General features: G+C 38.3%; 1 protein-coding gene and 1 long non-coding RNA gene across 5 annotated transcripts; both read left to right on the forward strand.

Moving 5' to 3' along the window:
* Positions 1 to 15,611: 15,611 nt before the first annotated feature.
* LOC608047 (nucleophosmin-like) lies at positions 15,612 to 16,151 on the forward strand (the record flags this gene model as incomplete). The annotated part of the gene is made up of 1 exon (XM_038586532.1): positions 15,612 to 16,151. A coding segment is annotated over exon 1 (540 nt), but the record flags the coding sequence as incomplete, so codon positions are not given.
* Positions 16,152 to 23,253: 7,102 nt separating this feature from the next.
* Positions 23,254 to 101,926, forward strand: LOC102157030. 4 transcript variants are annotated; one of them, XR_005386348.1, is made up of 4 exons: positions 23,254 to 23,378; positions 27,479 to 27,608; positions 85,028 to 85,164; positions 101,778 to 101,926. It is a non-coding gene; the product is annotated as an uncharacterized LOC102157030 (long non-coding RNA). The 4 variants fall into 4 exon arrangements; XR_005386347.1 differs by lacking the exon at positions 101,778 to 101,926 and adding an exon at positions 98,462 to 100,021; XR_005386349.1 differs by lacking the exon at positions 101,778 to 101,926 and adding an exon at positions 99,631 to 100,021.
* The last annotated feature ends 19,970 nt before the right edge of the window (positions 101,927 to 121,896 follow it).

The following is a 121,896-nucleotide window of genomic DNA, read 5'->3' on the forward strand; positions in this document are numbered from 1 at the left end:
TATCTAAGACAAAGTTGAGTTTAACCTTACTGCATTAAAGAAGAAAAATACCTAACAGGTCCATATCACATGTTCTTGCCTACTCTCCGCCTCAAAATTCCTTGGCTGAGGGGTTTAGAGGTAGTTACTAGTCTGAACAAACACTAAACAGCTTCCTCTCTGGAAAGTTTTGGCTACATTTACAAATGAAATATTTTCCACCACTAATTGTATGATCAAATTTATATCACTTTGGAAGTTTCTGAGAAAAATCCCAAGTAGAAATGTCTAATCAAAAACTGTAGACTCAGGGCACCTAGGTGGCTCAGTCATTTGGGCATCTGACTCTTGGTTTTGGCTAGGGTTATGATCTCAGGGTCATGGGTTTGAGCCCTGCATCAAGCTCTGCACTCATCAAAGAGTCTGCTTGAGATTCTCTCTCTCTCTCCCTGCCACTCCCGCTAACTCACACACTCTCTCTCTAAAATAAATATTTTTAAAATACCCTGAAGACTCATCTACTTATTTTCTCTTGTTTTGCTTCTTGAGAAAACTTCTGAATAGAGATTTATTCATGAGTGTGCCATTGAACACTTCTGAATTCTGGGATGCCAACCATTAAACTCTATCTCTGTCTGTCCCTCTCTCTCTCTCTCTCTCATACACATACACAGACACACAGACATACAGACACACACACATTCTGAGCTACAGTCACTCAAATGTGTAGCACTTGGCTCTGGGACTAAAACTTTAGAGCTACTCTCTCAAAACTTCCCCCTCCTTGCTCCCTACTTCTGCCTCTATTCTTGGACATTTATTTCAGCACTTGCTCCTATCATTCTAACCCTTCTAACTTTCCACACCTGCACCCATAGTCACCTACTTCTCATTCTCACTCACTCCTCTTTTATTCCTCATTTTTTCTCATCCCTACTTCCCCCATTAGAAAATCCCAAATCTCTAGCCCTATGTGCGAGCTGACTTGAATAGCCATTGTTCTGCTCACCAGAAAAAGATCAATCTGAGAAAAAGAAAGACAAACATATTCCAAACTCGTTCTCATTTTCTTCTATTTTCTCTCCATTTAGGAGTGGCATTATTTGTGGGGTACCTGGGTGGCTCAGTCGGTTAAGCATTGGCCTTTGGCTCAGGTCATGATCCCAGGGTCCTGGGATCAAGTCCCACATTGGGCTCCCTGCTTATTGGGGACTCTGCTTCTCCCTCTGTTTCTACCGCTCCTCCCTGTTCATGCATTCTCTCTCTCTTTCTCTCTCTCTCTCTCTCTCTCAAATAAATAAACAAAATCCTTTTTTTAAAAAAAGAAGTGGCATTATTTGCTAAAATCAGGTTGTGGCATCAAACACTAAGGAACAATCAAGTCTTTTGGTGAAAAATATGACCTACCTACTCAAGCTAAATGAAGAAATAGCTGAAGATACAGAAATCAAAGATAGTTGGGCAGCCTGGGTGGCTCAGCGGTTTAGGGCCGCCTTTGGCCCAGGGCCTGATCCTGGAGTACAGGGATCGAGTCCCACGTTGGGCTCCCTGCATGGAGCCTGCTTCTCCCTCTGCCTGTGTCTCTGCCCTCCACCCCCCCTCTCTGTGTGTCTCATGAATAAATAAATAAAATCTTTTAAAAAAATCAAAGATAGTTGAACACTCAGACATGCATCTCGATCTTTCTTGGTTAATGACAAATGGGTAAAACCTCTAATGAGTAAATTAGGAGGTAAACCTGGAGAGAAGTGTGAAGTGAATTGGGATTCAATAGAAATTGTAATTTCATTATGTCTGTGAACAGTATACTGAAACTCTTGGAGCTTATTTTGTCTTTTTTTAAAGTGAAGTGCACCATTTTATACTTTGTGGGACAGGCATAAAGGGTAAACAATGACAAGACAGGCATAAAGGGTAAACAATGGCAAGGAGGTTTCAAACAGGAAATATTTTTTGCTCCCTATCTAGAATCTCTGGCTTTTCCTGCTCAGTTCTTAGCCTTAATATTGAGGTATCTGGGCCTCCATAGGTGGCTTTCAACTCACTATCATACTTATTGTAGTTTTATAACCAATTGTTCTTCCAAGAGTATGTCCATCAAATCCCTTGGGAATCAAGCCATAGGAAGTTATATAGGGCAGAGTCCTCCTCCCAGGTTGTGGCTGGAAAGCCCATCTCCTTCTTTATACTGAGAAATTGGGACCTTGACAAACAAATGAGTTTTGCTGGAGCCAGTGTGACATACATAGAAGTAAATCAATGAGGAAACTGGTAAAAATTGTTCTTACATTGAAAGACATAAATGGGGGTAACTTGGACCTGGAGATAGATCTGTTCTTCCACCTATGGAAAGTAAATGGAGATATAAGGCACCTAATCAACAAAACAGAGGTCAAGACTCACTGTGTTGTAGTAGAAAACATAGATCAGGGAATCAGGAGCCATTTGCAGTTCTACAACTTGCTGTGTAACTTTGGACAAATCCTGTCCACATTATGGAACTCAGTTTCCTAGATAAGAATTGAGAGAACCGGATATATGATCTCTAAAAGTTTTCAGATAGAAATACCTGTCTACGTGGGAAAATGGTCCACATTCCATTCATTAATAGCCAGGAAATGGGTCAGGTTTTAAATGTCAGGTAAATAAATGAGATGGGAGTGGACAAGGCACTTGAGAGATATGCGTGTCTCAGGAAAGGAGAGATGCTAGGATTCAGCTTCACCTGCTATCTAATTTTTCTGAGACTCACTTCTCCCTCCCTACCCAGTGCCACTAGCACTCACCTTTTGGTCTAGTCTTAGAGGTGGACACCTGGCTATCCACTGGAGATGTAAGGCCTAGGCTGCTACTTCTCAAAATGGTATCCAGATAATTGGGATCTCCATGGATCTGTCATAGAAAATTCAGTGGATCTTGGTGGTATAATCAGCCCAGAATCAAGGTCCAAGGAAGGAAAGCTTCATAAGGGAGAGGGTTGGCTGAGCCTGGCTGCAGTGAGTCTACCACTCACTGCCCTTGGAGATTCAAGTACAGCACCTTTCTTTCGCTTGGCAATGCTTCTTCTACCAGCTTGCTATGGTACCAACCTAGAAAATCTTAGAAAAATAACTCTTGGAGCCATTTAATCACTTCCTAGAAAAATGGCATAAGTCATAGAGTGCCAAGAAAGCAATGCTATGTATAACTTAAGATTCTTTCCCATAAGCACATACATTATATTTTAATATACATATGTGTACACATTAGACACATATTCACATACAGATAAAAACACATACAGAGGAGGAAAGAATGTGTATGTGTGTGTTTTCTGTGCCTTTCCCAGATAGCCCACTCAGACTAAAAAAGAAAACTTTTGCCTTACCTCATTCTTACTCTCTCAGGGGATTTTTAAAAGATTTTTTATGTACTTATTTGATAGAGATAGAGAGCGAGAGAGAGCGCGAGCAGGAGGAGGTGCAGAGGCAGAAGGAGAAGAGGCTCCCTGCTTCAACACCCAGTGAGCCTCCATCCCAAGACTCCAGGATCATGACCTGAGCTGAAGGCAGACACTCATCTGACTGAGCCACCCAGGCACCCTCTCAGGGGATTTTCTCCTCTAACTCCACATCATTAAATGGATTTTCTAGGGAGGCAGGCCCATGGGGATCTGGGGAGAGTGCCTCTCTGCTAGAAGATATAAACCTGAATGCTTCACCTCTTTTGATGTTTCGGCTTTGTGTGAAGAACAGACACAAAGGCTAGAGAGAAAGAAGAATAAAGTACAGGAATTTCAGGATGGGGAGGGGAAAAGGGTAGAAGAGGAATTAAAGGAAGTTTATAAAAACTTTTCCACAAGGCATTTGTTCCCTGCTTTTTGAGGAGAGTAATGTTGAGAAGATCCTCAGGAGCTACACTCACTAGTATTAGCCTCATGTTTTCCAATAAAATGATCAGTGAGAAAGCTGTGCACCAGAGCTGTACAGCAAGGCAAAGACAACACCTTATACTACCTTATCCTCCTCTTGACTTCCCTCTGTAGAAGCCCTTGGAGAAAAGTCCGTTTCTTTGGTTGAAAGATTGACTTATTTGATGGTGAATAGATCTTTGTTCCATCCCAAGGCAGGCAAATCTTGAAGAATGGTGATTTTCCTAAACAGTTCTTAGCCAAGCCCCAGGAGAGAACAGAAGCAATAGGAAAAGTAGGGAAAGTACCAACCCCCTCTCATGTGAGTTTCTGCACAAATAATCTACCCATAGGCTCTGGGACTTCATCACCCACTTCAACCTGATTGGTGCCATCCTTCTCAGTAAAATTCCTTTGCCTTCCCCCCAAAAAGCTCCCCCCATCAGCCAAGCCTCTTAGTTGTTCATTGTGTGGTGAGGAGAGGTGACCCCAGGGATTCCATTGCCCTTTATCCTCCTACCCCAAATACACATATTTACAGGATGGTCTCTACCTGGCTTCCCCCGGCACCACAATCTTCATGCTTTTTTGGGTGGGGAAACCAGGATGCGATACTCTACAACAGCCATTGGGTGAAAGTTGGTAGAAAACTAAGAAATGGCTGAGGTGGATATGGGCCACCATGACTGCGAGGTCAAAGGCCAAAGATTTCTTAGAGATCTTCAGTATTGCCACTACCATTTCTTTCTTCAAGTGTCACTTCTTCACTTTAACTTTCTGTATCCAATCTCTCTCTCCTGCTTGCAGCAGAAGGGAATCAAGGAGGTATTGATGGGTCTTCTGCAAGAGTAGCCCTCTTCTCTGACTGATGGCAAAGTTGCAAAGAAAAAATATTTTTATCCAGTGAAAGCTGACTTCTCTAAGTCCAAGCCAACCCAAAGTTAAGTTGGGTTGTTCTCAAGACCAGAGAGGGAATGCTGGCATGAGTAAAAAAATAAACTATCAGTACTCCATCTTCCTCACCCCAAGTTTAAATATAGAATGTCTCAGTTGAAAGGCAATTAGGGATCCGAACTTAAATCCTTTATTTGTATAGTTAAAGAAACTGATGCTTGAGGCACGTGGGTAGCTCAGTCAGTTAAGCATCTGCCTTTGGCTCAGGTCATGATCCCAGGGTCCTGGGATGGAACTCCACATCGTGTTCCCTGCTCCTCAGGAAGCCTGCTACTCCCTCTGCCTGCCACTCCTCCTGCTTGTACTCTCTCTGTCAAATAAATAAATAAAATCTCAAAAAAAAATGAGACTCAAAGACTTACTTGCTGGGCAGGCATTTCAAGATGGGGCACTTGGGAATAGGCATGTGGAAAGTCAGGGTCAGAGCTGGGGCAAAAATTCAGGTTTCCAGTTTTCCTATCCACTATGGTCCTCATTGCCACTGTTGGGCTACTTTCTTTAAGTGAAAATTTTGCAGAATTGGAAAGGGGTTAGGTTGTGTGGGTGCCAATTGGCCAAGAAAGAGACAAAAAGCAATCAAGTAAGTACCTTTCTAGGGTGACCTTTGGGCAAACAGACAGGTCTTTTGAGGTGTATTCAGGTTTACTGTTGTCCCAATTTTTAAATAAAAATGTCATCATATGGAGCATACATCCTCTAGTTGTCCATAGTCTCTACAACTCCCTACTGTCTTCTCTCTGGTAACTTAATTCATTTATGTTACCTCTCTGGCCCCGGGAAAAAAGTTGATTGACCAACTGGAGTTATTTGAGGGCAGAGACGATGTAAAATTCATTATCTCTTTATCTCCAAATAGGAAATGGTAGGGAGAAGGCATTGGGAAATTCCCATCCACAACCTCAAGGCGTATCTTTTTGTGACTACTTGTCACAACTTTAGGAACTACCCTTAACCTTCATTAAAAATTTATTTCATCTGGAGATGTGTGTGTGTGTGTGTGTGTGTGTGTGTGTGTGTGGAGAGAGAGAGAGAGAGAGAGAGAGAGAGAGAGAGAGAGAGAGAGAGAGAGAGAGAGACACTGCCAGAAAAGAGAAAGGAGGAGACAAGGAATGATTTGTTTATTGAGAACTCACCTCCCTCATGAACCTAGAGGACATTATGCAAGTGAAAGAAGCCAGACACAGAAGGACAAATATTACATAATACCACTTATATGAGGAATCTAAAATAGTCAAACTCTTGGAAGCAGAGAGTAGAATAGTAGTTGCTAGGGATTGAAGGTAGGGGGAAATGGGCACAGAGTTTTAGTTATACAAGATGAATAAATCCTACAGATTCACTGTGCAGCGTAGTGCCCATAGTTAGCAATACTGTATTGCATTTGCTAAGAGGGTAGATCTTATGTTAGCTCATCATAAAAAAATAAGAGGATGGGGGGAACGTTTTGGTGGTGATGGATATGTTTATGGCATAGACTGTGGTGATGGTTTCATGGGTGTATACTTATCTCCAAACTCATTATATTGTATACATTAAATATATACAGCTTTTTTGTGTTAATCATACCCCAAAAAATAGTTTTTAAAAAAATAGTAAATAAGGTGGAGGCAACTGACTTCTTTCCTCCTGAAATTCCTGCCTGGGTTTCTTGTTATGATGATGGTACAGTCAAAAGGCATATCTACAATCTGAGCCATACTGCTTAGAACAATAACAATATGATATTCTAACTATGTGGTACTTTAGTTTGGCATTTTACCCTTTTTCACATGTGTAAATACTCTCACTTATCTGAAATACTATATAATCCTATGAGTTAGAAAGAGCAAGGAGGAGGAAACATGATCAGAAAGGTTATTTGTCCAAGGTCACAAATACGTGAATAGCCAATAGGCCCCTAGCTCTACTCCTGACTTATAGTCTGATCTTTTCTTCTATACTAAGTCAATATTTTTCTGGAGGTGTTTCATTTATGAGTATATCTTGTCTTTACAATGAGTCTATGAATTTTTAGAAGGCACGGATCATGTATTACTCATCTCTGTATTCCTTGAAGCATCAGAGTCTTGCATAAGGCACTTAATAATTACTTGTGGTTAATTGATTAGCCAGTATATCCACTCCATCCTGCTCCCAATACTGGATATCATATATCTATAACTTCTAAGTGTCAGTGTTTAACCTTTCATTTTAATAAACTTTTGCTGGGTGTGAAAATAATTTGCAGGGCACTATGCTAAGCCCTGCTCTAGAAATTAAAGCTATAAGTAAGATAGGGTCTCTGTACTCAATTAGCTTAAAGTTTTGTCGGAGGTGCCTAAAGACAGGAGAAATAGAGGGATAGAAATAAGGGAAAGGCCCTGGGACCCTGTCTTTTCTCTTTTATTCTAAACATCAGGTTGGGCCCATTTCTGCAAGTTACTATGGTAACAGGACAAGTTTTAAGTTTCTATTAAAATTACTGTCTTTCTAGAAGTGAGCTTTTTTATATCTAGGCTCTTTCTTTCCTGGGGAATGGAAGTAGGGGGTTAAGAGAAGACATGGCCTCAAATTGGTGATATAGCTTCCTCGGAACAACCTGGCCAATTTTATTATAGAGATAGACTTATTCTTCTGAGAAAAAGTTGACCCTGTTGTGGTTATTATATCTAAAATAGCTATCTAGGGGTGCCTAGGTGGCTCAGTTGGTTAAGTGTCCACTCTTAATTTTGGCTTAGGTCATGATCTCAGGATCCTGAGATGGAGCCCTGCATTAGGCTCCATGCTCATCAGGGAGTCTGCTTGAGATTCTCTTGCTCCCTTTGCCCTTTCCTCCACATGGGCTTGCTCACTTTCTCTCTCTCTAAAAATAAATAAATAAAACTTTAAAAAATGAAATGAAATAACTACCTAGATGGGGTGCATCATGAGCAGTGGATATATTCTTCTCTAAGAGGCCTCAGTGTCCTTTACAAAGTAATTTTACCACTACTTTCACTCCCTCTCCTGATTCTGATCAATGAATTAACCAAGTCATAACTGAGCACTGAGCCAGGCAGTATTACACAAGTACAGAGATTTAAAAATTTAGACTCTTGGGGGATCCCTGGGTGGCGCGGTGGTTTGGCGCCTGCCTTTGGCCCAGGGTGCGATCCCGGAGACCCGGGATCGAATCCCACGTCGGGCTCCCAGTGCATGGAGCCTGCTTCTCCCTCTGCCTGTGTCTCTGCCTCTCTCTCTCTCTGTGTGACTATCATAAATAAATAAAAATTTAAAAAATTTAGACTCTTAAGCCCTTGCTGATCTACAGGGAAGAAAGACTAAAGTGGATAAAAAATAGGTTTCACACAAAGCAGTTATATTCCAAGAGCAAAATGAGGGGTACTGATAGTTAATATTACAGTTCAGAGAAGGGGAAGATGCTGTGGTCACAAAAGCTTTCAAAACTAAAGTCTTAAAATATGGGTAAAATTTCGAGTGGTGAAGAGGGGAAGTGGTCAAGGGCAGCCCAGGCAAAAATAAAGATACACAGAAAAGGTATTATGGAATACTATGTAAATTGATTTTAGGTGAAGTAGAAGGAGGGTAGTGAGAAACGAGGCTGGACCAGACACAGGCACCCAGGAATGGTTTGATCTAGCTAAAGAGCTTGGATTTTAATCAGGAAGCAGTGGCAGCTGTTTGATATTTACAGTCTTGATTGCACTGTCACTTCTATATGTTCCAGCTCCTCTACTGGATTCTAAGGTACTTCAAGATGAGAATGGTATCCTATGTCTTTGTACTTCCAGAGTACCTAGCAGTGTAAATGAAAGGACCAGAGATATGAAGGAGGAGCTGGCAGTTGATTTATGAGCTGAATTCCTGATTTTGTTTGTCACCATATGTTAAATTATTTTTTTTAAGATTTTATTTATTTATTCATGAGAGACACACACAGAGAGACAGAGACACAGGCAGAGAGAGAAGCAGGCTCCATGCAGGGAGCCCAATGTGGGACTCAATCTCGGGTCTCCAGGATCACGCCCTGGGCTGAAGGCAGGCGCTAAACCACTGAGCCACCCGGACTGCCCACCATATGTCAAATTAGGTATATGAGACAGAAAGAGGTCCCACTATCCACCTGAAAATTTAGGATAAGTGAAAAACAACTGAAAACTTGAGTTGAACTTGAGGGAGACAGAGACAGAGAGAGACCGAGAGGTCCTTTGCCTATGTATGAAATCAAAGCCTCTTCAGAGAATGACATGCTCTTGAGGAATTCAAGCTTTGCTCTCTAACTAAAGGTGGTAAGAGAGGTCTTAAGACTTGTTCTCCTTGGGCATTTGTAAACTGTTATGCAAAGTTATTTGTAGGGCAAGTAGCCTTCGTGCAACCTCTAAAATTTTACCTTGTACAGTCTCTAACTTACAAATACTTGATCACAAATGATATTTCATATTGGCATCTACTGTCACCTCTACTCTTCTCTTCCCTTACATACTTCCCTCTTCTCCAAGGCCCCTGATGCAACAGGCAGTTGGGCCATTGAGAAGCAAATAAAGTGAATTTTCAGAAAATCTGTGGGAGGAAGGGGCAAAGTTAAACTTTGGAGAAATAAAGTAGGTAAGAGTAGGTTCCCAAGTAGGTCTTGACCTCTGTCCCTAAATATCTTTCATCAAATGGCCTGAATTATTCTCATAAATTTGTTATACTGCCTGAAAACAAACTATATGAAATCACTTTTAGATTAATAAGCACCTTCTTTCTATGTATATAAATACCTCTAGTAGAGTTAGAACAGCTACTAGACTTTTATTTATTAGTATAGTTATGTCAAATAATGGTCCATTGCCTACAGGCTATAATTAGCTTACTTTGCCTCGTGACACATAAATATTAGGATATCTGGAACTGAGAGTTTAGGTTCTGGTAGCAAGGGTAGGTCATTCTGTGAGGCCTAGCAGACTTTCGTGGTATGATAGGAAGAAATTTAAGATGGCCTTCTAAAGATTCCTGGGTTCCTTGTGTACACACACACCTTTTATCAGTTATTTGATCAAACACTCATCTAGTGTTTTTGCAGATGAAATTAAAGTCCTAAATCACTTGACCATAAAATAGATTTTATGGGTAGGCCTGATCTAATCAATGGGATCTTTCTTTAAAAGTAGAAAGTTTCCTCAACTAGTGACAATGCAGGCAGTCAGAGATTTGAAGTACTAGCGGGATTTGATGTGTAAAAAGTTTTTTGTTGTTGATTTGAAAATGGAAGAGGATAAATGGAAAGGAATGTGAGCCGCCTTTTGGAGCTAAAAGTGGTCCTTGATTGACAGCTACTCAGTTCTACATATGCAATAATTGAATTTTGTTAACTTGATTGAGCTTGGAAGAAGACCATGAGGCCCAGATGAGAATTGCAGCCCTGGGCAATACCTTTATTTAACCTTGTGAGACCTGAGTAGAGGATTCAGTTAAACTATACCAGACCTCTAACTCATGGGAACTGTGAGCTAATAAATGGCTATTATTTTAAGCCACTGGTTTTGTGTTATTTTGTTATGTTAGCAATAGAAACTAGTACGTAGGTAGGTGATCTCTTAGGATGAACCTGAGGGTTTTGGCACTCAAGAGCCTGAAAGAGGAGCTCTGTAAAGCAAGGGGCTACAAAAAGTAAACTTACCTATTTGAATATTTTGTTGGTGGACTGGCTCTCTGCTCAAGAAAAAGAGCTTGGATTTTTTCCCTTCCCTCCCCCTATATTCCATCCCATGAACAAGACCTTCTTCTAAGACCTAATGCTTGGATCAGTTCTATTATTCCTATGGTTTAGTTCTACAAAAGTTTGATTTCTACAGTCTGGCCTGAGAGTTTAATTAATATGCATAATGCTGTTTCTATGGGAAGATGCAGTCTGAGTTCCCAAGAACTTAAAATCAAGTTTTTGGAACAAAACCCACTCGTTATAAAAATAGACTGTACTCATTTTAATAGAATATAAAGCCATAAGCCAAAGGGATATGCATATATATATATACATATATGTGTATATGTATGAAATATATATACGTAGTTCAAAGAACCTGAGAGCTGTTATTTGGGAGTGAAAGGGAGAGGAGGAACAAGTCTTTTAACAAGGCCTCTTATAGTGTAGTATATCATGGATCTTGATCCTAGTTGCCTATATTTCAATCCTAGCTCTGTCACCTGCCAGTTATGTGACTTTGGGCAAGTTGCTTAATCTCTCAGTGCCTCCTGTTCTCCATCTATATAATGGGATAGTAGAACAATCTCATAGGGTTTCTGAACAAATAAGAGCAGATACACATAAAGTTCTTAGACTAATACTTGGCATACAACATAAGGGTTAGTTATTACTGTTATAAAACCTCAGAAACGTTTATTCTTTCTTTTTTTAATAAATTTTTCAGAAACTTTTTTATAGTGTCTTTTGCCTCTTAGCTTTCTTAGACATAGCAGTTCAGTTTAGGGGTGCCTGGCTGGCTCAGTTGGTGGGGTATACAACTCTTGATCTTGGGGTTGTGAATTGAAGTCACATGTTGGGTGTAGAGATTACTTAAAAATAAAATCTTGAGGAAAAAATCTAAATTAGTTCATCTTTAAAACTTTAGTTATTTTAGCATCCAGGAATTTACAGTCTTGGAATGTTAGGACTATCTTTAACCATTCCACCCAGAGATTCTCTAGGCTAAGGCAAAGTTAGTATGTTCTTTTTATGTAGACCAAATTCTATCCACCTCAATAGAGGCCTGATACCTTTCTGTGTAGTCACTAAGGAAGAGCAATTCATATTTGTTTGTTTGTTTGTTTAAGTGAAAGAGTATAAAGGTGAGGAGAGTAAAGCAGGAGATGACTTTTAAAACCTCAGTCTTTAGGGTATGCCTAGAATCTAAGTTTAAAGTGTGAAAGTGATCTGATTGAGAAGCCTGAGATCTGAATGAGGATATTATGACTAAATTTAGAATTTTGCTTTTCACTCTGTGGCTGAAGCTTTCAACCCTAATTCAAAATGCACAGCCCATTTGAGCCAACTTGCAACACTCTGGCATATCAAAAACAAATAACAAATAACCATCCTTGTCACAGAGGACCTAGTTTTAAGAACAGCATAAGATAACTTAAAAAGCTTATTAGGGACGCCCGGGTGGCTCAGCAGTTGAGCATCTGCCTTTGGCTCAAGGTGTGATCCCGCGGTCCCTGGATGGAGTCCCACATTGGGCTCCCTACATGGAGCCTGCTTCTCCCTCTGCCCATGTCTCTGCCTCTCTCTGTGTGACTCTCATGAAAAAATAAATAAAGTCTTTAAAAGAAGTTTTTTTAAAAAAAGCTTACTAAAGAAGCCACAAGAGGTATCGGCAGCACATAGCTTTTTCTAAACATTTTTACGAGATAAATGCAAATAAATCACAGACATGTTTTGTATTTTCCTGAAATTAAACAGAGTACAATAGGCAATGAGGTCTAGTTCACATTTGAATAGACTGAGTTTTTTGTTTAGAAGTGATCAATAATGCCATTATTATTCTATTTGGCAAAAAAGCAAGAGGCTGGCAAAGAACTTATGAAAAGGAACTCTAGTATATCCCAGCACAGTTGTATATATCATTTAACTAAGGATGTAGTTACTGACTCCTGCCTCCTTTATACCTTTCAAGTGTTGACTGTGTTTTTGGAAATACCCAAGAAAGCAGATTTTGAGGGGTATGAGGGAGGACAGAAAATGAAACTCATCCAAGCATATCTCTTATAGCTCCAGCACTGTGAGACAAGGAGAATAGGCAAGTCCCTGTGTGTAGAAGTTGTAGGATGTAGTGAAAAGATTATGAAACCTGGATTCTAGTCCTCACTACCATTCAGCATAACCTCAGTTTTCTCATGTGTAAAAATGAGAATACCAATCTCTACTTAATCAACTCAAATGAGTATTGTGAACATCCAATGAGATCATGGGTGAGAGAACATGCTTGTAAACTATAAAGCACTGTGCAAGCCCTAAAACTTCCCCTCCTCTGTGCATTACCTCATACATTTATCACAATACTTGACATTGTACAAAATGAGGTCTTTACTGGTCTATCTCTCCTACCAGATTGTGAAGTCATTAAAGGCATGGAACATGTCTATCCTTTTCGCTGCTATACGCCTGCACCTAGCCCAGAGCCTGACACAAAGTAGGTAGGTATTTAATAAATATTAAATTGATCATAGGAAATTCATATTAAAAAGTCACAGGTATTTTTTAAGATTTTATTTATTCATGAGAGACACACAGAGAGACAGAGATATAAGCAAAGGGAGAAGCAGGCTCCCTATGGGGAGCCCAATGTGGGACTCATCCGGGACTCCGAGATCATGCCCTGAGCCAAAGGCAGATGCTCAACTGCTGAGCCACCCAGGCTTCTGAAAAGGCACAGTTTGCTTTTATGGCCCTTAAGATTTTTTCCCAGACTTTTTTCATCCCTGGTGCTCCTTCTGTTTCAGAGCCTTATTGTCTGACACTTTCCTATTAAGAAACACTCTGGAGAAAATAACCAATAACTTTACTACAAGATGTCAATAATGGACAAAACTTACTGAGATATTTTCTTCTTCCTCTTGAAGAATTAGCATTCCTTTTTTTTATGAATTTATTTTTTATTGGTGTTCAATTTGCCAACATATAGAATATCACCCAGTGCTCATCCAATCAAGTACCCCTCTCAGTGCCCAGATCACCCAGATCACCCAGTCACTCCGACCCCCCCGCCCACCTCCCCTTCCACCACCCCTAGTTCGTTTCCCAGAGTTAGGAGTCTCTCATGTTCTGTCTCCCTTTCTGATATTTCCCAAGGAATTAGCATTCTAAAAGGAGTGAAGAATTTAGGCTAAAGGGACAATCTTTAATGGTTGGAATTTCAGGCAATTTTGGGCAACATCTGAGTTTATGCAAGAAGCCTTTGGGAGTCACTGATTTCCAGAGCCAGGAAGGGTGAAATATGGCATTTGCCTTGGATGTAAAATTTAAGAGAGCATCAAAAACTCAGTAATAAATAAGATTTCAATATTTGTTTACTCATTTAGTTTCATTGAGATATAATTTACATACCATAAAGCTCACTCCTTTATTTTTTTAAAGATTTATTTATTTATTCATGAAAGACACAGAGTGAGAGACAGAGGCAGACACATAGGCAGAGGGAGAAGCAGGCTCCATGCAGGGAGCCTGATGTGGGACTTGATCCCAGATCCTGAGATCCCAGGATCACGACCTGAACCAAAGACAGGTGCCCAACCGCTGAGCCACCCAGGCTTCCCAAGCTCACTCCTTTTAAGTGCACAATATAGTGGTGCCTGGCTGGCTCAGTCAATAGAGCATGCAATTCTTGATCTCAAGGTTGTAAGTTCAAGCTCTATGTTGTGTGTAGAGTTCACTAAAAAAATACGTAAATAAAATTGTAAAAAAAAATAAAGTGCACAATACAATGATTTTTAGTATATCTAGAGTTGTGCAATCATCACAATAATCTATTTTTAGGACATTTTCACTGCCCCAGAAAGAATCTTTGGACCTTATAAGTGTCAGTTCTCATTTTCATCAACCCCTAACCTCTCTCCTCCTAGCCCTAGGCAACCACAAATATTTTGTGTCTCTATATATTTGTCTGTTCTAGACATTTCGTGTAAGTTATAGAATATGTGGTCTTTTGTGATTGGCTTCTTTAATTTGGTATAATGTTTCCAAAATTCATCCAATGTGTGAATATACTAAATTTTGTTTATCCATTCATCAGGTGATGGACATTTGACTCATTTCCACTCTTTGGCTATATGAATAATGCTATTATGAACAAGTTTTTCTGTGGGCATGTTTTTCATTCTCTTGGACATATACTTAGCAGAAGAACCTTTGGATCATATATTAACTCTAGGTTTAATTTTTTGAGGAACTGCCACACTATTCCTCATTTTACATTCTCTCTCTTTCTTAAAGATTTTATTTATTTATTCATGATAGACACAGTGAGAGAGAGAGGCAGAGAGACACAGGCAGAGGGTGAAACAGGCTCCATGCCGGGAGCCCAACGCGGGACTCCATCCCGGGACTCCAGGATAGGCAGGCGCTAAACCGCTGAGCCACCCAGGGATCCCTTCATTTTACATTCTCACCAGAAATACATGTATGAAGGTTCAGTTTCTCCACATTCTTGCCAATGCTCGTTGTCTTTCGGTTATGGCCATTCTAGTAGGTGTGAGGTCATGAATGCAATATTTCTTTAAAATTAAAAAAAATTTTAAATTTTATCCATTTATTCATGGGAGACACATGGGGGTGGGGGCAGAGACACAGGCAGAGGGAGAAGCAGGCTCCATGCAGGGAGCCTGATGCGGGACTCAATCCCAGGACTCCAGGATCATGCCCTGGGCTGAAGGCAGGTGTTAAAATGCTGAGCCACCCAGGGATCCCCTAAAATTAAAATTAATGTAAAAATCTATGATGAACAAAATATTGAAACTTTTAATAAAAACAGAAACTGCAGTGCTGTGCTGAGCCATATTAGAGCCTGAGGCAAAAGGAAATATGTGTGTTCCCATATACATGTTTCTACTTATTTTTTTGTTTCTACTTATTTTTAATGGTCATGAAAAAAAACTTTGAAAGTACATTTTATGAATGCAAAGAGATATGAATATTCTTCCTGAATCTGAACATAAAATAAAAAGAAAAGTAAATAGCCTCTGGTGTGATTCCCTCCTGTGTGGCTGTTCTGTGGAACAGTAGTCGTGTGCCTCCTTCTGCCTTCTCTCCCAACTAAGTGCAAACTACCACCCCATGGAAGATTCATTGGACATGGACATGAGCCCCTTGAGGCTCCAGAACTATCTTTTCGGTTGTGAAGTAAAAGCTGACAAAGATTACCACTTTAAGGTGGATAATGATGAAAATGAGCACCAGTTATCTTTAAGAACGGTCAGTTTGGGAGCTGGTGCAAAGGATAAATTGCACATTGTTGAAGCAGAGGCAATGAATTATGAAGGGGGTCCAATTAAAGTCACACTGGCAACTTTGAAGATGTCTGTACAGCCAACAGTGTCCCTTGGGGGCTTTGAAATAACACCACCTGTAGTCTTACAGTTGAAATGTGGTTCGGGGCCTGTGCATATTAGTGGACAGCACTTAGTAGCTGTGGAGGAAGATGCAGAGTCAAAAGATGAAAAAGAAGAGGATATGAAACTCCTTAGTATATCTGGAAAGCATTCTGCCCCTGGAAGTGGTAGCATGTTTCCACAGAAAAAAGTAAAACTTGCTGCTAATGAAGATGATGATGACGACGACGACGACGACGATGATGATGATTTTGATGAATATAAACACAAAAATCTTCAACAAAATACTATCAAACTGAACCTGGGAACATATAAAGGGGATTATATGTCATGAAGAAGTGGAATTTATTACAGAAATACTAGATTGGTTCAATATATAAGAATCAATCACCCTATTAATAGAATAAAGTGCAAAAAACACATGATCATCTCAGTAGATGTAGGAAAAAACTTTAACAAAATCCAAACCCCTTTCATGACAAACAAAACAAAACAAAAAACACTCAACAAAGTAGGAATAGAAGAGAATTTACCCAAACTGAAGAAGGGCACCTTTGATGGCTGAATAATGGCTCCTGTTCTAATTCCTAGAAACTGTGAATATGTTACTATGTTATTTCACATAGTAAAATAGTCTTTACAAGATGTTAGTAAGATCTTAAGATGTGGAGATTATGCTGGATTATTTGGGTGTGCTCAATGTAATCACAAGTTTCCCTATAAGAGGAAGGCAGGGGATCAGAGTCAAAGAGAGAATATGAGAGATTAGAGACGATGTTACACTACTGAATTTGGAGATGGAGGATGGAGCCCATGAGCCACGGAATGCATGTAGTCTCTAGAAGCAAGAAAATGCAAGGAAGCAGATTCTTCCCTAGATCCTCCAGAAGAAACAGATCTCCTGACATCTTGTTTTTAACTAAGTGCAACTGATTTTAGATTCCCAACCTCCAGAAATGTTAAGAGAATAATTTTGTGTTACACTCAATCACTAACTTTGCAGTAAATTGTTATAGTGGCAATAGGAAGCTAATACAGCACCAATAAAAACCCTTTCTTCTTAGATCAGGAATAGGCCAAGGATATTTTCCTCTCACTACTTTTTTTTTAAAGATTTACTTATTAAAAAAAGAGATTTATTTATTTATTTGAAAGAGAGAGTGAGCACAAGTGTGAGGAGCAGAGGGAGAAGGAGAAAGAATCCCAAGCCAACTCCACGCTCAGCAGGGAACCTGCTATGGGGCTCAATCTCTTGACTCTGAGACCAAGACCTGAGACCAAGGGTTGAACACTTAACTGACTGTTCCACACAAGCACTCCTTACTCTTCCTCTTCTATTCTATTCACTCTTGTAGTAGAGATTCTGTCCAGGGAAATTAGGAAAGAAAAGGGTATAAAATAAATCCAAATTAAGAAAGAAGTAAAACTTCACTGGATTCTACCCTTGAAATTAATAATACAGTATAAATCAACAAATTGAATTTAAATTAAAAAAGAAATAAATAAAACTATATCTACTTTTTTTTTAAGATTTTATTTATTTATTCATGAGAGACAGAGAAAGAGGCAGAGACACAGGCAGAGGTCGAACCAAGCTCCATGCAGGGAGCCCGGGTCCCCAGGATCACGCCCTGGGCTGAAGGCAGTGCTAAACCACTGAGCCACCCAGGCTGCCCCTCTATCTACTTTCAAATGTCATAATTTTGTATACAGAAAATTCTAAGGAATCCATAAAAATACTAGAACTAGAACTAATACATCATTTTGATAGGGTTGTACAATACAAAACCAACATACAACAGTTATATTTTCACACATTTGCAATGAACAATCTGAAAGTGAAATTAAGGAAGCAATTTTATTTAAGGGATGCCTGGGTGGCTCAGTGGTTGAGCATCTGCCTTCAGCTCAGGGTGTGATCCCAGAGTTCTGGGATTGAGTCCCACATTAGGCTCCTACATGGAGCCTGCTTCTCCTCCCTCTGCCTGTGTCTCTGCCTCTCTCTGTATCTCTCATGAATGAATAAATAAATAACCTTTAAATTTTTTAAATTTAAAATAGCATCAGAAACACTTAGGAATAAATTTAACAACAAAGTACAAAACTTATACATGAAAAAGGTACAAAATATCATTAATAAAAATTTAAGAACTAAATATGTGGGAAAACATCCATTCCATGTTCACGGATTGGAAGACTTAATACTGTTATGATGTTGATACTCTGCCAAATTTTGTACACATTCACCACAGTCCCTATTGGTGCACCTGGATAGCACAGTTGGTTAAGTGTCTGCCTTCGGCTCAGGTCATGATACCAGGGTCCTGAGGCTGAGCCCTGCTTTTCCCTCTCCCTCTGTTACTCCCCCTGTTTGTGTTCTCTCTCTCTCTCAAATAAATGCACAAAATCTTAAAAAAAAAAAAAAAGAAAACCAGATCCTATCAAAATTCCAGCTTGATTATTTCAAAAATTGCCAAGGTGATCCTAAAATTAATATGAAACCACAAAGGACCAGAATATTTATTTTTTAAAATATTTTATTTATTTGTTCATTAGAGACACAAGGAGAGAGAGGCAGAGACATAGGCAGAGGGAGAAACAGGCCCCATGCAGGGAGCCTGATGCAAGACAGGATTCCAAGACTCCGGGATTATGCCCTGAGCCAAAGGCTCAACCGCTGAGCCATCCAGGAGTCCCAGGACCAGAATACTGAAAACAATCCAGAAAAAAAGGAATACAGTTTTAGCACTCATACCTCTTAATTCTAAAACTCACTTCAAAGCTACAGTAATCAAGATTTGTGTTAGAGTCATAGGTTAGAAATATAAATAAATGAAATAGAATTGAGAGTTCAGAAATAAACCTTTAAAAAAAAATAAAAGAAATAAACCTTCACATTTTATGATCAATTACCTACAAAGAAAGACTGGTTTTTTAAACATATAGTGCTGTAACAACTGAATATTTACATGTGAAAGAAAGAAGTTAGATACCTTTTTTCCACAATATACAAAAAATATTTCAAATTAGATTAACAATCTAAGTGTAAATGATAAAACTATAAAAATCTTAGAAGAAAACTTAGGTGTACATCTTCATGCCCTTAAGTTATAGAATAGTTCCTTAGATATGATATCAAAAGTCCAAGGAATGAAAGGAAAAACTGATAAATTATACTTAATCAAAATTAAAATCTTTTGTGCTTTAGATGACACATCAATAAATTGAAAAAATCCATAGAAAAAGAGAAAATATTTGCAAACCACATATCTGATAATGAACACATATCCAGGTATATATATATATATATATATTTCAACTCAATAGTAAAGGACCAATAATCCAATTGGAAAATGAGCAAAGGATATGAATAGACATTTCTCCAAAGAAGATGTGCAAATGGCCAATAAGTACATACAAAGATGCTCTACTTTGTTATCCATCAGGGAAATGTAAATCAAAACCACAATGAGATACTACTTCACACCTACTAAGCTAACTATAATTAAAATGACAAATGTTAATGAAGATGTGGAGAGATTGGCACTCTGATACTTGCTGGTGGTGATGTTAAAATGGCACAGTGCCTTGGAAAACAGTTTGCAATTCTTCAAAGGGTTCAACATAGGGCTACCATATTATCCAGCAATTCTATACCCAGTTATATGCTCAAGGGAATTGAAAATGTATCCACACAAAAACTTGTACACAAATGTTCATAGCAGCATTATTCATAAGAACTAGTAAGTGGAAATAATTCAAACATGCATATTGGAAAACAATATGTTGTGTTTCCATACAATGAGATATTATTTAATCATAAAAGGAATGGAAAAAAGATAAAGTACTAATATATGCTATATCATGCATAAGCCCTGATAATATCATGCTAAGCGAAAAAAGCCAGTCACAGAAGACGACCTGCTGTATTATTTAATTTACAGGAAATTTTCAGAAGGGATCTGAAATACATAAAGACAGAAAATAAATTAGAATTTGCCACGGACATGTTTTTCTTTTAAAAAGCTTTTATTTATTTATTCATGATAGACACACACAGAGAGAGAGAGAGAGAGAGAGAGAGAGGCAGAGAGAAGCGGGCTCCCGTGGGACTGGATCCCGACCCCAGGATCATGCCCTGAGCCAAAGACTCAACCGTTGAGCCACCCCAGGCATCCCAATGCCAGGGACTTGTTTGTGGGAGGAAGGAGAGGGGATGAGTGATTATGGGTGTATGGAGTTTCCTTTTGGGGTAATGAAAATGTTCTGAAATTAGATAGTGGTGGTGGTTACACAAATCTGTGAGTGTACTAACAACTACTGAATCATACTCCTTGAAATGATGAATTTTATAGTATGTGAATTACGTTTCAACAAAAGATCTTCAGGACAGGTCAACTTTACACAGAGGAAGTTGTGTGATTTTACAAGTCTCATTATACATCTTCATTTTGTATAAATGCCCTCAACAGTTCAAAGCACATTTATAGATGTCTTCTTGTTGTTGTTCTTCCCATACCCTACATCACTTAGTACAGTGCCTTGCAACATGTATCATCTTAGAAATCATTTTAGGTGTGAAATGTATGTACTATATGTATTAAATACTTTTTCATCTTCTTGAGTCTTCTAATAAAAAACATTATCTAGCTTCATGTTTTATTTTTCTCCACTGATCTGTAATTTCCCTGAGGCTAAGAATCATGGTAAATTCATCCCCATCTTTTTATATCAAACCTTACTTTTACTCCCATCTTAATCCTAGTACAGTGTCTGATATAAAGATACTCCTTGTAATTCTTCTAAAACTCCTTTTATTTTCCCCTCCCCAGCTTGAGCCTAATCTTGAGGACCAATACTGGGTTTCATTCATATTTGTATTCTCTACCACCGTCTTGTGTAGCCCTATTCTTTACATGCAAGTTCTTTTTTATTTTAAGATTTATTCTTTTTATTCGAAAGAGTGCACAAGTGCACTCATGTGAGCTGGGGAGAGGGGTGCAGGGGGAGGGAGAGGGAAAGAGTCTCAAGCAGTGTGGAACCTGACTTGGGGCTCAATCTCACGACCCCGAGATTATGACCTGAGCTGAAACCCAAGAGTTAGATGCTTAATGGACTGAACCACCCAGGCACCCCTACATGCAAGTTCATAATGAATGAATAAATTCTGTTATATCTGGTCTCCTGTTTGCCATATCACTTGTACCTTTTCTCAATTCATGTCTCAAATCAATGTATTCCAGTCTAACTATGCATGCATCTATCATTTGGACTGTCATATACAGGTTCATTACTCATTTGCTTGTGTTAAAAAATAAATGCAAAAGTAAGAGAAACTATTGTCCCAGAGATCATTGCCTGTGAAATTATCTTTGTAAATTCTCCAACTGAGAGTCTGCCAGTTGATGGTGAAACCCCAACTCTTCTTTTCCCTATTTGGATTTTATATACTTGGAGGAGTCATTTTTCTTACCTTTGAAACAATTGCAATGAAAGAGGAAAACTGGGATCTTAGAGAGAATGGAGCAGGTACTAATTGGACCAGGAGTCCAGGAGGACAACAGGATCAGCCTTGAAGAGCAAATATTGTAGCCTGGCCAGAAAATTCTGTCTCTGGTGTTTTCTGGAGGCATTTTTCTTGGCATCAAGGCAGGTAGACTAGGAGAAATATGAGTGGGTAGAGGTAAGGGTATGAAGTTTCTACCTTTGCTGTGAATTAACAGAGCTTTTCTCCCCATAGGTCTCCTGTTACAGCACTTTTTCATTTGAAACACCACTAAATAAAACAATGCATCAGGGTTCCCCCCCTAAAATTAACTAACAATTTCATAAGCTTATTGTTCTATTAATGCTTCCTGCTGTTTATTTATTTACATGTATTTCCTTTAAATCCAAATGGTCATTTGTTCTAGACAGAAAAAGTTATGACAGTCATCAGAGTAAAACTGAAATAGGTTTCACTTAATGTTCTCCACTTTTCTACCTACCCTTAAATTGCCGCAGAGAGATGTTGTATACCTAGTTCAAAATAAATACACTTTGTAGTACAACCAAATCCCCTGCAATACTCAGAATTGATTTTCCATTTATTCTAAATTGTTTGACTCCCTCTTCTCTTAGGATAAGTTATTTCTCAAGAGATCAGGAGTTTTCTCTGCAATTGTCTTCTAGTGGCCTGCCCTACCAGTTTCCAAGATGTGCTCAAACTTGTCTAAACTCCAGGTAATTACACACCTCAAACTTAAGCTAAGACCTCTTCATCTCACTACATGGATTACTGACAATACAGAATGGCACCAGTATTTTACACAAGAATGGCCATAAATCAAGGCCCAGAAGTTTACACAATTATCTACGATTAACTTCTATTTGAGAGTGACTATTATCAAAATAAAAAAAGAGAGTAATGATGAAAATAAATAAAATACGAGGTATTCGGTATTCTATGCTGGGTTCTTGTACAAACCTAGAGATAACATTTGAATGGAGAGAAAAACTATACCTTTGGAAAGGGATCAGGACTGCTAACTTGTCTTTTCCATACTTACACAGCACAAACCCTCACCCACCACTCTTTCACATCATTCATGAACAATGCTTCACAAAGAAGTTTCAGCCTCGTTTTTAAAACATGTTTAGTGTATTTTCCTGCATGGAGTGGGACAGAATAAAATAAACGTTTTTAGAGGTTTCTTAAAAGTGTCAGGGCTGAGCTCAGTCAAAAGAGGAAAGAATTTTGGGCCAGAGAACAGCATCTCAACCCCTTTATGAAGTTGCTTTCTGTCACAGAATTAAACAAGGAAGCAACTTGTTTTGAATCCAGTTTTGTCACTGACTTACTATATGAATTTAGGCTCACACTCTTTCTATTTTTCCTATCTTTTCAATTAGTCGGATGAATTAGACCTCGATCTCTAGCAGAACGGGGCTCACTGAAGCAAAAAGAATTAGGTTCTGTGCACTCTAACATGTACTAGCTGTTGCAGCTTTTGGAAAATTGGTCCACTTTTCTGGGCTTAGTTTCTTCATTTGTAAAATTGGGAAACTCAGTTCCCAGCTTACCTTATAGTATTATAATAATTTGGTAAAATAACAGAAAGACAGTTTTGTCTATTATAAAATGCTGTACATGTATGAGGTAACTGAAAGTCGAGGAGAACCAGAGATATCTAGAATGTAGAAAGAAGAAAGGAGTAGTGGCAAAGGTAAAACAAATTTGGGATGAAAAACTAAAAGGAAAAGAAAGAAAAGAAGCAAGAATGAGGCAATTTCAATGAGGACAAAGGTTGTGCCTAAAAGGAAGGGCACCGGCTCTGGAAAACTGGGGGAGGGGCCGCAGGCAGGCTGGGTCACGTTGTTGGCGGAGCCATTTCAGCAGTGCACGGCGGTTGGGCGCGGGACTTATTTTGCTGTAACGCCCGCTCCAGGCTTTTATCACTTTTTCCCCTAGAGCTCATCTAAAACCTAAGATGGCGGCTTTCGTACTGAGAGGGTGAGTACTGCCAGCTTACTAGGTTTGGAAAGCAGCCAATGAACAAATCTGAGGAAAGTACAGAAACTCGCCAACTTTTGTTTTGTGGTGAGTGCTAAGCTTCACATCCGCCAGAGAAATGTCCGGTAGGAAGGCTACACACTTCGGAATCGCGTGGCCGGCCTGGGGAGGGAGGAGAAGCCGGCCTGTTTTTCATTTTTCTGTCTCTCACCTTTTTTTAAAATATCGGAAAGTAATTTCCTTATTTAGTCACCTTACCACCACTGATGAAGCGGATAGTAGCTCGTAGAAGAGATTCTGAGCCGTTTCCCTTTCATTTTTCCTTGTTTAAATGGGTTTTTATTGACACCATGCGGGCCCAAAATGAGAGATTTTTTTTTTCTCCCCACAGCGCTTTCAGGAGCAGCCTAACCTGTTGGACCTACTTTCCCTTATTTTCTTCATGCTGTATTTCGCTAGCAAACGTTGTAGTTTTGATAAACTAATCAATTTTAACATACTCATTGTAGGCTAGATTTAAAAAAAATTTTTTTTTAATGTCCTTTATGTTTCAGATGACTTCTGGGTAATATAATACTTATCATTTGTTTTGAAAGTGCATTGTTCTGTTCAGAGGTAGGTGTGTGCGTGCGTACAGGTAATCTCTGAGGGAATTGTTAAATTATTTTGTGTCTTACCTTGATTACTCAGTAGGAAAAGAGCTAGATTTTCCGTGTTCAAATCTCTTGGTGAAAATAAATTTATATTAAGCATAATATTTTTGGGGGAAGACAGTAAAAAATTTGCAACTTTGTTTTTATGACGTGTAACTGGAAACAACCTGCATAACCTTCTATAAAATGTTTGAGTAAATTGTGGGACGTTTGTGTCTATGCAATACTTTGCAGCTCTAGAAACAGATTTACCTCTTTACACACTTTTGATCTAGAGAATGCTATTACAATAGTTACGTGAGAAAAGTAAGTTGCAGATGCCTAGTATGATCTTGTGTCTTTGGTGGAAGAGGTGATGAGGGAGTATAAGATTAACTTTTTTCCTTTGTCTTTTTTGGGGGGCTTTCTACATATGTTATGAAGTACTTAAGATATATAAACATAACTAACTTAATGAGAGATACAAAAAAAAAAATACAGTATTCACCATCCAAACATAAAAATAATACATTGCTATAATAGTTGAAGTTCTTTGTGTACCCATTCCTGAATGCATCTCTTTTCTTCCTTCATCCCTAGAGGTAACCATTATTTTAAACAGTGGTTTTATTTCCCATGCATTTCTTAAACTTTTGTGACGTGTGGAACTACTTCTAGGATGGGTAATTTTTAAATAAATTTTGAAGATAAATTTTTAAAAGAAGTGTCAATAAAGATGAATTTTTAATTTTTAAGTGCCTGTTATCTGGATTACAGTAACAGGGGGCATTTGAAGTTTCTCCTAAGTTGAAGGCAGAATCTAATTAAAAAAAAAAAAAAAAACAACACAGGAAATGTTGGAAAGGAAGTAGAGAAATTGGAACCCTGGTACATTGCTTTTGGGATTTAAAATGGTGCAGCCACTGTGGAAAATAGTATGGGGATTTCTTTTTAGGTTACACATGGAATTACCATGCTTCTTGCCAACACTTGTTATTCTTTGTTTTTGTTTTGTTTTAAGAAAATTAGAACCATTTTAATAAGTTTGAAGTGGTATGTCATTGATTAGATTTGCGTTTTCCTAAAGACTGACTTGGGGCATGTTTTCTTGTGCTTGTTGATCATTTGTTTTCTTTGCAGAAATGTCTATTCCGGTCCTTTGCCCATTTTTTAATTTGGGTATTTTTGTTGGTGAGTTGTAAGAATTATTTATATATTCTCAACTGTTATATATGGTTTGGAAATTTTTTTCCCATTCTGTAGGTATTTTTCATACTTTAGGATGTCCTTTGGTTTGGTGTACAATTTTTAAAAAATTTGAAGCCCAGTTTGTCTATTTTTTTCTTTCGTTGCTTGTGTTTTCAGTGTCAAATCTAAGAATTTTTTGTCCAAAGTCATGAAGATTTATCTCTATGTATTCTTCTAAATACTTCATAGTTTTAGCTCTTATATATATGCCATTGATTTATTTTGAGTTAATTTTTATATATGATGTGAGGTCCAGCTTCATTTTTTTATATGCACATAGCCAGTTGTCCCAGCACCATACATCGAAGAGACTTGTCCACTCCCTATTGAATGGTCTTGGCACTCTTGTTGAAATCAGTTAGCCATAGATGTATATAGGTTTAGCTCAGGTCATTCAAAATTATTCCATTTGTCTCTGTATCTGTCATTATACTAGTACCACACTATTTTGATTACTGTAGATTGTAGTAAGTTTTAAAATTGCAAAGTGCCACTCTTTTAACTTTGTTGTTCTTTTTCAAGATTATTTTGGCTTTTCAGGGTCCCTTGCAGTTCCATATGAGTTATAGGATCAGCTTGTTCGTTTCTTTTTAAGTCATAGAAAAAAAACGAGGAGTTGCAAACCAAAAACACAATAGTACTGGCTTTTATATTTATCTATGTAGTTATCTTTACCCATGTTCTTTATTTCTTCCTACGCTTTTGAGTTACTTTCTATTATCCTTCCATTTTAGCCTGAAGAAGTCCCTTTGGCAGTTCTTGTAGGGTAGGCCTATTAGGAAGAAATTCCCGGGATCCCTGGGTGGCGCAGCGGTTTGGCGCCTGCCTTTGGCCCAGGGCGCGATCCTGGAGACCCAGGATCGAATCCCACATCAGGCTCCCGGTGCATGGAGCCTGCTTCTCCCTCTGCCTGTGTCTCTGCCTCTCTCTCTCTCTCTCTGTGACTATCATAAATAAATAAAAATTAAAAAAAAAAAATTTAAAAAAAAAAAAAAAAAGGAAGAAATTCCCTCAGATTTTCTTTATCTGGAAATGTCTTAATTTTTCCTGTCTGTTTTGATAGATAAAATATAATTCACACGCCATACAATTACCCACTTAAAGTGTACAGTTCAGTGGTTTTTAATCTATGTACAGCCATCACTACAGTCATTTTAGAGTATTTTCATCACCCCAAGAAGTCCATGCCGTTTAGCCATAACTGCATATCCCCTTGAACCCTATCTGCTCAGCCCTAGGCAATGCCTAATCTACCTTTATTCTCTATAGATATCTCAGTTTTGAACATCCTGTATGAATGGAATCATATAATACGTGGTCTATTGTGATTGACTTCTTTCACTTAGCATAATGCTTCAAAGTTCATGTTATAGCGTGTATCAGTACTTCATTCTATTTATGACTGAATAATGTTTCAAATTATGATTTACCGCATTTTGTTTATGCATTCATTCATTGATGGACATTTAGGTTGTTTCCACCTTTAGGCTATTAATAATTCTGCTAAAACATTCATGTATAAATTTCTTTGTAGACATGTTATCATTTCTCTAGGTGTATACTTTTTTTTTCTTTTGCTAGGACTCTTTCTAAACAAGAAAAGTTCTCTAGGTGTATACTTAAAGACTGTTTTTGCTGGGTCATATGGTAGCAATGTTTAATTGCCTGAAAAACTGCCTGATTCTTCCAAAGTGGCTGCGCCATTTTACAATCACAGCAGCAGTGTATGAGGGCTCTAACTTGTCTACATTCTCACCAACTCTTGTCATTATCTGACTTCATCCAATTCTAGCCATCCTAGTGGATGTGAAGTCGTATCTCATTGTAGTCTTTTTTTCCCACAAGGTTAATCCTCAGAAGTTGGTCCTCAGGGAGGGGCAATTTGAATATGCCCACAGTTACCCTGGGATGACTGGTTTTGTTAAGGTTGTCTTTCCCTGTCCACACCCAGCAGCCAAGATCCCCTTACTGGGAACTAATTGTTTTCCACAACGCCCTGGGGCATAAACTACTTTGAATGTTAATCCAATCAAAATGTGGGTCCTTTGAAGAAATAGTTTTTGAGGTTAGTATTTGATATTTGTTCTGACCCCAGGAGGGCTCCTCCCACTTGTTTTAGTCTGCAGTTCTTTTCTTGCAAATTAGCTTACCTACAGTTAGTTCAGCCTCTATATTTTGAATCTGCTAACTGGCTTTTATTACAACCTCACTGTTTTTTAGGTCTCCTTTAGACTTGGGACTTTCTCCATGCTCTTGCAAATGAAGTCAGTCCTTTTGGGAAGAAATTAAGAGCTATCTGTTTTAATGTCTACTTCTTCGCTCAAACAAAAGCCTGGTCTCTGGTGATGAGGTAGGAACAAGGCAAATTTCTTTCTGAGTGACAGTAGGTTGTGGAGGGGCAAGTGCAGCCAGATGTCATCAGGGTTTGCTTTTCTCTCTTCACAACCCAGGACAAGGATGGTCAGGGCCCCAGTGTTTTCCATGCACCACACCCAATAAATTATACATTCTACCGGGGGGGCTGAAAGGGCTGGAACTCCTACCTTTCAACCACACTTGCCCAGGACTCTCAACCCTGTTAACAGGCAGCTGGGGGCTGGATAAGAAACTGTTCCTCCTGGGAGGAAAGCCCTCTGAATTGGGTCTTGGTGGGAGGGGTGGAAAGGGAGCCCTGTGTTCTTGGTTGCAGGAATCTGGAGTAGAGATTCCCTTTCCTTGAGCTCAAGATGAGAGAGGGAGGGAAGGGGAATGGTCTTGGTTCAAATAGAGACTCATCTTTGTTAGTGGATTTTTTTTTTTTTTTAGGTTTTATTTATTTATTCATGAGAGACACACACAGAGAGAGAGAGGCACAGATACAGGCAGAAGAAGAAGCAGGCTCCATGCAGGGAGCCTGACATGGGACTTGATTCCGGGTCTCCAGGATCACACCCTGGGCTGAAGGCGGCGCTAAACCGCTGAGCCACCCGGGCTGCCCTGTTAGTGGATTTTTGAAGTTGTTCTTGACTATATGTTTCATTTGCTGTTTGTCCTTAGATCAGTTTCCAGAGGCTTTAAATGGCTTTTAAAGAAAAATAGTTTTCATCACTTTCAGTGGGGAGCAGCAGGTCACTCGGGTTCTTCATGCTGTCATACTATAAGCTGATCTTTTTCCTTTAGTTTTGAAAGATATTTTTATCAGATGTAGATTTATTGGTTGGCAGCTTTTTTCTTTCAGCAGTTTAAATATGTCATTGCACTGCCTTCTGGCCTCTGATTTCTGATAATGGGTTGCTTCTCTTTCCTTGCTCTTAGCATTTTTAGGGGGAGGATTTCAACAGTTTGATTATACTACATCTCATTGTGCACGTCTTTGAGTTTATTCTCTTTGGGGTTCATTGAATTTTAAGATATGGAGATTGGCTACTATTCAGATATTCTTCATGAATCATTTTGTTCTAGCCTCATTTTGCATGTGTTGGTACACTTAATGTTGTCTCTTAGGCTCTTTTCATATTCTTCCTTTTTTTTCCTTTTCCATTCCTCAGACTGAATAATCTTAATTTACCTATCTTCATGGTCCTTTATTTTTTCTTCAGCCTATTGAAATTTTATGTTGAACCCCTCTAAAATTTTTCATTTCGTTTATTGTGCTTTTCAGTTTAGAATTTGTATATGTTTCCTTTTTGTAATTTCTATCATTTATTGTTATTTTCTGTTTATTGATATGCTGTTCTCTTGGTTTTTGTCCATGGTTTCTGTTAGCTCTTTGGCATATTTATGATAGTTGATTTTTCTACAAAGTTTAATGTCCGGGCTTAGGGACCCTTTCTGCTAACTTTTTTCTTTCTGTGAATGGGCCATACTTACTTGTTTGTTTAGATGCCTAATAATTTTTTAATGAAAAATTTTCTTGAAAAGTAGGCACTTTGAATTTGGTAGTATGGTGGCTCTGGAAATCAGTATTTCCTCTCTCCCTAGGGTTTGTGTTGTTGATTATTGTGGGGTGCAGTCATCTGCTTGTTTAATTACTTTTCTAAACTATTTTTGCAGACTATATACCTTGTCATAGGTAGTCATTAAAGTCTCCATTCCATTATCTTAGTTGTTAGGCAGTGGCCTGATAAGATTTCTTTATTTTTTATTTTTTTAAAATATTTTATTTATTTATTTGTGAGAAACACACACAGAGAAAGGCAGAGACACAGGCAGAGAGAGAAGCAGGCTCCATGCAGGGAGCCTGATGTAGGACTCGATTCCAGGACTCTAGGATCATGCCCTGGGCTGAAGGCAGGTGCCCAACCACTGAGCCACCCAGGTGTCCCTGATAAGATTTCTTTAAATGACTTTTTTCTTTTCCTTTTTTCTTCTTTTAAAGATTTACTTATTTATTCGTGAGAGACAGAGGCAGAGACATAGGCAGAGGGAGAAGCAGGCTCCTCACAGGGAGCTGATGTGGGATTCGATTCCCAAACTGGGATCATGCCCTGAGCCAAAGGCAGACGCTCTACTGCTGAGCTACCCAGGCATCCTGATTTTTTCTTTTTCTGTTTTTTTTTTTGGTCATCCTGACAATTTTTGTGTTTGAGTTTTAGTGGTTGGGCTTTGTATATATACACACACACATATATTTTTAAAAATTTTTGTTATTTATTTATTCATGAGAGACACAGAGAGAGAGGCAGAGGGAGAAGCAGGCTTCCTTCAGGGAACCCGATGTGGGACTCAATTCCAAGACCTTGGGATCACTACCTGAGCCAAAGGCAGATGCTCAACCACTGAGCCACAAGGTGCCCTTAGACTGACTGACTGACTATCTATCTATCTATCTATCTATCTATCTATCTATCTATCTATCTATCTATATTTTAATTTATTTGACACTGCAAGAGAGCACAAGCAGGGGTAGCAGTAGAGGGAGAGGGAGAAGCAAACTCCTTATGGGGCGGGGCAAGATGTCGGAAGAGTAGGGTCCTCAAGTCACCTGTCCCCACCAACTTACCTAGATAACTTTCAGATCATCCTGAAAACCTACAAATTTGGCCTGAGATTTGAAGAGAGAACAGCTGGAATGCTACAGAGAGAAGAGCAGACTCCTTGGCGAGCAGGGAGCCTGATGTGGGGCTCTATCCCAGGACTGCAGGATGATGACCTGAGCCAAAGACAGACACTTAAAACTGACTGAGCTATCTAGGCACCCCCAAAATTTGTATTTAATGTAAATTTTGATATATTTGGATTTAGGTTTACTACTTACTGTTTTCTGTTTCTTTTTTGTTCTCCCCCCCCCCTTTTTGCATTCTTTTGGGTTATTTGGATACCTTTTAGTTTTCCATTTATTTTATTATTTTTAACTGTATCTTTTTATATAGCTTTTTAAAGTATTTGCTTTAGGGGTTACACAATACATATTTAAGTTTTGACTGTCTCTTTGACCCTATAATTTGGAATGTAGAAACATTAACATCATTTAGGTCCTTTAACTTGCTATCTTTTATGCTGTAATGTCATGTATTGCATTGGCATACATTGAAAACTATCAGAAGATGTTCATATCTTTTGTTTTCATCCTTAAAATAATTTTAAAGAATTCAAGAAAGATAAATAATCTGTTGGATTATCCAGATAAATATTTGTTACTCTTTATTCTTGATGATTCAGGTTTCCTTCTGGTATTTCCCTTCTACATGAAGCACTTCTTTTAGCAGTTCTTATAGAGAAGCCCTCAGAGGCTATATATTCTTAGTTTTCTATCATCTGAGAATGTCTTTATTATATTTTCATTCCTGCTAGTAATTTTTCTCGGTAGATTATTTTAGGCTGATATTTCCTTTTTTCAGCCATTTAAATATGTGTTACTTTGTTCTGGCTTTTATAATTTCTGCTGGGAAATCAGTTATTTGAATTATTATTTCTCTATGTGGTAGTATTTTATGTTTCTCTTACTGCTTATATAATATTTGCTTTGGCTTCACTTTTTGGCAGTTTCATTATGATATACCTGACTATGGATTTCTTTGTTTATCCCTTTTGAAGTTTTCTTGGTTTCTCGAATATGTAGGTATGTCTATTGCAGATTTTAGGAAGTTTTCAGGCATTTATTTTCTCAGATATCTTCAGTCCTACTCTCTTTCTCTTCCTTCTGTTATTATAGTTCCCTGAGCCTTTGTACATTTATGCTCAATATTTTCTCTATTTGATAGTTTTTATTTATCTCTTTAAGTTCTTTTGCCATCTCCATTGTGCTGTTGAGTCTGTCCATTTATGTTTTAATTTTAGTTACCGTATTTTTAACTTTAAAATTTTCACTTTTTGAGCGGGGAGGGTGCCTGGGTGGCTTGGTTGGTTGGTTAATCTGCCTCGGCTCAAGTCATGATCCTGATTCCTGGATCGAGCCCTGCATTGGGCTCCCTGCTCAGTGGGGAATCTGCTTCTCCCTCTGCCCCTCATCCTGCTTGTCCTCTTCCTCTCGAGCTCTCTCAAATAAATAAAATCTTAAAAGAAATTTTAAAATTTAACTTTTTTGATCTATTTATCAGCAAGATTTTCACTTTAAATATTTGTTGCCAGAAATTTTGTGATTGCTTGTTTCAGCATTTCCCCCCCCACATTTTAATAATAGTTGTTTAATAATTGATAGTTTTAAGAACTGTCCTCTTGCTGGCATTCTTTTTTTTAAGTAGGCTCCATTCCCAGTGTGGAGCCCACTGTGGGGCTTGAACTCCTGACCCTGAGATCAAGACCTGAGCTGAGATCAAGAGTCAGAAGCTTAACTGACTTAAGCCACCCAGGCACCCCTTGTTGCCATTTTTCATGATTTAATTCATGTTATGCTGTCCTGGCAATAATGCTACAGAAGTAATGCTGTGCCATTCTCTGTGTATCATATGTACGTGTTGTCATTATGTCTTAATACATATGATGTTAACTTTTATCTCTTGGTTAAAGTGTACCAAAGTTTTCTACTGTAAAATTACTATTTTTTCCTTTCAATTTTGTATGTATCTTGTGGGGATATACTTTGAGATTATGCAAATGCAATGTTTCTTATACTTTTACCCACTGATTTTATCCCTCCATGCCTCTTACTTTCCATAATGATTATGTTAGTGTTTGTTTCAAGGTTATTCAGGATTTCCAATATTCCTTCTGTGTTTAATAATTGCAAGTCTGTAAGGAATAGCTGTCTTTTCTCCCCATTTTATTTACTTAATCAAATATTTATTAGTATGGACTCATTGATACTTATTTCATTGTTTTGGTTATAATCTTAATGCTATCATTTTGTTGTAATAACTATCAGATTTAGCCCCTGGACTTTTCTTCAGATTGCCTCCTGTGTCCTTTTGATATGCTTCCATGTTTTTTGAGCATTGTCCTCCTTTCTTATACGAATATGTGTTAGGCACATCTTATTTTTTCCTCACCCAACTCCGGAATCAACCATTTTTCAAAGGAACCCTGATTCCTGTTATTGGAGAATGGTTTTTAGAAGACACTATTTGTGTGCTCATTGTTTTGGGGATATCATTGTTTTTAGGTCCTCTGAACCGTTAAGAAGTATATGTTTGTAGTCACATGTAGACACCATTCTTTCTGTATTTTTCTGTACATATGTGTATGTGTGTGGTTGTATGTATCTGTAAAACCATGTATTCATATTAATATGTGTGATTCCAAATAAAAGCACAGGGTTCTTTCTCTTCTAGTCTTCCCATTTTTCTTCATTGTAATTCCTTTTTATGGAAGTAAAAAACCTGGTTCTTACTATTCTTGATATATATACTTCCCTTAATTTTAAAATGTTAGTTTTCTGATTGTTTTTATGTTTGAAACAGAGAGTTTTAAAATTACCAGAATATTCCCTCTGAGGAGCACATTTCCTAAGTAGAGTACAGTATTTGTGTACAGTTCATCTTTAGTCTTAAGTTTATAGTAAAACATAATGTTTCTAAAGTTACTTAGTTCTTTACTTAGTTCTTATATGCCCAGTTAAATTTTTTATGTTCCCCATTAGTTTCACAGTTTGGTTTGTTGTTTTTTGTATTCCATTTTGGGTTTTCCCCCACATATTGGTTATGTTGAAATACACATTTATTTTTTTGGTTGTGTGAAATACTACCATAGTTCTAAGTGTCAGACCTATACAAAAAGGCTTATAGAGAGAAATGTCACTCCTCAAATATTATACATAAGAAAAACATTCCCTATATATAATATAATCAGTCTTAGTAGTTTCTGCTTTATACTCCTTGAATTTATACTCCTTGAATTTCCTTTGCAGAAGTGAACTTATACATGCATAATTTTGTATATCTCATTTTTTTTCTTACATGAGAGGTTGTATTCTGCAGCTGATCTCTTGAAATTTGATTTTTTTTTCCATTTCTAGTATATCCTGGAAGAAGTTGCGCTGTATCAGGTAATAGAGATCTATAGAGATCTTTCTCATTAAAAAAAAAAATTATTGCTGTACATTTTTTTATTGCTTCATTGTTTTTTTTAATAAATTTATTTTTTATTGGTGTTCAATTTACCAACATACAGAATAACACACAGTGCTCATCCCATCAAGTGCCCTCCTCAGTGCGCGTCACCCATTCACCCCCACCCCCCGCCCTCCTCCCCTTCCACCACCCCTAGTTCGTTTCCCAGAGTTAGGAGTCTATGTTCTGTCTCCCTTTCTGATATTTCCCACCCATTTCTTCTCCCTTCCCTTATATTCCCTTTCACTATTATTTATATTCCCCAAATGAATGAGAACATAAACTATTTGTCCTTCTCCAATTGACTTACTTCACTCAGCAGAATACCCTCCAGTTCCATCCACGTTGATATTGCTTCATTGTTTTAATTCACTATAGTTTATTTAATCTTACGGGTATGGAGAGTTAGATTCTTTTCAGTGTTTTCCAGTTGCAAACATGGCTACAGAGAATAGCTTTGCATATATATATTTTTGTATTGTTGAAGATGGATCTGTGGTATAGACTTCTGTAAGAGTTGTTAATTGCTTTTAAAGGCTGTCATTTTCAGTATTGCTAAATATCCCTCCAAATGATTATAAACTTTGTATTCATACCAGCCTTGTGGGAGAGTACCTATGTCCTTATACCTTCACTGAGTATAGTTTTATTTTTTAATTTTAAAAAAAGATTATTTATTCATAAGAGAGAGTCAGAGACCTAGGCAGAGGGAGAAGGAGGCTTCCTGCTGGGAGCCTGATGCAGGACTTGATCCCAGGATCCTGGGATCAGGCCCTGAGCCAAAGGCAGACACTCAACTAATGAGCCACCCAAGCGTCCTTTGAGTGTACTTTTAAACAAATGAAAGATTTTACAAAACATGGTGTATTTTTTGCAATTAACAATAAACCATGATCATGAATGTATACATATGCATACATAATGCATAGATGCACACCTGTGCATATACTTGCAATGGTTTCTTTTTTCTCCTGTATACGTTTATTATTTAAACAAACCTCTCTCTCTCTCTTTTAAATTTTTTAATTTAATTTTAAGGATTTTGTTTATTCATGAGAGACACAGAGAGAGAGGCAGAGACGCAGGCAGAGGGAGAAGCAGGCTCCTCTCTGGGAGCCTGATGTGGGACTTGATCCCGGGACCTCGGGACCACACCCTGAGCAGAAGGCAGACGCTCAACCACTGAGTGACCCAGGTCAACCACTGAGTGACCCAGGTGTCCCTTTCTCTCTCTCTTTTTTTTTTAAAGATTTTATTTATTTGAGAGAGAGAGTGAGCGAGCACATAGGAGCAAAGGTGAAGGGTAGAGGGAGAGGGACAAGAAGACTCCCTGCTGAGCAGGGAGCCTGTTGTGGGGCTTGATCCCAGGACCCTGGAATCATGATCTGAGCCGAATGATGACTTAACCAACTGAGCCACCTTGGTGCCCCCAAGCCTCTCCTAATGAAATTTTACATTTTTTTTACTCTTATATACAATGGTGTGAATAATTATAGTGTTTGTGTTTTGTGTTATTATTGGAGTCACAATCTAAAATCAGTTTCTTTCATCAGTGTTTTATTTGGTTTTCAGTGTACATATCTTTCACCTTTTTGGTTACATTTATTTGTAGGTATCTTACGGTTTTGGTGCAATTTTAAATGGGATTAGTTCCTTGATTTCCCCTTCTGGTGCTTCATTATTGGTATACAGAAATGCAACAGATTTCTGTTTGTTGATTTTATATCTTGCGACTTTACTGAGTTTATGTGTTCTAGCAATTTTTTGGTGGAGTCTTCTGTCTTGTCTATGTGGAGTATCATGTCATCTGCAGATAGTGAAAGTTTGGCTTCTTCCTTGCCTATTTGCATGCTTTTTCTCTTTGTTGTCTGATTGCTGTGGCTAGGACTTCCAGTACTGTATTAAGTAACAGTGGTGAGAGTGGACATCCATGTCTTATTCCTGACCATAGAGGAAAAAGCTCCCAGTTTTTGCCCATTGAGGATGATATTAACTGTTGAGTTTTTCATGCATGGCCTTTATTATGTTGAGTTGTGTTCCCTCTATCCCTACTTTCTTGAGGGTTTTTATCATGAATGGATGTTGTACTTTGTTAGATGCTTTTCCTTCATCTATTGAGAGGATCATAAAGTCTTCTCCTTTCTTTTATTAATGTAGTGTATCATGTTGATTTGCAAATATTAAATGAGTATTACAGCCCAAAAATAAATCCCACTTGATCATGGTGAATGATTCTTTTCATTTACTGTTGGGTTTGATTTACTGGTATCTTGTTGAGAATTTTTGCATCCATGTTCACCAGGAATATTCATCTGTATTTCTCTTTTTTAGTGGAGTCTGGTTTTGGAATCAAGGTAATGCTGACCTCCTAGAATGAACTTGGAAGTTTTCCTTACATTTCTGTTTGTTGGAACAGCTTCACAAAAATATGAATTTATTTTTTTATTTTTATTTTTTTTAAGATTCTATTTATTCATGAGAGACAGAGAGAGAATGAGATTGAGAGAGAGAGAGAGAGAGAGAGAGAGAGAGAGAGGCAGAGACACAGGCAAAGGGAAAAGCGAACTCCATGTAGGGAGCCTGATGTGGGACTTGATCCCAGGACTCCAGGATCACGCCCTGGGCCGAAGGCAGGCGCTAAACTGCTGAGCCACCCAGGGATCCCCGCAAAATATGAATTCTTTAAATGCTTGATAGAATTCCCTTGTGAAGCCATCTGGCCCTGGACTTTTGTTTCTTGGGAGGTTTTTGATTACTGATTCAATTTCTTTATTGGTTATGATCTGTTCAAGTTTTCTATTTCTTCCTGTTTCAACTTTGGTTGTTTATATGTTCCTAGGAATTTATTCATTTCTTCCTTATTGTCCCATTTGTTGACATATATTATTTCATAATATTCTCTTATAATTGTTTAGATTTCTGTGGCTTTGGCTGTTCTTTCTCCTCTTTCACTTGTGATTTTATTTATTTGGGTCCTTTTTTCTTTTTGGTATGTCTGGCTAGGGGTTTATCAATTTTATTAATATTGTGAAATAAACAGCTTCTGGTTTCATTTATCTGTTCTGTTCTTTTAGTTTCTATATCATTTATTTCTGCTCTAATTTTTATTTCCCTTCTTCTAATAACTCTAGCCTTTCTTTGTTCTTCTTTTTCTAGCTCCTTTAGGTGTAAGGTTAGGTTGTCTATTTGATATTTTGATATTTTCTTGATTCTTGAGGTAGGCCTTTGTTGCTATATACTTACATCTTCTGATGGCTTTTGCTACATCCCAAAGGTTTTGGACCATTGTGTTTTCATTTTCAGTTTCCATGTATTTTTTAAATTTATTTTTTAATTTCCTGGGTGACCAGTTTACGTTGTTAAACTCTATGTATTTGTGGATTTTCCAAATTTTTTCTTGTGCTTGACTTCAAGTTTCTTAGTGTTGTGGTCAGAAAAGATGCATTGTATTATCTCAATCTTTTTGTCCTTATTGAGGCCTGATTTGTGACCTAACAAGTGATCTATTCTGGAGAATGTCTCATGTGTACTTGAAAAGAATGTGTATTCTGCTGCTTTGGGGTAAAATGTTCTCAATATATCTGTTGAATCTATCTGGTCCAGTTTGTCATTCATAGCCATTGTTTCCTTGTTGATTTTCTGCTTAGATGATCTGTCTATTGATGTAAGTAGGTTATTAAAGTCCCCTACTCTTACTGTATTGTTATTCCTGAGTTCCTTTATTGGATTGGTTATTAATTATATATATTTCGGTGCTCCCAAGTTGGGGGCATAAATTTTACAGTTGTTGGATCTTCTTGTATGAATTGTCCCCTTTATTATGATTCAGTGTCCTTCTTCATCTCTTGTTATAGTCTTTAGTTTAAAATCTAGTTTTTCTGGTGTATTGCTACTCTGGTGTTTTTGACCTCATTTTATGGTAAACGTTTCTCCATTCTCTCAGTTTCAATCTGCAGGTGTGTTTAGGTCTAAAATGAGTTTCTTACAGGCAGCATACAGATGGGTCTTGTTTTATTGTTTTACTAACCATTTTGTTACCCTGTGTCTTTTGATCAGAGCATTTAGTCCATTTACATTCAAAGTGATTATTAATAGATACAAATTTATTTTATTTACATATTTATTTATTTATTTTAGATACAAATTTAATACTGTTTTATTACTTGTTTTGTCATTGTTTCTGGAGATTTTCTGTTCCTTTCTAGTCTTTGTCACTTTTTGTCTTTCTTTCCTACCCAAAGAGTCCCCTTTAGTATTTCTTGCAGGGCTAGTTTAGTGGTCATGAACTCCTTTAATTTTTGTTTGGGAAACTCATTTTCCTTCTATTCTGAATGATAGCCTTGTTAGTTAGAGTATTCCTGGCTGCAGATATTTCCCATTCAGCATGTTGAATATATCATACCACTCCTGTCTGGCTTGCCAAGTTTGTTTGTTTGTTTGTTTCTTTCTTTCTTTCATTAAAGGCTTACCAAGTTTCTATGCAGACATTTGCAGTTAACTTTATGGGTCTTCCTTTGTAAGTTTAGGGACTACTTCTTTCTTGCTGCTTTTAGGAATTTTCCTTTGCAAATTTAACTACAATATGTCTTGTTATTAGCCTGTTTTTGTTGATTTTGATGAGAGTTCTCTGAGCCCCTTGGATTTGGATGTCTGTTTCCTTCCTCAGATTAGGGAAGTTTTGAGTTATTATTTCCTCAAATAAACCTTCTACCCCTTTTTCTCTCTCTTCTTCTGGGACTCCTATGATACAAATATATTATTACATTTGATGGAGTCACTGATTTCCCTAAGTCTACTCTTGTTTTCTTCTGGGATTAATTCCTCCTTCTTGGCACTTTGCCTAGGGCTGTCTTCTATGTGTTAGAAAAGCTTGTTATTTTTCCTGCTCCCAAGAGTAATGGCTTTATGAAGAAAAGGTCAAGTAGTGTATATACAGCCTGATGCTTCAGTGAGAGTCTCTAGTGTGTGCTGCATACACTCTGCTGCTATGTTTTGACTATTCTTTCCCTTGGGTCAGTCATCTCCAGAGGTTCTCCTTGCCTGCAGTGGGCAATGTTTGGATCTTGGCCAGAATGTGGCGATTTTTAACTAGGTGTGCTCTGGTCTGCTTGTTACAGGAGACCTGATTGTACTTCCACTGTAACTGAAGCCTTGCAGAACTTTATGGTTGGGGGACACCTGGGTGGCTCAGTCACTTAAGCATCTGCCTTCAACTAAGGTCATGATCTCAGGGTCCTGCTCCCTGCTCAATGGGAAGCCTGTTTCTGCCCTTCCCCCTCACTAGTGCTCACACACTCTCTCTTTCTCAAATAAATAAATAAAATCTTAAAGAATTCTATGGTTGGTAGACATCATACATGCAGGGCTTTCTACTGGTCTTCTGGGGAAAAGGTGTGCTGTGCTTTTCCTTATGTATACTTGGCAGGAGTGTGCATTAGCAGCAGAGTGCATGGGGTGGGGGAATTGATGTAACCAGATAAGCAGGTTAGACTGCCAGGTAGCCTGTCTTGGCTCTGTTTTGTTTATTGAAGTTGGTTTATGATGGGGGAAGAGGGTTGGTGGTGGATGGAAATGGTGCCAGCCAGTCCCTTTTTCCTTGGAGAGGGGAGTCTATGTTTGCTGCTCTCAGTGAAGCATTCCCAGAAGAATGAATAATTTCTTCCTGTGTGTCCCAAGTATTTTTTAGATTACTGTTTTCATACTGTTTGTCTCCAGGTTGCTTGCCTTCCTGGAGCAGATCATTGTGCTTTGGCCTGTATCTCACCCAAGCTTGCTGACTTTTAAAACTCTAAACTAGGGGATCCCGGGTTGGCTTGGCGGTTTGGCGCCTGCCTTCGGCCCAGGGCATGATCCTGGATTCCCGGGATCGAGTCCCGCGTCGGGCTCCCTGCGTGGAGCCTGCTTCTCTCTCTCCCTGTGTCTCTGCCTCTCTCTCTCTCTCTCTCTCTCTCTCTCTCTCTCTCTGTGGGTCTCTCATGAATAAATAAATAAAATCTTAAAAAAATAAAACTCTAAACTTTAGGAAACTGGTGTGCTGGGGACTTACAATGGTCTTCTGAGGTAGGGTCTCAGCATACTGGAACTAATGCAGGTTTGAGCAAGAAGGGCAGTCATGCCAGAGTTCAGGGCTGTGGTATTTGTAGCAAAGCAGGCTAAATAGCCAGTTTCTGATTTATCTGCCCTCAGCCGGTATCTCTGTACCTATGCTGAGGGACAGGGGAGGGAACTGGCGGCTGTGGCTCTTTTGTCTCCAGAGAGGCAATGCTTCCTCTCACAGATATGATCCAGAAGAGTGAACAGTATGTCCCCATGTGCTATAGGAAGTCTTCAAATGGCACCATCTGCTCTGGGTGGCTTACCTGCCTTCTCTCCAGGAGTAGAGCATTGCCCTTAGGTCTGTATCCCAGCCAAGCCAATGGACCTCTAAAACTCCAGCCTTTAAGCCCCGCTGGTTACAAAAACTCTTGAAAATCAGCTTCTCTGGTTTCCCTAGCCAGTGGCTTTGGAGAAATGTTCTTGTGTTTATCCCTATGCATACCACTCTCCATTGCCTTTATCTGAGACCAGTGCTTCCTCCCGGCACAGCACCTGCATCCCATTTTTTCCCCAAAGCACATTTCGATACTTCCTAGCTTCTTCCATGTGGCTTCTTCTCTCCCTCCAGTTGTGCAGTTTGTTCTGATAATTCTCAGGTCGATTTCTTGGCTATTCAGAATGATTTGGTAGTTACCTAGCTGTGTTTGAGGGATGAAGCAAGCCTAAGGTCCTCCTACTGTGGCGTCATCTTAGCTCTTCTTATTTTTTCCCAATTTTCATATTTAAAAAATATTCCCAATTTGGTGAGGAATGGTATTCCAGTGTTTTTTAAATTTGAATTTCTGAAAACTTTGAGTTTAAAGTTTTTCTCATTTTAAGTATCATTTTTATAGGCTTTTCTTTTGTAAGTAGTTAATTCTTTTTTTTCCCATTTATCTGTTCGATTTTTGATAATTTTTCCTGCAATTTTAAAGAATTCTTTATGTTTAATGGGATGTAGCCCTATGTAGAGATAAATTACAAATATTTTCCTTGAGTTTAATTATCTATCTTCCTTTTTTTTTCAAATTAGATAAAATTTATAAATTAAAATTGACTGTACTTTAGTTTGTCCACTTGTTGAAGGACTTCTTGGTTGTCTCCAGTTTTTGGTGGTGAATAAAGCCTCTGAGTATTTCATACTAATTTTGGTATGGCTATGTATTTTTGGTTTGTCTTGGGTAAATACTTAGGGATAGGATTACTGTGTCATATTGTAGGAGTATATCTAATCCTAAAAGAGACTGCCAAATAGTTTTTTTTTTTTAATTTTTTTTTGCCAAATAGTTTTCCAAAAAGGCATCACTGTTCTACATTCCCACTGAAAACGTATTCCCATCTGAGTTTCCAGATGTTCTACACCCTTACCAGTACTTAATAGTGTTTTTTAAAAGGCCACTCTAATAGGTGTTTCAGAGTATTTTATCATTTTATTTTATTTTATTTTATTTTATTTTATTTTATTTTATTTTATTTTATTTTATTTTTTGTATCTTATCATTTTAATTTGCATTTCCCCAGTAATTATGATGTTGAATATCTTTTCATGTGTTCTTTGACATTTGTATCTTTAGTGACATGTCTGGTCAATTTTTTTGCCCATTTTCAATTGGTTTGCTTGTCTTAGCATTGATATAGAATGTTTCTTTATATTCTGTAGATTTTAGTCCTTTGTCAGGTATATGTATTTTGAATGTTTTCTCCCATTCTCTGGGGTACCTTTTGGTTTTCTTAAGGATGTCATTAAAAGATCAGAAGATTTTTGATGAGATCTGTTTGATAAAGTTTTTCTCTTTTTTGGATTTTATTTATGAGAGAGAGAGAGCATGTGAGCATGAGCAGGAGGGAAGGGCACAGTGAAAGAGAAGCAGACTCCCTGCTGAGCAGGGAGCCTGATGTGGGACTTGTTCCCAGGATCCTGGGATCACAACCCGAGTAGAAGGCAGATGCTTCACATCTGAGACTGAGCCACCCAAGCGCCCAAGTTTTTTTCCTATATGGTATGTACTTTATGTTTTTGTTTTTTTTGTTTAAGTTTTTATTTAAGTTCTAGTTAACATATAGTATAATATTGGTTTAAGGAGTAGAATTTAGTGATTCATCACTTATAACACCCAGTGCTAATCACAAGTGCCCTCCTTAATACTCACCACTCATTTAGCCCATTCCCTGCTCACCTCTCCTCAGCAACTCTCAGTTTGTTCTCTGTAGTCAAGAGTCCCTTATGGTTTGCCTCCCTGTCTTTTTTTGTTCTTTACCCTATATTCGTGTGTTTTGTTTCTTAAATTTCACAAGTGAAATCATATAGTATTTTTTTTTCTCTGTCTTATTTCACTTATACTTTAACTCCTTCCATCATTGCAAATGGCAAGATTTCATTCTTTTTGATTGCTGAGTAATATTCCATTGTATATATTTACCACATCTTTTTTATCCATTCATCAGTTGATGGACATTTGGGCTATTTTCATAATTTAGCTTTTGTGGATAATGCTGCTGTAAAATATATCAGGGTGTATGTATCCCTTCGAATCAGTATTTTTATATCGCTTGAGTAAATACCTAGTAGTGCAACTGTTGGATTGTAGGGTAGTTCAATTTTTAACTTTTTGAGGAACCTCCATACTGTTTTCCAGAGTGTCTGTACCAATTTGCATTCCTACTAACAGTATAAGAGGGTTCCCCTTTCTCCACATTCTTGTTGACACCTGGTATGAGATATCTCATTATAGTTTATATTTGTACTTCCCTGATGATGAGTGATGGTGAGCATCTTTTTATTTATCTCTTGTCCATCTGTATGTCTTCTTTGGAAGAATATCTATTCATGTCTTCTGTCCATTTCTTAACTGGCTTGTCTTTTGGAGTTTTATAAGGTCTTTATAGATTGTAAATACTAATTCTTTTTTTTTTTTTTTTTTTTAAATACTAATTCTTTATCAGATATGTCACTTCTCCCACTGTGTATGTTGCATTTTCGTTTTGTTGATTGTTTCCTTTGCGGTGTAGAAGCTTTTTATTTTAATAAAGACCTAATGGTTGATTTTTGCTTCCTGCCCCCTCATCTTCAGAGACATGTCTTGTAAGAAGTTGCTAAGGCCAGTGTCAAAGAGGTTTCTGTCTGTATCGTCCTCTAGGATTTTAATGGTTCCTTGTCTCACATTTAGGTCTTTCATCCATTTTGAATTTGTTTCTGTGTATGGTGTTAGAAAGTGTTCTAGTTTCATTCTTTGTGTTGTTGTCCAGTTTTTCCAACACCATTTGTTGAAGAGGTGTTTTTCCCATTGGGTATTCTTTCCTGCTTTGTTGAAGATTAGTTGACCATATAGTTGTGGATCCATGTTTTTTATTTAATGAATATTTTCCTATGCCAAAGTAGAAAAAAAATTCTATGTTTTCTTCCTGTTTTATAATTTTACTTCTTACGTTTAGGTCTTTAAATCCATTAATTAAAGTTAATTTAATTTTTATTTATAGAATAGTTTTAAACTTACAGAAAAGTTGAGCAGATAGTACAGAGTTCCCATACTACTCCCCTCATCATACAGTTTGCCCATCTGTCATTACTGTGGTTCATTTATTACAGTAAATGAACTTACAGTCATATTATTGTTGACTATCATCTATAGTTTAAGGTTCATTCTTTGTGTCCTACAGTTCTAAGAGTTTTGACAAATGCCTGATGTTATGTATGTAACATTACAGTATTATACAGAATATTTTCCCCTGTACACCATCTGTTCATCCCTTCCTATCCTCTGCCTCCCCAAAGTCCCTGGCAGCCAGTGATCTTCTACTGTCTCTATAGTTTTTCCTCTTCCATGTTATGTAGTCTGAATTATATAGTATGTAGCCTTTTTAGACTGGCTTCTTTTATTTAGCAATGTGCTTTTAAGATCCTTCCTTTTTTTCATGGTTTGATAGCTCATTTCTTTTTATTTTTTATTAAATTAATTAATTAATTTTATTTTGTTTATTCATGAGAGAGAGAGAGAGAGGTAGAGTCACAGGCAGAAGGAGAAGCATGCTTCATACAGGGAGCCCAATGTGGGACTCGATCCTGGGACTCCAGGATCATGCCCTGAGCCAAAGGCAGACGCTCAACTACTGAGCCACCCAGGCGTCCCTAGCTCATTTCTTTTTAGTGCAGAATAACAATCCAGGGTGTGGGATGTACCATAGTTTATATACCATTCACCTATTGAAGAACATCTTAATTAATTCTAATTTTTGACAATTGATGTATTATTAAGTAAACCCATATCTTTATGAATAAAAGCTACTATAAACGTCCTTGTGCAGGTTGTTGTGTAGACATAAATTTTCAGTTCTTTTGGGTAAATACCAAGAAGCATGATTATTGAATTGTATGGTAAGAGTATGGTTAGTTTTGTAATAATTGCCAAACTATCTTCTACAGTGGCTGTGGTATTTTGCATTTTCACTAGCAATGAATGAAAGTTTCTGTTGCTCTTTGTCCTTGCTGGCATTTGGTATTATAAATTTTGTTTTGCTTTGGTTTTTGTTTTTGCTTCTTTTTATATTTTAGTCATTTTGATAAGTGTGCAATGATATTTCACTGTTGTTTTTATGTATTCATGAGAGACACAGAGAGAGAGAAAGAGAGAAGCAGAGACACAGGTAGAGGGAGAGCAGGCTCCATACAGGGAGCCTGATGTGGGACTCGATCCTGGAACTCCAGGATCACACCCTGAGGCGCTAAACCGCTGAGCCACCCAGGGATCCCCCTTGTTGTTGAGTTTTAAGAGTTCTTTGTATATTTTGGATACATGTCCTTTATCTGATATGTGTTTTGCAAAATTTTCTCTTAGTCTCTGGCTTGTCTTTTCATTTTCTTTGTACTCTCTTGTACAAAGCCATGCCGCTTATTTTAGTTAAGTTTAACTTATCAGTCATTTTTTTCATGGATCATTGTTTTGCTGTATGTAGATTATACTTAAAGGAAATATTTAAAACAATTATGTATAAATTGGGGAGAGTCAAGAATCATAAAGGAGGAAGGGTGGTTTCTGCACTTGATTTGAAATAGTAAAATGTTGATAGTAGACTGTGGTAAATGATGTGTGTGTTCATATACGTATTTTTTTTTTTAAAGAAAACTAACAGAACAGAGGAAAAATAAAATGGCAGAGATTAGCCCTAATATATTGACAATTACATTAGATTTAAATGGTCTAAATGTACTTCAGACACTTAAAAACAAGAGACTGTCACTTAAAAGACAAGAGACTGTCAGAGTAATAGCTATGACCCGATTATATGCGTTAATAAGAAACTCCCTTCAAATATGATTACATAGGCAGATTGAAGGTAAAATTGTAGACAGAGATACACCATAGAAACCTCAATCAGGGCAGCCCCTGGTGGCTTAGCAGTTTAGCGCCGCCTTCAGCCCAGGACATGATCCTGGAGACCCAGGATCCAGTCCCACATCAGGCTCCCTGCATGGAGCCTGCTTCTCCTCTGCCTGTGTCTCTGCCTCTCTCTCTGTGTCTCTAATAAATAAATAAAATCTTAAAAAAAAAAAACCCTCAGTCAAAAGCAGTAGTGACTTATTTACTTTTTTTGTTTTTTAAGAATTTATTTTTAAGTAACTCTACACCCAGCATAGGGTTTGAACTTACAACGCCAAGATTAAGAGTCACATGCTCTAACTGACTGATCCAGCCAGGTGCCCCAGTAGTGACTATTTTAATATCAGATAAAGTGGGTTTTAGACAAAAGGAAATTATTAAAGAGGAGGACAGTTGGTAATGATAAAATTTACTTAGGAGATATGGCAGTCCTGAAGTGGCTGGGTGGCTCAGTTGGTTAAGTGTCTGACTCTTGATTTTGGCTCAGGTCACAATCTCAGGGTCCTGAGATCGAGTTTGGCATTGGGCTCTGCCCTCAGATTCTCTCCTTCCGCCCCTGCCCCCACCACTCTCCCACTTTCATGCTCACTTGCTCGCTTTCTCTCTCTCAGAAAAAAAAAAGATATGGCAGTTCTAAAGTGCATGTATCAAACAATAGAATTGTGAGACTTCAGCAGTCTTTTCACAATTGGCAGAAATGTAAGACGATATCAGTATGTGTATAGAAGAACTCAACAGTACTGTAAACCAATGAGATTTAGTTGGCATTTATAGAACATTTGATGTTAGCAACTATAAAGAATAGACATTATTTTTTAATTACTGTGGTTTATATTTTAGTTTTAAGTTTACAGAAAACTTGAGAAAATACAGATAGTTCCTGTAATCCTCTCACACGCACCTCTGAATAAAACCAGTTTCCTTTATTATTATCTTGTATTCGTATGGTACATTTATTACAATTGAGCCAATATTGATATATTAGTAACTGAGATCTATAGTTTACATTGCATTATACATTGTATTTTTTTTAAAGATTTTATTTATTCATGAGAGAGAGAGAGAGGGAGAGAGAGAGACAGACATAGGCAGTGGGAGAAGCAGGCTCCCTGCAAGGAGCCCGATGTGGGACTTGATCCTGGACCCTAGGATCATGCCTTGAGCTGAAGGCAGATGCTCAACTGCTGAGCTACCCAGGCATCCTTATTTGTTTTTGATAAATTTGAAATTACATGCATTCACCATTACAGTATCATACAGAGTGGTTACACTATCCCAAAAATTGTTTGTTTGTTTATAGCATCTTATTTATAATGGTAACAATGTAGAAATTCCCAGATGTCTGTTATTTTTTAAAATTTATTTCATTAATTTTTTAGAATTTATTTATTTGAGAGAGTGAGCCAGCACAAGCAGAGGGGAGGGGCAAAGGGAGAGGGAGAAGCAGACTCCCTGCTAATAAGCAAGGAGCCTGCCTGATACAGGGCTCTATCCCAGGACCCTGAGATCATGACCTCCGTTGAAGGCAGCCGCTTAACCAACTCAGCCACCCAGGTCCTCCTTCCCACATGTCTTTTAATGGTTGGATGCCTAAACAAATTGTGGTACATTCATTGCAAGTTGTTAAATTAACATTTTTTAAAAAAGATTTATTTGATCATTAGAGAGTGAACAGGAATAGGGGCAGAAGGAGGGAATCCCCAAGCAGACTCCCTGCCACGTATAGAGTCAGACTGGGGGCTCGATCCTACAACCCATGAAATCACAACCTGAGCTGAAGCCAAGAGTGGGATGCCTAACTGACTGAGCCATCCAGGTGCCCCAAATTAACATTAAGTAGAGTCCCTTGGGATATTTGATGGTGAGCCCAGGTTCTATAAGAGACCACAAGGCAAAATTGAAATAGGGAAATTCATTACTCACAGGTCCTTCGAGGTAAGTGTACCACACATCTTGAGGGGCCACATGAGGAAATCAAGGCAGGGTACAGGTAGACAGCAGTTTAGGACCTGGGGACATGCCTTTGTTAGGGTCTATAGCTAGTGCTTTGGGGTTTCTGGGCTAAGACTGGATTGGTCAATTTAAACCAAGAGAAGCAAGGTTTTGGTAAGCTTCTCAGGGGTCTAATATAAGGAGGGCACAAGGGAAAAGCTCTGGGAGGCAAGGGAGACTTTAGCACAGGGCCATTGGGGAAGTCATATCAGGACTTAACATGTAGTTGTGACTCTGCAGTCTGTTATCTAGGGCATGTGTTTGCATGAAGAGCTAATGTCAGTTTAAGGCCCCTTCAGGCATGTTGGTCAACCAAAATGGATGCCGAGGCAGCAATACCATGGAGAAGCTTAGCTAAACTCTTGATATGTGTAATACCACTTAGAAGTAAAAAAGAATGAAGTTGACACAACAACTTGAATGAATCCCCAGAGAATTATGCCAAGTGAAAAAAAATCCAGTTGCGGAAGGTACCATTTATATAATCTGAAAATGACAAAATCACAGAAAGGGAGAATAGAGTAGTGATTGTTAAGTTTCAGGGGTGGGGTTGGGTGCAGGAGGTTAATGGGTTATAAATGATCACATGAAATCTCTGTGTTAATGAAAATGTTCTGAGGGCATCTGGTTGGCTCAGTCGGTTGAACCTCTGCCTTCATCTCAAGTTGTGATCCCCGGATCCTGGGATGGAGCCCCACAGCCCCATGTCAGGGTCCTTGCTCATGAGGGAGTCTGCTTCTCCCTCTCCCTCTGCCCCTCTTTCTGCTTGTGCACGTGCGCGTGCTCTCTGGCTCACTCTTTGTCTCTAATAAAAAAAAATTTTTTTTTTTTTTAAATTTTTTTTTTTAAATGAAAATGTTCTGCATCTTGACTATCAATACCAGTATCCTGGTGGTGATGTTGTAGTATGCTTTTGCAAGCTGTTGCTATTGGAGTAATATGGGTAAAAAGTAAAAAGGTTATCTTTGTAATTTTTACAACTGCATTGAATGTACATTTATCTCAAAATTATAAGTTTAGTTAAAAACACTCTGGTCTTCAATTACTGATTTATCAAACCTTTTTGTGTGGATTTCAAGTTATCTGGACAAGGCTTCATTTTAAATGCAAGTATGATACCATGTCTGGAACTCCCAACTTTTTAAAAAATATTTTAGTTATTTATTCATGAGAGACACAGAGAGAGGCAGAGACATGGAGAGGGAGAAGCAGACTCCATGCAGGGAGCCTGATGTGGGACTCCATCCCGGGACTCCAGGATCACGCCCTGAGCCGAAGGGAGACGCTTGACCGCTGAGCCACCCAGGTGTCCCGTGGAGCTCCAACTGGTTAGCCAGTTAATATGTTTTGAACACAGCTCAAAAGTAGAATAAAAAAATATTTGAATAGCTTAGAGAGGTACAACAGTGTCTGCACTAAAATTCACTTTGAATTCATTTCAGTGTATTTCTTACTTGGAGCCCTTCAGTGCATAATTTTAATAAATCTGGTTTCTAAGTCCATGACAGATTATAGAAAGTAGGAGAGGAGTGATAGCATGATACATTGATCATTACTACAAATGCAGCTCATACATAGCTTAACTGCAGGTAAGGAGACAAATATAAAATAAGAGTAGTCTGGGACAATTTAATATAGAGGGCATCCAGAAAAGGTTACGTTATAGTTATCTTTTCTGTTTTGTTAGGCAGAAATGTATGTTATGCATTTTAGGATTCTCTTCTAAGGTTAAAAAAAAAAAGTTTGCATATGGTATGGAAACTCAGCTATTCAGAAGACACAGCTTTTGTAGTTCCTGGGAGGAGTGAGAAACCCTTATTGATTTGGAAATGAAGTGTGATTTTTGTTCATTTCTTTTTTTTTTATCCTTTGTTTTCTGCAAAACAGGTTAAATGATAGTAAGTTATTATTGCTTGGATTGATGTAGACATCAGTAGTACTGTTGGGGAAGGGCAATAAGCTGTTAGAGTGTAGTTGCAGTTCTAGGGGAACATAACACCAGACATGGTGGCCAACAGTATAATAGAGTTTTCAGTGTGTGGGCTTTTTAAGGAAACTGCAAAGTGGAAAATATTTTCAGAATAATATTATGTTATTACTTTACTTTTACTGGGTTGACATCTGCACGATGGTGTCAAAGCAGCAGGAAATAAATCTTCTCCCTGAATACGAAGGTGGTGGTATCAAACTGTACCAGTAGTCATTTATTCTTCACTATGCACTTCTACAAAAAAGAAAATAATAATAAAAAGTCAGTTTTTCTTAAAAAATGTTTTTGAGCAATAAATGTTATTAATTATGTTAAATATAGACCCTTGAGTACATGTCTTAATAATGTGTGATAAAAAGGGAAGTAAGGGGGCACCTGGATGGCTCAGCAGTTAAGCTCTGCTTTTGGCTCAGGGTGAGATCCTGGAGTTCAGGGATTGAGTCCCACATAGGGCTCCCTGTGTGGAGCCTGCTTCTCCCTCTGCCTATATCTCTGCCTCTCTCACTGTGTCTCTCATGAATAAATAAATAATATCTTAAAAACATGAATCATTTTTGCAAACTGAGTTATGATGATTGCCTTGGAAAATCACATGTAGCATCATAGAAAACTGCTACTCCATTTACTTACAACAGCTTACTTAGAAGAATAATTATTAGACAAACTATGGTTTTTCATATTTGGATATTAAGCATATGTTTTTTCTAAGTAAGTAAGTGAGCTTCAAGGAAAACAACTGATAGTATGTGTTGCCCATTTAAAATTTTAGCTTTCAAACAAAATTTAGAATTTTTGCATACCTAATGTCCATCTGTGTGAGCTTTTTAGCTTCACCAGTATTTAAAATTAAGACTTTTCTGATGACATGAGAGATCTTAATAAATATGATTTTTAAAATATTGTCTAATGAAACAGGCCAACATTTTGAAGACCTGCATTACTCAGTAAACCAATATTTTCCAAGTGATCCTTATTGGATGTTCTATAATCATTCATGGGTCAAATTGAAAGGGCAAGACAGACCAGCGGATTTTAAGATAACAGGGTATGAAAAGTTATGTTTTTAGGTTCCTACATTTCAACTAATCTTTGAGAAACCACCAGCTATTTCGAGTTTTGGTATAGTACCATTGAAGAATATTCATAATCATATGAAAGGATATTAATATATTTTTTTCAACTTCATATCAGGTAGGATGTTCTTCATATATATTTCCACCCAGTTAAAATGTTTCGTAATGGCTTGATTGTGGAAGCAGATATGAAGCTCCAGCTGTCTTTTTTTTTTTTTTTAAAGATTTTATTTATTTATTCATGAGAGACAGAGAAAGAGAGGGAGGGAGGCAGAGGCATAGGCAGAGGGAGAAGCGTGATGGCGGGCCTCAGTCCCAGGACTCTGGGATCATGACCTGAGCCAAAGGCAGATGATCAACCACTGAGCCACCCAGGTGCCCCTCCATCTGTCTTCTATTAAACCAAACATTAAGAATTTTAAACATATATAAATGTATGTAAGACAGTGCCATTCATCACTAGGGTTATTTGGTTTTTAAAAGTACAATCATTTTACACAAAAATTTGTTATGTATGTTATATTTATTATGTATGTGATATATTAGGGCTACCATGAGGATTATCAGTAAATTAATTATTTATCATTTCAGCTAAATTAATCATTAAGTTGATTAATTATTAATAGATATTTTGGGGACACCTGGGTGGCTCAGCAGGTGAGCATCTGCCTTTGGCTCAGGTGTGATCTTGGAGTCCCAGGATCGAGTCTCATATTGGGCTCCCTGCATGGAGCCTGCTTTTCTCTCTGCCTATGTCTCTGCCTCTCTCTCTCTGTGTCTCTAATGAATAAATAAATAAAATCTTAAAATTAGATATTTTAAATATTTAAAAGACTTTTTAGTTTACTTTCTCTTGTAATAAATCAACTAAAGCTCTTTCTTTTCTCAATAATTTTTAAGACTAAACTCTTCTAAAAACTTTAAAACCACTGGCCTAAAGTGCATGTTTGAAGGTAGGGGACAGGGAATGTGTGTCCTATCTGGCCTGGGAATCAGAGGGATGGGATCCAAATTGGTAGGTAGAGCATTTCAGCAGGAAACTTCTAGGTAGTTACATTACTCAGGCAGAGAGATACTAGCGCATTGTTGTCCGTTGATAGTTGGTTTAGATTGGTGCAGGGCCCAAACCAAAGGATTGAGGTAGAGGATAAGACTCCTAACAGGGATGAAGGCTAGTCACATAGACTGAGAAGAGGAAAGCTCCAGTTTGGTGAAAGCATAGGTGGTCAGGGCCCATCTTTGTCATACTACATAATCAGATTTTGTAGTGAAGTAGTTTTCAGTCTTACCCATTGGTAGAGAGTGGAACTCCAGAATTACTCTTTCTATAGTCAGTGCTCAGCCTCAGAGAATCCAGCTGATTAACCTGCAATTTTATGTTGGTAGCTACTGAGCTGTTTATTTATAGTAGTGTTTGGACTTAGGGAATATGCTATTCCTTCATATTTAGAAGTCTCTGCATTTCTATCTTCTTGTGCTTCTTTTATGTGATTCTGAACTGTGTAAAATGCAGTTTATAAGTTAACTAAACGATAGTTTAATGAGCCAGAGAACTAATGGCACATATTCCAAGATACAGATGTACTTCTTATAATTTAAATTTATTCATTTTTTAAGTTTATTTTTTATTGGTGTTCAATTTATTGGTGTTCAATGAGCAAATTGATGCTCATCCCATCAGGTGCCCCCCTCAGTGCCCATCACCCGGTCACCCTCACCCCCTGCCCACCTCCCTTTCTACCACACCTAGTTCGTTTCCCAGAGTTAGGAGTCTCTCATGTTCTTTCTCCCTTTCTGATATTTCCTACCCATTTTTTTTCCTTTCCCCTTTATTCCCTTTCACTATTTTTTATATTCCCCAAATGAATGAGACCATATAATGTTTGTTCTTCTCCGATTGACTTACCTTACTCAGCATAATACCCTCCAGTTCCATCCACGTCGAAGCAAATGGTGGGTATTTGTCGTTTCTAATGGCTGAGTAATATTCTGTTGTATACATAAACCACATCTTCTTTATCCATTCATCTTTCGATGGACACCAAGGCTCCTTCCACAGTTTGGCTATTGTGGACATTGCTGCTATAAACATCGGGGTGCCGGTGTCCCGGCATTTCACTGCATCTGTATTTTTGGGGTAAATCCCCAGCAGTGCAATTGCTGGGTCGTAGGGAAGATCTATTTTGAACTCTTTGAGGAACTGCACACAGTTTTCCAGAGTGGCTGTACCAGTTCACATTCCCACCAACAGTGCAAGACGGTTCCCCTTTCTCCATGTCCTCTCCAACATTTGTTGTTTCCTGTCTTGTTATTTTCCCCATTCTCACTGGTGTGAGGTGGTATCTCATTGTGGTTTGGATTTCTATTTCCCTGATGGCCAGTGATGCGGAGCATTTTCTCATGTGCATGTTGGCCATGTCTATGTCTTCCTCTGTGAAATTTCTGTTCATGTTTTGGCCCATTTCATGATTGGATTGTTTGTTTCTTTGGTGTTGAGTTTCATAAGTTCTTTATAGATCTTAGATACCAGCCCTTTATCTGATAGGTCATTTGCAAATATCTTCTCCCATTCTGTAGGTTGTCTTTTAGTTTTGTGGACTGTTTCTTTTCCTGTGGAAAAGCTTCTTATCTTGATGCAAGTCCCAATAGTTCATTTTTGCTTTTGTTTCTCTTGCCTTCATGGATGTATCTTGCAAGAAGTTACTGTGGCTGAGTTCAAAAAGGGTGTTGCCTGTGTTCTCTAGGATTTTGATGGAATCTTGTCTCACATTTAGATCTTTCATCCATTTTGAGTTTATCTTGGTGTATGGTGCAAGGGAGTGGTCTAGTTTCATTCTTCTGCATGTGGATGTCCAATTTTCCCAGCACCATTTATTTATGTATTTATTTTAAAGATTTTATTTTATTTATTCATAGAGACAGAGAGAGGCAGAGACACAGGCAGAGGGAGAAGCAGGCTCCATGCACCGGGAGCCCGACGTGGGACTCGATCCCAGGTCTCCAGGATCACGCCCTGGGCTGCAGGCGGCGCTAAACCGCTGCGCCACCGGGGCTGCCCCCCCAGCACCATTTATTGAAGAGACTGTCTGTTTTCCAGTGGATAGTCTTTCCTCCTTTGTCGAATATTAGTTGACCATAAAGTTGAGGGTCCACTTCTGGTTTCTCTATTCTGTTCCATTGATCTATGTGTCTGTTTTTGTGCCAGTACCACACTGTCTCGATTCAGGTTTGTAGTACAACCTGAAATCTGGCATTGTGATGCCCGTGGCTCTGGTTTTCTTTTTCAATATTCCCCTGGCTGTTCGGGGTCTTTTCTGATTCCACACAAATCTTAAGATGGTTTGTTCCAACTCTCTGAAGAAAGTCCATGGTATTTTGATAGGGATTGCATTAAACGTGTAAATTGCCCTGGGTAACATTGACATTTTCACAATATTAATTCTTCCAATCCATGAGTGTGGGCGACCACGGACTAGCTGGAGTAACTGAACTAAACCAGGTCCGGACTTGCGTCCCTCATTCACTCAAAAGGCTCGGGAGCCTAAAGGGTGAATAGTTGGTTGACGCTTGAGAAAGGGCTTGAGCAGTGGTTCTCAGGGCTCGCTTGTACGTGATTGCCGACATAACACAATAGATATATCTTATCTGGCCTGGTCATAAATGTAAATATGGGTCTGTGCTGTCCTTGCTGGTCTGTTTACCATATCTAATATTCCTTTGAAGTATGCACATGTGAAGCAACAAGCTTATCTATTTACCAAGATCTTCTGGCACCCGTGAATCTGTCTTACATGCTGAGAAAGGGAACTTTGGAGGGTTTCACAAACATGCTAAAAATAGATACCTTCTTAACTTTGTTTTGCCCATGCTATAAAATGTTGTAGAACCTTGAATAAAGCTGGCATTCCTTGGACATCATCCACGTGTCCCTCCTGTCCCCATCTCTTTACTTTTCTTTTATTTTCCTCATCCCCTTACCCTCGGGACCCTGATCGTGTTGCCGCAGAGTGCGCAACACATGAGCATGGAATATTTTTCCATCTCTTTGTGTCTTCCTCAGTTTCTTTCAGAAGTGTTCTGTAATTTTTAGGGTATAGATCCTTTACCTCTTTGGTTAGGTTTATTCCTAGGTATCTTATGCTTTTGGGTGCAATTGTAAATGGGATTGACTCCTTCATTTCTCTTTCTTCAGTCTCATTGTTAGTGTATAGAAATGCCACTGACTTCGGGGCATTGATTTTGTATCCTGCCACACTGCCCACTTGCTGTCTGAGTTCTAGCAATCTTGGGGGGGAGACTTTTGGGTTTTCTACGTAGAGTATCATGTCATCGGCGAAGAGGGAGAGTTTGACTTCTTCTTTGCCAATTTAAATGTCTTTTATTTCTTTTTGTTGCCTGATTGCTGAGGCTAGGACTTCTAGTACTATTTTGAATAGCAGTGGTGCAAGTGGACATCCCTGTCTTGTTCCTGATCTTAGGGGAAAGGCTCCCAGTGTTTCCCCATTGAGAATGATATTTGCCGTGGGCTTTTCGTAGATGGCTTTTAAGATGTTGAGGAATGTTCCCTCTATCCCTATACTCTGAAGAGTTTTGATCAGGAATGGATGCTGTAGTTTGTCAAATGCTTCCTCTGCATCTATTGAGAGGATCATATGGTTCTTGGCTTTTCTCTTGCTGCTATGATGAATCACATTGATTGTTTTACAAGTGTTGAACCAGCCTTGTATCCCGGGGATAAATCCCACTTGGTCATGGTGAATAATCTTCTTAATGTATTGTAGGATCCCATTGGCTAGTATCTTGTTGAGAATTTTTCCATCCATGTTCATCAGGGATATTGGTCTGTAATTCTCCTTTTTGGTGGGGTCTTTGTCTGGTTTTGGAATTAAGGTGATGCTGGCCTCGTAGAACAAGCTTGGAAGTATTCCATCTCTTCTATCTTCCCGAACAGCTTTAGTAGAATAGGCATGGTTTCTTCTTTAAATGTTTGTTAGAATTCCCCTGGGAAACCATCTGGCCCTGGACTTTTGTGTCTTGGGAGGTTTTTGATGACTGCTTCAGTTTCCTTGCTGGTTATTTGCCTGTTCAGGTTTTCTGTTTCTTCCAGTTCCAGTTTTGGTAGTTTGTGGTTTTCCAGAAATGCATCCATTTCTACGATATTGCCTAATTTATTGGCATATAGCTGCTCATAATATGTTTTTAAAATCGCTTGTATTTCCTTGGTGTTGGTAGTGATCTCTCCTTTCTCATTCATGATTTTATATTTGAGTCTTTTCTGTCTTGTTTTTAATAAGGCTGGCCAGTGGTTTATATATCTTATTAATTCTTTCAAAGAATCAACTCCTGGTTTTGTTGATCTGTTCTACAGTTCTTCTGTTCTCTAATTCATTGAGTTTTGTTTGAATCATTATTAACTCTCTTCTTCTGCTGAGTGTATGTCTTATTTGCTGTTCTTTGTCCAGTTCCTTTAGGTGCAAGGTTAGCTTGGGTATTTGAGTTTTTCTGGTTTTTTGAGGGATGCTTGTATTGTGATGTATTTCCCCGTCAGGACTGCTTTTTCTGTATACCAGATTTTGAACGGTTGTATCTTCATTCTCATTAGTGTCCGTGAATCTTTTTAATTCTCTCATTTCCTGATTGACCCTTTCATCTTTTAGCAGGATGGTCCTTAACCTCCACGTGTTTGAAATCTTTCCAAACTTCTTCTTGTGATTTAGTTCTAATTTCAAAGCATTATGGTCTGAAAATATGCAGGGGATGATCCCAATCTTTTGGTATCAGTTAAGACCTGTTTTGTGACCCAGTATGTGGTCTATTCTGGAGAAAGTTCCATGTGCACTTTATAAGAATGTGTATTCAGTTGGGTTTGGATGTAAAGTTCTGTAGATATCTGTGAAATCCATCTGGTCCAATGTATCATTTAAAGTTCTTGTTTCTTTGGAGATGTTGTGCTTAGAAGATCTGTCGATTGTAGAAAGCACGAGATTGAAGTCACCACGAATAAGTGTATTATTATCTAAGTATGTCATAACTTTGGTTATTAATTGATTGACATACTTGCAGCTCCCACATCTGGGGCATATATATTGATGATTGTTATGTCCTCCTGTTGGATAGATCCTTTAAGTATGATGGAGTGTCCCTCTTCTTCTCTCACTGCAGTCTTCGGGATAAACTTTAGTTTCTCTGATATAAGGATGGCTACCCCTGCTTTCTTATGAGGACCATTTGAATGGTACATGGTTCTCCAACCTTTTATTTTCAGGCTTGAGGTGTCCTTATGTCTAAAATGAGTCTCTTGTAGACAGCAAATAGATGGGTCCTGCTTTTTTATCCACTCTGAAACCCTGTGCTTTTTGATGGGGTCATTAAGCCCATTCATGTTCAGAGTTACTATTGAAAGATACGAGTTTAGTGTCATCATGATACCCATTCAGTCCTTGTTTTTGTGGATTGTTCCCTTTGACTTCCTCTTTCTTTTACAGAATCCCCCTTAGTATTTCTTGCAGAGCCAGCCTGGTGGTCACATATTCTTTCAGTTTCTGCCTATCTTGGAAGCTCTTTTATCTCTCCTTCCATTCTGAATGAGAGCCTTGCTGGATAAGCTATTCTTGGCTGCAGGTTTTTCTCATTTAGGACCCTACATATATCCTGCCAGCCCTTTCTGGCCTGCCAGGTCTCTGTGGAAAGGTCTGCTGTTAATCTTACATTTCTCCCCATAAAAGTTATAGATTTCTTGTCTCTTGCTGCTTTAAGGATCTTCTCTTTATTTTTGTAATTTGCAAGTTTCACTATTAAATGTCGAGGTGTTGAGCGGTTTTTATTGATTTGGGGGGGGGGTCTATTTCCTGGATCTGAATGTCTGTTTCCCTTCCCAGATTGGGAAAGTTTTCAGCTATGATTTGTTCAAATACATATTCTGGACCTCTGTCCCTTCAGCGCCCTTGGAAACCCCAATGAAACATAGATTTTTCTTCCTGAGGCTATCACTTATTTCCCTTAATCTATCCTCTTGGTCTTTTATTTATTTATTTATTTATTTCATTTTTTTATTTTTATTATTATTTTTTTTCCTCTTGGTCTTTTAATTGTCTGTCTCTTTTTTCCTCAGTTTCCCTCTTTGCCATCAACTTGTCTTCTATGTCACTCACTCGTTCTTCTACCTCGTTAACCCTCGTCGTTAGGACCTCTAGTTTGGATTGCATCTCATTTAATTGATTTTTAATTTCTGCTTTAATTGATTTTTAATTTCTGCCTGATTAGATCTAAATTCTGCAGTCATGAAGTCTCTTGAGTCCTTTATGCTTTTTTCTAGAGCTGCCAGTAGCTTTATAATGGTGCTTTTGAATTGGCTTTCTGACATTGAATTGTAATCCAAATTTTTTAACTCTGTGGGCAGAGGACTGCTTCTGATTCTTTCTTTTGAGGTGAGTTTTTCCTTCTAGTCATTTTTCTCAGTGCAGAGTGGCCAAAACAAGTTGTATTGGGAAAGGGAGAAAAAGAGAGAAGAGAAAGAAGAAAAGAAAGAGAAAAATAAAAGGGAAAAAAAAGAGAAGAGAAGAAAAGGAAAAAAAGGGGGGCAAGCAAAACAAAAAACAAGGGGGAGTATCCTCTGATTTTGTATACTGTAATCCCTTGATTTCCCCTGTATCTTTCCAGTCTGCTTGGTGAATAATTTGTTTTTCCCCTTGTCCATCTAGCTGGTCTTCTGGGGGTGGGGCCTGCTGTGCTGATTCTGAGGTGTGAGCACTTGGGGGAGCTGCTCAGCCCCGTGCCTGGTGCAGGGCTTAGTGGGAGTTGTTTATCCTATTTATCCTGTGAGGCCACTGTGAAGCTCATTGGAGGTTGTTTATCCTGTGAGGCCCCAGAAGGAACAACAACAGTGGAGGTGGCCAGCTTTCCAGCCCTAGAGTCAGCTCCTGCAGTAACTCCTAGAGCTCTTGGTCTGCAGAGGCCTGGATGCTCTGGCGACGAGGGCCGCTGATCTGCACAGCTCGGGGCCGCCTGGTGGCAGGAGTGTCTTTGCTGTCCTGTGCCATCCTGCCTTCTTCCTGTCCTGGGGGGAGCGCCGGATCTTGTGCTGTGTCCCTAGCGCCCTGGGCTCCCAGGACTGCGCAGTTGGAATCCCGCTCTCAGCCCCGCAGCTCCATCCACGGAGCTTCTGCCAGAGCCGAGTCGGAGCTGCTCCTGGGTCCAGCCGGGCGCGGGCTGCAGCCCTTTAGGGAGCTTCGGCGCAGGGTGTGGCGCGCTCTCCCTCTGGGTGCAGTTCCTCTGTTAGTGTCCCTGGGAGCCTGAGGGCATCCCCGCCCTGGGATCCTGCTTCCACTCCCTTCCAGTGCCTTTCCATCTGGGAAGATTGGTGAAGCTCCTGCTTCTCCAGGAAGGGGCTTTCCTGTCCTGGAGGCACTCGCCCCGCAGCCTTAGCCCGGCTCCTCGCGGGGCCCCTCCCCCTTGGATGCCTTTTGTTTCTTTATTTCTTTCTCCCCCCCCCCCCCCCCCCCCCCCCCGTCTTCCTACCTTGATAGAAGCGCGAACTCTTCTCACTGTAGCATTCCAGCTGTTCTCTCTTTAAATCTCAAGCCTAATTCGTAGGTTTTCAGGATGATTTGAAGGTCATCTAGGTAATTTGGTGCGGACAGATGACTTGGGGACCCTACTCTTCCACCGTCTTGCCCCGCCTCCGTTATGATTTAAATTTAAAAATAAACATCTACCATGTAATAGAGTTGTATGGTTTCATAAGATTGTTTAAACCAAAACAGAGTTGTCGGATTTCCCTCACTCCTGAATTTTCCATTCTCAGAGCAAACCAAATCATGATGAAATTTCAGTTGATTTTTCTCTTCGTCTTTTTTTTTTTTTTTAAGATTTTATTTATTCATGAGAGACACAGAAAGGGAGAGAGGGAGGCAGAGACACAGGCAGAGGGAGAAGCAGGCTCCATGCAGGGACTCGATCCCAGGTCTCCAGGATCATGCCCTGGACTGAAGGCAGCACTAAACCGCTGAGCCACCCCAGCTGCCCCTCAGTTGATTTTTCTGTTAGTTAGATCTGTGTATCTAAATGATATGCTGGGGTAGCTTTTTTTTTTTAATTTTTAATTTTTAGCCATTATGTGTTGACTGCCTATCTTGGAATTTAATTCTCCTTCATACACATACCCTTCTTTTTTTTTTTTTTTTTTTTTTTTTTTTTAAATTTTTTTTTTTTTTTTTTTTTTTATTTATGATAGGCACACAGTGAGAGAGAGAGGCAGAGACACAGGCAGAGGGAGAAGCAGGCTCCATGCACCGGGAGCCCGACGTGGGATTCGATCCTGGGTCTCCAGGATCGTGCCCTAGGCCAAAGGCAGGCGCTAAACCACTGCGCCACCCAGGGATCCCTACACATACCCTTCTAACCCCCACCCTGAATTCAGCTATATTATATACATGCATACTCAACTGCTGGTCATTTCCATTATCTTAATATATTTGTATCACGACATTTACTTTCTTACTATGTAGTGTCTAGGTTTTAAATTTTTCTTTACATTTACTGAAGTATAATTTATTTTTTTTTATTTTATTTATTTTATTTTTATTTTTTAAATATTTTATTTATTTATTATTGAGAGAGAGAGCGAGAGAGAGATAGAGGCAGAGACACAGGCAGAGGGAGGAGCAGGCTCCCTGCATGGAGCCTGACATGGGAATCGATCCCGGTTCTCCAGGATCAGGCCCTGGGCTGAAGGCAGGAGCTAAACTGCTGAGCCCCCCGGGCTGCCCTATTTATTTTTTTAAATTTCTTTTTATTGGAGTTCAATTTGGCATCATATTGCATAATACCCAGTGCTCATCCCATCAAGTGCCCCCCCCTCAGTGCCCGGCACCCAGTCACCGCAACCCCCCGCCCACCTCCCTTTTCACCACCCCTTCTTCGTTTTCCAGAGTTAGGATTCTCTCATGTTCTATCACCCTCTCTGATATTTCCCACTCATTTTCTCTCCTTTCCCCTTAATTCCCTTTCATTATTTTTTATATTTCCCAAATTAATGAGACCATATAATGTTTGTCCTTCTCTGATTGACTTATTTCACTCAGCATAATACCCTCCAGTTCCATCCACGTCGAAGCAAATGGTGGGTATTTGTCGTTTCTAATGGCTGAGTAATATTCCATTGTATACATAGACCACATCTTCTTTATCCACTCACCTGTCGATGGACACCGAGGCTCCTTCCACAGGTTGGCTTTTGTGGACATTGCTGCTATTAACATTGGGGCGCGGGATCCCTGGGTGGCGCAGCGGTTTGGCGCCTGCCTTTGGCCCAGGGCGCGATCCTGGAGATCCGGGATCGAATCCCACATCGGGCTCCCGGTGCATGGAGCCTGCTTCTCCCTCTGCCTGTGTCTCTGCCTCTCTCTCTCTCTTTCTCTCTCTCTCTGTGTGACTATCATAAATAAATTAAAAAAAAAAAAAAAAAAACATTGGGGCGCAGGTGTCCTGGCGTTTCATTGCATCTGTTATCTTTGGGGTAAATCCCCAGCTGTGCAATTGTTGGGTCGTAGGGAAGATCTATTTTGAACTCTTTGAGGAACCTCCACACAGTTTTCCAGAGTGGCTGCACCAGTTCACATTCCCACCAACAGTGCAAGAGGGTTCCCCTTTCTCCACATCCTCTCCAACATTTGTTGTTTCCTGTCTTGTTAATTTTCCCCATTCTCAGTGGTGTGAGGTGGTATCTCACTGTGGTTTTGCTTTGTATTTCCCTGATGGCCAGTGATGCAGAGCATTTTCTCATGTGCTTGTTGGCCATGTCTATGTTGAAGTATAATTTAAATAATATAAAATTCATGCTCCTTAGTTTTATACTTCTGTAAGTTTTCAGAAAGGGATTTCACAGTATAACTATTAGTGTAGTCAAATATAAAATTATTTTATAGCCTTAAAATTTTTTCTCATGCTCCTTTATAGTTAGCACTTTCCCCTCACCCTCTAATAATCCCAGTACTATTTGGTGAAATCCCGTGTTTTTTTCCCTTGAACTCGTTTACATCAGTGCCACAAATTAATTGACCATATATGTGTGGATCTATTTCTAGATATGCTGTTTTGTTCCACTGATGTTTGTGTCTATCATTTTTTAACACAGAATAAATAATAAGTTTTGAAATCAGGTAGTGTGAGCGCTCCAATTGTAGTCTTTTTTTGTTTTAAAGATTTTATTTATTCATGAGAGACTTCGAGAGAGAGGCAGAGACATAGGCAGAGGGAGAAGCAGGCTCCACGCAGGAAGCCCAAAATGGGACTCAGTCCCGGGACTCCGGGATCTCCCTCTGAGCCAAAGTCAGAGTACTCAAGCTCAGCCCCCCAGGTGTCCTTTGTTGTTGTTGTTGTTGTTGTTTTTTCAAAGCTCTTTTGGCTATTCTAGTTTCTTGGTTTCCCATAACTGCCCTAAATATCCCTTGTGCTCTGCCCATTTGTGCTTCTGTTCTCCCTTAGCCTCTGGCAACCACCGACTGATCTTTTTACAGTCTCCATGGTGGTTTTGTCATTTCCAGAATGTCAGATATTTGGAATCATACAGTATGTATTCTTTTCACATCTATTCCTTTCACTTCGTAATATGCATCCAAGGTTCTTGTTGTCTTTTTATGGCTTTATAGCTCTTTTCTTTTTAGTGCTGAATATTCCATTATCTCAGTGTACCAGTTTATTCATTCACTTGCAGAGGGATTTCTTGATTGCTTCCACGTTTGGGCAATTAATGAATAAAGTTGCTATAAACATCTGTGTGCAGGTTTTTGTGTATATGTAAATGTTCAGCTCCTTTAGGTAAATACCAAGAAGTGTGATTATTGGATTGTATTGTAAGAGTGTGTTTAGTCTTGTTAGAAACTGTCAAACTATCTTAAAAAGTGGCTGTAGTATTTTGCATCCCCACTAGCAATGAATGAGAATTCCTATTGCTCCACACACTCTTCCGTATTTGGTATTTTCAGAGTTCCAGATTTTGATCATTGTGATGGATATATAGTGGTATCTCGTTGTTTTTTTTAATTTTTAATTTTTTTATTTTTTATTTATGATAGTCACACAGAGAGAGAGAGAGAGGCAGAGACATAGGCAGAGGGAAAAGCAGGCTCCATGGACTAGGAGCCCGACGTGGGATTCAATCCCAGGTCTCCAGGATCTCGCCCTGGGCCAAAGGCAGGCCCCAAACCGCTGCCACCTAGGGATCCCTCTCCTTGTTTTAATTTGCATTTGGATAACAGTCTTTTATCAGATAAGGTCTTTTACAAATGGTTTCCTTCAGTTGGTTTCTTTTTTTTTTTTCTTGATAGTATCTTTTGCAGAGCAGAAGTTTTGAATTTTAATGAAGTCCAACATCAAAATTTGTTTTCATGGATCTTGGTGTATCTAGAACATTTTCACCATACCAAGTTCATCCAGATTTTCCCCTGTTCTTGGAGTTTCATAGTTTTGCATTTTATATGTAGGTGTATGATCCATCTTCAGTTAAGTTTTGTGAAGGCTGTAAGGTCAGTGTCTAGATTTATTTTATTGCATGTGGATGTCTAGTTATTCAGTCTCCAGTTATGGGTAAGAGTTTTTTTTTTTTTTTTTTTTTTAACTGTACTACCTTTGCTTCTTTTCAGAGACCAGTTAAATAGTTTATGTGAATCTATTTCTGGGTTTAGACTCTCTATTCTGTTGATGTTTGTCTATTCCTTCACCAATAGCACAGTGTCTTGATTACTATAGCTTTATAGCAAGTCTTGAAGTCAGATAGTGTCAGTCCTACAACATTATTTTCAGTATTGCATTGGCTACTTGGGATCTTTTACTTCTCCATATAAAATTTAGAACCAGTTTGTTGATAATCTGCAGAATAATTTGCTGGGATTTTGATTGGGATTACATTTAGTATGTTGAAGCAAATTGGGGCGAACTGACATCTTGATAATACAGATGGTCCACAATTTATGATGGTTCAACTCAGATTTTTCGACTTTATGATGTTGGAAAAGGGACATGCATTTAGTTGAAATTGTATTTCAGATTTTGATTTTTGATCTTTTCCCCGGCTGGCAATATCTAATGTGATACTCTTGTGATGCTGGGCAGTGGCAGTGAGTTGCAGCTCCTGGTCAGCCATGAGATCATGAGGATAAACAACCCAATATGTATAAAAGCATTCTGTACTCATATAGCCATTTTGTGTTTTTTTTTCCCTCACTTTCTGTATATTATTCAATAAATTACATGAAATATTCAGCACTTCATTATAAAATGGGCTTTTTTTTTAACAACAACAAAAAAATATTTTATTTATTCATGAAAGACAGAGAGAGAGAGAGAGAGAGAGAGAGGCGGAGACACAGGCAGAGGGAGAAGCAGGCTCCATGCAAGGAGCTCGATGTGGGACTTAATCCTGGGAATTCGGGATCACGCCCTGAGCCTAAGTCAGATCTCATCGGCTGAGCTTTCCAGGCGTCCCTCATCTTTTTTTTTTAATCGTGTCATCTTTGAACAAAGACAGTCATACTTCTTTCTTCCTAGTCTGTATTCCTTTTCTTGTCTTTTTGCATTAGTTACGACTTCAGTTCAGAAAGGAGTAGTGATAGATAGACATCTTTGTTTGCCTTCTTGATCTTTTTAGGAATTCTTCCAAATTCTCACCATTAAGTATATTGTTAGTTGTAGTTTTTTTGTAGAGGCTCTTTGTTAAGTTGAGGAAGTTCTAGATTCCTATTTTGCTGAGAGTTTTTTATCATAAACGGGTGTTGGTTTTTGTCAAGTGCTTTTTTCCTGAATCTCTTGGTATGATCTTTTGATTTTTCTTCTTTAGCAGTTGATGTGATGGTTTACATTCAAGCAATTTTCTAATGTTAAATTAGGTTTGCATTCTTCAGACCAACCCCACTTTGTCATGGTGTTTAATTCTTTTCATATATTGTTGGACTCAAATTCCTAATTTGTTGCAGCTTTGTTAATGAGAGTTTGACATGTTGTATTTTTTTCTTGTAATGTATTTCATTTTGGTGTTAGGGTAATATTGGCCTCATAGAATGAAGAAGTATTTCTTTTGCTTCTATTCTGGAACATATTTTAGAGAATTGATATTATTAAATGTTTGGTAGAATTCACCAGTAAACCCATTTGAGTGTGGTGCTTTCTGTTTTGGAAGCTTAATTTCTGATTCCATTTCTTTAATAGAGGCCTAATAAGATTGTGTGAGTTTTGACAGATTATTAGAAGTATGTTATTTAGTCTGCATATATTTTGGGGTTTTCCAGTTACGTATCTATTGTTGATTTCTGGTTTAATTCCATCGTGGTCTGAGAGTGTATATACAGACCACAAGAAGGATGTTGTTATCTGTATCTTTCCTGGTTCTCTCTCGTAAACTTCTTTTTTTTCTAAACATTTTAAAATTTATGTAAAATTTTTTTTTAAATTTTATTTATTCATGAGAGACGCACATACACAGAGAGGCAGAGACACAACACAGGCAGAGGGAGAAGCAGGCTCCATGTAGGGAACGTGATCCAGGACTCAAACCCGGGACTCGAGGACCACGCCCTGGGCCAAGGGAGGCGCCAAACTGCTGAGCCACCCAGGGATCCCTATTTTTAAAATTATTTAAAAAGGATTTTATTTATTCATGAGAGACACAGAGAGGGAGAGGCAGAGACATAGGTAGAGGGAGAAGCAGGCTCCGTGTGGGGAGCCTGATGCGGGACTCAATCCCAGGACCCCAGGATCACAACCTGAGCCAAAGGCAGACGCTCAACCACTGAGCCACCCAGGCATCCCTCTCTGGTAAACTTCTAACTGGTGTTTTTTAGCTTATTGCTCTCAGTCTCCACTTAATTGCTTACCACCAAAATTTCTTTTTTTTTTTTTAATTTATTCATGAGAGACGAGAGAAAGGCAGAGACATAGATGGAGGGAGAAGCAGGCTCCTCAAAGAGATGCGGGACTCAATCCCTGGATTTAGGATTGTGCCCTGAGCTGAAGGCAGATGTTCAACCTCTGAGCCACCCAGGTGTCCCTGCTTACCACCAAAAATTCTGTTGTTTTGGGGGGTACTCTTAGGATTGATCTTTCCCCCAGTGTATTCCAAATTAAGTCTAAGAGATACCTTCTGAGCTCTCTCTTGTTGTAGCTTATCTCTGTGCCTTGGCAAAACCTCTGCACTGCGGCTCTGGAGCTGAGAGGAGAGGAAATGGCTTATTTTTCTCAGCATGACACCCCTACTTAGCAAGCTAGGTGGTCTGGCTAGGATAGTAGCTTCTAGTTTTCCTAAATGACTATTTTCACCTTCAGGTTAAGTTTTTCCTTTGTACAGTGTGTTAGAGAAGGCCTCTTTCCACATTACAGTTCCTCTCATATACAAAAATATCTTTTTTTCTTTTTTTTTTTTTTTTTTTTTTTTTTATGATAGTCACAGAGAGAGAGAGAGAGGCAGAGACACAGGCAGAGGGAGAAGCAGGCTCCATGCACCGGGAGCCCGACGTGGGATTCGATCCCGGGTCTCCAGGATCGCGCCCTGGGCCAAAGGCAGGCGCCAAACCGCTGCGCCACCCAGGGATCCCCAAAAATATCTTTTAAAAAATCTATGAAAAGTTGCTGAGATTTTGATTGGGATGGCATTGAATCTATAAATGATTTGTGGAGATATAATATCTTAGTCTTCCATTTCATAGGCATAGTATTTCTCCCTATTTATCTAGACCTATTTTGATTTATTTCATTAATATTTTGTTGTTTCCACATATAGTTCTTGCACATATTTTGTTACATTTATACTTAACTTTATTTTTGGGGGTGCTATTATATATTATTTTTATTTTTTCATTTCAAATTCCAATTATAGCCATATATAGGAATATGATTGACTTGTCTTTTTATGTTCTGCTTCTTTGCTAGTCTCACTTTTTCATTCTTAGAGGATTGTGGTTTTTTTTTTTTGATAGAATATTTGAGATTTTTTGGACAGACAGTAATGTTTCCTGCAAGTTAAATTTCCTTTCCAGCATGTGTGCCTTATAATAGTTTTTCTTGCTTTATTGAACTTGTGGGCTTCCCAATACAATGTGGAATGGGGTAGAGAGGGAGAACATACTTTTGTTCTTTCCAGTCTTTGTTAGCTGTAGGTCTTTCATAGTAGGTTAAGTACTTAGCACTCTTTTTAGTGTTCTGGGAGTTTTTGTTTTTGTTTTTTTTTAAGATTTATTTCTTTATTTTAGAGTGTGAACACGTGTGAGAGGAAGGGCAGAGGGGGAGACAGAGAATCTGAAGCAGACTTTCAGCTGAGTGAGGAGCTGACTCAGGGCTCAATCTCTTGACCTGGAGAGCACGATCTGTGCTGAAATCAGGAGTAGGGTGCTTAATGGACTTCACCATTCAGGCACCCCAGTGTTCTGGGAGTTTTTATCATGAAAGTATGTTGAATTTTTCATATGTCTTTTTCTGAATCTACTGATTGTATGGCTTTCTTCAAATTGTTGATAAGGAATTTCATTGATTTTCTTTTTTAGAAAGGAGGGGCAGAGAGGGAGAGAGAGAATCTTAAGCAGGCTCCACACCCCCAGTGCAGAGCCCAATTCGAGAGGCTTGATTTCAGAACCCTGAGATCATGACCTGAGCCGAAATCAAGAGTTGGAGCCAACTGAGCCACCCAGGCACCCTGAATTTCATTGATTTTTGAATGTTGAACTAACCTTATGTTTCTTGGATGAAACCCATGTGATTGTAATACATATATTTTTTATATTACTGCATTTTATTTGCTAACATTGGCAATTTTTACATATGTATTCATTAGAGATGTTGATTTGTAATTTTCTGGTAATATTTCTCTTTGGATTTATGAACAGGGTAATACTGGCTTTATAATTGGGACATGATCTTTCCTCTTCTTTTTAATGGAATTGATTGTGTAGAATTGGAATTATTTCTTACTTGAAAGGTAGCATTTACCAGTGAAACTGTGTAGGTGTGAAGTTTTCATCTTTTGGTTTGTAACTTGCAATCCAATTTATTTACTAGGTATAGAGCTATTCAAGTTTTCAAGTTTTCTTTTCTTTTTTTAAAGATTTTATTTATTCATGACAGACAAAGAGGGGGAGCGAGAGACGCAGAAATACAGGCAGAGGGAGAAGCAGGCTCCATGCAGGGAGCCTGATGTGGGACTCAATCCCGGGTCCCCAGGATCACGCCCTGGGCTGAAGGTGGCGCTAAACCGCTGAGCCACCCAGGCTGCCCTATTCAGGTTTTCTTGAGTGAGTTTTGGTGGCCTTTCAAATACCTGTTCCATTTCATCTAATTTATCAAATTCATGAACACATAGTTGTTTGTAGTATTTCTTCATTTTCCTGTCTTCAGCATCATTTGTGACACTGATGATTTATAGCTTCCCTCTGTCCCTCTTTTTATGGTCAACCTGGCTGCAAGTTTATCAATTATATCAGTGTTTTCAAATAATGAGCTTTTTATTTTATTGATTTTTTGGTATTGTTTTTGTTTTCAGTGTCTGCTGTAGATCTTTATTTCCTTTCTTTTGCTTGCTTTAGTTTTGATTTGCACTTTTTCTTGTAGATTCATTAGTACAAGCCTTGGTTATTGATTTTAGTTGTTATTTTCTAGTATATTTAATGCTATAAATTTCCCTGTTAGCACTGCTTTACCTACATCCCACAGATTTTGATATATTGTATTTTCTTTCTTTTCTTCTTTTTCTTTCTTTTTTAAAAGATTTTATTTATTTATGTGTGAGAGACACAGAGAGAGAGGCAGAGATGTAGGCAGAGGGAGAAGCAGGCTCCCTGTTGGAAGCCTCTGTGGGACTTGATCCCAGGACCCTGGGATCATGCCCTGAGCTGAAGGCAGACACTCAACCACTGAGCCACCTAGGCGTCCCGATATATTGTATTTTCATCATCTTTTTGTTTTTTTTTTTAATTTTTTAAAGGTTTTATTTATTTGTTCATGATAGACGGAGAGAGAGAGAGAGAGAGAGAGAGAAAGAGGCAGAGACACAGGCAGAGGGAGAAGCAGGCTCCATGCAGGGATCCTGATGTGGGACTCCATCCCGGGACTCCAGGATCATGTCTTGGACATGAAGGCAGGCGCTAAATTGCTGAGCCACCCAGGGATCCCCTCATCTTTTAGTTTAATGCATGTTTTAATTTCCCTTAAGACTTTCTCTTTGATCTGTATATTATTTAGAAGTTTGTTTTTTAATTTCCAATTATTTGGGAATTTTCCAGATACCTATCTCTTGATTTCTAATTTACTTTTGTTCTGATAATACTTTGCACTTTTTTTTTTATTCATTGAAATTTGTTTTATAAACTAGAACATGATCTTTCTTGGTGAATGTTACACATCTGTATTTTAGAAGAATATGTATTCTGTTGTTTGGAGTGTTTTTTTTTTGTTTTTTTTTTCAAGAGTTTATTTATTTGAGAGAGAGCAAGAAAGCAGAAGCAGAGGGAGAAGCAGAGGTAAAGGGAAAAGCAGGCTCCCTGCTGAACAGGGGGCCCGATGCTGGTCTTGATCGCAGGACTCCAGGATCACGACCTGAGCCAAAGGCAGATACTTAACCGACTGAGCCACCCATGTGCCCCATGTTTGGAGTCTTATTTCAGCATGTCAAGTTGGTTGAGTATTATCAAGGCCTTCCATATCTTTTCCGAGTTTTCGACTGTATTCATTTTTGAGACAGCAGTGTTGAAATTTCAAAATCATTGTGGATTTACCTGTTTATCTTTACATAGCTATAATTTACTCTTATGCATTTTGAAAATCTGTTGTTAGGTACATGTACATATGCAATTACCATGTCTTTGGGGATGTTACTCCTTTATTTTTTCTTAAAGTTCCTCTTTGTCCTCTGATAATATTTTTGTTTTGATGTCTGTGTTGTTTTTTTTTTATTTTTTATTTATTTATTTTTATTTTTATTTATTTATGATAGTCACAGAGAGAGAGAGAGAGAGAGAGAGAGAGAGAGAGAGAGAGAGGCGCAGAGGGAGAAGCAGGCTCCATGCACCGGGAGCCCGACGTGGGATTCGATCCCGGGTCTCCAGGATCGCGCCCTGGGCCAAAGGCAGGCGCTAAACCGCTGCGCCACCCAGGGATCTCCTGTTTTTTTTTAAATAAAGATCTTATTTATTTATTCATGAGAGACCCAGAGAGAGAGGCAGAGACATTAGGCAGAGGGAGAAGCAGGCTTTGTGCAGGGAGCCTGTTGTAGGACTCCCATTTCAGGACCTGGGGATCATGACCTGAGCCGAAGGCAAACACCCAACCACTGAGCCACCCAGGCGTCTCTGTGTTTTAAATTAACACAGATTCTCAACCTTTTTTTTTTTTTTTTGGTTAGTGTTATTATGCTATATCTACTTTGTCTTTCTACTTTTTCTCTTTGTGTTTGTATAGTTTGTATGTTTGTGTTTCACCGTAAGCAGGTTGGTGGATGGATTTTTAGGTCAGATAAATAGATTAAGTAGGTAGGTGGTTTGGCTTGTGTTTCACTCCATATGACAGTATCTTTTTACTGGTATATTAGAGGATTCCAATTTTTAAAAATGTTCTACAGAGTGCTACTCATTTAAAGTGTGCAAATAAAACAATTCTTAGTAAGTTTAATGAGTTTTGCAACCATCAATCACCACAGTCCATTTTTATAAGATTTTCACCACCTCAGTAACATTCTTCATATTAGTTTATATTTAACCTGCATTCCCACTCTCAACCCCTGGCAAACACTAATCTACCTTTGTTTCTATAGATTTACTTTTTCTGGACCTTTCATACAATTGGAATTATCTGGTACATAGTCTTTTGTGTTTGAGTTCTTTTACATAGGTTAATTAATTTGACATTTATCTGTATTATTATATGTATCAGTTTTTCACTTATTTTTATTCATGAATAATATTCAGTTATATGAGTATATCACTTTTTGTTTCTCCATTAAACAATTGATAAAAATTTGGGCTTTCTGTTTAATTGTCTGTTATAAATTATGCTTCAAAGGACATTCACTTGGAAATATTTATCTGGATTTTTTTCCATTTCTTTTGAGTGTAAATAGTTGGATTGTATGGTAGTTTATGTTTAAATTTTAAAGAAATGTCCGAATTGTTTTTCAAAGTAACTAGAACATTTTATATTTCAACCAACAGTATGAAGGTGTTGATTTTTATATCTTTGTCTATATTTGTTACTGCATTATACTGCATTAAAATTGCATCTCATTGTAGTTTTATTTGCATTTCATTTCTTCAGTGACTAATAAGTTAGGGAGTTTTTAACTATTTTTATTAGCCATTATATATCTTCTTTTGTAAAATATCTATGTAAATATTTTGCCCAAGGAGCGCACCCAGCTGATTCACTTGAAGGAGCATGCAACTCTTGATCATGACTTCGATCCCCACGTGGGATGGAGAGACTGTAAATAAAACTTCAAAAAAATATTTTGCCCAATTTTTAAGTAGATTATTTGCTTTCTTTTTTTTTTTTTTCAAGATTTTGTTTATTTATTCATGAGAGACACAGAGAGAGAGAGGCAGAGACATAGGCAGATAGAGAAGCAGGCTCCATACAGGGAGCCTGATGTGGGACTCAATCCCAGGACCCTGGGATCACGCCCTGAGCTGAAGGCAGACGCTCAACCACTGAGCCACCCAGGCATTCCTGGGATTGACTTCTTAATTTCATTTTTTATGTTCAATGTTCATTGCTAGGTTGTAGAAAAAGTTTGTTACTGTATATGGATTTTGTATCCTATAGACAGCTCTCTCAGCTAACAGATGAAGGAAATATACATATGCATACTAACATATATACACATATTTGCAAATATTTTTATATTTATCCATCTGTAGTTATATTAAGCTAAACATGAATTCACATTGATGTCTCCAATTCATCCATTGCCATATTAGTAATTCTAATCATCTCCCCTAGTTTGGTCTATAATCTCCCACTCCTGCAGGGAGCAATCTGGCTCCTAATATTTGTTGTCTAATTGTTTAATTGACCTACATATGTATTGCAGTCTTACTGTATTGCATTACAATATTGCATATTGTAATTAATTGTTTAATTGACCTACATATGTATTGCAGTCTCAAAACTTTCAGAAGAGTTTTACACCTGTGGGAAACCATCTTAACTACTGGAGTATAGTGCTTATGGATAGCTTCTTTTTGCCTTTAGTCTTACAGACCCAACTCATTAATGTTAAGAGTCTGGATACTTTCCCCCCTAAGATCAGGAACATGGTAAGCATGTCCTTTCTTGCCACTCGTACTCAAAATCATGCTGGAAGTCTTAGATAGTTCAGTCAGACAAGAAAAAGAAATAAAAATGTTGATTGGAAAGGAAGAAATAAAACTATTTTTCTTTATAAAAGATTATGTAGAAAATTTTGGAGCATCTCCAAAAACTGAGAATAAGCAAGGATAAGAAGGATGCATGGTACCTGTTGAATATCCAAAAGCTAATGGTTTTCTTATAAGCCAACAATAAACAATTAGAGTATGTAATTTTAAAAATACCATTTCTAGTTACAGCAAGCAAAAGTGAAATACTTAGGTATAAATCTAACAAAATATGTACAGGATATATTGTTGGAAAATTAGAGAATACTAAGGAACAATGTCAAAGAAGATCTAAATGAGATATATTTTGTGTTCAGGAATTGGAAGACTCATTATTACTAAAATGTCTGTTTTTCCCATCCTCATCTGTAGATTGCAATTTCCATCAAAATTCCACCAAAATAAAAAACATTCCACCACAATATTTTGTAGTTACTTTATATGGAAAGGCAAACACTGTAACAAGTAATATAGTGTGGAAGGAGTACAAAGTTGAAGGACTCAAACTACTTGGTTTCAAGACTTAATATAAAACTACAGTTACGAAGATAACATGTTACTGGTAAAAGGGCCCGCATGTAGTCATGCAAATATTGCAAACTGATCTTTGACAAAGGCAAAAAGAGTTCTGAGTGGTGAAAAGATAGTCTTTTCAGGTAGTGTTAGAACCAACTGTACGCTCACAGTTTAAAAAGTGCACTTAGAGACCTTACACTTTTATCAAAAATTCATTCAAAATGGATCACAGACCTTAAATATAAAATGGAAAACTGTAAGACTTTAAAAGCAAATACAAAAGATATGACCTTGGGTTTGGTGATGAGTTTTAGATCCAACATCAAAAGTGTAATTCATGAAAGAAGAAGTTGATAGGCAGGATTTTATTAAAAATGTTTGCTCTGGGGGATCCCTGGGTGGCTCAGCGGTTTAGCGCCTGCCTTTGGCCCAGGGCGTGATCCTGGAGTCCTGGGATCAAATCCCACATCGGGCTCCCTGAGTGGAGCCTGCTTCTCTCTCTCTCTCTCTCTCTCTCTCTGTGTCTCTCATGAATAAATAAATAAAATCTTTTTTTTAAAAAAAAGTTTGCTTAGAAAACAGTTGTCAAGAGAGAATGAAAAGACAAATCACAGACTCAAAAAAATTTTTGGCAAAACCCATATCTGATAAAGGACTTTAATATACAAAGAACTCTTAAAACTCAGTAATAAGAAAACAACCCAATTAGAAATTGGGCAAAAGATCTGAATATACACCTCATGGAAGAAAATACAGAGATGAACATATTTGCTCATTTGCAATTAGAGAAATTCAGTTTAGAAAATGAGAAATTCCCATACTCATTATGATTAAAATTTTTAAAACCCTAAAAATACCAATTGCTTGCTAGGATGTATAGCAATAGGAAACTCTTAATTTCTAGTGTAATTTTTAGTTAATTTTAAAATTGTTGCTCAGGAAATAATTGTATCTTTTAGGCAGTTCTCTTTTATTTTAGAAGAAAGTAAAAATTATATTTTGTCATTTACATTTATCTGTGTAATTAGCTTTTCTGAATCTTTATTTCTTCATGTAAACTTTTTTATTTCTTCATATGGATTCGAATTAAATCATTCATTTTCAGCTTGAAGGAATTTATTTTTTTCTTATGGGCAGGTTGACTAACAGTGAATTCTCTTAGTTATTTGTCAGTCTTAATTTTTCCTCATTATTGAAAGATAGTTTTCTGGATATAAGCAGCAGCTACTGCTGCTGCTGCTGCTTTCTTTCTTTTCTTTTCTTTTTTTTTTTTTTTTTAGCACTTTGGGTATACCAAGTACTGTCTCTGGTCCTCATTGTTTCTCATGAGAAATTACCAGTAAAGGTTTTCTTTGGGTTACTTGCATGTTGTTTTTCTGTTGCTGCTTTCATAATTTTTGCTGAATATGACAAAATAGTAGTGAAAAAAATCAAAGTAGATAAAAAGATTAATACTACATCTCTGAATCAGAAGATTTGGTAAGATATCAGATCTTCCAAATTTCAGCTATAGATTCAATAGTTGTGTCAGTCAAAATCTCACCAGGCTTTTTTTGTAGATACTGATTAGCTTATCCTAACATTTATATGAAAATGTAAAGAATCTAGAATAACCAAAACAGTTCTAAAAATGTAAAAAAGTTCAAAAGAAGGGGTGCCTGGGTGGCTCAGTTCATGATCTCCAGGTCCAGGGATCAAGCCCTCTGTCTGGCTCCCTGCTCAGCAGGGAGTCTGCTTCTCCCTCTCACTCTGCCCCAACTCTTCTATGCTCTCTTTCTTTCAAATAAATAAACAAAATCTTAAGAAAATATGTGAAAGGGCACACTATACCTGATTCATAGACTTAGGAAAAGGTAATCAGTATTTGGTATTGGTGAAAGGAGAAAAACAAAAATCAGTGAAACAGAGGAAAAAGGGCAGAAATTATTTTCAAGACAAATGCAAAGACCATTCAGTGTTGAAAGGATAATCTCAAAACAAAAGCTTCTGAAACAATTGGAGGACCTCATGCCTAAAGAAAGTGAGCACATTTCACTTTTTATACTAATATTAATTAAAATGAATCAGAAAAATTATATGATATCTAGAGGAAAACCGCTTCAGTTTTAGAGTACTAAAGGCACAATACTAATGCTAATTGATAATTTTTTTTTTTTTTTTACAGTATGGGCAATTTTTTTTTTACCAGTTTATTTTTTAGGGCCATTTTAGTTTTATAGCAAAATTGAGAGGGAGGTAGAAAGATTTCTGTATACTCCCTCCCCCCACATATGCATCACCTCTCCCATTATCTACATCTCCCAACAGAGTGGTACATTTGTTACAACTGATCAACTTACATTAATTACTCACATATCATCATCTAAGGAAGGGTATTTACATTAGGGCTCACAGTTTGGACAAATGTATAGTGATATGTATCCATCACTGAAGTATCATACAGTCTCTTCACTGAAAATCCTTGTCCTTCACCTATTTATTCCCTTCCTCCAGCCCCCAACTAATGGCAACCACTGATTTAACTGCCTCCATAGTTCTGATTTGAATGATTTTTCCCCTTCTACTTTCTCCTTGCATCTTAGATTGGGTAGTTGCTGTTGACCTATGTTCAAGTTCCTGATTCGTTGTGTTGAGTCTACTTATGAGCCCCCTTAAAGGCAGGCATATTCATTTCTGTTAACATGTTTTCAATTTCTACCATTTTCTTTGATTCTTTTTTATACTTTCTAATTCTTCTGATATTACCTACATGATCTAGCCTGTTTATGTTCTTAACATGTCCTAGTTATTTTAAATTCTCTGTTATTTTTACATCTCATATCTGAATCTGGTTTTGAAGATTGCATTTTTTGTCCCTTAGTTTTTATATACATTGTAATTTTTCTGAAAGATATGTTAATGTAATAGAGTAGGTACTGAAGTATTTAAGTTTTTATTTTAATTCCAGTTAGTTAACAGTGTTAAAGTGTACAGTATACTGTTTCAGTGCTTCCCAACATCACCCTGTGCTCATCACAAGTATACTCCTTAATCTCCATCACCTATTTAACCTATCTCCCCATCCACTTCCCCTCTGGTAACTGTCAGTTCTTTGTAATTAAGAATCTCTTGATTTGTCTCTATTTTTTTTCTTTGCTTGTTTGGTTTCTTAAATTCTACCTAATGAGTGAAATCATAGGGTTTTTGTCTTCCTCTGAGTGACTTATTTCACATAGCATTATAATCTCTGGCCCCATCCATATTGTTGGAATGACAAGACTTCATTCTTTTTTATGGCCGAATAATATTCCATTATACATATACCACCTCACATTTATCCATTTGTCAGTTGATGGACACTTGGGCTGCTTCCATATCTTGGCTGTTGTTTTTTTTTAAATATTTTTTAAAATTTTTATTTATTTATGATAGTCACACAGAGAGAGAGAGAGAGAGAGAGAGGCAGAGACACAGGCAGAGGGAGAAGCAGGCTCCATGCACCGGGAGCCCGACGTGGGATACGATCCCGGGTCTCCAGGATGGCGCCCTGGGCCAAAGGCAGGCGCCGAACCGCTGCGCCACCCAGGGATCCCCCATATCTTGGCTGTTGTAAATAGTGCTGCTATAACAATATGGGTGCATGTATCCCTTTGAATTAGTGTTTTTGTATTCTTGGGGGTAGATACACTGGATCATAAGGTAGTTCTATTTTTAACTTTCTGAGGAACCTCCATACTGTTTTCCAGAGTAGCTGCCCTAGTTGGCATTCCCACCAACAGTGCAAAAGTGTTCGTTTTTCTCCACATCTTTACCAACACCTGTTGTTTCTTCTGTTGTTGATTTTAGCAATTCTGACAAGTATGACATGATCTCATTGTACTTTGGTTATTTTCTTGATGATAAGAGGTGATGAACATCTTTTCGTGTTGTCTTTTGGTTATTTGTAGGTCTTCTTTGGAAAAACACCTGTAAATATCTTCTGCCTATTTTTTAATTGGATTGTTTTGGGGGTGTTGTGTTAAGTTCTTATTATATTTTGAATACTACGCCTTTTTTTAAATAAATTAATTTTTTATTGGTGTTCAATTTACCAACATACAGAATAACACCCAGTGCTCATCCTGTCAAGTGCCCGTCACCCATTCACCCCCACCCCCCGCCCTCCTCCCCTTCCACCACCCCTAGTTCGTTTCCCCGAGTTAGAGGAGTCTTTTTCTTCTCTCTTCCCTTATATTCCCTTTCACTGTTATTTATATTCCCCAAATGAATGAGAACATACACTGTTTGTCCTTCTCCGATTGACTTACTTCACTCGGCATAATACCCTCCAGTTCCATCTACGTTGAAGCAAATGGTGGGTATTTGTTGTTTCTAATGGCTGAGTAATATTCCATTGTATACATAAACCACATCTTCTTTATCCATTCATCTTTCGATGGACACCGAGGCTCCTTCCACAGGTTGGCTTTTGTGGACATTGCTGCTAGAAACATCGGGGTGCAGGTGTCCCTGCGTTTCATTGCATCTGTATCTTTGGGGTAAATCCCCAACAGTGCAATTGCTGGGTCGTAGGGCAGGTCTATTTTTAACTCTTTGAGGAACCTCCACACAGTTTTCCAGAGTGGCTGCACCAGATCACATTCCCACCAACAGTGTAAGAGGGTTCCCTTGTCTCCACATCCTCTCCAACATTTGTTGTTTCCTGCCTTGTTAATTTTCCCCATTCTCACTGGTGTGAGGTGGTATCTCATTGTGGTTTTGATTTGTATTTCCCTGATGGCAAGTGATGCAGAGCATTTTTTCATGTGCATGTTGGCCATGTCTATGTCTTCCTCTGTGAGATTTCTCTTCATGTCTTTTGCCCATTTCATGATTGGATTGTTTGTTTCTTTGGTGTTGAGTTTAAGAAGTTCTTTATAGGTCTTGGAAACTAGCCCTTTATCTGATACATCATTTGCAAATTTAAACGTTGATAGAATTCCCCTGGGAAGCCATCTGGCCCGGGACTCTTGTGTCTTGGGAGGTTTTTGATGACTGCTTCAATTTCCTCCCTGGTTATTGGCCTGTTCAGGTTTTCTATTTCTTCCTGTTCCAGTTTTGGTAGTTTGTGGCTTTCCAGGAATGCATGCATTTCTTCTAGATTGCCTAATTTATTGGCGTATAGCTGTTCATAATATGTTTTTAAAATGGTTTTTATTTCCTTGGTGTTGGTAGTGATCTCTCCTTTCCCATTCATGATTTTATTAATTTGAGTCTTCTCTCTCTTCTTTTTAATAAGGTTGGCTAATGGTTTATCTATCTTATTAATTCTTTCAAAGAACCAACTCCTGGTTTTGTTGATCTGTTCCACAGTTCTTCTGGTCTCGATTTCGTTTAGTTCTGCTCGAATTTTAATGAACTCTTTTCTTCTGCTGGGTGTAGGACCCATCTGCTGTATTTTCTCTAGCTCCTTTATGTGTAAGGTTAGATTTTGTATTTGAGTTCTTTCCAGTTTTTGAATGGATGCTTGTATGTATTTCCTAAGGGGGATGTATTTCCCCCTTAGGACTGCTTTTGCTGCATCCCAAAGATTTTGAACGGTTGTATCTTCATTCTCATTAGTTTCCATGAATCTTTTTTTTTAATTTTTATTTATATATAATAGTCACACACAGAGAGAGAGGCAGAGACATAGGCAGAGGGAGGAGCAGGCTCCATGCACCGGGAGCCCGACGTGGGATTCGATCCTGGGTCTCCAGGATCACGCCCTGGGCCAAAGGCAGGCAACAAACCGCTGCGCCACCCAGGGATCCCTCCATGAATCTTTCTAATTCTTCCTTAATTTCCTGGTTGACCCTTTCATCTTTTAGCAGGATGGTCCTTAACCTCCACGTGTTTGAGGTCCTTCCAAACTTCTTGTTGTGATTTAGTTCTAATTTCAAGGCATTATGGTCTGAGAATATGCAGGGGACGATCCCAATCTTTTGGTATCGGTTCAGACCTGATTTGTGACCCAGTATGTGGTCTATTCTGGAGAAAGTTCCATGTGCACTTGAGAAGAATGTATATTCAGTTGAGTTTGAATGTAAAGTTCTGTAGATATCTGTGAAATCCATCTGGTCCAGTGTATCATTTAAAGCTCCCGTTTCTTTGGAGATGTTGGCTTAGAGACCTATCGAGGGTAGAAAGAGCTAGACTGAAGTCACCAAGTATAAGTGTATTATTATCTAAGTATTTCTTCACTTTGGTTATTAATTGGTTTAAATATTTGGCAGTTCCCACATTCGGGGCACATATATTGAGGATTGTTAAGTCCTCTTGTTGGATAGATCCTTTAAGTATGATGGAGTGTCCCTCTTCATCTCTCACTACAGTCTTCAGGGTAAATTTTAGTTTATCTGATATGAGGATGGCTACCCCTGCTTTCTTTTGAGGACCATTTGAATGGTACATGGTTCTCCAACCTTTTATTTTCAGGCTTGAGGTGTCCTTCTGTCTAAAATGAGTCTCTTGTACACAGCAAATAGATGGGTCCTGTTTTTTTTATCCAGTCTGAAACCCTGCGCCTTTTCATGGGGTCATTAAGCCCATTCACATTCAGAGTTACTATTGAAAGACATGAGTTTAGTGTCATCATGATATCTATTCAGTCCTTGTTTTTGTCGATTGTTCCATTGAACTTCTTCTTAAAGGGGAATTTTAAGAGTCCCCCTTAAAATTTCTTGCAGAGCTGGTTTGGAGGTCACATATTCTTTCAGTTCCTGCCTGTCTTGGAAGCTCTTTATCTCTTCTTCCATTTTGAATGAGAGCCTCGCTGGATAAAGTATTCTTGGTTGCATGTTCTTCTCATTTAGGACCGTGAATATATCCTGCCAGCCCTTTCTGGCCTGCCAGGTCTCTGTGGAGAGGTCTGCTGTTATCCTAATACTCCTCCCCATGAGAGTCAGGGATTTCTTGTCTCTTGCTGCTTTAAGGATCTTCTCTTTATCTTTGGAATTTGCAAGCTTCACTATTAAATGTCGAGGTGTTGAACAGTTTTTATTGATTTTAGGGGGGAATCTCTCTATTTCCTGGATCTGAATGCCTGTTTCCCTTCCCAGATTAGGAATGTTTTCAGCTAGGATTTGTTCAAATACATATTCTGGCCCTCTGGCCCTTTCGGCGCCCTTGGGAACCCCAATTAAACATAGGTTTTTCTTCCTCAGTCTGTCGTTCATTTCCCTTAGTCTGTCTTCATGGTCTTTTAGTTGTCTCTTTTTTCCTCAGTTTCCCTCTTTGCCATCAACTTGTCTTCTATGTCCCTCACTCGTTCTTCCACCTCGTTAACCCTCGTTGTTAGGACTTCTAGTTTGGATTGCATCTCATTCAATTCATTTTTAATTTCTGCTTGATTGGATCTAAATTCTGCAGTCATGAAATCTCTTGAGTCCTTTATGCTTTTTTCTAGAGCCACCAGTAGCTGTATAATAGTGCTTCTGAATTGGCTTTCTGACGTTGAATTGTAATCCAGATTTTGTAACTCTGTGGGAGAGAGGACTGTTTCTGATTCTTTCTTTTGAGGTGAGGTTTTCCTTCTAGTCATTTTGCTTAGTGCAGGGTGGCCAAAAACAAGTTGTATTGGGAAAAGGAGCAAAAGAGAGGGGAGAAAGAAGGAAAGAAAAGAGAAAAAGAAAAAAGAAAAAGAAAAAAAGGAAAAAAGAGAAGAAAAAGAAAAAATGAAAGGGAAAAAAAGAGGTGGGGGAAGCAATCAGAAATCAAAAAACAAACAAACAAACAAACAAACAAACAAACACGGGGGAGTATCTTCTGTTTCTGTATACTTTAAGTCCCTTGACTTCCCCTGGAACTTGTCCTTCTAGCTGGTCTTCTGGGGGAGCGGTCTGTTGTGCTGATTTTCAGGTGTTAGGACTTGGGGGAGCTGCTCTGCCCCCTGCCTGGTGCAGGGCTCAGTGGGGGTTGTTTACCCCCTGAGGCCCCAGGAGGAACAACCCCAGTGGCTGCGGCAGCTCTGGAAACCTGGATTTAGCTCCCACAGTAACTATGGAGTTCTCAGTCTGCAGGGGCCTGGAGGCTCCGGGGGCGGGGCCGCTGATCTGCTCAGCTCGGGGCAGGAGCGTCCTTACTGTCCTGGGCCCTCCCGGCCTCTGCTTGTCCCGGGGGGAGGTCGGATCCTGGGCTGTGTCCTGGAGCCCTGTGCTCCTGGCCTGCACTGTTGGATTCGCGCTACCAGCCGCGTAGCTGCCTCTCCGCAGAGCTGCCGCCCGAGCCTCTCTGAGCTGCTCCCGGCCGTGCATCCCCCTCCACGGAGCCGCCGACCGAGCGCCCCGAGCTGCTTCTGGAGCCGCGCAGCCCCCTCCGCGCGGAGCCTCTTCCTCTGCCAGAGCCGCCGTCGCCGAGCTGCTCCTGGGGCCGCGCAGCCCCCTCCACGGAGCCGCCAGCCGAGCCCCTTGGAGCTGCTCCTGTGTCAATGTGTGCACTGCAGCCCTTAGGGAGCTCGGCGCACACTCCCCGGGACGCAGGTGTCTGTTCGTGTCCCAGGGAGCCTGAGGGCATCCCCCCTCCTGGGGTCCTGCCTTAACTCCCTGCGGGTGCCTTTCCGCCAGGAAGATTGGTGCAGCTCCTATTTCTCCGGGACGGGGCTCTCCTGTCCTGGGGACACTCGACCCGGCCTCAGCCCGGCTCCTCGCGGGGCCCCTCCCCCTTGGATGCCTTTTGTATCTTTATTTCTTTTTCCCCCGTCTTCCTACCTTGATAGAAGCGCGAACTCTTCTCACTGTAGCGTTTCAGCTGTTCTCTCTTTAAACCTCAGGCCACATTCGTAGATTTTCAGGATGATTTGAAGGTTATCTAGGTAATTTGGTGAGGACAGGTGATTTGGGGACCCTACTCTTCCGCCATCTTGCCCCTCCTCGAATACTAAGCCTTTATTGGCTATGTCATTTGCTGATATCTTATTCCATTCTGTAGGTTGCCTTTTGGTTTTTTCATTGTTTCCTTTGCTGTTGAGAACTTTTTATTTCAGTGTAGTACCAATATCTATAATTTTTGCTTTTGTTTCTCTTGCCTCAGAAGGGTTATCTAGAAAGGAGTTGGTACAACTGATGTATCAAAGAAGTTACTGTCTGTGTTCTCTTCTAGAACTTTTTTGGTTGCAGATCTCACATTTAGGTCTTTAATCCATTTTGAATGTATTTTTTATGTGGTGTAAGTCAGTGGTCCAGTTTCATTCTTTGTATGTTGCTGTCCAGTTTTCCCAATACCATTTGTTGAAAAGGCTTTTTCCTATTGGATATCCTTTCTTGATTTGTCAAAGATTAATTGACAATATAATTGTGGGTTTATTTCTGGATTTGCTGTTCTTTTTCTAGCTCCTTTAGGTGTGGGGTTAGATTTTTTTTTTCTTCTTGAAATAGGCCTGTATTGTTATAATCTTCCCTCTTATAACCTCTTGCTGTGTGTCCCATAGGTTTTAGATCACTGTTTTTATTTTAATTTATTTCCATATATTTTTAATTTCTTCTTCGATTTCCTGGTTGGCCCATTCATTGTTTAGTAGTATGTTATTTAACCTCTATGTATTGTGTTTCCAGAAATTTTTTCTTGTGGTTGACTTCTAGTATCATAGCATTGAGGTCCGAAGATATGCATGGTATGATTTTGATCTCCTTGAATTTGTTGAATTTTTTTTAATGAATTATTATGGCATCTGTTCCGGAAAATGTCCCATGTACACTTGAAAAGAATGTGTATTCTGCTGTTTAAGATGGAATGTTCTGCATATATCTTTTAAATCTGTTTGTTCCTGCATGTCATTCAAAGCCATTGTTTTCTTGTTGATATTGTTTAGATGATCTGTCCATTAATATAAGTGAAGTGTTAAACTCCCCTACTATCATTATAGATATATAGATTATTTCTGTTATGTTTGTTATTAACTGTATTACATGTTTGCGTGCTCCTATGTTGGGTGCATAAATATTTATAATTGTTATATCTTATTGTTCTATTTTCACTTTTATAATTATTTAGTGTTTTTCTTTTTCTCTTGTGACAGGCTTTGTTTTAAAGTCTGTTTTGTCCAATATAAGTATTGCTACTCTGGCTTTCTTTGACATCCACTTGCATGATAGATGCTTCTCCAACTTCTCACTTTCAGTCCACAGGTGTCTTTAGGTCTAAAATGAGTCTCTTGGTCTCTTCTAGGCAGCATATAAATGGGTTTTGTTTTTTTAATCCATTCTGTAACCCTGTGTCTTTTGAGTGGAGACTTTAGTCCACTTACATTCAGTATAATTATTGATAAATATTTATTGCCACTTTATTACTTGTTCTGTGGTTTCTGAAGATTTTCTTTGATCTTTTTTTTCTTTCATGTTTTGCTGATTTACTTTAGTGGTATATTTGGATATCCTTTCTTTATTCTTTGCCTGTATATTAGTGGGTTTAGACATATCATTACCAGTAGGTTTATATATAACCTCTTCACTAATTGCAGTCTATATTAAGTTTATGGTCATTTAAATATGAACCTATTCTTTACTCCTCTGCTCCCCATGTTTCTAGGTGTATGTTTGTTATTTTCATATCCCCCCCTTTTTTGGTTAGGTTCTTGACTGATTTTTTACAGAAATACTTATTTTTACTGCTTTAGTATTTCTTACTTTTTTATTTATTTGAGAGAGAGACAGCATGAGCTGAGGGAGAGGCAGATGAAGAGAGACAAGTAGACTCAATGGAGCCCAACGCAAGGCTCCATCCCAGGATCCTGGAATCATGGCTTGAGCCAAAGGTAGATGCTTAACCAACTGAGCCACCCAAATGCCCTTATGATTTTTACTTTGTACTGCCATTTTTTGTCTTTCTTTTCCATCAAAGAGTTTCACTTAATATTTCTTGCAGGACTGGTTCATCGGTCATGAACTCTAATTTTTGTTTGTCTAGGAAACTGTTTCCTATTGTGTGTGATAACCTTGCTGGAAGGAGTGTTCTTGGCTGAAGATTTTTCTCATTCACCATTTTGAATAATCATACCACTCTCTTCTGGTTTGAAAGTTTCTGTTGAGGGATGCCTGGGTGGCTCAGCAGTTGAGTGCATCTCCCTTCAGCTCAGCTCGTGATCCTGGAGTTCCAGGATCGAGTCCCACATTGGGCTCCCTGCATGGAGCCTGCTTCTCCCTCTGCATGTGTCTCTGCCTCTCTCTTTCTCTCATGAATAATTAAATTAAAATCTTTAAAAAAAATTTATGTTGAAAATCTATCTGTATGGATTTTCCCGTGTAAGTTAATGACTTCTTTTGTCTTGATGCTTTTAAATTTTTTTCTTTGTCTCTATATTTTGCAAATTTAATTATGTTTTGTTACATATATATGTCTTGGTGTACGTCTACTTTTGTTGATTTTGATGGGTGTTTTCTTCCTCCTGAATCTGGATATCTGTTTCCTTCCAGATAACGGAAATTTTCAACTATAATTTCTTATTATCTGCCCCTTTTTGTCTCTCTTCCTTTTGTAGGACTCTTATAATATGAAAGCTCTTATATTTGATGGAGTCACTGAGTTTCCTAAGTTCTCATTTGACATAATTATTTTCTTTCCCTTTTGTTCAGCTTGATTACTTTGCATTTCTCTGTCTTCTAGGTCACTAATTCATTCCTCTGTTTCTTTGATTCTGCTATTCATTCTACAAGTGTGTTTCTCATTTCATATAAAGCCCTTTATCTCTGCTGTGTTATTCCTTATCTCTGTGTTAAGGGTCTCATTCATGTTTTCTACTCCTCAAGTCCAGTGACTATCCTCGTGATCATTGCTTTAAGTTGTCTGTCATTTTCCTTCTGTTTTGCTTAGATCTCTGGTTGTGGTCTTGTCCTGTTCTTTCCTTTGGGATAAATTTCTCTGTCTCCTCATTTTGTCTGCTTTTCTGTATCTGTTTCTCTGTGTTAAGAAAGTCAGCGGCCAGCCCAGGTGGCTCATCGGATTAGCGTCTGCCTTCAGCCTGGGGGTGATCCTGGAGTCCCAGGATTGAGTCCCACGTCACTTCCTGCATGGAGCCTGCTCCTCCCTCTGCCTGTGTCTCTGCCTCTCTCTCTCTCTCTCTCATAAATAAATAAAATCTTTTTAAAGAAGTCAGCTGTGTCTTTTACATTTGAAAGTAGCAACTTTACGAAGAAGAGGTCCTAGAGTGCCCTGTAGTGCAGTGTTCCCTGTTCCCCAGAATCTGGCACTTTAGGAGAGTATCCTGTGTGTGTTTACGCCCTAATGTTGTGTCTGAGTCACTTTTCCTTTCAGTGCAGGTGTCTACAGTGACTCTTTACCTGCCTGTTGTGGGTTTTACTTGCTCTTTGTGGTGGTAGTGGGACCTAGGCAGGCCAGCTTGAGGAGGCATGCCCACCAGGGGACTTGGGAGCAGGGTGGTGGTGTTAGCAAAGTTTGAACTGGCCATTAGTTCTGTGCTGGATCTCCTGAAGCTCTGTGGCAGCTAGGGGTTAAATTCAGTGGCTAGGGGAACATGCAGGTGGGTGTGGTGCATGATGGTGGCTGGGGACACATTGGCTGGACATAGTGTGGTGGGTGGGTATGACTCACAACTGCAGCTGTGCACCCTGTTGGCTGGGTGGGGCGAATTCAGGGGTTTAAGAAGATTTTCCCTGAGGCCAGGGCTGAAGCTAGCAGGCTTGAAGTGGGGGAGTCTTCAGGAGACATCTTGGGCAGGGTGTACTGCTAGCAGGTTAGGTTACAAGTGTCTATGTAGCCGAGCAGCCCTGCCATCCACGGGTAGCTCTGTGTTTATGCTGGGGGTCAGGGGAAGAAAATGGCACTTCCTCACTCCCTTGATTTTGGAGAAGTCCTTCAACATACTCTGAAATCAGAATGAACAGATCTGTTTCCCATTTGCCCCTGGTGTTGTATAAACTTCCGTTTTTATGTTGCCTTTCCATGCAGGCTGCTGTCTCTTTAAGGCCAGTGATCCAGCTATAGCTAGCCTTTGTGGTTTACCCAGTGCTGCATCAGCCCACTTTTAAAGTTACAGGCTCCCAAGTCCTACTGATTTTACACACTGACGGAATTCAGCCCTTTTGGTATGTATATATGTATGTCTGTTTGTATGTAGTTAGTTTTATTGGAACAAAGCAACTTGTACACTTTTAACATTTAAAACAGCATCTGTCCTTTCAAGTGAAACACAAAGAAAATTTAAAAATAAATAGGAACAAAACTGTCATAGAGAATGTCAATTTCAACTAAGATCCTATAGGTTCTGTTGATCTATGGAGTGGCACAGGGCTCTAGTCATAAGTAGAGAATATAATTTTAAAAGTGTCATCTTAAACTGTAAGGATAACCATTAAACATCAAAATTAAACGTGTCATAACAGAAGCCATGTTGTCAAAATGCCCGCTTAACTCACCCAGGCATCTCAAATCCACCCTTTGTTAATCTTCAGTAATCCCATTTTTAAAATTCTTTTTTTAAATAAGAGAAAGTAGAGAGATCTTGGCAAATCCTAACTGTCTATATTCACATAGAGACACAGTGTAATTTCTGAGCCCAATATACAGAGAGAGGAGGAAAAAAGCTAGAATTCTGTTCATACCTAGAATTCTGTTCACTACTATACAGGGGCCTAGCAATTCTCCAGCAGGTTTTCCTTTTTTCTGACAGAGCACAGTAGTTGATTTCATAATGTTTTTGTTGAGAATGGAAGGGATAAAAATGAATTTGGAAAGGAAAGTGGTAGAGATTCTTTTCCCATTGTATTCTGCTGAGGGTTTTTCCTCCCAACATAAGTTCAGAACCATGTTAAAAAAGGAGAGAAAAGTAACTTCAAAAAACAGAGTGAATGAGCAGAAGAGGAGGAAAAATGAAGACTGCAACTTGCTCCCAAGGACTGTAGAAAATTAAAAAAAGGAAGGTTGGAATACATTAGTGTTCTATTAGTTATCATCTTCATCCTCCTGACCTTCCTCTGCTCCCTCATCCTCTTCACTTTCATTCTCATCTCCTTCTTCATCATTATCTTTTTTTTTTTTTTTTAAGGATTTATTTATTGGGGAGAAAGCAAGTAAGCAAGGGGAGGCGGGAGAGAGAGAAATCCTCAGGCAGACTCCTGGCTAGATGAGGAACATCATCTCATGATCCCGAGATCCCGAGGTGAAACCAAGAGTTGACACTCAACCGACCGAGTCCCCCAGGCATCCCTTCATCAGTATTTTCCAGTCCTTTGTCATCATCACCATCTTCTCTTTTCCCCTTCATCATTCATATCTGGAACCAAGTAGTACTGTAATGGATTTGGCCCAATACCATCTTTGATATAACCTCTCCTGACTCATCTGCACCAGCCCATCTGTTTGTTTTTTTTTTTTTTTTCCAGCCCATCTGTTTTTTAAAGCCAAACATGGGATTCTTCCTTGTGTGAGCTCCCTGGTGTTAAGAGTCCATTTCTTTGCCCTCTCTACATACATGCAGCTCCCTCCCCTCCTGTGGGCAGCCTCTCAGTGCCTTTCTGACCTTCCTAAGCTTTCAGATGCAGCTTCTTCTCTAGATTTACCAGTGGAGTTTTGTTAGTCTTTGGGTTCTCTGATTTATTGGTTTGGATGAGGATGATATCTAGTTGTAAACATAGAATAGGGTGAGCTCAGGGTCCTACTCTGCCATCTTCCCCCTCCTCCTGATGTAAATATGTGTTATTCTTTGAGAAAATTACACCTTTCCTTTTTCTAGGCTATTCATGTAGAATTTTATGTCAAACTAGTCAGAATTGGGCTGGTTTTAGAGTTTGTTACTATGGTTTCTCTCTGCAGCAGAAACTTGGAACCATGTAATGATATTTTATTGTTGTGTCCCTGTGTGGTTTTGGGTTTCTCCCTTTGCACTGCTTCCCAGAGAAGGTCTGTCTTCAGCTTTCCTCTGTATTCTTCTTATTTCACTCAGTGCTTGTCAGCATATGTTTGGAAGTAGAAAAGGGGACCTTTTTTTTTTTAATGTTTGGATTAAGACTCAGTTTTAAGCAGGCATTGTGAATCTGTGTTTAGGGGCATGGCCTTCACAAGTCTTCTTGCACCTTCAATTATAATGCTACTGCCAACATGTATTTTGGTTCCTCCTCCAGGACTAAAGCTTTCGTTGCTTTTTCACCCCTTACCCAGATATAGTTGGTTCTCACCACTGTGTCCCCACATTGTGCTCCTTAGGCTTTTATTCCTTAGGGAAGATGGGCCTGGTAATAATTTTGGATTGCCCTCTATTCCTCTACTCAGTGCTTCAGAGTACAGGTTTTAATGATCTTCCTTTTGGTTTAAGAATTTTTTTTTTTTTTTTTTTTAAGAGAGATAGGAAGGATCCATATGGGCAGAATTTTGGCATTACTTGCTGCTCCCCTCCCCCAAATAGCACCAAGGGAATCTTTCTCTGTGATCTTCCCTGTGGCCACCTGTTTGTAAAAACTCCATGTTTTTTGAAACGCCACCTCCACCAAGGGCTTGTCATTCTCATGATAGCCTACACTTGGCACTTAGCAGTATAATTTTTAGTTATACCTTCCTTCTTTCTTGCCACTTTTTGTGGCATTTGTTCCAGTGATCAAATGATCAGATTCTGTTTTTCACTGTAGGTATCTATCTTTCTTTAAATTTCTATATAATTTTTTGCTCTATGACTTTACTTATATGGTTAATAAAATCTGTAATTTGCAATTTGTCAAGCCCTTTTCTTAAGGGATGTAATGAGATGTAATGATGCTATTTGTAGCTTTCTACATGTCTGAGCTGTGTTGTCTTTGTTATTGTTTCTGTTTTTTATTTTTTCTTTTGTATTATTAAATATTTTTAGTATTCAATTTTAATGTTCTTTTAAATTTTTTGGTTATAACATTTAAATTTGTTGCAATAGGGATTACAATAAACATACCTAGTAATCACCTAACAGTTTATATAGATTTAATGTTTTACCACATTTTTTTAAAAAGCCATACTTTTTTTAAAAAAGCCATACTTTTTAAAATGATTTTTTAATAGTTGCCATGTGTTTTATATTTATATATTTTGAAGGCCCACCAGACTGTGTTATGGTTTCTCCTTTTAAGAGTCTTATGTATAATAAAGACCTTAGCAGGAGAAAAATGACCTTTTATATTTATTCAGTCATTTACCAGTTTTGTTCTTCATTTCTAAGGATGTTAGCTTCCCCTGGGTATCATTCACCTTCAGAGTAAAGAACTATTATTTCATCTCGACTTCATTTACAATGAATTCTCTTCATTTTCTTTAAGAATGTGTTCATTTCATCTTCATTCCTGAAGGACTTTTTCACTGGATAAAAAAGTGTTAGATGATGTTTTTTCTTCTTTCAGCACTTTGGTTTTTAATTTTTATTATTTTATAAAGATCTATCTATCTATCTATCTATCTATCTATCTATCTATCTATTTTAGAGAGAGAGACTATGTGGGAAGGGGCAGAGGGAGAAGGAGAGGGAGAGAATCTCCAGCAGACTCCTCACTGAGGCTGGAGCCTCACTTGGGGCTCAATCCCACAATCCTGAGACCATGATCTGAAATCAAGAGTCCGATGCTCAACTGACTTAGCCACCCAGGCGCCCCTCTTCGCCCCTCTTGTTTCAACACTTTAAAGATGTTTTTCTACCATTTCTGTTTTCCATGGTTTTTGATGAGAAGTTTGTGGTAGTTTGAATTGTTGATAATCCATCTGAACTATGTTGCTTTTTGTAGCTGCTTTCAAAGCTTTTTATTTTTGTTTTTTAGCAGTTTGACGGCTGAAGGTGATATTTCTGAGTGTTTTTTTTTCTTTCAGTTTATCTTGTTTGGATTTCCTGGATATAGTTGAATATGTAGATTTATCTTTTATCAAATTTGGAAAGTTTTCTGGTACTATTCCTACAAACATTTTTTTCAGTATAATTTTTTTTTCTCATTCTGGCACTCTGATGACTTGTACGTTAGACATTTCAATATTGCCTCCTAGGTTCTGAGATTCTGTTTTGTTTGATTCTTTTTGTTGTTCTGTTGCTTAGAGTGGGTAATTTCTGTTGATCTGTCTTCAAATTTATTGACATTCTTTTCTTGTCTCCATTCTGCTATTTAAGATCTCAAGTGAATTTTTTAAAAAGATTTATTTATTTGTTTGTTTGTTTGAGAGAGAGCATGAGCATACAAGTAGGGGGGAGAGGCAGAGGGAGAGAATCCTCAAATAGATTCCCTGCCGAGCATGAAGCTGACATGGGGCTCAGTTTCATGACTCATGAGATCATGACCTGACCTGAAACTAAGAGTTAGACACTTAACCAACTGAGCCACCCAGGTGCCCCCTCAAGTGAATTCTTTTTAGCATAGATACTGCATTCTTAGTTAAGAATTTCAGTTTGGGGAAAAAAAAAAGAGTTTCAGTTTGGTTCTTTTTAAGTGTTACTGAGATAAAATAATAGATTTATTCATTTTTTTGTGCACAATGCATTTATTCATTTAGTAAATTTGTATAGTGTGCAGCTGTCACCACAATCCAGTTTTAGGACAGTGTATTATTTCCAAAAATTCCATCAAGCTCATTTATAGTCAGTCCTATTCCCATCCTTAGTCCTGTGTTACTATTGATCTCTGTAAAAATTAGCCTTTCTTTGATAATTCATATAAATGAAATTACAGAATATTCATGATATTTTGATCTCTTTCACTTATTAAATTTTTTTGACGTTTATCCTTGTGGTAGCATGTATTAGTATATATTTTTTTATTTTTATTTTTTTAGTATATATATTTTTAGAGCTAAATATTATAGATATACCACATTTTTGTTTCATAATTCAACATGACAGAAATTTGACTTATATTCCTTTTATTTCCTTTGGCTATTATTAATAAATGTTGCTATGAAAATTTATGTACATGTCCTTTTATGTTTCCATTTTTCTTGAATGGAATAGCTGGGTCATAGGGTAAATATTCAGTTACCTCTTAAAGAAACTGCCAAATTGTTTTCCAAAGCAGCTGTACTATTTTACATTACCAACTGCAGTATGTGAGGGTTAACATTTCTCCACACCTTCATCATCATTTGCTGTTGTCTGTCTTTTTGATTATAGCCAATTTAGTGTGAAGTGGTATTTCGTTATGGTTTTATTTTACATTTACTTAATTAAGCTCTAATGAGATTGAGCATCTTTTCATTTGCTTATTGCTCATTCATACGATTTTGGTGGAATATCATTTAAATCTTTTTCCATTTCTAATTTTTTTCCTAATACATTGTGAAATTGCTTTATATATATACATATATGTATTTTGAACACAAGTCCTTTATCAGAAATATGATTTACAGATACTTTTGTCACTATGTAACTGGTCTTTTCATTTTCTAGAGTGTCTATCTGAAGCAATAAATTTTTTTTATTTTGATGAAGTCCAGTTTATCCGTTATTTTCTGTAGCTATTCTTTCATCAATTTTATATTATCTTGATTATTGTAGGTTTAAAGTAAGTTTTAAAATATGGTAACAAAAGACTCACTACATTGTTTATTAAAAAAAATTGAAAGTGTTTTGGGTATTCTGTGTGCCTTGCACTTATGATCAGCTTGCCCTTTTTTTTTTTTTTTTAAAGATTTTATTTACTCTTCAGAGACACAAAGATAGAGGCATAGTCAGAGGGAGAAGCAGACTCCCTCTGGGGAGCCTGATGCAGGATTCAATCCCAGGACTCAAGGATCATGACCTGAGCCAAAGGCAGATGCTCAACCACTGAGTGGCCCAGGTGCCTCGCCATCTTTTTTTTTTTTTTTTTTTAAAGATTTTATCTATTTATGGGCAGTCTGGGTGGCTCAGCGGTTTAGCACCGCCTTCAGCCCAGGGTGTGATCCTGGAGACCTGGGATCGAGTCCCATGTCGGGCTCCCTGCGTGGAGCCTGTTTCTCCCTCTGCCTATGTCTCTGCTTCTCTTTCTCTGTGTCTCTCTCATGAATAAATAAATAAAATATTTAACAACAACAACAAAAAGATTTTATTTATTTATGTGAGAGAGAGCATGAACAGGGGGAGGGGCAGAGGGAGAAGTAGGCTCCTCACCAAGCAGGGAGCCTGATGCAGAGCCTGATTCCAGGACCTGGGATCATGACCTGAGCCAAAGGCAGATGCCCAACCAACTGAGGCACCCAGGGACTTCCCCATATTTTTTTAATACAAAAAAAAGCCTGCTGGCATTTCAGCATGGATTTCATTGACTTTATAGATCAATTTGTTGAGTGTTGTCTTTATAATAATATTGCATCTTTCAATGCAGGAACATAAGGTTTCCATATTTTTTTGTATTGTTCAACATGTAAATTGTTTTTTCTTTTGTGAAATTTATTCTTAAATGTTTTATTATTTTTGATGTTACTCAGAATGGAGTTCTCTTAATTCATTTTTGGATATTTTATTGCTTGTAAAGAAATAAAATTGATTTGGAGCCTTTAAAATTTTTTTTATTTTTAATTTTTTTGAATATAGTTCACACACAATGTTACATTAGTTTCAGGTGTACAACATAGTAATTGAACAACTCTAAACATTATGCTGTGCTCACTACAAGTATAGATATCTGTCACCATACAGTGCTATTACAATGTCACTGACTATATTCCTTTATTTTTTTAATTTTTAGTTTTTATTTAAATTCTTGTTAGTTAGCATGCAGTACAATATTGGTTTCAGGAGTAGAATTCATTAACTCATCACTTAATGTACAACACCCAGTGCTCATCATAACAAGTGCCCTCCTTGATATGTATTACTCTTCTCGCCCCTCTCCCATCCATCTCCCTCCATCTCCCCTCAGTTTGTTCTGTATTGTTAAGAAACTCTTAGGGTTTGTTCCCTCCCCTCCCCATATGTTCATCTGTTTGTTCTATTTTTAACTTTTTGGGGAACTCCATACTGATTTCCAGAGTCGGTGTACCAGTTTGCATTCCTGCCAACAGTGCAGGAGGATTTCTCTTTCTCTCCATCCTCACCAACACCTGTTGTTTTGTATGTTGTTAATTTTAGCCGTTCTGACAGGTGTGAGGTGGTATGTCATCGTGGTTTTGATTTGTATTTCCCTGATGATGAGTAATGTTGACCATCTTTTCATGTGTCTGCTAGCCATCTGGAAGTCTTATTTGGAAAAGTGTCTATTCATGTCTTCTGCCCATTTCTTTCTTTTTTTTTTTTTCTGCCCATTTCTTAACTGGATTGTATGTTTTTTGAGTTTAATAAATTCTTTATATATTTTAGATATTAACCCATTATCAGACATGTCATTTGCAAATATCTTCTTCCATTCTGTAGGCTGACTTTTAGTTTTGTTTATTGTTTCTGTCATTGACTATATTCCCTTTGGTCTAGTTTTTATTCTCATGACTTACTCATTCTATAACTAGAAGCCTGTATCTTTCACTCTCCTTCACCCATTTTGCCCGTTTCTTCACCCCCTATGTCACTCCCCACCATTATGGCAACCATCCTATATTTATAAGGCAATCTGTTTTTTTGTTTATTCATTTGTTTTGATTTTTGGATTCTTTTTCTTTTAAAGATTTTATTATTTATTTATTCATGAGAGACACAAAGAGAAAGAGAGAGGCAGAGACACAGGCAGAGGGAGAAGCAGGCTCCATGCAGGGAACCTGACGTGGGACTTGATCCCGGGTCTCCAGGATCACATCCTGGGCTGAAGGCGGCGCTAAACCGCTGAGCCACCCGGGCTGCCCCTGTTTTTTAGATTCTACATATGAGTGAAGTCATAGGGTATTTGTCTTTCTTAGTCAAATTTTACTTAGTGTCCTACCCTTTAGGTCCATCCATGTGTTGCACATGGCAAAATCTCATCCTTTTTAGGGCCAAGTAATATTTCATTATACATACATATATATCTTACCTTCCTTATGCATTCATCTGTTGGTGGACACTTGAGTTGCCTCCATATCTCGATTATTGTAAATAATACTGCAGTAAATATAGGGGTGCATATAATTTTTTGAATTTGTGTTTTCATTTTCTTTGGGCAGATACCCAATAGTGGAATTAATTGGATCATACAGTATTTCGGTATTCAAATTTTTGAGGACCCTCCATACTGTTTTCCACAGTGGCTATACCAGTTGACATTCCCATCGTAAACATGAGGCTTTCTTTTTCTTTACATCCTTTTTTGTCTTTTTGATTTTGGCCATTCTAATAGGCATATAGCTCATTGTGGTTTTGATTTATATTTCCCTGATGCCAAGTGATGTTAAATATTTTTTCTTGTGTCTGTTAGCCATTTGTACGTCTTCTTTGGAGAAATGTCTGTTCATGTCTTCCCATTTCTTGCCTGGATTATTTGTTTTTTCGGTGTTGACTTTGATTAGTTCTTTATTGATCTTGAAAACTAGCCCTTTATATAATAGGATATTTGCAAATATCTTCTTCTCCTGGCGGTTGTCTTTTTATTTTGTCCACTGTTTTCTTTGCTGCACAAAAGCTTTTTTATCTTGACAAAGTCCCAATAGTTCGTTATTGCTTTTATTTCTCTTGCCTCTGGACATGTGTCTAATAAGAAGTTGTGGCAGCCAAGGTTGAAGAGGTTGCTGCCTATGTTCTCCTCTAGGATTTTGATGGATTCCCATCTCATAGTTAGGTCTTTCATCCATTTGAGTTCATTTTTGTGTATGGTGTAAGAAAATGGTCCTTTCATTTTCTACATGTGGTTGTCCAATTTTCCAAACACCATTTGTGAAGAGACTGACAAAGATTATATTATTTTTAATTAAAGTTTTAAAGAATCCTTTTTTGCATTGGGTTTGCCGCCAGAACACAGGTGTTGTGAAAACCACTGCTAAACCTAAACCAAAATGGGAAAGGAAAAGACTCACATCAACATCGTCATCATTGGACATGTAGATTCGGGCAAGTCTACCACTACTGGCCATCTGATCTGCAGATGTGGTGGAATCGACAAAAGAACTATCAAAAAATTTGAGGAGACTGCTGAGATGGGAAGAGGCTCCTTCAAGTATGCCTGGGTCTTGGATAAACTGAAAGCTGAACGTGAACGTGGTATCACCATTGATATCTCCCTGTGGAAAATCGAGACCAGCAAGTATTATATGACCATCATTGATGCCCCAGGACACAGGGACTTTATCAAAAACATGATTACAGGCACATCTCAGGCTGACTGTGCTGTCCTGATTGTTGCTGCTGGTGTTGGTGAATTTGAAGCAGGTATCTCCAAGAATGGCAGACTCGTGAGCATGCCCTTCTGGCTTACACACTGGGTATAAAACAACTAATTGTTGGTGTTAACAAAATGGATTCCACTGAACCACCCTACAGCCAGAAGAGATCTGAAGAAATCGTTAAGGAAGTTAGCACCTACATTAGGAAGATTGGCTGCAACCCTGACACAGTAGCATTTGTGCCAATTTCTGGTTGGAATAATGACAACATGCTGGAGCCAAGTGCTAACATGCCTTGGCTCAAGGGATGGAAAGTCACCTGTAAAGATAGGAATGCCAGTGGAACCACACTGCTTGAAGTTCTGTATTGCATTCTTTCACCAATTCGTCCAACTGATAAGCCCTTGCATCTGTCTCTCCAGGATGTCTACGAATTTGGTGGTATTGGTACTGTTCCAGTGGGCTGAGTGGAGACTGGTGTTCTTAAGCCTGGCATGGTGGTCACCTTTGCTCCAGTGTTACAACTGAGTAAACTCTGTTGAAATGGACCCTGAAGCTTTGAGTGAGGCTCTTCCTGGGGACAATGTGGGCTTCAATGTCAAGAATGTATCTGTCAAAGATGTTTGTCGTGGCAGTATGGCTGGTGACAGCAAAAATGACCCACCAATGGAAGCAGCTGGCTTCACGGCTCAGGTGATTATCCTGAACCATCCAGGCCAAATCAGTGCTGAATATGCACCTGTGCTGGATTGTCACACAGTTCACATTGCTTGCAAGTCTGCTGAGCTGAAGGAGAAGATAGATCGTCGTTCTGGAAAAAAGCTGGAAGATGGTCCCAAGTTCTTGAAATCTGGGGATGCTGCCATTGTTGATATGGTTCCTGGCAAACCTATGTGTGTTGACAGCTTCTCTGACTATCCTCTCTGGGCCATTTTGCTGTTCGTAACATGAGACAGACGGTTGCTGTGGGTGTCATCAAAGCAGTGGACAAGAAGGCAGCTGGAGCTGGCAAAGTCACCAAGTCTGCCCAGAAAGCTCAGAAGGCTAAATGAATATTATCCCCAATACCTGCCACCCCAGTGTTTATCAGTGGAGGAGGAACGGTCTCAGAACTGTTTGTGTCAATTGGCCATTTAAGTTTAATAGTAAAAGACTGGTTAATTATAATAATGCATCATAAAACCTTCAGAAGGAAAGGAGAATGTTTTGTGGACCCTTTGTGCTTTTGTGTGCGTGTGTGCCAGTTTTAAGTTATTAGTTTTTAAAATCCATACTTTCTAATGGAAACAACTTGACCAAAAATCTGTCACAGAATTTTGAGACCCATTAAAACAAGTTTAATGAGGAAAAAAAATAAAGTTTAAAAAAAATCTCTAAATTATTAATAAAATTCTGCAAAGAGGTATAATCCAAAAGTCACCCAAACACACACAGAGTATATTTAAAACATTTAAAGAATTATAAAACAAAGAGATAATCAAAATATCATAATGTGGTAGACCTACATCCAAACATATCTGTAATTAGATTAAATGTAAATGATGAAGCAAACCTTAGAGCCTGTCAGATTTGATTAAAAAATTATAACCCAACTGTATGCTATCTACAGGATACCCTATTTCAATATCCTAACATAGATATCTTAAAGGCAAGAGATTAGAACTTGATATAGCATGCAAACACCTATCAAAAATGGTTTGGGGAGGTTCAAGATGGTGACACAGGGTAATGCTGAACTCAGCTCCTTTAGACACCAGATCTATACTTATATATAGAATAATTCCTCCTGAAAAAGAACTGAGGGCTAAACAGCTTCTGTATAACAAAGGACAGAAAGAGACAACATAGAGAATAGTTGGAGACACATCGTAGTGAACATAAACCCACCCCGGATGCTTACAACTGCAGTAGGGAAGGATAGTACTGAGGGACCAGGAGCAGATTCATCTGTCCTGGGCCACAGAAAAACTGTATTTGAAAGAGGCAACTGGAATATAAAGGAACCAGTCCTCTACCACATGGTAGGTGGCCTGCTGGAATTCTCTCCAGGGTTGGAAGCACTGATGGAGCACTACTGTTTATATTTCCTCCCACTTTGGTAGTGCAGACAGTAGGAGGGCCTTGGCACTCTCACTGGCCTGCTACCTCAGTAAGCCCCAGCATCCTAGCCAGGTTTCATTCTTTTATATGTAGCTGTCTAGAAACTGGGCCACTTTCTTATACCATATACAAAAATAAAATCACAGTGGATTAAAGACCTAAGTGTGAGTCCTGAAACCATAAAACTCCTAGAATAAAACATAGGAAGTAATCTCTTAGACATCAGCATTTCAACATTTTTCTAGATATGTCTCCTAAGGCAAGGGAAATAAAAGCAAAAATAAACTGTTGAAACTACATCAAAATAAAAAACTTAGGCACAGCAAAGGAAACTATTTGTGCAATAAGGCAACCTACTCAGTGGAAGAAAATATTTGCAAGTGATGTATCTGAAGAAGAGTTAATATCCAAAATATATAAAGCTCTGTACAACTCAGCACCAGAAAACAATCCATTAAAAAGTGGGCAGAGGATCTGAATAGATTTTTCTTCCAAAGAAGACATACAGATAAGACATGATGCATGAGAATATGTTCAACATCACTAATGATAAGGGAAATGCAAATCAAAACCACAATGAGATACCACCTAACTTCAGTCAGAATGGCTAATATCAAAAAGACAAGTTTTGATGAGGATGTGGAAAATTGGGAACCCTTGTGCACTGTTGGTTAGGAATATAAAGTACAGCCACTGGGGAAAATAGTATGGAGGCGCCTCAAAAAAATAGAAATACCATATGAGCCCATAATCCCACCACTGGGTATTTACTAAAGGAAACAGAAACACTAACTCCGAAAGTTCTATGCACCCCTCATTTTAGTGTAGCATTATTTACAATAGCCAAGTTACGGAAGCAACCCAAATGCCTCAATAGGTGAATGGACAAAGGTTGGTATAAATGTATATATATTTATTTACACACACACACACACACACGGAATATTAGCCATAAAGAAGAATGAGATCTTGCCATTTGTGACAACATGGGTGGACCTAGAGGGTGTTACTCTCAGTGAAATAAGTCAGTCAAAGACAATTTCCAATATGATTTCACTTATGTATAGAATCTAAAAAGCAAAACAAATGAACAACAACAAAAAAACCTTGGAAGAATCATAAATACAGAGAACTAACTGGTGGTTGCCAGAGGGGAGGTTGGTGGGGATGGGTGATATATGCAAAGGGGATTAAAAGGTTACAGACTCCCAAGTTATAAAATAAAGTCACAGGGATGAAAAAAATACAGCATAGGGAATATAGTCCATGATATTGTAATATGGCATGGTGACAGGTGGTGATTACATTTATCATGTTGAGCACAGGGTAATATATAGAATTGTTAAATAACTATTTTGTTCACTTCCAACTAACAGAACGCTGTCAACTATACTTTAATTTTAAAAAATGTCTGAGTGGCTATATCAGATAAAACAGACTTCTGGATAAAGGGGTATTACTAATGTTAAAGAGGGATGTTATTTCCTGATGATAAATGAACAGAGTAGACAGTAACCACAGATGTACATATACCTAATAAAAGTGATCCCAAATACATGAAATAAAACTGATAGAACTGAAGGAAAACACAGACAAATCTATAGTTATAATTGTAGAATCTATATTGCTATCAGTATTTGACGGACTAGAAAAAAATTTTCAGTGTTTGACCTGTTATGTTAGAATAATGTACTGAAAAAAAAAAAAAAAAAAAAAAAAAAAAAAAGAATAATGTACTGAAAACAGTATAATACATTCTTTTCACATGCACATAGACCCTAGACAAGATAGACTCTATTTGGGGCTATAAACAAATGAACAAATTATAAGTAGTTGGCATAATTTGAGATATGTTCTGTAACCATAACAGATTTAAATAAGAAATATATAACAGAAATATTTGGAAAATCTCCAAATATTAGCTAAATTGCAGATTTCTAAAATCAGTACACAAAGGAAGCCTCAGGAATGAAAGTCTAATATATCAAATTATTTGTGACACCATCTAAAGCAGTAATTTAGTGGGAAACCTACAGCATTTAATATTTATGTTAGTAAAATTGGAAATATCTCAATCCATTAATCTAGGCTTCTGCTTTAAGAAAACCGAAAAAGAGAGGAGGAACTAAAACCCAGAGCATATAAGGAGATATTAGCAGAAATCAATGAAATTGGAAACAAACACTGAAAAAAAAATCACTTAAGCCAAAAGCTTCTTCCTTATAGAGGTATGAGTAGTATTGATAAATTTGTTGCTGTGTATGTGTGTGTGTTTGTTCATCAAGGGAAAAAAAATTCTCAATGAACAAATAATAGGAATTAAAGAGAGGCTGTCAGTGTGGACCTTGCAGAATTTTAAATAGGTGTAAATATGAATAATTCTGTGGCACAAATATGACATGAAATGAACCCTTTTTGAAAACTATCAGAAGCTTGGGACACCTGGGTGGCTCAGCAGTTGAGTGTCTGCCTTTGGCTCAGGACATCATCCCAGAGTCCCAGGATCAAGTCCCGCATCAGGCTTCCTGCATGGAGCCGGATGTCTGCCTGTGTCTCTGCCTCTCTCCCCCTCTGTGTCTCTCATGAATAAATAAATAAAATCTTATTTAAAAAAAAAAAAAAGAAGCTTACCAGAATTCACTGTATAGGAAACAAACATGACTATTTCTGTCACTGTTAGAAAATTAAATTGAGCTACGTACTTTCCAACAAAAATTCCTAACCATAATTGTTTCATTGGTGGATCTGAAATATCTAAGGATGACGTAATAGCAATTTGCAATATCTTTTTCATGAAGTATAAGAGAAAGTTATATTTCAACTTCATTTTATGTGGCCAGCATTACCCTGATACCAAAATCACAGAAAAGTATCACAAATAGAGACTGTAGAATCATATTACTCAAGAACATAGAAATAAAAATTCTCTATTAAGTATTAGCAAATTGTATTCAGGTTAATACATGATAACATTTGGTCTGGTTCAGAATCGAAAGACTAAGTCAATATTTGGAAGTCAAATCATCATACCCGCAAACTGAAAAGGAAAACATATCTCAATAGATGCAAAAAGAAAAGCATTTGACATTATTTAAATCTATTCCTTATAAAAATTGTTAGCAAATTTGGAAGAAGGCAACTTTATTAATGTGATAAATGTAATCTTGTAAGCATGGATGATTATATTAATTATTAAAGACCTTTCTAGGAATAGAAAGTGAGCAAGTATTTCATATTTTTTTTTTTTTTTTTTTTAGTATTTCAGATTTTACTACTACTATTCCGCTTAGCACTGGAAGTTCTATGCAGTTCCCTAAGGCAGGAAAAAGCAATCAAAAGTATATAGTGTATTTCTAAATACTAGCCATGTATATTTGAAAATCAAAATTTAATTTACAGTAACTGTCCCCCCCAACCCATGAAATACAAGTAAGTCTTGATTTGCAGAATATTATGGGACTGTAAAAGTGACTGCTAGCTGAAACCATGCAAATCAATGTTTATTAATTGAAAAATAATAATTGTTCTGTAACCTGAAAAATTGTGTCAAAATATTAAAAATTCTTATTGTCAATTATAAATGAAAACGTTTAAAGAATGTTTACTTTATTGCATGCAATAAAGTATAAACATTAGAATCATTTAAAATTGAGTATTTTATTTCATTAAAAATTGTCATGTTTCAATAGTGCTTTCTTGTTAAACTTCTAGAAAGGAGTATCTTATACTATAGTTGGCTAAATTGGCCCCCCTTTCTAAATTTAGATTTCCTTCCAACATTTCATCTTTTATGCTTTCAATGTTATGTATTTCTGAAATTCTCTTTAATATAATTTTTTTTTTGCTGATGTCACTCTCTATTGGATGTCTTCATTCTTTTCAGCACAATTACGATTCTCATTTATATTGATAAGTTTCTACAGGTGCTTATGTAGAATTCTCATATTATGATAATGTGAACATTCCCATTGTTAGCCAGTTATAACTATGTTTGCATTAAATTCAAATTTCCCATCTAGTAATATTTATTACTGCACTTTCATCTCTCAGTCTTTTCTGTTTTTTGATTGTGTATTTTGAAAGATGTCATTGGGTTCATCACTGAGGCAAGGATGCAACATAGCTACATGTTTTGTTTTTTGTACAACTCAATAATTGTTTTGCTGTGACCAATCACTTATAGATCTTAGAAGTAGTGAGGGTTTCAGTTTTGGAAGATGTCAGTCTATCCTAAAAATAAGTAAAAACTTGAACAGACTGAAAAGTTAACAGTGCTTCTTGGATCTGTAATAGAGGAGAAGACACAGGACAAATTGTTGCTCCCGAGTGTGGAGGGAAAAGTGAATATAAGGAGTCATGACTTAGTAGAGCAGAGATGAGCAGAAACCACTGCAGGAACCAGTGTCAGGATAGGAGAACCTAACTGTAATTGATGAATTGCTGGAAGCTTAGTGAGGACAAATGTGGGAGTTAAAAACTCCAGGGGGTTCAGTCATAGACCCCCAGAATATTGTGAGAATTACCTCCAGAGCTACATACTGGAGACAAATACTTTCACACTTCTGTCAGAGGGAAAGCAAAGGGAACCATTTTGAAATAAGCTAGAGTACTCTGTTCTTCAGAAGGACTGACCTCAGAAGAAATTCTATAAACAGAGCCTAAGTTACGTGGGGAAGAGAAATACCCAACTACAGCTCTTTATTGCCATGTCGCCTCATCTACTGGAACAAGAATAAAACTGAGAAACTTGTGGAGTCAGATAAGTTCAGAGACATAGACTCACTAAAAGATTGATATTTAATTGCAGGACTATAAAATGTTTCTCCTTCCCTCACACTTCATCATCATATCACTAAAAACCTGTTTACAGCTGTCATGAAAAAAATGAGGCTTATCTACAAGGGAAAAAATGAATTTGAAGACACAGAGCAAGTATCAGTACCAAAGATACCAGGGATGTTGGAATTGTCAGAATTTAAAACAACTGATTAGTATACCAAAGGCTCTAATAGGTGAAGTAACATTCCAGAAGAAATGAGTAATATAAGCAGAAAGGTGGAAATCCTAAGAAAGAACAAAAAGAAATACTAAGTATCAAAAATACTATAACAAAAATGAAGAATGCCTGTGATGGGCTTGTTTGTAGACTGGACCCAACTGAGGAAAGAGTTTCTGAGCCAAGAGACATATCAAAAAACTTTTATAAACAGAAAGGAAGGCGAACAAAAGACTGAAAAAGTAGAGTATAAAATAACTAATACTTGAAGTAATAATGACTAAAAATTTCTCCCAAATTAATGTCACCACAGATCTAGGAAGCTCAGCAAACACCATGTGTAGGATAAATGCCAAAATCAAAACAAAAAACCCAACTGTACTGAGGCATATTCTTTTTAAATTATAGAAAAACCAGAGCTAGAAAACCTGGAAATAATTCACAGGGAAAAAACACCATACTTACAGAAGAACAAAGGTAAGACACATTTTACTTCTCAGGAAACATGCAAGTGAGAAAGTGTACAGTGAAATAAAGTTATTAGAGAAAAAATAGAACCTAGAATTCTGCACCCTATGAATTTATTCTTCAAAAGTGAAGGAGAAATAAAGATCTTGGGCAAACAAAACTTGGAATTTTTTGCTAGTAGACCTTCCTTGAAAGAAATATTAAGTTATTTAGTGAGGGAAAATGATAAAGGTTGGAAAATTGAACCTACATAAAGTTAAGGAAGAGCATCAAATAAATAAGTGAAAATGAATAAAAACTTTTTTTTCAAAGACTTTGTTTATTCATGAGACAGAGAGAGAGGCAGAGACATAGGCATAGGGAGAAGCAGGCTCCCTGCAGGCAGCCCAAAGCGAGACTTGATCCCAGGATCATGTGAGCTAAAGGCAGATGCTCAACCACTGAGCCACCCAGGGGCCCTGAATAAAAACATTTTTTATTCTTAATTGATCCAACAGGTAAAGTTTGATAATACTAACAATGTATTCCATTATGTAAACATACTCATATGTATATGTTTTTGACATGTCACATGCACATATGTATATGCTTATGTATACATACATATAAGTGAAATGAATGAAAGCAGTGATACAAAGAGTGGAAGGGAGGAATTAGGATTATTTTGTTATTATGAGGTACAACACCCAGGAAATGATATGGGGTTGTTTGAAAACAGACTTAGATTAATTGTAAATGTATATTGCACACTATGACAGATGCTAAAAAATAGTTACAAAGGAAATGTAACTGATACACAAAGGGGATAAAATGGAATCATATAAAAAAACTCTAAAAAAACCAACAAAAGGCAGAAAATGATTGAAACAAAAATAGGAACAGAGTAAAAGGGCAGCAAATAGAAAAAAAGGAGTGAATATGGTAGATACTAAAGGAATTGTATCATTTTCAACTTCAGTTGTCTAATTGCACCAATCAGGAATTGTTCAGAGTAGGTAAAACAACAGCAACAACAAAAAAATCAAGACCCAACTGTATGTTACCTACAAGAAATGCATTTTAAATATAGACACATATAGGTTAAAACTAAATGCATGGAAAAACATACTGACACTAATGACAAAAAATGGAATAGTAGTTATGTTGGTTCCAGATGGAGTAGATATTAAAGCAAAGAAAGTTATCACGAATAAAGAAGGACATTACATAATGATAAAAGGTTCAATTCTTCAAGAAGACATAACAGTGTTAATGTACATGCATTTCACAACTGAATATCAAAGTATCTGAGGCAAAAACTATTTGAATTGCAAGGAGAAATAGATTATCCCATTACAGTTGGAGACTTCCAACACTTGTTTCAGTAGTTCACAAATCCAGTAGGTAGAAAACCAGTAAGGACATACTGGAAAGTAATAACACCATCAATCAACTGGACATAGTGAGTATCTGTAAACTACTTAATCCTACAACAGACACATTCTTCCAAGCTAACATGGAACACTGACCAAGGTAGAATATATTCTAGGCCATAAAACACACTTTAACAAATTATTTAAAGAATTCTACGGTGTATCCTCTAAGACCACAGTGGAATGAGATTAGAAAATAATAGAAAGATATATGAACAATCCCCATTATGTTGAGATTAGCAATACATTTCTAATTACCACATGAGTTAAGCAATATCATGAGAAATTTAAAAATAATTTAGAACTAAATGAAAATTGAAACCATACTTACCAAAATGTGTGAGATGTAGTGAGAACAGTACCCAGAGGGAATTTTCCAGAAGAAAATCTACAGCATTGAATGCATATATTAGAAAGCAGAATAAGAGAAATCATAACAATTAGAATAGAAATTAAAAGATAAAGACAAAATAAGTGAATCCAAAAGTTGGTTCTTTGAAACGATTCATAAAATTCATGAAACTATCCAGGCTAACTAAGAAAAAAACAGGATGCAAATTACTGATACTAGAAGTGAAAGATGGGACATCATTACAGATCATGTAGACACTGGAATGGTAATTAAAGAATAAACAACTCTATGCCCACAGATTTGATAAATGGAACAATTCCTTAAAAGACACAATTTGCCCAAACAATAAAAATAGACAATCTCATTAGGCCTATATCTATGAAAAAATTGAATTAATAATTAATAACCTTCCAAAACCAAAAGCACCAGTCCCAGGTTGTTTCCTGGTAAATTCTACCAAACTTTAAAGGACAGGAGGATACTAATATTTGTCAACAATCTTATAGGATAGAAACTAAGAGAATTTATCCTAACTCATTTATGAGGTTACCATTACTGTAGTATGAAAACCGGACAGGGGAGGGCAAGATGGCGGAAGAGTAGGGGTCCTCAATTCACCCAGCCCCACCAACTTACCTAGATTACTTTCAAATCATCCTGAAAATCTGCGACTTCGACCTGAGATTTAAAGAGTAACAGCTGGAACGCTGCAGAGAAGGGCTTTCGCTTCTAACAAGGTAGAAAGGCAGGGGAAAAAAAAAGAATCAAGTAGGGGAGGGGCCCCGGGAGGAGCCCGCTAAGGCCTGGTGGCGAGCCTCCAGGACAGGAAAGCCCAGCCCCGGAGAAGCAGGAACTTTAAAAATTCTGAACTGGATTCTTCCCGAACTGAAAGGCGCTTAGCAGGGAAATTGAACAGAATTGTAGGAGTGGCAGTGGAGGCTCCAGTCTCCTAGAGTCACTAATAGAGGAAGTGCGCTCCCCGTAAAGCGCACCACACCCCAAGGCGAATCTTGATAAAGGGGCTGGAGTGCATCCCGCCGGGCCTCGGGAGAAGCCGGTCGGTCAGACAGCGTCTCCGGACAGAGGGGTCTGTGCCCTGCTGCCTTCACGAGCCACACCCCGGGAGCACGATTCCAGCAGCACAGGCCCGGGATCCTAGGGCACCGGGTGGACATAGCCCGGACCCTGCACTTCCCTTGGGAAAGGCGGAAGCGTTGAGGACACAGGACAGCTAGGACTTTCCTGCTGCCGGGCACCCCCAAGCTGTGCAGGTCAGAGCACGTGCCCGGGAGGACCTAGACCAGTGCGGACTCGGGATTGCGATAGGTACTCCAAGGAGCTGACTCCAGAGCTGGAGACCTGGCGGCCGCCAGCGTGGTGGTTCCTCCTGGTGTCACCCTGTGCCTGGGAGGGTGGTGCCAAGGGAACAGAGGCCTCACGGGGTAAACAGCTCCTACTGAGCCCGGCAAACGGCAGGGGGTGGGGTAGATCCCCCAGGTGCACACACCTGAGAATCAGCACAGCACGCCCCTTTCCCAGAAGACCAGCTGGAAGGACAGGGGAAGAGCAAGTTCTTCACCAATCAGCACTGGCAAGCTACACGGGAAGTGGAGGGATTTACAGTATATAGAACCAGAGGGTACCCCTCTTTTTTTCTTTCTTTTTCCAGTACAACTCGTTTTTATAAATTTCCTTTTTTTTTTCTCCTTTCCCACCTTAACTACAATATTTTACCACCTCTTTATTTTTAAGATTCTTCCCTTTTGACTTTCATATTTCTGCAATTACAAGTACTAGATATATTTTCCAATTCTAGATTCCCTTCAACATACTCAATTTTGGGAGATATACAACATCTGATTTTGTTGTGTGTTTTTTGTTTTCTCTGCCTCATTTTGTTCTACAGTGGCGGAAGTTAATACCGTCTATAACATGACCAGTATGCACCCAGAACACAGCAGTATGCTGTGCTGCTTCATTCTGTGAGATTCCTCATTTCCATTCTGCACCCCCCTTTAACTCATTTATGTTTTGGTTGTCAATGTTGGGGCCCTCTACAAGTATTCCTGGTTTATATAAATTTGGGACTGAGCATCTGCTAATGTACTTAACATGTACTTAATATACTCAGAACCAAGAGGATCACCCTCTAGAACCCCACAGGTAGACTACGTTCTCCCTCCACTACAACTTGGTCACCAACACCATCTGCCAGTCCCCCCCCTTTTTTTCTCTTTTTTTTTCTTTTTTCTTTTCTTCTTTTTCCTCTCTTTAGGATTCCTGGCCTTTTTATTTTTACTACTTTGTTTTAAAATTTTTCTCTTTAGTGGTCCTTTTGTTTTATTTCATTCTGATCTTTGTTTTCAATATCTGGTCTCTGACCTAGGCAGAATCATCTAGGGCGAAATTTACTTAGGTCGTGGTTGATATTCTTGACACAGCCTGCTCATACAGGCACTCTGCACTGAGCAAAATGACTAGAAACAAGAACTCACCACAAAAGAAAGAATCAGAAAAAGTACTCTCTGCCACAGATTTACAGAATTTAGATTACAATTCGATGTCAGAAAGCCAATTCCGAAGCATAATTATAAAGCTACTGGTGACTCTGGAATAAAGCATAAAGGAATCAAGAGACTTCATGACTAAAAAAAAAAAAAAAAAAAAAGAGAGAGAGAGAGATTTCATGACTGCAAAATTTAGATCTAATCATGCCAAAATTAAAAATCAGTTAAATGAGATGCAATCCAAACTGGAAGTCCTAACGATGAGGGTTAATGAGGTAGAAGAAAGAGTGAGTGACATAGAAGACAAGTTAATGGAAAGAAAGGAAGCTAGGGGGGAAAAAAAGACCATGAGAAAAGGTTAAGGGAAATAAATGACAGCCTCAGAAGGAAAAATCTATGCATAATTGGGGTTCCAGAGGGCACTGAGAGGGACAGAGGACCAAATTTGAACAAGTCATAGCTGAGAACTTCCCTAATCTGGGGAGGGAAACTGGCATTCAGATCCAGGAGATAGGTCCCCTCCTAAAATCAATAAAAACCGTTCAACATCTCAACATTTAATAGCGAAACTTGCAAAATCCAAAGATAAAGAGAAAATCCTTAAAGCAGCAAGAGACAAAAGATCCCTAAGTTATATGGGGAGAAATATTATATTAACAGCAGACCTCTCCACAGAGACCTGGCAGGCCAGAAAAGGCTGGCAGGATATATTCAGGTTCCTAAATGAGAAGAACATGCAGCCAAGAATACTTTATCCCAAAAGGCTCTCATTCAGAATAGAAGGAGAGATAAAGAGCTCCAAGATAGAAACTAAAAGAATATGTGACCACCAAACCAGCTCTGCAAGAAATACTAAGGGGGACTCAGTAAAAGAAAGAGGAAGCCCGGGATCCCTGGGTGGCGCAGCGGTTTGGCGCCTGCCTTTGGCCCAGGGTGCGATCCTGGAGACCCAGGATTGAATACCACATCGGGCTCCCGGTGCATGGAGCCTGCTTCTCCCTCTGCCTATGTCTCTGCCTCTCTCTCTCCCACTGTGTGCCTATCATAAATAAATAAAATTTAAAAAAAAGAGGAAGCCCAAAGAAATAATCCACAAAAACAGGGAATAAATAAGTATTATGATGACACTAAATTCATATCTTTCAATAGTCACTCTGAAAGTGAATAGGCTAAATGATCCCATCAAAAGACACGGTTTCAAACTGGATATAAAAGCAAGACACATCTATTTGCTGTCTACAAGAGACTCATTTTAGACATAAGGACACCTCCAGCCTAAAAATGAAGGGGTGGAGAACCATTTACCATTCAAATGGTCCTCAAAAGAAAGCTGGGGTAGCAATCCTCATATCAGATAAATTAAAGTTTATCCTAAAGACTGTAGTAAGAGATGAAGAGGAACACTATATCATACTTAAAGGATCTATCCAATAAGAGGACCTAACAATCATGAATATTTATGCCCCTAATGTGGGAGCTGCCAAGTATATCAATTAATAATCAGACTAAAGACATACTTAGATAATAATACACTAATACTGGGAGACTTCAACACGGCACTTTCTGCAAATGACTGATATTCTAAGCACAACATCTCCAAAGAAACAAGAGCTATATATTTTTTAAAGATTTTATTTATTTATTCATGAGGAGGAGGGGCAAGATGGCGGAAGAGTAGGGTCCCCAAATCACCTGTCTCCACCAAATTACCTAGATAACCTTCAAATCATCCTGAAAATCTACGTATTTGGCCTGAGATTTAAAGAGCGAACAGCTGGAATGCTACAGTGAGAAGAGTTCGTGCTTCTATCAAGGTAGGAAGACGGAGGAAAAAAGAAATAAAAGACATCCAAGGGGGAGGGGCCCCGCGAGGAACACGGCTAAGGCCGCGGCGAGTGTCCCCAGGACAGGAGAGCCCCGTCCCGGAGAAGCAGGAGCTGCACCAATCTTCCCCAGCGGAAAGGCGCTCGCAGGGAGTTGGAGCAGGACCCCAGGAGGGCGGGGATGCCCTCAGGCTCCCTGGGACACTAACAGACACCTGCGCGCCCAGGAGAGTGCGCCGAGCTCCCTAAGGGCTGCAGCGCGCCGGACTTGACCCAGGAGCAGCTCGGAGGGGCTTGGGCGGGAGCAGCTCTGAGGCGGCTCTGGCAGAGGAAGAGGTTCCGTGCGGAGGGGGCTGCGCGGCTCCGGGAGCAGGTCGGAGGGGCTCGGGCAGCGGCTCGGCAGAGAGGCGGCTGGGCCACCGGGAGCGCGAATCCAACAGCGCAGGCCCGGGAGCACAGGGCGCGGGACAGCCCAGGATCCGGCCTCCCCCCCGGGACAGACAGAGGCCGGGAGGGCCCAGGACAGCAAGGACGCTCCTGCCCCGACCTGAGCAGATCAGCGGCCCCGCCCTGGAGCCTCCAGGCCCTGCAGGCGGAGAGCTCCGGAGTTATTGTGGGAGCTGAATCCAGGGCTCCAGGGCCCTGCCACTGCGGTTGTTCCTCCTGGGGCCTCAGGGGGTAAACAACCCCCACTGAGCCCTGCACCAGGCAGGGGGCAGAGCAGCTCCCCCAAGTGCTAACACCTGAAAATCAGCACAACAGGCCCCTCCCCCAGAAGACCAGCTAGAAAGACAAGTTCCAGGGGAAGTCAAGGGACTTAAAGTATACAGAATCAGAAGATACTCCCCCGTGTTTTTTTTTTGTTGTTGTTGTTGTTGTTGTTGTTTGCTTTTTGATTTCTGTTTGCTTCCCCCACCGTTTTTCCCTTTCTTTTTCTCTTTTTCTTCTCTTTTTTCTTTTTCTCTTCCTTTTTACTTTTTTCCTTTTCTCTTTTCTTTCCTTCTTTCTCTCTCTTTTTCTCCTTTTCCCAATACAATTTGTTTTTGGCCATTCTGCACTGAGCAAAATGACTAGAAGGAAAACCTCACCTCAAAAGAAAGAATCAGAAACAGTCCTCTCTCCCACAGAGTTACAAAATCTGGATTACAATTCAACGTCAGAAAGCCAATTCAGAAGCACTATTATACAGCTACTGGTGGCTCTAGAAAAAAGCATAAAGGACTCAAGAGACTTCATGACTGCAGAATTTAAATCCAATCAGTCAGAAATTAAAATTCAATTGAATGAGATGCAATCCAAACTAGAAGTCCTAACAACGAGGGTTAACGAGGTGGAAGAATGAGTGAGTGACATAGAAGACAAGTTGATGGCAAAGAGGGAAACTGAGGAAAAAAGAGACAAACAATTAAAAGACCATGAGGTTAGATTAAGGGAAATAAACGACAGCCTGAGGAAGAAAAATCTACGTTTAATTGGGGTTCCCAAGGGCGCCGAAAGGGCCAGAGGTCCAGAATATGTATTTGAACAAATCCTAGCTGAAAACTTTCCTAATCTGGGAAGGGAAACAGGCATTCAGATCCAGAAAATAGATCCCCCCCCCTAAAATCAATAAAAACCATTCAACACCTCAACATCTAATAGTTAAGCTTGCAAATTCCAAAGATAAAGAGAAGATCCTTAAAGCAGCAAGAGACAAGAAATCCCTGACTTTTATGGGGAGGAGTATTAGGGTAACAGCAGACCTCTCCACAGAGACCTGGCAGGCCAGAAAGGGCTGGCAGGATATATTCAGGGTCCTAAATGAGAAGAACATGCAACCAAGAATACTTTATCTAGCAAGGCTCTCATTCAAAATGGAAGGAGAGATAAAGAGCTTTCAAGACAGGCAGGAACTGAAAGAATATGTGACCTTCAAACCAGCTCTGCAAGAAATTTTAAGGGGGCCTCTTAAAATTCCCCTTTAAGAAGAAGTTCAATGGAACAATCGACAAAAACAAGGACTGAATAGATATCATGATGACACTAAACTCATATCTGTCAATAGTAACTCTGACTGTGAACGGGCTTAATGACCCCATGAAAAGGCGCAGGGTTTCAGACTGGATAAAAAAGCAGGACCCATCTATTTGCTGTGTACAAGAGACTCATTTTAGACAGAAGGACACCTCAAGCCTGAAAATAAAAGGTTGGAGAACCATGTACCATTCAAATGGTCCTCAAAAGAAAGCAGGGGTAGCCATCCTCATATCAGATAAACTAAAATTTACCCTGAAGACTGTAGTGAGAGATGAAGAGGGACACTATATCATACTTAAAGGATCTATCCAACAAGAGGACTTAACAATCCTCAATATATATGCCCCGAATGTGGGAGCTCCCAAATATTTAAATAAATTAATAACCAAAATGAAGAAATACTTAGATAATAATATACTTGGTGACTTCAATGTAGCTCCTTCTATACTCGATAGGTCTTCTAAGCACAACATCTCCAAAGAAACGAGAGCTTTAAATCATACACTGGACCAGATGAATTTCACAGATATCTACAGAACTTTACATCCAAACTCAACTGAATACACATTCTTCTCAAGCGCACATGGAACTTTCTCCAAAATAGACCACATACTGGGTCATATATCGGGTCTGAACCGATACCAAAAGATTGGGATTGTCCCCTGCATATTCTCAGACCATAATGCCTTGAATTTAGAACTAAATCACAAGAAGTTTGGAAGGACCTCAAACACGTGGAGGTTAAGGATCATCCTGCTAAAAGATGAAAGGGTCAACCAGGAAATTAAGGAAGAATTAAAAAGATTCATGGAAACTAATGAGAATGAAGATACAAGCATTCAAAATCTTTGGGACGCAGCAAAAGCAGTCCTAAGGGGGAAATAAATCGCAATACAAGCATCCATCCAAAAACTGGAAAGAACTCAAATACAAAATCTAACCTTACACATAAAGGAGCTAGAGAAAAAACAGCAGACAGATCCTACACCCAGCAGAAGAAAAGAGTTAATTAAGATTCGAGCAGAACTCAACGAAATCGAGACCAGAAGAACTGTGGAACAGATCAACAAAACCAGGAGTTGGTTCTTTGAAAGAATTAATAAGATAGATAAACCATTAGCCAACCTTATTAAAAAGAAGAGAGAAAAAAAAAAAGAAGAGAGAGAAGACTCAAATTAATAAAATCATGAATGAGAAAGGAGAGATCATTACCAACACCAAGGAAATACAAATGATTTTAAAAACATATTATGAACAGCTATACGCCAATAAATTAGGCAATCTAGAAGAAATGTGCACGCATTCCTGGAAAGCCACAAACTACCAAAACTGGAACAGGAAGAAATAGAAAACCTGAACAGGCCAATAACCAGGGAGGAAATTGAAGCAGTCATCAAAAACCTCCCAAGACACAAAAGCCCAGGGCCAGATGGCTTCCCAGGGGAATTCTATCAAACGTTTAAAGAAGAAACCATACCTATTCTACTAAAGCTGTTTAGAAAGAAAGAAAGAGATGGAGTACTTCCAAATTCGTTCTATGAATTAATTAATTCCAAAACCAGACAAAGACCCCGCCAAAAAGGAGAATTACAGACCGATATCCCTGATGAACATGGAAGCAAAAATTCTCAACAAGATACTAGCCAATCGGATCCAACAGTACATTAAAAAAATTATTCACTATGAAAATTATTCACCATCCATAAGTCGGATTTATCCCCAGTAGCCGCCTCTCCGCGGAGCCGCCGCCCGAGCCCCTCAGAGCTGCTCCCAGGGCCGCGCAGCCCCCTCCGCGCAGAGCTGCCAGCCGAGCCCCTCCGAGCTGCTCCTGGGTCCAGCCGTGAGCGCTGCAGCCCTTAGGGAGCTCGGCGCACTCTCCTGCGGACGCCGCAGGTGTCTGTTAGTGTCCCAGGGAGCCTGAGGGCATCCCCGCCCTCCTGGGGTCTTGCTCTAACTTCCTGCGGGCGCCTTTCCGCCCAGGAAGATTGGTGCAGCTCCTGTTTCTCCAGGACGGGGCTCTCCTGTCCTGGGGGCACTCGCCCGGGCCTTAGCCCGGCTCCTTGCGGGGTCCCTCCCCCGTGGATGCCTTTTGTTTCTTTATTTCTTTTTTCCCCCCGTCTTCCTACCTTGATAGAAGCGCGAACTCTTCTCAGTGTAGCGTTCCAGCTGTTCTCTCTTTAAATCTCAGGCCAAATTCGTAGGTTTTCAGGATGATTTGAAGGTTATCTAGGTAATTTGGTGGGGACAGGTGATTTGGGGACCCTACTCCTCCGCCATCTTGCCCCTCCCCTCACCACTACTTTTCAACATTTTACTGGAAATTCTAGCTAATGCAATAAGACAAAACATAGAAATTAAAGGAATACAGATTGGGAAAGAAGAAATGTAACTATCTTCTTACGTGTAGATAACATGTGTAGAAAATCCAAATTCACACACACACACACACACACACACACACTGGAACTAAAACAATTTTAGCATAGTTGCAGGTTACAAAGTTTTTGTCCATTGCTTTTCTATATACCAGCACTAAACAAATACAATTTGAAATTTAAAACACAGTACTGTTTACTTAGACACCTCCCAAAATGAAATACTTAAGTATATATTTAATTATATATATATATATATCAGATCTATTTGAGGAAAAATTTTAAGTTATGATAGAAATCAAGACTCAGTATCTTCAAGGTGTCTGCTATTTGCTACATGATTGATAGGCTGAATATATCCTAATCAAAATCCCAGGAACTTATTGTTGTGTATCAAAAAATTGCTTCTAAATTTTATACGGAGGGACAAGAGACCCTACATTCTCAACATGTTACTCTAGGAGAAGGACAAACTTGTACGAATAATACGATCAAGACATTATTTTTTAAAATTTTATTTATTTATTCATGAAAGACACAGAGAGAGAGAGAGAGAGAGAGAGAGAGGCAGAGACACAGGCAGAGGGAGAAGCAGGTTCCATACAGGGAGCCCGATGTGGGACTCAATCCCAGGTCTCCAGGATCACACCCTGGGCTGAAGGCGGTGCTAAACCGCTGAGCCACCCGGGCTGCCCAAGACTTACTTTAAAACTCCAGTAATCAAGATACTCTGGTATTATCCAAAAAGTAGACAAAACACTAATTTAATAGAATAGATAGCCAGAAGTAGACCCAAATAGTGGGATGGACAAGGAGCCCGATGCAGGGCTCCATCCCATGACTCTAGTATGATCTCCTGAGCTGAAGGCAGACACTCAACCACTGAGCGACCCAGGCATCCCCGCTATTCATTTTAAATTTTAGTATACAAATCTATGTCATGACATCAGTGTGGTTTTTGTCTAAGGATAGAGCCATCAATTAATGGAACAGAAAAGAGTTCACAAGTTGACCTACACAAATATGGTTCATAGATATTTTACAGAGGGTTTGAAGTTGATTTAAGGAAATAGTTTTCATTGAAACAAATGGTTCTGGTATTCACTGGCTATCTATACATTAGAAAGTCAACCTTGACAAAATTCACCTAGAAAAAATTAATGCACATTGTAAAAAATTAACTGTTGATCATATACTAAATGTAAAAGTAAATAAATCTGTAATCTTTTGCAATAGAACAGAAAAATCTTTCCATGGGTTAGGCAATGAATTCTTCAGTAGGACACCAAAAGCATTATCCAGAAATGAGAAAAATAGTTAAATTTGACTTTATCAAAATGAAAACTTTTTTCTCAAGGAACGGTGCTAAGAAAATGGAAAAAAGCCAGTAGGAGTGTAGGTTTGCAACTCATTTATCTGATAAACAACATCTATGTAGAATATATGAAACACTTCTAAAACTCAACAACATTAGAAGCAGCAGCCCACTTATTTATTATTTTTAAAAAGACGTATTTATTTTAGAGCCAGAGAACACCAGTGGGGGGAAGGGCAGATGGAAAGAATCTCAAGCAGGCTCCCTGCTAAATGTCGAGCTGGACTCAGACTCAAGACCTGAGATCATGACCTGAGCTGAAACCAAGAGTCGCAGACTTAACTGACTGAGCCACCCAGGCACGGGAGAAGCCCACTTTTTAAAATGCACATCAGTGCAATAGATGCATAGAATCACTTGGCAAAATCCACGTCCTGTTTGTGTTAAAAAACATTTCACAAACTATGAATAGAAAGTAAGTTTCTCCACTGAATAATAGATATTTAGAAATAACCTGCAACTAAGAAACAACGTTAAATGACTGAGTACTTTCCCCTTAAGATCAGGAACAAGACATGAATATCTGCTCTCACTACTTCTTTTTGACATTATACTAGAAGTTTCATTCAGGTTATTTATGGCAGAAAAACAAATTGCATCTAGATTGGAAAGGAAGAAAAACTATATTCACAGATGAAATGGCCTTGTATGTAGAAAGTCTTAGGTAACAACATAAAATTGGATCTAATGATTTTAGATTACAGAATATAGGAAAGTAAGTTGTATTTCTCTATATAGCAGTGAACAATCTGAAAATGAAACTAAGAAAATTTCATTTATGATAGTATCCAAAAGAATAAAATACTTAGGTATAAATTGAACAAAAGAAGTAAGACTTCTACACTGAAAACCAGGAAAACCACATTACAAGAAATTTGAGAAGTAAATTGACAAGACATCTTGTTCATGAATTGGAAGAATTACTAATGTTAAGGTGGTGTCATGGATTAAATTATGTACCCCTAAAAGATGTATTAATTTTGTAACTTCTGTTTCTTATGAATTTGACCTTAGGTGGAAATAGGGTCTTTGCAGATGTCATTAAGTTAATATGAGGTCATTTTGGAGTAGGTTGGGGCTTTAATCCAGTGTGACTGCTGTACCTATCAGAAGAGGAGAGGAAACTCAGAGACAGATACTCAGGGGAAATGCCATGTGATTACAAAGGCAGAAACTGGAGTACTGTTTCTACAAGATCAAGAACACTAAGGATTGCTAGCTACATCAGAAGCTTAGAGAAATGCAGAATATTTTCTCCCTTCCAAAGAAGCATGGCTATGAATATTTTGATTTCAGACTTCTGTCCTCCAGAACTGTGACAGAATTAATTTCATTTTCTTTAAGCTGACAACTTCATTTTAGACTTCTAGTCTCCAGAACTGTGGAAGAACCAATTTTTCTTGTTTTAAGCTTTCCAGTTGGTAGTTTGTTAGGCATCTCTAGGAAATGAATACAATTGGCAATATTCTCCAAATTGATTGAGAGATTTAGTGCAGTCTTATGTCACTGTTCCAACTGGCATTTTTCTAGAAATTGGCAAGCTGATTCTAAAATTCACATGGAACTATGGATACAGAATAAACAAAAAGCAATCTTTTTTAAAAAAAGATTTTATTTATTCATGAGAAGCACAGGGACGAAGAGACATAGGCAGAGGGAGAAGCAGGCTCCCCACAGGGAGCCTGATGTGGGACTCAATCCCAGAATTCTGGGATCACACCCTGAGCCGAAGGCAGACGCTCAACCACTGAGCCACCCAGGCGTCCCTGACAAAAACCAATCTTGAAAAAGGACTGCAATAGAGAACCTCTTTATTTTAATATTTAGTACAAAAATCCAGTAATTAAACATAGTAATATTGTAAGGATAGACACATAGGTTACATAGGCATATGGAAGTATGTAATTGAAAGTTCATGAATATACTTGCATATATATTATTAATTGATATCTGACAAGGGTATCAAGACCATGCAGTAGAGAACAATAATCTTTCAACAAATAATGTTGAGACAAGAGGATATCCTCATTCCAAATGAATGAAGTTGGTCCAGAGACTTAACACTGAAAAATGATGACAGCATGAATCAAATACCTAAATTTAAGAGCTGAAATTACCAAACTTTTAAAACAGTTGTACATCTTCATGACCTTGGATCTGATATGACATATAGAACACAATTAGCCAAAGACAAAATACATAAAATTCATCAAAATCAATAACTTTTATGTTTGAAGAGACTGTCAAAGAGAAATTATAATAAAAAAAATACTTGGTACAATATAGATGAATTTGAAAATATGCAAGTGACAGAAGCCAGGCACAAAATGCCATTTAGTATGTGACAGATAACACACAAAAGGTAGTTGTCAGAGACTAGCAGAAGTGATAGTGGGTAATGAAAAGGGTTAATTTTATGGTATATGAATTATGTCACAATAAAGCAAATGTACAAAAATAGAAATACATTTATTAAAGATATATAAGCAATAGAAAAATACTTAGTACTCATTTGTCATTAAGGAAACAATTAAAATTCACTGTGCTATCACTAAACATCTAGAATGGCTAAGAAAAAACAACATTTCCAAGTGCTGTTAAAGATTCAGAATAAATGGAAGTTGTATGCATTGCTTATCAAATGGAACAGGCACTTTGTAAAAGCAACTTGTCAGTTTCTTATAAATCTTTTTTTAAAGGGATGCCTGGGTGGCCAGTGGTTAAGCGTCTGCCTTGGGCTCAGGACATGATCAGTGTTTGGACAAGCTGATGTCAACATACAAAGAAATGAAGTTGGACCCTTACCTTACACCTTCAATTTTTTTTTTAAAGATTTATTTATTCATGAGAGATACAGAGAGAGAGAGAGGCAGAGACACAGGCAGAGGGAGAAGCAGGCTCCATGCAGGGAGCCCGACATGGGACTCGATCCCAGGTCTCCAGGATCACACCTCAGGCTGCAGGCAGCACTAAACCGCTGCACCACCAGGGCTGCCCTACACCTTCAAAATTAACTCACAATGCATCAGCATCCCAAATAAAGAGTTGAATCTCTATAACTTTTAGTAGAAAACAGGAATAAATCTTCATGACCTTGGATTTGTTTTTTTTTTATTTTTTTATTTATTTATGATAGTCACACAGAGAGAGAGAGAGGCAGAGACACAGGCAGAGGGAGAAGCAGGCTCCATGCACTGGGAGCCCGACGTGGGATTCGATCCCGGGTCTCCAGGATCGCGCCCTGGGCCAAAGGCAGGCGCCAAACTGCTGCACCACCCAGGGATCCCATGACCTTGGATTTGATGATAGTATCTTAATTGTGATTATTAAAGCAGAAGCAAAAAGAAGTATTTGATTTTATCAAAATTTAATGCTTTCATGCATCAAAGGACATTACCAAGAAAGTAAAAAGACAATATGCTGAAGATGAGAAAATATTTACAAAGCATATATAAATAAGGGCCTAACGTCAAGAATGTATTGTATATTTTTTAAAACCTGCTAACATCTCAACAACAAGTTGACAACTCAGCTAAAATGAGCAACATTTTGTGGCACCTGGGTGGCTCAATCCATTAAGCCATCTGCCTTTGGCTCAGGTCATCATCCTGGTATTCTGAGATTGAGCCCCACCTTGGGCTCCCCACTCAGTGGGGTGTCTACTTCTCCCTGTCTTTCTGCCCCTCCCTGTACTTGTGAGCACTTCCTCTCTCTCAAATAAATAAAATCTTTAAAAAATAAAATAAAAATGGAGACTCTTGGGTAGCCCAGTTGTTGAGCAGCTACCTTTGGCTCAGGTCCTGATGCTGGGGTCCTGGGATTGAGTCCCACATCGGGCTCCCTGTGGGAAGACCGCTTCTCCCTCTGCCTCTGTCTCTGCCTTTCTCTGTGACTCTCAGGAATAAATAAATAACAGCTTAAAAAAAAACGAAGGAAACATTTTGAAAAGACATTGTTTCAGAATAAATGTACAAGTGGACAAAAAACACAGGAAAGATTCTTCATATTAGACATAAGTGAGGTGCAACTGAGAACAACAATGAGATCATTTCACATCCACTAATTTGTAATTCAAAAAACATGAAAAATAAGTGTTGACAACAATGAACATAAATTGAAACCTGTCTACATAACTGCTATGGTTCAGCTGCTATAGAATAAAGTGCAGATGTCCAAAATAAAAATTGGTACATGCATAAAATGGAATATTATTCAATCACAAAAAGTCATGGATTACTGATAGATGCTGTAGTGCAGATGAAGTTAACAAAATTATGCTAAGTGAATGAACTATCCACAAAAGGTCACATGTTGTATGATTCCATGCATATAGATAATTCCTTTGAAAGAGTTTTGGTTGGTGGCTGCCAGGACCTGGAGGAGAGGGAGTGTGGAACATTAAACTGTTTAATGACCGTAGTGTTTTACTTTTGAGTGAGGTAAACATTTGGTAACTAGATTGTGTGCATGTGCTTTAATGCTACTAAGTTGTTTACTTTAAAATTGTTACTTTAACGTTATATGGATTTCATATTAGAAAATTATGTTTTAAAATATAATCTGCCAAAAAGAATATCCTACTACCACATAAGTTCCCTAGTGAGTTCTTTCAGATATTAAAGAAGAATTAATACCTCCCTTCAACCTCTCTCAGAAAATAGAACTAAGGGAACTCTTTAACTCATTTTGAGACATTTCTGTCATACCAATGTCAGACAAACACAAAGACAAAACCTATAGGTCAGTGTGCCTTATGATTATAAATGCCAAAAACCTTAATAAAGTACAAGTAAACTAAGTGTAGCAACACATTAATATTAATATATAATATTTCTATTAGCTCATACATTTATTTTATTGATTTTAATTTTTGTAATGGGTATGAGGTAAAGGCCCAACTGCATTCTTTTCTAAGTTGCTCTGCAGTTGTTAAAGGACCATCTGTTGAAGACATTATTCTTTGATAATTGAATGGTCTTGGCAATCTTCTAAGAATCCATTAGCCAGAGATGTATGGGAGTATTTCTGGACTCTCATTTTATTACTTTGAACTATATGTCAATCCTTATGCAAATAACATGCTGCTTAGATTACTATAATTTTGTTGTAAGGTTTGAAAAAAGGAAGTGTCATCTAAATTTGTTTTTCAGGATTGTTTACGCTATTCATGGTCCTTTGCAATTTTGTATCTATTTTAGGATGAGCTTTTCCATTTTTGGGAAAGAGACAGTTGAGATTTCAATGAGGATTGCATTAAATCTGTATATCACTTTAAGGACTGACATATTGCTAAATTATGCTTTCCAGTAAATGAACACAGGATGTCTTTCCACTTGTTTAGTTTTTTTAAATTTCTTTCAACAAAGTTTTGTAGAAGCAAATTTATAAGCTTCCCATCTACTTGAATAAATGTACCCTATTTTATTCTTCATGCTAATACTGCAAATGGAATTGTTCCCTTATTTTCTTTTTTGCATTGTACATTGCCAGTGTATAAAAATACAACTGATTTTTGTTTTGCATATGCTCTGAAACTCGAATTTCTTCAAAGATCTGTTAGTTTTTTATACAGATTCTTTAGGACTTTCTACATGTAAGACCAGGTAAGAATAGACAGTTTTACTTCTTCCATTCCAATTGTATTCTTTTTCTTGCCTGATTGTTCTGGCTACAACTTCTAGCACAAAGCTAAATATAAGTGGCATCCTAGTTTTATTTGTGGTAATAAAGAGACAACAGACTTTTCCCATTAAGTATGTTAGCTGTTTATTTCAAAAATGCCTTTCATCCTGTTGAGGAAATTCCATTCTATTCCTAGTTTGTAGAACTTTGTGTATCATGAAAGGGTATGGATTTTGGCTAATGGTTAACCTGAAACAAATTATAATGTGGTTATTTTCCTTTGTACCATTAATGTGGTGTATAAAATTAATTTACATATGTTGAACCACCTTTGCAATTCTGGAAAAAATCCCATTTTGCTCATAGGGCATAATCCTTTTAATGTGTTGCTACATTTGGTTTACTTGTACTTTATTATGGTTTTTGGCATTTATAATCATAAGGTACACTGACCTATACGTCCTCAAGTTCATTTGGCAACAGAGAAATAACAAAAACTACAAGCAATACTAATATTCACCCTCTAGAATGTCTAGAATAAAACGGAGTTAGGATGCCAAATATTGGTGAGTATTGTGCTAACAAATATCTTCCATAGAGTAATGGTGGAAGTATAATTGGTGAGTCATGTGGGAAGACCTTTTAATGATATGTTTTAAAGCCGAACATGCACATATCCTGTCATTCCAAAATTTCACTTCTATGTATATGACCACAAAGATAGGTACGTATATGTTCACCTAAAGCCATGTGTTAACTACAAAAAAAAAAAAAAGCCATGTGTTAATGTCTATAGCATTACTATTGACAATAGCTCTAAACTGGAGAACATGCAAATGTCTATCAATAGATTAGATATGTTAATTTTGGTGGTGTTTCCTTTTAGTGGGTTATGATAATAAAAAATAATGAATTGTGACTATGTCATGCATGTATCCCACATTCTTTTCAGCAAAGCAGCAGAATGTATTAACAAAAAGTCAGGATAGTGGTTCCTCTGGGTGAAAATATAATTACAGTAGAATACATGCCACTTTAGTGATACTGGAAATGTTTTCTTCCTTAAGGTTGTTAAATTAGTCTTTAAATATACATATAATTTATACTGTCTTCTGTGTATCATAGTTTGTAATGTAATTTTTAAAACTACATTAAAATAAAATACCAATTACTGAGGATCCTCCCCAGAATGTACTCTATATTCTTAAATCAGCTCCAAAGTGGAATCATTATTTCTTTTTTGATGAACACCTATGAAGCACTTCAAGCATATGGTCACCATTTTCCTTATTTTTTGATTAAATTAGTTGCACTGATAGGCATAAGCTATTTAACCATTGACAAACTACTTTTTTCTCCTTAATCATTGTTTCATGTTTGTAAGTATATATATATATTGATGAACACTAATGATTTAAATATGAATCAAATGTGATAATACCTCCCTGCTCAGTGGGGAGCCTGCTTCTCCTTCTCCCTCTGCTGCTCCCCCTGCTCATGCTCTTTCTCTCACTAATAAACAAATATGACAATACAATAGATGTTCTCTGTTTTATGTGAATGTGAAAGTGTACAACAGGGAAAATACTGAGTGTGGACACTAGTATTAGTACAAGAAAATTGAAAAAATAGTACAAGTCATTGTAGAAGTACTGTAAATTACAGTGAGTCTTGCAAATCACTTAACCATTCATTACTTGTTACCATGCAGGAAAAAAATCATATTTGGTCCATATTCACTTCAGTTGATATGTGCAGTCTTCTCTGTCTGTTGCTTATATAATTGTTAAAAATTCCTTAGTATCTAGATTGTTTAGATTATTTTCTTCCCACAGTGGTGAGATTTTAAAAGTAGTCTAGAAATTTGGTTAGATCTACCTTCTTTGTCAGTAAGAGAAGAAATTTATTAGCAAGTGCAAGTTAATTTTTAGCAATAGGAAAAATCGTCAAGTTTGATGGTATAATGGAATTCAATAATTAGGAAAAGGAAGCATTTTAGGGTATGCTGTAATAAGTAAGTACTGTGATGTATAAATGTTGGACAAAAGTAGTTTTTAGAGTGAAATATGAAAGGTTTAAAAAGTTGAAATTAGGGATCCCTGGGTGGCGCAGCGGGGGATCCCTGGGTGGCGCAGCGGTTTGGCGCCTGCCTTTGGCCCAGGGCGCGATCCTGGAGACTCGGGATCGAATCCCACGTCGGGCTCCCGGTGCATGGAGCCTGCTTCTCCCTCTGCCTGTGTCTCTGCCTCTCTCTCTCTCTCTCTCTCTATGTGACTATCATAAATAAATAAAATTAAAAAAAAAGTTGAAATTAAAAAGCAAGCCCTATCCTCTACTTATTGAGACACTTTATTGCAACTCTTGATCTTTGGGTTGTGAATTTGAGCCCCATATTGGGCATAGAGGTTACATAAACAAACAAAAGTAATGTAGTCCTTTAAAAAAAAAAAAAGGAAGGAATAAAAAGAAGTTCAAAAGAAAAATTTGCTTTACCCAAGAAGGAATTTTAGTTTGAGAATCTAAAAAACATATCTAATGTCCTCCCTTTAAACTTTAAGATGCCAATTTGATTAATTC

The sequence above is a fragment of the Canis lupus genome, chromosome X (genome assembly GCF_011100685.1).
Source record: "Canis lupus familiaris isolate Mischka breed German Shepherd chromosome X, alternate assembly UU_Cfam_GSD_1.0, whole genome shotgun sequence".
Lineage (NCBI taxonomy): Eukaryota > Metazoa > Chordata > Mammalia > Carnivora > Canidae > Canis > Canis lupus.